Source organism: Oncorhynchus kisutch, linkage group LG22 (genome assembly GCF_002021735.2).
Source record: "Oncorhynchus kisutch isolate 150728-3 linkage group LG22, Okis_V2, whole genome shotgun sequence".
Taxonomy (NCBI): domain Eukaryota; kingdom Metazoa; phylum Chordata; class Actinopteri; order Salmoniformes; family Salmonidae; genus Oncorhynchus; species Oncorhynchus kisutch.
The window spans coordinates 49,092,231-49,230,047 of record NC_034195.2 but is presented as its reverse complement, the minus strand read 5'-3'; the positions used below and the strand labels follow the sequence as shown (position 1 = coordinate 49,230,047).

Genomic DNA, 137,817 nt, shown 5'->3' with positions numbered 1-137,817 from the left:
CCTGAAAGGCCGCTCAGCAAGGAAGAAGCCACTGCTCCAAAACCACCATAAAAAAAAGACTACGGTTTGCAACAGCACATGGGGAAAAGATCGTACTTTGTCCTCTTGTCTGATGAAACAATAATAGAACTGTTTGGCCATAACGACCATCGTTATGTTTGGAGGAAAAGGGGGAGGCTTGCAAGCCAAAGAACCATCCTAACCGTGAAGCAAGGGGGTGGCAGCATCAAACCTGACTCAGTTACACCAACTCTGTCAGGAGGAATGGGTCAAAATTCACCCAACTTAATGTGGGAAGCTTGTGGAAGGCTACCCGAAACGTTTTACCCAAGTGAAACAATTTAAAGGCAATGCTACCAAATACTAATTGAGTGTATGTAAACTTCTGACCCACTGAGAATGTGATGAAAGAAATAAAAGCTGAAATAAATTATTCTCTCTACTATTATTCTGACATTTCACATTCTTAAAATAAAGTTGTGATCCTAACTGACCTAAGACAGGGATTTCTTTTACTAGGATTAAATGTCAGGAATTGTGAAAAACTGAGTTTAAATGTATTTGGCTAAGGTGTATGTAAACTTCCCGACTTGAACTGTACATGTCAGAGCTCCTAGGCTAAGCTGTTCAAACTGTCATGCAGAGAGACTGTTAAAGCAAAACAAGTACATGTCCATGTAAGAGGAAAGAACACATTCATTACTCTGCAATCTTCTACAGACATCACAACACATTAGTAGGTCTGTCTGTGACTCATTGTGTTTGTGTGAAAGGGTTTTCGTCTCTGCATCAACTTAAAGGATCGTATTTCCAGGGGCAATGACTGACTCTGTCTGTATGCTACGTCTTGCTTGTCCTATGTTGCTCTGTCTGTATGCTATGTCTTGCTTGTTCTATGTTGCTACTGTCTATATTGTAATTGTTTTTAATAACCTGCCCAGGGACTGCGGTTGAAAATTAGCCGGTTGGCTAAAACCGGCACTTTTACTGAAATGTTGATTAATGTGCACTGTCCCTGTAAAAATTAAAATAAACTCAAACTAATGCAGACAGGAATCTGAGAGAGTGGCACTTGTGTTTTGAGTCACCAATTTGTTACTCATCACATCAGTAGTTCTCCCATCACCACGTCATTTAACATATCCTGGAAATCGGAGCTTGGTCCGTAACCTGATACAGTCTAAGTGAGTCACATCAGCTCCTTATTGGACCATAAGGAGTGGTCCTACTGAGAGGCTCAGTTTGTAACAGCATGGCGCTGAACACACAAGTTGTGGGTTCAATTCCCACAGTGATCACATACAACAGACTCAAAATGTCTGCATTCCCTTTACTGTAGGACACATTGGATAAAATAGTCTATCAAGTGCCACATACAGTATCATACTGTACCCTAAAGATGAGGATATGACAGTGAGTTATCCCCTGTGCCTGGGGAGGACAGGGAGCTGTCTCTGTACACTGCCATAGTTAACGTGGCTCGCTGTGCCTCTCCAGGTTCACGTCTGAGTTAATGCCCCTTAGCATACCGCAGTGGGTTCACGCTTGGGGTATACACACACACACACAGCAATTATCCTTAATAGCACAAGCTAGGCTATAGCTGTGGAAAGGGTCAATCTGCTGCCAGAAGCGTATTCCAGGGAACCGCCCCAGAGAAGCTGTCTGATATTCATCATGCCATGAGCTACTAGGACATTATACAACACAGTGTACTTACATCAACACTCCCGGGTTTAAATGCACAACTTTCATTCCTAACAAGGGTAAGCATTTTCCTTTCAAATGCAATACAGGGGATTAAAGAGGGATTAAGGAGTAAATTACTTGACTCTGCTTTCTGGATGTAAAACCAAAAAAAGCTCCATGACAATGTGCTCAAATCACACCCTGGCTGTGACTAACAAGGTCGTAACCTGGACTTCACACCCAAACAGCATTCTAATGACAGTTAGTCAATTTCACATCCAAACAGCATTCTAATGTCAGTTAGTCAATTTCACATCCAAACAGCATTCTAATGTCAGTTAGTCAATTTCACATCCAAACAGCATTCTAATGTCAGTTAGTCAATTTCACATCCAAACAGCATTCTAATGTCAGTTAGTCAATTTCACATCCAAACAGCATTCTAATGTCAGTTAGTCAATTTCACATCCAAACAGCATTCTAATGTCAGTTAGTCAATTTCACATCCAAACAGCATTCTAATGACAGTTAGTCAATTTCACATCCAAACAGCATTCTAATGTCAGTTAGTCAATTTCACATCCAAACAGCATTCTAATGTCAGTTAGTCAATTTCACATCCAAACAGCATTCTAAATGTCAGTTAGTCAATTTCACATCCAAACAGCATTCTAATGTCAGTTAGTCAATTTCACATCCAAACAGCATTCTAATGTCAGTTAGTCAATTTCACATCCAAACAGCATTCTAAATGTCAGTTAGTCAATTTCACATCCAAACAGCATTCTAATGTCAGTTAGTCAATTTCACATCCAAACAGCATTCTAATAACAGTTAGTCAATTTCACATCCAAACAGCATTCTAATGTCAGTTAGTCAAGTTCACATCCAAACAGCATTCTAATGTCAGTTAGTCAATTTCACATCCAAACAGCATTCTAAATGTCAGTTAGTCAATTTCACATCCAAACAGCATTCTAATGTCAGTTAGTCAATTTCACATCCAAACAGCATTCTAATGTCAGTTAGTCAATTTCACATCCAAACAGCATTCTAAATGTCAGTTAGTCAATTTCACATCCAAACAGCATTCTAATGTCAGTTAGTCAATTTCACATCCAAACAGCATTCTAATAACAGTTAGTCAATTTCACATCCAAACAGCATTCTAATAACAGTTAGTCAATTTCACATCCAAACAGCATTCTAATAACAGTTAGTCAATTTCACATCCAAACAGCATTCTAATGTCAGTTAGTCAATTTCACATCCAAACAGCATTCTAATGTCAGTTAGTCAATTTCACATCCAAACAGCATTCTAATGTCAGTTAGTCAATTTCACATCCAAACAGCATTCTAATGTCAGTTAGTCAATTTCACATCCAAACAGCATTCTAAATGTCAGTTAGTCAATTTCACATCCAAACAGCATTCTAATGTCAGTTAGTCAATTTCACATCCAAACAGCATTCTAATGTCAGTTAGTCAATTTCACATCCAAACAGCATTCTAAATGTCAGTTAGTCAATTTCACATCCAAACAGCATTCTAATGTCAGTTAGTCAATTTCACATCCAAACAGCATTCTAATGTCAGTTAGTCAATTTCACATCCAAACATCATTCTAATAACAGTTAGTCAATTTCACATCCAAACAGCATTCTAATAACAGTTAGTCAATTTCACATCCAAACAGCATTCTAATAACAGTTAGTCAATTTCACATCCAAACAGCATTCTAATGTCAGTTAGTCAATTTCACATCCAAAACAGCATTCTAATAACAGTTAGTCAATTTCACATCCAAACAGCATTCTAATAACAGTTAGTCAATTTCACATCCAAACAGCATTCTAATGTCAGTTAGTCAATTTCACATCCAAACAGCATTCTAATGACAGTTAGTCAAAAAAGCTAAAAACAAGCTCTTATCCAAAATCCTTTCAAATGTGTCTGTCTAAAACCACGACCTCATCCTTGTACTTACCAAGAATGGACACTTCATAATCATTTCAAAACACCACTTCATGTCCTCTTATAGTTTATTATGGATACAAATGTCAGCACAATTTCCCAGCGCTACTTCCCTTAGGGATACTGACTCACAGTGAGAGACTTCAGGAGTGTGTTCTGTGTCGTTTCTCTTATAGAGAAAACAAAGTGGAACGGGGCTGACGTTCTGTTGTTGTTTACTGAGTGGGGCTTTCAGTACAGGAACCCAGTAAGGTTCTGGGACTGGGCAGTAGGCCAGACAGGAGAAACACATCCCTTCCCATCATCCTTCTAACCAGGATGTAATAATGTACTCCTCCAACCAGCTCCGCCTTGCTTCCTCCTACCAATGTCAACACTTCAACTGAGACGTCAGAGCGGCGGGTGCAACATGGCAACGACGCATTCTACAGACAGAAACTGGCCTGTCATTGTGACGGATCAGGCATAATAACATGGATTTTCATTTCAATAGACAGCTTTAAAGGAGACATAGCCTGAGACCAGGTAAACCAGATTGTAAAGCCCATAAATGAAAATATTAGCCATCTACGTATAGAATCCTTGCCATTATGAGATGCAAATATATGCAAAATATCCACATAAATAATGGAGGAAAAGGTCCAAATGCATTTCCTAGTACAAGATCTGATGTATGGGTCCTCCCCAGTACAGGAATGTGTGGATAGTAATGTATGGATAGAAATGTGTGGATAGTAATGTATGGAAAGTAATGTATGGATAGTAATGTGTGGATAGTAATGTATGGAAAGTAATGTGTGGATAGTAATGTGTGGATAGTAATGTGTGGATAGTAATGTGTGGATAGCAATGAATGGAAAGTAATGTGTGGATAGTAATGATAGTAATGTATGGATAGTAATGTGTGGATAGTAATGTGTGGATAGTAATGTATGGAAAGTAATGTGTGGATAGTAATGTATGGAAAGTAATGTGTGGATAGTAATGTATGGATAGAAATGTATGGATAGCAATGAATGGAAAGTAATGTGTGGATAGTAATGATAGTAATGTATGGATAGTAATGTATGGATAGAAATGTATGGATAGCAATGAATGGAAAGTAATGTGTGGATAGTAATGATAGTAATGTATGGATAGTAATGTGTGGATAGTAATGTGTGGAAAGTAATGTGTGGATAGTAATGTATGGAAAGTAATGTGTGGATAGTAATGTGTGGATAGTAATGTGTGGATAGTAATGTGTGGATAGTAATGTGTGGATAGTAATGTGTGGATAGAAATGTGTGGATAGTAATGTATGGATAGTAATGAATGGAAAGTAATGTGTGGATAGTAATGTGTGGATAGTAATGATAGTAATGTATGGATAGTAATGTGTGGATAGTAATGTGTGGATAGTAATGTGTGGATAGTAATGTGTGGAAAGTAATGTGTGGATAGTAATTTATGGAAAGTAATGTGTGGATAGTAATGTGTGGATAGTAATGTGTGGATAGCAATGAATGGAAAGTAATGTGTGGATAGTAATGATAGTAATGTATGGATAGTAATGTGTGGATAGTAATGTGTGGATAGTAATGTATGGAAAGTAATGTGTGGATAGTAATGTGTGGATAGTAATGTGTGGATAGTAATGTATGGAAAGTAATGTGTGGATAGTAATGTATGGATAGTAATGTGTGGATAGTAATGTATGGATAGTAATGTGTGGATAGTAATGTATGGATAGTAATGTGTGGATAGTAATGTGTGGATAGTAATGTATGGATAGTAATGAATGGATAGTAATGAGTGGAAAGTAATGTGTGGATAGTAATGTGTGGATAGTAATGTGTGGACTGAACCTACAGATCAAGGACTGACCCTACAAATCAGGGACTGAACAGACGGAGGGACTGACTGTAGATCAGGGACTGAACAGACAGGGTAGAACTGACAGAATGAGGCTCGCCACTCAGGAAGAGCCGTAGCTATATGCGTGCACAGCCAATGTAGGACAAAATCCAGGTGTCATCACCCGGAACTAACATGGGCTATGTGGATACGAGAGAGAACGAGAAAGCTAAGCAGAGTGAAAGTGAAACTTACACACAAAAAAGGCACAGACACACACACACACACTCTCTCATACAAGAGAGAAAGAGACTGATAGTGAAACAAACACACACACTCTCATACAAGAGAGAGACTGATAGTGAAACACACACACACATCTAAAAATATGACACCTAACAGGGTCACACTCACACACACACACACACACACACACACACACACACACACACACACACCCTCTGTATGTTTATAGGGTGTGTGTGTGTGTGTATGCATACGTGCGTGTGTAAGGTTACAACTGAATATGAGATCATTGTTTACTCTTTATGTTCTTGAGTGGGTAATGTCTTCCAGTCAGTCGCTCTGTGACAAAGCCTTAGCTCTGTGAGGGTAATGTCTTCCAGCCAGTCTCTCTGTGAAAAAGCCTTAGCTTCTGTGAGGGTAATGTCTTCCAGCCAGTCTTTCTGTGAGGAAGCCTTAGCTTCTGTGAGGGTAATGTCTTCCAGCCAGTCTCTCTGTGACTAAGCCTTAGCTTCTGTGAGGGTAGTGTCTTCCAGCCAGTCTCTCTGTGGCAAAGCCTTAGCTTCTGTGAGGGTAATGTCTTCCAGCCAGTCTCTCTGTGAAAAAGCCTTAGCTTCTGTGAGGGTAATGTCTTCCAGCCAGTCTTTCTGTGAGGAAGCCTTAGCTTCTGTGAGGGTAATGTCTTCCAGCCAGTCTCTCTGTGACTAAGCCTTAGATTCTGTGAGGGGAATGTCTTCCAGCCAGTCTCTCTGTGACTAAGCCTTAGATTCTGTGAGGGTAATGTCTTCCAGCCAGTCTCTCTGTGACAAAGCCTTAGCTTCTGTGAGGGTAATGTCTTCCAGTCAGTCTCTCTGTGACAAAGCCTTAGCTTCTGTGAGGGTAGTGTCTTCCAGTCAGTCTCTCTGTGGCAAAGCCTTAGCTTCTGTGAGGGTAGTGTCTTCCAGACAGTCTTTCTGTGAGGAAGCCTTAGCTTCTGTGAGGGTAGTGTCTTCCAGCCAGTCTTTCTGTGAGGAAGCCTTAGCTTCTGTGATGGTAATGTCTTCCAGCCAGTCTCTCTGTGGCTAAGCCTTAGCTTCTGTGAGGGTAATGTCTTTCAGCCAGTCTCTCTGTGACTAAGCCTTAGCTTCTGTGAGGGTAATGTCTTCCAGCCAGTCTCTCTGTGACTAAGCCTTAGCTTCTGTGAGGGTAATGTCTTCCAGCCAGTCTCTCTGTGACTAAGCCTTAGCTTCTGTGAGGGTAATGTCTTCCAGCCAGTCTCTCTGTGACTAAGCCTTAGATTCTGTGAGGGGAATGTCTTCCAGCCAGTCTCTCTGTGACTAAGCCTTAGCTTCTGTGAGGGTAATGTCTTCCAGCCAGTCTCTCTGTGACTAAGCCTTAGCTTCTGTGAGGGTAATGTCTTCCAGTCAGTCTCTCTGTGGCAAAGCCTTAGCTTCTGTGAGGGTAATGTCTTCCAGCCAGTCTTTCTGTGAGGAAGCCTTAGCTTCTGTGAGGGTAGTGTCTTCCAGTCAGTCTCTCTGTGGCAAAGCCTTAGCTTCTGTGAGGGTAATGTCTTCCAGCCAGTCTTTCTGTGAGGAAGCCTTAGCTTCTGTGAGGGTAGTGTCTTCCAGTCAGTCTCTCTGTGGCAAAGCCTTAGCTTCTGTGAGGGTAATGTCTTCCAGCCAGTCTTTCTGTGAGGAAGCCTTAGCTTCTGTGAGGGTAGTGTCTTCCAGCCAGTCTTTCTGTGAGGAAGCCTTAGCTTCTGTGAGGGTAATGTCTTCCAGCCAGTCTCTCTGTGACTAAGCCTTAGCTTCTGTGAGGGTAATGTCTTCCAGCCAGTCTCTCTGTGGCTAAGCCTTAGCTTCTGTGAAATGTTTGGCGTGAGGGAGTAGCTACATACTGCCTTATACCACAGCTCAGCATTCTATTGATGTCTATGAGTGTTTGGGGACCCTGGTGTCTACAGTACAGTGCATGACAGATGTTAGTGAAACCTCAGACGCCCAGTTGGTTAGCAACTGTCTCGTCAGAGCTTGCCAGAGAATAGGAGATTGATTCAACAGTCTTCCGGTTTGACTGCTAGATGCACTACATCTTTTCAAAAACGTACTCAACTACACAAACACACACCACTACTACATGAACAGTTTACCACATCTATGACAAAAATAAAAGACAAACCGTTATTATAAATAGATACATTATAAATGCTGAATCTTACTGAAAACATGAGTTACCTTTCCAATTACACCATCTAAATGCCATTGAACATCATTTAACATAATTGTTGTAACAGTGAATTTTAGTTGCATTTTATACTGTAGAATAAGTACCATGTACACAAAGACACACTAACCTGTGAGCCACATGAGGTCCAGGAGCCATCTCCATGTTGCCTGTGTTGCTGTGCTGTTTGGTTGAAAGGAGAGGAGCCCATCCACCCAGCTAGTCTATAGAAACATTAAACTGTTTGGTTGAAAGGAGAGGAGCCCATCCACCCAGCTAGTCTATAGAAACATTATGTAGCTCTTTAAGCCCTCATGTCTGTCTCTAAACAAGCCCAAAGAGAGTGAGGAATAGAAGCTCTGAAAGATAGGTTCCAGAGAGACTGTACATCTTTCACCTCTCTTCCTCTCTGCCTTCCTCTCTCTGCCTCCCTGCCTCCCTCTCTCTTCCTCTCTGCCTTCCTCTATTCCTCTCTGCCTTCCTCTCTCTCCACTCTGCCTTCCTCTCTCTCCACTCTGCCTTCTCTCTGCCTCCCAGCCTTCCTCTCTCTCCACTCTGCCTTCCTCTCTCTGCCTCCCTGCCTCCCTCTCTCTTCCTCTCTGCCTTCCTCTATTCCTCTCTGCCTTCCTCTATTCCTCTCTGCCTTCCTCTATTCCTCTCTGCCTTCCTCTATTCCTCTCTGCCTTCCTCTATTCCTCTCTGCCTTCCTCTCTCTACCTCTCTGCCTTCCTCTCTCTACCTCTCTGCCTTCCTCTCTCTACCTCTCTGCCTTCCTCTCTCTACCTCTCTGCCTTCCTCTCTCTACCTCTCTGCCTTCCTCTCTCTACCTCTGCCTTCCTCTCTACCTCTGCCTTCCTCTCTACCTCTCTGCCTTCCTCTCTACCTCTCTGCCTTCCTCTCTCTACCTCTCTGCCTTCCTCTCTCTACCTCTCTGCCTTCCTCTCTCTACCTCTCTGCCTTCCTCTCTCTACCTCTCTGCCTTCCTCTCTCTACCTCCCAGCCTTCCTCTCTCTACCTCCCAGCCTTCCTCTCTCTACCTCCCAGCCTTCCTCTCTCTACCTCCCAGCCTTCCTCTCTCTACCTCCCAGCCTTCCTCTATTCCTCCCTCTCTCTCCCTCTCTGCCTTCCTCTATTCCTTCCTCTCTCTCCCTCTCTGCCTTCCTCTATTCCTCTCTCTCTCCTCTCTGCCTTCCTCACTCCCTTCCTCTCTCTCCCTCTCCTCTCTGCCTTCCTCTCACTCCCTTTCCTCTCTCTCTCCCTCTCCTCTCTGCCTTCCTCTCGCTCCCTTTCCTCTCTCTCCCCTTTGCTTTCCTCTCTCTCCCTCTCTGCCTTCCTCCCTCTCTCCTCTCCACTCTAAGTGTGAGGCTGTGATCTGTTCATCCAGACCTGAAGCAGATTAAGTCATACTTCTACTGTGAGTCAACAGGCTTTATGACACACTCTCTCTCCTTTTAAAACACACACACAAACTGTACTCTCACACACTTTTAGAATAATCACTTCCCGTACACTTGAAAGTGCGTCCGACACACCCACAGGACAACTCCAGTATTCACCACATGGTGGCATTGTTTGCTTTTTCTCATCAGAGACCCTTTTAAAATAATACTTAACACATTAAAAAATAGTTTCGATGAGAGACAGACTCATCATAAATGATAAATCCCTAAAATCAGGGACACTTGAGATCCAATTATACACAGGCACACGCACTACAACCCCAGTGACATTCACTATGTCCAGACCACACAGAATGGGATAGTCCCGCATAGACAAGAGGAAGTAATGGTATCCAGGTGGTGAAGGTTGGGCAGGTGAGTGGGAGAGACTAAGAGGACAGGAATCCTGCTCCAGCATTCCAATCAAGTGACAGGAAACAGAACTAACGGAAGCCCTGGCTGTCAAAGACCACACACACACACACACACTCACATACACAGAGAGAGACACACACACACAGAGACGCACACACACACACACTTGCCCCTCCAGCTGCACATGCTCCCCGTTGTTCCCTGTGGTCTGAGTCAGCTGACCACATGCTGAGTCACTCCCTCTCTCCTTCCTCTCCTCCTTTCATCTTCCATCTCTGTGGGGGCTGAGTCACAGCAACCCATAACCCCTCACCCAGATCAGCCTCCATCACCACCACTCATCCCCTCCACAGACCACTAACAAGTGACAGAATCGTCATGTTTCAGGGATAGTTTCTTGGATAAAGATAAAAAAAATAAAAAATACTATACTTTGACAGGTTGCTGCTCCTCCACCCTCGCCTCTCCCTCTGTGTGCTCTGACCAGCGTGCTGCCGCAGCATCGTGTGGAATGTCTGTTTGGACGTCTACTGTCTACTGTCCCACAGACAGTCCCCACCCTTTTACCAGAAATCCTGACCACCCCTCTAATTCTCGGTCTGTTTAAAATACAAACCGGCTGTATTATCTGGCAAGTGGAACTTTCTCTTTCACACGAACGCTCACACACAGTTTCACAGAAACACTTTACACAGGCATCTTCATTCATCTGTCAAAACTTTCTCTCTCTTTCACCCGAACGCTCACACACAGTTTAACAGAAACACTTTACACAGGCATCTTCATTCATCTGTCAAAACCAATCACATATAAAAATGCACATAATTACAATGAACATTCACTGTATAATCAACAGCGCAATCAGTTTCCATAATGTTTAACCTGCCACTGAAGGCCGAGTCTCTGAGGCCACATAAACACTGGTGTTACAGATTTCCCAAAGTGCTTCGCTTTCTGTTTTTTCTGTGTTTTATGTTAAACGTCAGCTCAGCACACACGCTCTACATACAGTTGAAATCGGAAGTTTTACGTACACCTTCGCCAAATACATTTAAACTCAGTTTTTCACAATTCCTGATATGTATATATATTATTTAGATATATCCTAGTTAAAACTCCCTGTTTTAGGTCAGTTAGGATCACCACTTTATTTTAAGAATGTGAAATGTCAGAATAATATTAGAGAGAATGATTTATTTCAGCTTTTGTTTCTTTCATCACATTCCCAGTGGGTCAGAAGTTTACATACACTCAATTAGTATTTAGTAGCATTGCCTTTAAATTGTTTAACTTGGGTCAAACGTTTTGGGTAGCCTTCCACAAGCTTCCCACAATAAGTTGGGTGAATTTTGACCCATTCCTCCTGGCAGGGCTGGTGTAACTGAGTCAGGTTTGTAGGCCTCCTTGCTCGCACACACTTTTACAGTTCTGCCCACAAATGTTCTATAGGATTGAGGTCAGGGCTTTGTGATGGCCACTCCAATACCTTGACATTGTTGTCCTTAAGCCATTTTGCCACAACTTTGGAAGTATGCTTGTCTATTTGGAAGACCCATTTGCGACCAAGTTTTAACTTCCTGACTGATGTCTTGAGATGTTGCTTCAATATATCCACAATTTTCCCACCTCATGATGCCATCTATTTTGTGAAGTGCACCAGTCCCTCCTGCAGCAAAGCACCCCCACAACATGATGCTGCCACCCGGTGCTTCACGGTTGGGATGGTGTTCTTTGGATTTGCAATTCTCCCTCTTTATCCTCCAAACATAACAATGGTCATTATGGCCAAACAGTTCTATTATTGTTTCATCAGACCAGAGGACATTTCTCCAAAAAGTACGATCTTTGTCCCCATGTCCAGTTGCAAACAATAGTCTGACTATTTTATGGCAGTTTTGGAGCAGTGGCTTCTTCCTTGCTGAGCGGCCTTTCAGGTTATGTCGATATAGGACTCGTTTTACTGTGGATATAGATACTTTTGTACCTATTCCCTCCAGCATCTTCACAAGGTCCTTTGCTGTTGTTCTGGGATTGATTTGCACTTTTCGCACCAAAGTACGTGCATCTCTAGGAGACAGAACGCGCCTCCTTCCTGAGCGGTATGACAGCTGCATGGTCCCATAATGTTTATACTTGCGTACTGTTGTTTGTACAGATGAACGTGGTACCTTCAGGCGTTTGGAAATTGCTCCCAAGAATGAACCAGCCTTGTGGAGGTCTACAATTGTTTTTCTGAGGTTTTGGCTGATTTCTTTAGATTTTCCCATGATATCAAGAAAAGAGGCAGAGTTTGAAGGTAGGCCTTGAAATACATACACAGCTACACCTCCAATTGACTCAAATGATGTCAATTAGCCTATCAGAAGCTTCTAAAGCCATGACATCGTTTTCTGGAATTTTCCAAGCTGTTTAAAGACACAGTCAACTTAGTGTATGTTTACTTCTGACCCACTCGAATTGTGATACAGTAAATTATAAGTGAAATAATCTGTCTGTAAATAATTGTTGGAAAAATGTGTCATGCACAAAGTAGATGTCCTAACCGACTTGCCAAAAACTATAGTTTGTTAACAATAAATTTGTAGAGTGGTTGAAAAACTAGTTTTAATTACTCCAACATAAGTGTATGTAAACTTCCTACTTCAACTGTATGTAATTACATAATAACTATGTATTCGTACTAGAACTCCTCCATTCCATAGAATGGCCACTACCCTCATATGTCTGATAAAATAATTATCTAGTTCTTCAATGATAGACAGAACAGAGAAGGTTAACTTGATTTTATACAAGACCAAGAAAATCCAATTTATTACATGGAATCTGTAAAGGCTCCATGATGGGGGAAAAAAGTATATGGTTCTTGAACACTTAAAGATATTGTAAGCAGATGTGGTTTCCCGCAAGAGTTAAAGGAGAAATTGAATATTTAAAGAGGAGCTGTGTTGAACAGGCCTATGCTTCCACCTACTGTGGTAACAAAAGAGGTATAGGCATCCAGATAAACAAGAATACACCCTGTAAGCTGTTAGTGTCTTAACAACCGTTCCACAGGTGCAAGTTCATTAATTGTTTATGGTTCATTTAACTAGCATGGGAAAGTGTTTAAGCCCTTTACAATGAAGATCTGTGAAGTTATTTGGATTTTTACGAATGATCTTTGAGAGACAGGGTCCTGAAAAAGGGATATTTCTTTTTTTGGCTGAGTTTATATCCTACCAGGGGCAAATCTGGTGTTTTTAGATTGGATTTGATCTAATATAGTTTGAATCCAGACAGAAACTATTATTTTAGCAGGCAACCTAAATCTGACATTCGATAAGATTGAAACGTAGCAACAAAAAAAGGCAAATTCACAACAAACTCCGAAGAGGCTGAAAATTCTCAACAAATAATTTACAGGATACCTGAAGTTCACGATTCGCAACTACAAAAGACTAGTATTTTTTCTTAAAGTAATAAAAGCTATTTAAATATACATTTTTTTCTTTAAAAAAAATGTTCAACAATTTACTTGATTTAAAAAGAATATTACAAAATTCAAATGACAGTGATATTGAATCAATCATTCTCCACGATCATGCTAATATTACTTAACGACAGAATATGAACAGAGCCTGAAATGTATCAAATACGTAAATGAAATAATGAAAACCTTTACCATTACAAATGTACACATTGAGGACAGAGAAAAGCCGACCCTCAATATAATTTAGGATGCTTTTAAGGCGTACATAAGAGGAATGATAATCTCATACTCTGCAAAAGTTAAATCCGAGTTAGAAATTAAAATTAATTAAATAAAAAAAGACCATCAAAAATCTTTACAAGGTAAGAAGATTTAAAAAAAAATCTTAACTTAAGTAGTAATATTATCTTTTACTTTTGAAGAGAGCCAACTACAGGTTGAACTCAAATAAAGCATACTGTTTAAAAGGAAAATACACCTGGGAAACAAATAATAATAAATCATTAAAAGAGCAGCAGTAAAATAACAATAGTGAGGCTGTATACAGGGGGCACAGGTTAGTCAAGGTAATATGTACATGAAGGTAGAGTTATTGAAGTGATTATGCATAGATAATAACAGAGAGTAGCAGCAGTGTAGAAAGGGGGAGGGGGGGGATGCAAAAAAAGTCTGGGTAGCCAGGGGGGGGGGGGTAGAAGCTGTTTAGAAGCCTCTTGGACCCAGACTTGGTGCTCCGGTACCGCTTGCCGTGCGGTAGCAGGGGGAACAGTCTATGACAAGGGTGGCTGGAGTCTGACACTTTTTAGGACTTTCCACTGACACCGCCTGGTATAGAGGTCCTGGATGGCAGGAAGCATGGCCCCAGGGATGTACTGGGCCATACATTCCATGTATCAAACAGATCTCAGTGATATTAAAAACAGGGAAATCTGGAGAGTCCCCTGCTGATTAGACCCATACGTTAAAAAAAAGTGACAAAATGAGAAAGGTCAATATGCTAAAAAAGAAGATATACCGTGCATTCGGAAAGTATTCAGACCCCTTGACCTTTTCCACATTGTTACATTACAGCCTTATTCTAAAATGGATTACATTTTTTTTTTACCTCTTCAATCTACACACAATACCCCATAATGACAATACCCCATAATGACAATACCCCATAATGACAATACCCCATAATGACAATACCCCATAATGACAATACCCCAAAATAAAAATGTAAAAACAGAAATATCACATTTACATAAGTATTCAGACCCTTTACTCAGTACTTTGTAGAAGCACCTTTGGCAGCAATAACAGCTCGATTATTCTTGGGTATGACGCTACAAGCTTGGCACACCTGTATTTGGGGAGTTTCTCCCATTCTTCTCTGCAGATCTTCTCAAGCTCAGTCAGGTTGGATGTTGGATGCACAGTTATTTTCAGGTCTCTACAGAAATGTTAGATCGGATTCAAGTCCGGGCTCAGCTGGGCCACTCAAGGACATTCAGAGACTTGTCCCAAAGCCACTCCTGCATGGTCTTGGCCGTGTGTTTAGAGTCATTGTCCTGCCTTCTAGGCAGAGTTGCAAAGAAAAAGCCATATCTCAGACTGGCCAATAAAAATAAAAGATTAAGATGGGCAGAAGAACACAGACACTGGACAGAGGAACTCTGCCTAGAAGGCCAGCATACCGGAGTCGCCTCTTCACTGTTGACGTTGAGACTGGACAGAGGAATTCTGCTTAGAAGGCCAGAATCCCATAGACGCCTCTTCACTGTTGACGTTGAGACTGGACAGAGGAACTCTGCCTAGAAGGCCAGAATCCCAGAGACGCCTCTTCACTGTTGACATTGAGACTGGACAGAGGAACTCTGCCTAGAAGGCCAGAATCCCATAGACGCCTCTTCACTGTTGACGTTGAGACTGGACAGAGGAACTCTGCCTAGAAGGCCAGAATCCCAGAGACGCCTCTTCACTGTTGACATTGAGACTGGACAGAGGAACTCTGCCTAGAAGGCCAGAATCCCAGAGACGCCTCTTCACTGTTGACGTTGAGACTGGAGAGGAATTATGCCTAGAAGGCCAGAATCCCAGAGATGCCTCTTCACTGTTGACATTGAGACTGGACAGAGGAACTCTGCCTAGAAGGCCAGAATCCCAGAGACGCCTCTTCACTGTTGACATTGAGACTGGACAGAGGAACTCTGCCTAGAAGGCCAGAATCCCAGAGACGCCTCTTCACTGTTGACATTGAGACTGGTGTTTTGCAGGTACTATTTAATAAAGCTGCCAGTTGAGGACTTGTTTCTCAAACTAGACACTCACATGGAATAGCCTTCATTTCTCAGAACAAGAATAGACTGACGAGTTTAAGAAGAAAGTTATTTGTTTCTGGCCATTTTGAGCCTGTAATCGAACCCACAAATGATGCTCCAGATACTCAACTAGTCTAAAGAAGGCCAGTTTTATTGCTTCTTTAATCAGGACAACAGTTTTCAGCTGTGCTAACCTAATTAAAAAAGGGTTTATTAATGATCAATTAGCCTTTTAAAATGATAAACTTGGATTAGCTAACACAACGTGCCATTGGAACACAGGAGTGATGGTTGCTGATAATGGGCCTCTGTACGCAAATGTAGATATTCATTTTTTTTTTTTATCAGCCGTTTCCAGCTACAATAGTCATTTACAACATTAACGTCTACACTGTTTTTCTGATCAATTTGATGTTATTTTAAAAATTTACTAAAATATATATTTTCTTTCAAAAAACAAGGACATTTCTAAGTGACCCCAAACTTTTGAACAGAAGTAAATATATATATCTAAAATAAATACTACCCCTGAGTGGTCTCCAGACTGCAGACAGATACATCCTCGGTAATAATCACTAGCACACGCCCTGCGTCTATGAAATGAGGCCGTTCTGTCCTCGAGCTGTTGTTGTCTATTGATGTTCTGTATTATGTCATGTGATCGTGTTTTGCCTGGAACCCCAGGAAGAGTAGCTGCTGCTTTTGCAACAGCTAATGGGGATCCTAATAAAATACCAATACCAAATATAAATAGCCAAATTGTAGCTCTTCTAAAACACAGCTATACAGCTGGAGCAGCTATACACATTTACACAGGGGATTGGGATACTGAAACACGGCTGTATAAACACATTTGAATAAATTGACCAAAATCTGACATCTGAAGACATAACATTCCCCATATTATGTTGCTATGGACACGGATGTAATTGTACGAGTCAGTACAACATCTAGCTATTGCATACATCTTACAACATGCATCTCAAATGTGTGAATTCCTGTACCTCTGAGTGAGCAATCAGGTCAACATGGGGGAGGATTTACAATCTCTAATACAAGTTGAGTGACAGCAGTATGCGCTGGTCTTTATAAGCAATTACTATAATACTGGCTCATGCACACACACACACCACAGAGTATATGGGTGTGCACGAACACAGTTAAGTCAAACCGGCACCAGTCAGAACCATGATGTACAAACCGAATAAGCCACAGAAAATCACCATGTTATTCTGACCACAGCATCCTCTTTGGGTAATGGAGTAGGGCGCAGACAGACGTCTGGTTTTGGAGATGCAGACCACAGTTTGGTTTAGTGTTGTTTTCCCAGTCTGCTATTAGGTGGGGAAGCCCATAAGCGGCTGTGGGAGAGTGTTTGAGGCAGAAGACAATTTTTTAAACAAAAACGCACACACACACTTGCTCTATTAAGACAGACAGAACTACTACTGTGGTCAATACTGTTCCCCCTTGAAATATTCTGGCATTGGATGCCTAACAATGAACTACCACATGATCTTCTTGTCACTGACTGGTCCTGCAGAGTGACGACTTCACACCTCAGCAACTGAACTCGTTGCTAAGAGATGCGAAAAGAGAAAGGACTGAAAATGTGTTCTAAAATGTGTGGTGGGGTAGCCACTTCCTCTTCCGCTTCCTCCTGCTCTCACCTCTACTAGGCTACGGTACAACTCACTTGGACCACCCACCTTCTCTGATTCCTGTCATCTCACAAACACACATGGCACCAGTGTGATGCCCCCAACACAACACTCAGTTATAATATATTCTGCAATGGTTAATGGGTTTGGATGTGATTATGTTTTTTCTCATATCTGCTTCATGCTGCTTGTACTATAAAATGGGGCATCGACTACCAGTCCAACTCAAAACACACAACCCTAAAAAACACCCAGATTTGCTGGCAGAAATATGCACCGTCAGACACTCTTCCATAAGCATAATGGCGAGACAGAGACATGCCCTGATGTCTGGCGCACAGGAGAACTGCCAAGACTCTCACTCTGTAGGAGGCATGGCAAAGCATCAGTCAATGGATGCAAAATAGAACCGGTGAGTTCACAGCTTTTTACAGCAGCAGATGAGGTGAGCTAGAGTTGACTGAGGAACGAGTCAAACTGACTCAGTCTTTTAGTTGTGTAACCAGGCCAGTGCAGTACAGCTCGGATCAATAGTGTGAAAATGGTCTAAGAAAGAGGGCCCTCTCCTGGTGACAGAGCATGGTGCAGCCAAGTACCACAGCACATTTGTTTTAAATCGGTAAAAACGGGGTGGACATTGAATACATCTATATACCAGCCCTTAATAAAGGCCACTGATGGCCAGATATTATTTTAGCATGCTGCTACACATTTAGCACACTTCAGGTTCACCCGAAGGAACAATTATCATATAGCCTATAGAAGCCCATACTTTGGGATCTCCTAGAATCATGGCAGTCTCCTGCAAATCTCGAGTAGAAAGCAGTGTTTTGAGGATTATATATATTTATCAGGTCATCAACTGAGTAACGTGCATTAAATAGCAGTGGGATTCACAAGTTATTTACGCTTTCATTACGGCTTCACTTTCTTGTATTGCTAGACAAAAGACATTCACCTCCTGGTTATTCCGAATACTTCAGCACTGGATTTGTTATCTGCGCAACATGATGTGGAATGCGGACGTTGGGCAATGCCCCAAGTGTCAGACATGTGTGGCGGCTGACGAAAACACCCTCCCTTTGGCAACAAAAACATTGCGCAGCATCAATTCCTTTAGAAAACACTAGTCTACAAAAACATTGCGCAGCATCAATTCCTCTAGTCACACTAGTCTACAAAAACATTGCGCAGCATCAATTCCTCTAGTCACACTAGTCTACAAAAACATTTCTGTAGACTATTTAATAAAACAAACTAATTAACATCGTTGGCCACCGTTATTGTTGCTACAATTAAATATATTAGCCTAGCCTACTTAGAATCTGCATAATAAAACACCACACTTCAGCATCAAATAATCAAACTGGGATACAGTAAATAATTGTATTTACATAATTGAAATTAAGATAAAAATGTCAAACTTGCATGTACAAGCAAATGGCGAAGCTTCCGTGCAGGTGTCCGTCTCCCTGCCCTGCAGATGAAGCGCGAGTCGCGGATGGTGTGGTCCACCGCACTTATGCCGTTCGGAGTGGAATGGATGGAGGTGGGACGTTCCGTGCGCTCGCTTTGACCGATGTTTTCGTGGTCCGTTGCGCACTTTGCTTTTCCGTATCTATTCTGTCATCGTATCCATGCGATAATGAGAGTCTTCTCTCTTTGGAAATTTAAGGTAACTCCGAAGTGGTCGATTAGAAATCCGACATGCAACAGATAGGTAGACCTACAGTTGAGTATGTACACGGGTCGCCCGATCTCTGCATGCTGCAGTATTCGGAAAAAGGTGCGCAATCTAATGGCCAAAACACAAGCGCAGTAGATAATACGCAGCGACAGGTATCGGAAGACGATACATTTCCACACAAGTAGGGTACACTGGACGTGATTAGGTTAAAACAACCCTTTAAAGAGTGACATTTTGGGTCAATTGTTTACTTGTTATCCTCTCCCCAGTGGCGCAGCGGTCTAAGGCAATAGGCGTCACTACAGTCCCTGGTTCGAATCCAGGCTGTATCACATCCGGCCGTGATTGCTAGTACCATAGGGTGGCGTCGTCTGCGTTTGGCCAGGGAAGGCCATCATTGTAAATAAGAATTTGTTCTTAACCGACTTGCCTAGTTAAATAAAATGATAAATAAGATGCGTAATTCTAACCATGTCCACAGGAGGGCAGTGCCACTCAAACAAAGCAATTTTGTTATATTTCCAATAAACATTCTTATAGCCGAACCAATATAAATTCCAATAGGAAGGTTGATGGGGGTTTCAGAACAACTCCCGTTCACAACCTCCATGAACAAAGTGCCAAATATGTCTTGGTTTGGCCTGTGGCGACCAAGTGTGACGTCTGGCCCAAATTACACACTATGCACTAATTTTGGCCAGAGCCCATGGGCCAGACCTCACACTTGCTCGTAGTGCACTATGAAATGGTGAAGTGCACTATGAAATGGTGAAGTGCACTATGAAGTAGCGCACTTCACCGGGAATAGGATGTCATTTGGGACGCACAGTCAGTTTTCACCCCCATTTCCGTTTGTATTTTATAACAATAAAGATCAAAATTACAATATATTTTTTTCCCATAGGCAACATTTGTGTTTTGATAGGACATTAAGGCATAGGTGCGTATTAACTCAACAATGCACAATATCTTTCACAACTTGGCCATTCCATTATGTTTCATACTGCTGTCAACGGCAAAACCGTAATCCCAATATTTCCATTGGTGGAGATGTATAAAGCATTTTATATTCAGTCAGGGATGAGATGTCTCACATTTCCTGTCACAGTAACAATGTAAATTTTCTGTCATAGTGTAGTGCACGTGTTGCATTTCTGGTTCCATTTCCTGTCATAGTAACAATGTCCATTTTCCATCAGTGTAGTGCTAATAGCACTGTCCATTTGTGTACCCAAGAACCATATTGTGCGCTCTCTCTCACATCCTTTGACATCAGTATCAGTCTCTAGCCTGTACTGGGTCAGGACATGAGCTCCTCATTGTACCTCTGACCCTCCCGGGGGAGGGGGGGTTAATACAGATACCATGGATGGGAGGAAGGGATGTGGTGGAGCAGGAGTGTCTTCAGCTGGGGTGGTCATGGTCTCAGAACAGTTCAACTGGTTTTTGGTGTGTCTCGATGGCTGATGGCGTTCAGCTCCTGTCCCTCTAGTTAAACAGTAACGCCATTGGTGAAAAATTAGGCTCTTCTAACCTCCAATGCTCTTAGTCTGAAAAACAAAGAAGAAGAACAGGGCTTGACTAAAATGTCAGCTCACAATAGAGGTGTGTGTTTCACTTTCAGTCTGTGTGTGTGTTTTCAGAGGGAGAAATTAAGATGTGAGACCTTGTGGTTGTCCACACACTTCATATACAAGTTGGCGATACCAGAGCAGGTGAGGGTCTGTCCAGTGTTCTCCCTGTAGCACTTCAGGATCTGACTCTGCAGGTCACCACACACTGGCTTGATGTCAACACGCCTGGGAAGAGAGAGAGAGATTATAGACACATCCTACTATACCATAGTCTGCCCAGTCAAGACAGTTCGTTTTTGTCCAACAGAATGTGTTCTCAATAACCTACCTGGTTAAATAGGAAAGGAAATAAAAACCTTAAGCCCACGACCCAGTGTAATGATGAGCAATGGGGAGACAAAAACAGATAGTTACATATCGCAATATGATTTTTGGACGATATTATAAATCAATACTTGACTCCAGGTATTGATTTTTATTTTTTTTTATGTTGTTAGGTAGTTAGTCGGCTGTAGCTCTGACAAAACACCGGTATTTTTCATCCTATAGCTTGTTCTCCATCTTTTTAAATTGTAATCCAACATGTTTTCCAGCACTTTTATTTCCACGACTGATCAAAACTAATTTTGTCATGCTGTCGCGTGTCCCTCTGTAGCAGACATATGGTGAGCATACGTAGTTCTGTGAAGGTCATGGAATTTTGGATGACGGTAATTGACCAGCCAAATTACCATGGTAATAACAGTTTGTGTGTATATATATATATATATATAAAAATGGATGTACATTTTCTCCTCTCCTCCTAACTGCATGTGATTCCATAAAAATAGAATGAATAGAACAGGTGTTTGAATTCAAGTCAATGATGGCATAATGGGTGGAATGGCGCCATTGTGAGTGTATCCATAGGAACAAAGGACGTAAAAGCAGGAAATGCACCCATCAATATGTGCTGTGATTTGTTGATTCAACTCGACATAAAAACATTCCGTTGCATGAGCCACATCAGTAAACATCATTTGAATTAACATTCTCCGTTACCATGGAAATGATTGCATCACAATACCAGGCAGTTATTGTACCCATGAGTTTACCCATCAAATTGCCAGGGTTAGAGGTCCCAAGCCGAGTCTAATCATTGTTTGCTACAACACCTTGCTTGTTTCAGCAAGGGGTAACACAGCTTCATCACGTTGTTAAGAGTCCATGTTACCGTAGAAACGGACTGAACCACACGAATACCTAACCATCCCGTCTTCAGTCAGCTGTTCGTTCGGTTATAGCGGTAATTGTATTTCTTCATCCACAACTGTCGGTTACACGGTTATTGTGCCAGCCCTAGCAATGTTTGGAACATCAAATCGAACCGGCACCTAAGTATAGCGATACAATCATTTTGGGAGGTCCCTGGCAAATCCCAGCCCCAATAACAATGATACTCACTTGAAGGTGTTGTGAGCGTCCTCTCTGCCCTTCTTGAAGTTCTCTGTGGTGACTTTGAAGAACTGAGCACTCTGTTAACGAGGGGAACAACACAACAGCTGTTGGACTGTTGACAAGCTGTAGGACATTGGTATGACTGTGCCTACTGAGCTGTCATGCATTGGAGGGAAAGTAAGGTGGTGTGTCAGCATTTACAGTTGAAGTCAGAAGTTTACATACACCTTAGTCAAATACATTTAAACTCAGTTTCACAATTCCTTACATTTAATCCTATTCAAAATTATTTCAGCTTTTATTTCTTTCATCACATTCTCAGTGGGTCCGAAGTTACATTCAATTAGTATTTGGTAGCATTGCCTTTAAATTGTTTGACTTGGGTCAAACGTTTCGGGTAGCCTTCCACAAGCTTCCCACAATAAGTTGGGTGAATTTTGGCCCATTCCTCCTGACAGAGCTGGTGTAACTGAGTCAGGTTTGTAGGCCTCCTTGCTCGCACACACTTTTTCAGTTTTGCCCACAAATTTTCTATAGGAGGTCAGGGCTTTGTGATGGCCACTCCAATACCTTGACTTTGTTATCCTTAAGCCATTTTGCCACAACTTTGGAAGTATGCTGCGGGTCATTGTCCATTTGGAAAACACATTTGCGACCAAGCTTCAACTTTCTGACTGATGTCTTGAGATGTTGCTTCAATATATCCACATCATTTACCCTCCTCATGATGCCATCTATTTTGTGAAGTGTACCACCAGTCCCTCCTGTCATTTTGACCTGAAGAAGATGCTTTTTGGATCTAAACATTGTCAATAAAAAGGTGGCAATTGGGAGCATATTCAGTGTACGGGCCTTTATTCTTTTCTAGTATCCTTCCTTAGTCCAGCACCTACCTTTAAGGATGTGCATATGACCACAAACCTTTCTACAGTGTGTACAGTAATAACACAATATGACAGGAATAATAACAGAGGCTGTGGCCATGTGTGTGTGTGTGTGAGACGTTTGTATGTCTGTGTGCCGTGTACCTTTTCTTCCAGCTTGGCGACCTGTTCCCTGAAGAGTGCATCTTGTTTCTTCACCTGGTTCTCTTTCTCCTCCAGTTTGTGGGCCTGAGAAGGACAGAGATAATATATTTATGTAACGGAGCATAAAGTCATTTCTTCTTTCCTACTAAATGACAGCCTGAGTGAGATGACAATGAAAATCAAATATTCAACTTGAAAATCATATAACTGAATAGTGAATAGATAATCTTCAAGGAATGCATGAAGTAGGATCACTCCCTTGTCTTACCTTAAGCTCTATCCACTGAAACAAGATAGCAGAACAGGAAGGAAGATGAAGACGGATTGGTGAGAACTAGGATCTTTACAGGTCAAAGGGGAATTGCAGACCTCCAAGATGCAGCGTCATGCCATTCTATTTCATAGCAGAAGCAAACAAGCCATCCCTTTGGGATCTGCTCTGAACTCAACTTGCCAGCCTGGCAGTCAGGGTTGAGGAAGCAGCTCTGTTCTGAACTCAACTTGCCAACCTGGCAGTCAACTGACCAGTGCGCTGTCCACAAATCTGGGTGAGCTGTATGGGCCAGCTGCAGCCAAGCTCATTAGTGGTGGCAGGGGGGGTAAGGAGTGGTACCTTTGCCTGTTTTCCTGGGCAAATCACCTGGCTCACCCTAAGAGGTGATCTCGTGCCAACAGAATAGGAGCAATCCAGCTCGCCAAACAAGCAGTCATGCACAAAATATTACCAACATCAGGCAGACCTTTTATGGAAACAGCTAAAACACTTACTTGCAAGGCCTTCGCAAGCATTTTAGACAGAATGAAACGATAGATAAATCCAAGTATTCTGTAACATTAGTCATGATCAGACAGAAAGTACACAGACAAACCTCATGCAAATATTTAAAACTACAGAAGAGCAAATATATTTTAGTGAACACAATTAGAGGCAAATGGTTATGAAGTTCTGGTTAAGTTGACAGACCAGTCTGATTGTCCTTAGTTATTTCAGGCATTGCTTATATTCAAGCTTGCACATCCACCACTGTATCTAGTGCTGTGTCTTACGTAGAGCTGGGCCATGAGTCTCTCATCCTCTGTGGTCATGCGTTCCTTCTCTATGGCCGCCATCAGGTTCTCTCCCTGCGCTGCCTTCTCCACAGCCAGGATTTTCTTAACCTCCTCCTGGATCTGAGCCTGGGCTACAGCCTGAGCCTGGGCTCTGGCCTGGACCTTCACCTCATACAACCTATAGATAGACAGAGAGACACAGAAGTTCAGACCTGACCATGTCCCTAAAAAAGCTATTCCTAGGACCACTTTGAAAAAGTATTGGACTAAAAAGGCATTTTCAAATGAGATATTCCACTGAGCTTGTGTTTCAGTCCAGTACTCGGCTTAACCTGTGTCTGGGAAAACAGCCCTTAATGATTTATGTTGGTCTCCTCACTGTTTTTCAAACTCTTGCCGCTTCACTTTCATCTCCTGTTCCAGGCCCTTCGTCAGCTCAGCTTGGATCTGCCTCCTCAGCACTTCTTCATCTACCACTAAACCACAAAAAGAGGGAAATGTTTCATACGAGAGCTGTGTGTAAAAATCAAGCTGCTCGACTTATCAAATCATCCGGGACGTCTGAGAGGTCTATATTGAATTCTGTAGTGTAGGAGTCAAACAGAGCACACACTTATGCATCATGACAGGTCTCCGTGTCTTCATTTACGTCACCGTTGCAATCGGGTACACATGGTCAACAACCACATGGACTTGAATTATTGCAGCCAATAAGGAATACATCATGACTACATGATTACAAACCAATACAACTTGAATGAGAGAAAGCAGACTCACCTAATGGAGGTTGCAGTGGGATCACAGGGGGGGTCACAACAGGAGCCACGACTGGAACAGCCACGTTTTCAATGAGAGGGAGTAGTGGAATGCTGACCATGGGTTCTACTGGGGCAGAGAGAGGAGGAGGGGGAGCTATGGGCTCTTCTACAGGGGGAGGGAGATCAGTTGGTTTGCTAGCAGCCGATGCAGTAGGCAGGGTGGCCAGCTCCATGGAGGGACATGGTGCTGGAGGAAGTTCCTCCATAATAGGCTCTGGGATAGGTGCTAGGACTGGGGGAGGTTCTGCAACAGGGGGGACTACCGGTTGTACGAGGGTAGGTGTTGCTACTTCCTCAACCACAACAGGTGGCAGGACAATAGCTTCAACAGGTGAAGGGTCAGGGGTAAGTGGGTCTACCTGTTCTACAGGGTGATGTAGGACAACAGATTCAACCACTGGAGGCAGCACAATTGGTTCCACAGCTGGAGAAGCTAGAACATGTTTCACAGGCTTAGGTGGTAATACGGGTTCTATAGGGACAAGTTGGACAATAGGTTCAGCCAGTGTCGGCAGAACTACAGGTTCCTCAGTAGTAGGGGTACATAGGAGTACGGGTACTGGTTCTTCTATTGGTGGAGATGGGGCCAAAGATGGCGCTATAGGTTCTAAAGGCACCAGAGGAAGTATGGGTTCTGCCCCTTGAGGAAGCACTTTGGTATCTAGAGGTGGAACAATAGGTTCAACAGCTGGAGCTCGGACTATCGATTCCTTAGGTGGACAGGGAGGTGTGGGTAGGGCCGCAGGTGGACAGGGAGGTGTGGGTAGGGCCGCAGGTGGACAGGGAGGTGTGGGTAGGGCCGCAGGTGGACAGGGAGCAGAGACAAATGTGACAGGAGGTGGTGGAGTAAGCTTTACTGGCTGAACAGGGGGAGACGGAGGTGTGGGTAGGACCGCAGGTGGAGGGGCTGTGGGGATAAACAGGGAAGGGGAGACCAAATGATGGACTGTGGGGGCCGGTGTGGACACAGGGACCAGAGGTTCTGTTGAGAGCGTGGAAGCAGCTCCATTCTGCTGTGAGCGAGGTTGGACAACCTTCTGGGCCTGGCACTCCTCTCTCATTCGATTGATGACTTTGTCAGTCAGCTGTCAGGGAAAGAAGGCAAACGTTCAACAATCATCAGGCATAATATTTATTCTAGAAACACAGCACTAGACTGTACTAAAGATAATACAATTAGATGTGTGTGCCATGTACATCAACTAACACTGATAGCTTATATTGGCGTAGCACCCCCCTCCCACCAGCTCCTGCAAAGAAGTGCACAAGCTCACACCCTGTAAAGACAGGGAACTTTCTCAATTAGATTTGGGTCCTCGCTCCTCCATTCTCTCTAGCCTCCTTTTGAGAGAGAGAAAGGTCAAAAAGGTAATCAAGGAGAAGAAGCAAGGAGAGGGAAAGTGGACAAAAATACACTTGTATGAATCTCCTTCTCCAATTGCGCGTCCTCGGGCAAATGATCTTTATTTTATTTTAACTTGGCAAGTTAGTTATGAACAAATTCTTATTTTCAATGACGGCCTAGGAACAGTGGGTTAACTGCCTGTTCAGGGGCAGAACAACAGATTTGTACCTTGTCAGCTTGGGGATTTGAACTTGCAACCTTCCGGTTACTAGCCCAACACTCTAACCAGGCTACCCTGCCGCCACAGCATAGATGGTCACAGGATAGATGTCCAAAATAAAATGTATGAAGTGATGAAAACAAAATGTAGCTCGTTGTGCAAGACATTTAGCAGATAAAAGCATACGTTGTTTTTAAATGTTTGCATGCTTTTCTCCTTTGAGAAAACAATAGCTAATTCAAGGGGTGTGTTGCAGATAGCAAAACTCTTCTGCGAAGAACTCAAGGAGGATACACTTCTGCTTCCTCGACTAAAGGAGGATATCGAGGAGGGGAGGACAGTCTTCCGTTTTCCTACTAATGAATTGACACCAAAGACTGTCTTTTGTATTGACAAGATAGTTGAGTGACCGCTCCAACAATGGAAATACATGTCCTCAAAGAGAGAAGGCTGGTGGGAGAAAGTGATATTAGGTTGGACCATTCTACTCAATGCGAGGGCAGATACGCGTGTAAACAGGCCACAGAGATAGAGCACTCATCTTTATGTCTGTGCCATCATAGCGTCTGTGACAGCCCGTGCTTTCTTCTTCTTCATTGGCTGATTCCTATGAGTTGGGAGCAATCCCCACCCAGTTGACTATCTTAAAAATGTCGGAAGCCTTCAATGGCAATGTCCATGCTAAAACAGGTTATAGCCATGAGTCACCTATGTCAACAGGCACAACTCCAATAGTCTTTTTTTTTTCTTCCAAAGTTGCCGAAATACTATGTGCATCCACTTATATCAGTGCATTCTTAACAACCTAACTATTACCAAACTTCTATTTGAAATGCTTTGAAAGCCTGGTCATGGCTCACATCAACACCATCCTCCCAGAAACCTTGGACCCACTTCAATTCGCCCCAACAGATCTGCAGATTGTGTAATCTCTATTATACTCCACACTGCCCTTTCCCACCCGGATAAAAGAAACACCTAGACTACATGAACATCTCGTTCAAAATCATGGGCATTAATATGGAGTTGGTCCCCTGTGATGCAGTTACATCAAGTACTCCACTCTTCTGGGAAGGCTTTCCACTAGATGTTGGAACATTGCTGCGGGGACTTGCTTTCATTCAGCTACAAGAGCATTAGTGAAGTCAGGTACTGATGTTGGCCTGGCTCGGCATTCCAATTCATCCCAAAGGTGTTCGATGGGGTTGAGGTCAGGACTCTGTGGAGGTCAGTCAAGTTCTTCCACATCGATCTCAACAAACCATTTATGTATGGGCCTCACTTTGTGCATGGGGGCATTGTTATCCTGAAACAGGGAAGGGCCTTCCTCAAACTGTTGCCACAAAGTTGGAAGCACAGAATCATCTAGAATGTCATTGTATGCTGTAGCGTTGAGATTTTCCTTCAATGGAACTAAGGGGCCTAGCCCGAACCATGATAAAAAGCCCCAGACCATTATCCATCCTCCACCAAACTTTACAGTTGACACTATGCATTGGGACAGGTTCTCCTGGCATCCACCAAACCCAGATTTGTCCGCCAGACTTCCAGATGGTGAAGCATGATTCATCACTCCAGAGAACGCATTTTCACTGCTCCAGAGTCTAATGGTGGCGCACCTTACAACACTACAACCGATGCTTAGCATTGGTGATCTTAGGCTTGCGTACGGCTGCTCGGCCATTTCATGACGCTCCCGACAGATTGATGTTGCTTCCAGAGGCAGTTTGGAACTCAGTAGTGACTATTGAAACGGAGGACAGGCGATTTTTACACACGCTTCAGCACTCGGCGGTCCCGTTCTGTGGCTTGTGTGGCCTAGAAATTTGACAAACTGACTTGTTGGAAAGGTGCATCCTATGACAGTGCCACGTTGAAAGTCACTGAGCTCTTCATTAAGGCTATTCTCTGTTACTGATGGTAGGCTTTGTTACTTTGGTCCCTGCTCTCTGCAGGTCATTCACTAGGTCCCCCCGTGTGGTTCTGGGATTTTTGCTCACCATTCTTGTGATCATTTTGACCCCACGGGGTGAGATCTTGCGTGGAGCCCCAGATCGAGGGAGATTATCAGTGGTCTTGTATGTCTTCCATTTCCTAATAATTGCTCCCACAGTTGATTTCTTCAAACCAAGCTGCTTACCTATTGCAGATTCAGTCTTCCTAGCCTGGTGCAGGCCTACAATTTTGTTTCTGGTGTCCTTTGACAGCTCTTTGGTCTTGGCCATAGTGGAGTTTGGAGTGTGACTGTTTGAGATTGTGGACAGGTGTCTTTTATACTGATTACAAGTTCAAACAGGTGCCATTAATACAGGTAACGAGTGGAGGACAGAGGAGCCTCTTAAAGAAGAAGTTACAGGTCTGTGAGAGCCAGAAATCTTGCTTGTTTGTAGGTGACCAAAAACTTATTTTCCACCATAATTTGCAAATAAAATTCATAAAAAATCCTACAATGTGATTTTCTGGATTTTTTTCCCACATTTTGTCTGTCATAGTTGAAGTGTACCTATGATGAAAATTACAGGCCTCTCATCTTTTTAAGTGGGAGAACATGCACAATTGGTGGCTGCCCAATTATTTTTTTGCCCCACTGTATATATAGTGTATGTGAGAATGCTGTTCATTGACTACAGCTCATTGTTCAACACCATAGAGACCTCCAAGCTCATCACTAAGCTGACCTTGGGACGAGCCACCCCCAGGTGGTGAGGGTAGGCAACAACACATCTCCCACGCTGATCCTCAATACGGGGGCCCCTCAGGGGTACGTGCTGTTGTGGAAAATAAAACAACTCTTCCACCACAGTGCTTAATCCCCTTCTGTACTCCCTGTTCACCCACGACCACGTGGCTACGACGTGGTAGGACTGATCACAGACGACGATGAGACAGCCTATAGGAAAACAAGCTCTCCCTCAACGTGAATAAAACTGGTTGCATGGCAACTGCTTGGCATCTGACCACAAGGCGATACAGATGGTAGTGCGTACGGCCCAGTACATCACCGGGGGCGAGCTTCCAGGGGGTGTCAGAGGAAGGCCCTAAAAATGTTCAAAAACTCCAGCCACCCAAGGCATAGAGTGTTTTCTCTGCTATCGCACGGCAAGCAATACCGGAACACCAAGTCAAGGACCAAAAGGTTCCTTAACAGCTTCTACCCCCAAGCCAGAAGACTGCTGAATAGTTCATCAAATAGCAACCCGGACTATTTGCATTGCCCCCCTTATTTTATTATAATATTTTGCACCGACTCTCTTGCACAGACTTGATGTCAACTCACTGGATTCCAACCAACCACACACACACACACTACACTACACTGACACACATTCCTTCACATATGCTGCTGCTATTCTCTATGCTTAGTCACTTTACCCCTACCAACATATTACCTCAATTACCTTGACTAACCAGAACCACTGCACATTGACTCGGTATATAACCTCGTTATTTTAGTGTTACTATTTTCTCTAGTTTATTTAGCACATTTTTCTTACTTAAAAAACACTCTGCATTGTTGGGCTCCTAAGTAAGCATTTCACGGCCATGTCTTCGCCTGTTGTATTCTGTGCAGGTGACAAATACAGTCCATAAAATCAAATTGTAACTGCTGTTACATTGCGAAATTACTGCAGTATTTGCCGCATACACTGCACTCCCGACTGCAAACGATTTAAAAAGGGACAGACGGAGGAGAGAGGATGGAGGGCGGGGACGGACTTTTCCCCAAATTAGAAAAGGCCTGGGCAATTTGGGGGAGCGTAGCAGCACATTGTTTTCAAATCAAATGGTTGTGCAATGTGTAAAAACTGTTTGCCCGCTTATGAAAATACATAGATTTTTGATTTACTTGGAAAGTGAACGTGCTTGATGAGGCTGTTGGAAGAAGCTTATGCATCGATGTTTTTCACGAATGTGGTGCGTTTCAGTATTTTCGCATAATATCGACATTAGACAAAACAAATGCAACTTAACCGTATAATTTCAGTTTTCTGTAACTAATGAGTAAGTACGCGTAACATTATTGCATGTTTTTGGGTTACATAAACTTTGTATCGTTGCTCACTCACCCGAATGCCCTTCACAAAAGTAACGTGGTCGTCTTCATACGAGACGTGGCTGCTGCTGTTGCCTCCCATCCTTTTCGTACGGACAGAGTGCCTAAAATTGTATTGAGAAATGTGCAGGTAGGTTTGGTGTAAATCTTGTACCACAACGTGGGTCTTTGGACCGAGAACACGCCGCCCAGTTTAATCTCACAGCTCCGATACAAACACAACCGCAAGTACCTGCCCTTCCCACTTCTGAGTAATGTTTATTGGTAATTTCTATTGGTTGAGAAAAGGCGTCTTGAACAAGACCCCTTTCTATTGGTCTATGACGTTAGAAGTACAGCATGTCCCATTATCAGGGACTCATGTTATGGAAATATACGTACAGAGATGTAATATATGGAAACTATATAATACAATGCAATTTCAGTAGAGAATGGATGGTGTAATGATTCTAGAATGTAGGAAAATGTTTGTTTTTTTAAATGCATTTGCATGGTTTTTCACATTGATGTTTTTCATGACAAAGTTACTGGTCCTGCCAAGTACTACTTTGATAGGACAAACAGTTTCCTAATGAGATATTCCTAAAATAAAACATGAACAAGTATCACAATACATTAACATAACACTTTTCACTTGTGTCCCATCAATATCTGTTGATGAAGTGGTTTGTCAACTCACTATTAACACACAGATCAGAATATATCCCAACTTCATATTTAGTTAATTAAATAACAGTTTTCACCAAACAAAATTAACAGAACAGTACGGTTTCAGTTTCACAATAGCTTGCCTTATTTTATTTTTTATGAATCCCTTTGTCTTCAGAGGACAAATATGTATTTTTTTATTATTATTATTATTATTATTATTATATACGTGTTTTTATAAATTTTTGGGCTTATTCGGTCAATAGGTACTGTAGTGTTTGTCTAGCACAGAGGGTTGGTGTCACCTTAATTGAGGAGAACGGGCTCGTGGTAATGGCTGGAACAGAATAGTGGAATGGCCTGGTTTCCATGCGTTTGATGCCTGTTCATGCACGCCATTCCAGCTATTCTTATGAGCCGTCCTCCCCTCAGCAGCCTCCACTGTTAGGTGATGTCCTTAACAATGGGTTAGGCAGGAAGTCTATTGGGAAGCCATCTTTTCTAAGGAAATAGGAAAATCCTTACTAAAAAATACATAATTATGATCCTATTAAAAACAGACGTGGTCCCACTGCGACTGCAGCAGAGAGAGAAGGGGGGAGCACACCTACAACACATACAGTACACACACACACACAACAGTGCTGCCAGAGGCCCTCTCGTGACATTGGCTCTATTTCCTCGCATCCTCTCTCCTCTACTACTTTACAATCATATTGGAAGAGAATGTCTCAGGTCCCTCCCTATACCTTGTTCTCCAATGTGTTTTGAGAATGAGGAAAGGAGAGAGGATGCAAGGAAGTGAGGAAAGATCAAGTGAAATCAGTCATTGAGTGATACGTCAGTGCTGTGTATCACTCCGCCTTCTTCTCTTTCAGCTCTTCTTTTCTTCTCAGTGCCATGCGGACGCTAGTCCAGACCTCCGTGTAAATCAGGGTGCCCAGGAAGACGACGGCAGTGCCCACCCAGTGCCAGGCGGTGAAGGGGTTCTTGAAGTAGAGGATGGAGAAGATGAGGCTGATGAACTTCCTCAGTGTGACCACCAGGGTCACAGTGAGAGAGGCACACTCTGTGGTCAGGATGAACACGCCGCGGATACACACGTATCTGAGGAGAAGGTGAAGGACTGCAAGAGCGTGATGATGATATGTGTTTAATAAAAATGTTATCCTTTTTTTTTGGGGGGGGGGGCTCTTCTATATCCTTGCATGAGTACTATGTACAGTCATACATGTTTAAGGTGAATGTTCATAGTCTTCTAGTATACAGAGAGCAATAGTGTGCTGTTCTTACAGCTGTATAAAATCAATCTCTACACTAATCTAACTAGTGTACAATGGGATGAATTCCCCACCAATTATTCCCATGTGTGTTCAGTGACTACACACAAAGTGTTTCAAGTAAGAGTTTTGTGATGTGAGTGAAGCCCTGTGAGGACACTTTTCTGAGTTTTTTTTGTCCTTAATGTTTTGTTACTGTCCATTATGTTTCGTCTTTAGGTGTACTTTAAAAACAAATAAAACAATTTCAATAATACTGTAAAAGAATGACACCGGAGGAGATGGCTGCAGTTTTACAGGCTCCAAACCAACTGTGCCATTTTGTGTGTTTTTTCACATGGTTTGTAACTTATTTTGTACATAATGTTGCTGCTAACGTCTCTTATGACCAAAAAGAGCTTCTGGATATCTGAACAGCGATTAATCACCTTGAACTGGATGAAGATATTTTCTTTAATTATTCTGACGCAAAGGATATACTGCTTCTCCGAGACCAGGCACAAATCCTAGATATTCGCGTGAAGAAAAGATATGGAAATAGAGGGGGCGGAGATCGCGGTGCCTTGTTAGAATATGTCGGCGAGTGGGTTATCCGCCTCTACCACCCGTTCTATTGGCTGACGTGCAATCACTGGAGAATAAACTGGATGATCTCTGTTCAAGACTATACTACCAACGGGACATTAAAAACTGTAATTTCTTATGTTTCACTGAGTCGTGGCTGAACGACGACACGGATAATATACATTTGGCTGGGTTTTCCTAGCAATGGCAGCACAGAACAGCTACATCTGGTAAGACGAGGGGTGGGGGTGTGTGTCTATTTTTCATCAACAGCTGTTGCACGATGTCTAATATTAACTTCTTATGGCTGGGGGCAGTATTGAGTAGCTTGGATGAATAAGGTGCCCAGAGTAAACTGCCTGCTACTCAGGCCCAGTAGCTAAAATATGCATATTAGTAGTATATTTGGATAGAAAACACTCTGACGTTTCTAAAACTGTTTGAAGGATGTCTGTGAGTATAACATAACTCATATGGCAGGCAAAAACCTGAGAAAAAATCCAACCAGGAAGTGGGAAATCTGAGGTTTGTAGTTTTTTAACTCATTGCCTCTCCAATATACAGTGTCTATGGGGTCAAATTGCACTTCCTAAGGCTTCTACAAGATGTCAACAGTCTTTAGAACTTTGTTTGATGCTTCTACTGTGAAGGAGGGGGGAATGGGAGCTGAATGAGTCAGAGGTCTGCCAGAGTGGCATGAGCTGGTCACGCGTGCCCACGTGAGAGTTAGCTTGCATTCCATTGCATTTCTACAGACAAAGGAATTCTCCGGTTGGAACATTATTGAAGATTTATGCTAAAAACATCCTAAAGATTGATTCTATAATTCGTTTGACATGTTTCTACGAACTGTAATATTACTTTTCTTCTGAACTTTCGCCTGGACTTGCCCGCGCGTCGTGAGTTTGGATTGTGTACTAAAACGCTCAAACAAAAAGGAGGTATTTGGACATAAACGCGCCAATGTAAACAGAGTTTTGGATATAAATATGAACTTTAACGAACAAAACATACATGTATTGTGTAACATGAAGTCCTATGAGTGTCATCTGATGTTTGAGGAATGTTAATTATTAGATTTCTGTTGTTTTGAATTTGGCGCCCTGCACTTTCACTGGCTGTTGTCATATAGATCCCGTTAGCGGGATCTAAGCCATAAGAAGTTTTAAGGCAGTCTCAAGGTATTGCCCGTCTGAGGTAGAGTACCTAATGATAAACTGTAGACCACACTATCTACCAAGAGAGTCCATCTATATTTTTCGTAGCCATCTATTTACCACCACAAATCGATGCTGGCACAGAGACCGCACTCAACGAGCTGTATAAGGCCATAAGCAAACAAGAAAATGCTCATCCTGAAGTGGCGCTCCTAGTAGCCGGGGACTTTAATGAAGGCAAACTTAAATCCGTTTTACATCATTTCTACCAGCATGTCACATGTGCAACCAGAGGGGGGGAAAAAAATTCTAGACCACCTTTACTCCACACACAGAGACACATACAAAGCTCTCCCTCAATTAGGAAAATCTGACCATAATTATATCCTCTTGATTCCTGCTTACAAGCAAAAAATAAGGCAGGAAGTACCAGTGACTCGCTCAATACGGAAGTTGTCAGATGATGCGGATGCTACAGGACTGTTTCACTGGAATATGTTCCGGGATTCATCCAATGGCATTGAGCAGTATACCACCTCCGTCACCAGCTTCATCAATAAGTGCATCAACAACGTCATCCCCACAGTGACCGTACGTACATATCCCAACCAGAAGCCATTGATTACAGGCAACATCCGCACCGAGCTAAAGAGCTGCCACTTTCAAGGAGCGGGAGACTAATCTGGACGCTTATAAGAAATCCTGCTATGCCCTCAGATGAACCATCAAAAGGGCAAAGCGTCAATACAGGACTAACACTGAATCCTACTACACCGGCTCTGATGCTCGTCGAAAGTGGGAGGGCTTGCAAGCTATTACGGACTACAAAGGGAAACCCATCCACGAGCTGCACAGTGACGCGAGCCTACCAGACGAGCTAAATAACTTTTATGCTCGCTTCGAGGCAAGCAACACTGAAGCATGCATGAGAGCACCAGCTGTTCCGGACGAGTGTGTGATCACGTTCTCCGTAGCCGATGTGAGCAAGACCTGTCAACATTCACAAGGCAGCAAGGCCAGACGGATTACCATGACGTGTACGCAGAGCATGCGTGGACCAACTGGCAAGTGTCTTCACTGTAATGTTCAACCTCTCCCTGACCGACTCTGTAATACCTACATATTTGAAGAAGACCACCATAGTCCCTATGCCCAAGAAAGCAAAAGGGAACCTGCCTAAATGACTACCGCCTGTACTCCCTGTTCACCCACAACTGAGTCGCCAAGCACGACTCCAACACCCTTATTAAGTTTGCTGACGACACAACAGTGGCAAGCCTGATCACCGACAACGATGAGACAGAATATAGGGAGGTCAGAGACCTGGCAGTGTGGTGCCAGATCAACAACCTCTCCCTCAACGTGAGCAAGACAAAGGAGCTGATCAGGAAAAGGAGGGCCGAACACGGGGCTGGGGCTGTAGTGGAGCGGGTCGAGAGTTTCAAGTTCCTTGGTGTCCACATCACCAACAAACTATCATGGTCCAAACACACCAAGAAAGTCGTGAAGAAGGCATGACAACACATTTTCCCCCTCAGGAGACTGAAAAGATTTAGCATGGGTCCCCAGATCCTCAAAAAGTTCTACCGCTGCACCATCGAGAGCATCCTGACAGGTTGCATCACCGCCTGGTATGGCAACTGCTTGGAATCCGACCATAAGGCGCCACAGTTGGCAGTGCGTATGGCCCAGTTCATCACTGGGGCCAAGCTTCCTGCAAACGAGGACCTACTGTGTCAGAGGAAGGCCCAAAATATTGTCAAGTCATAGACTGTTCTCACTGCTACTGCACGGCAAGTGGTACTGGAGCAGCAAGTCTAGGTCCAAAAGGCTCCTTAACAGCTTCTACCCCAAAGCAATAAGACTGCTGAACAACTAATCAAATGGCCACCTGGACTATTTACCTTGACTAACCTGTACCCCTTGTACATAGCCTCGTTATTGTTACTTTGTGTTACTTTTCACGGTATTCTGCGCATGTGAGAAATACAATTTGATTTGAACAAGGATACTGTGTGATTACGTTAATCAGCAGGTATAGCCACATCACTGGAACAGCCTGGCCAATCACAGGAACCTCTACAGGAGCTGGAAGACAAATTACATTTAGGCTACAGCATAACAAGAGGACAACAGGACAAGAACTCAACATAATATTACAAGAAAGACTCCAACAGACATGCAAAGTCACTTCTTTACTATCATATATATATATACACACACAGTCGTGGCCAAAAGTTGAGAATAACACAAATATAAATTTTCACAAAGTCTGCTGCCTCAGTTTGTATGATGGCAATTTGCATATACTCCAGAATGTTATGAAGAGTGATCAGATGAATTGCAATTAATTGCAAAGTCCCTCTTTGCCATGCAAATGAACTGAATCCCCAAAAAACATTTCCACTGCATTTCAGCCCTGCCACAAAAGGACCAGCTGACATCATGTCAAGGATTCTCTCGTTAACACAGGTGTGAGTGTTGACGAGGACAAGGCTGGAGATCACTCTGTCATGCTGATTGAGTTCAAATAACAGACTGGAAGCTTCAAAAGGAGGGTGGTGCTTGGAATCATTGTTCTTCCTCTGTCAACCATGGTTACCTTCAAGGAAACACGTGCCGTCATCATTGCTTTGCACAAAAAGGGCTTCACAGGCAAGGATATTGCTGCCAGCAAGATTGCACATAAATCATCAAGAACTTCAAGGAGAGCGGTTCAAATGTTGTGAAGAAGGCTTCAGGGCGTCCAAGAAAGTCCAGCAAGCTCCAGGAACGTCTCCTAAAGTTGATTCAGCTGCGGGATCGGGGCACCACCAGTACAGAGCTTGCTCAGGAATGGCAGCAGGCAGGTGTGAGTACATCTGCACGCACAGTGAGGCGAAGACTATTGGAGGATGGCCTGGTGTCAAGAAGGGCAGCAAAGAAGCCACTTCTCTCCAGGAAAAACATCAGGGACAGAATGATATTCTTCAAAAGGTACAGGGATTGGACTGCTGAGGACCGGGGTAAAGTCATTTTCTCTGATAAATCCCCTTTCCGATTGTTTGGGGCATCCGAAAAAAAGCTTGTCCGGAGAAGACAAGGTGAGCGCTACCCTCAGTCCATTGTCATGACAACAGTAAAGCATCCTGAGAGCATTCATGTGTGGGGTTGCTACTCAGCCAAGAGAGTGGACTCACTCACAATTTTGCCTAAGAACAAAGCCATGAATAAAGAATGGTACCAACACATCCTCTGAGAGCAACTTCTCCCAACCATCCAGGAACAGTTTGGTGATGAACAATGCCTATTCCAGCATGATGGAGCACCTTGCCATAAGGCAAAAGTGATAACTAAGTGGCTCGGGGAACAAAACATCAATGTTTTGGGTCCATTGCCAGGAAACTCCCTAGACCTTAATCCCATTGAGAACTTGTGGTCAATCCTCAAGAGGCGGGTGGACAAACAAAACCCCACAAATTCTGACAAACTCCAAGCATGAATGGGCTGCCATTAGTCAGGATGTGGCCCAGAAGTTCATTGACAGCATGCCAGGGCAGATTGCAGAGGTCTTGAAAAATAAGGGTCAAATATTGACTCTTTGCATCAACTTCATGTAATTGTTAATAAAAGCCTTTGACACTTATGAAACGCTTGTAATTATACTTCAGTATTCCATAGTAACATCTGACAAAAATATCGAAAGACACTGAAGCAGCAAACTTTGTGGAAATGAATATTTGTGTCATTCTCAAAACATTTGGCCAAGGCTGTATATAAAAAACATACACACAGAACCAGTCAAAAGTTTGGACACACCTACTCATTCAAGGGTTTTTCTTTATTTGTACTATTCTCTACGTTGTAGAATGGTAGTGGAGACATATGAAATGACACATATGGAATCATGTAGTAACCAAAAAAGTGTTAAACAAATCAAAATATATTTTATATGAGATTCTTCAAAGTAGCCACCCTTTGCCTTGATGACAGCTTTGCACACTCTTCGCATTCTCTCAACCAGCTCATGAGGTCATCACCTGGAATGCATTTCAATTAACAGGTGTGCAAAGTTAAAAGATCATTTGAGGAATTTCTTTCCTTCTTAATGCGTTTGAGCCAATCAGTTGTGTTTTGACAAGGTAGGGGTGGTATACAGAATATTGCCCTATTTGGTAAAATACCAAGTCCATATTATGGCAAGAACAGCTCAAATAAGCATTACTTTAAGACATGAAGTCCAACACATTTCAAGAACTTTGAAAGTTCCTTCAAGTGCAGTCGCAAAAATAATCAAGTGGCTCTTATGAGGACCGCCACAGGAAAGGAAGACCCAGAGTTACCTCTGCTGCAGAGGATAAGTTCATTAGAGAGTTACCTGCCTCAGAATTTGCAGCCCAAATAAATGCTTCACAGAGTTCAAGTAACAGACACATCTCAACATCAACTGTTCAGAGGTGACTGCGTGAATCAGGCCTTCATGGTCGAATTACTGCACAGAAACCACTACTAAAAGGACACCAATAAGAAGAAGTGACTTTCTTGGGGCAAGAAACACGAGCAATGGACATTAGACCAGTGGATATCTGTCCTTTGGTCTGATGAGTCCAAATGTAAGATTTTTGATTCCAACCGCCGTGTTTTTGTGAGACGCAGAGAAGGTGAATGGATGATCTCTGCATGTGTGGTTCTCACCGTGAAGCATGGAGGAGGAGGTGTGATGGTGCTTTTCTGGTGACACTGGCTGTGTTTTATTTAGATTTCAAGGCACACTTAACCAGCATGGCTACCACAGCATTCTGCAGCGATACACCATCCCATCTGGTTTGCGCTATCATTTGTTTTTCAACAGGACAATGACTCAACACACCTCCAGGCTGTGTAAGGGCTATTTGACCAAGAAGGAGAGTGATGGAGTGCTGCATCAGATGACCTGGCCTCCACAATCACCTGACCTCAACCCAATTGAGATGGTTTGTGATAAGTTGGACCGCAGTCAAGGAAAAGCAGCCAACAAGTGCTCAGCATATGTGGGAACTCCTTCAAGACTGTTGGAAAAGCATTCCAGGTGAAGCTGGTTGAGAGAATGCCAAGAGTGTGCAAAGCTGTCAAGGCAAAGGGTGGCTACTTTGAAGAATCTAAAATATATTTTGATTTGTTTAACAGTTTTTTGGTTACTACATGATTCCATATGTGTTATTCCAAAGTTGTGATGTCTTCACTATTATTCTACAATGTAGAAAATAGTACAAATAAAGAAAAACCCTTGAAAATAATAGGTGTGCGTGTCCAAACTTTTGACTGGTACACACACACACACACACACCACACACACACACACACACACACACACACACACACACACACTGAACAAAAATATAAATGCAACATGCAACAATTTCAACGATTTTACCGAGTTACAGTTCATATAAGGAAATCAGTCAATTTAAATAAATTCATTAGGCCCTAATCTATGGATTTCACATGACTGGGAATACAGATATGCATCTGTTGGTCACAGTTACCTTAAAAAATAGGTAGGGGCGTGGATCAGAAAACCAGTCAGCATCTGGTGTGACCACCATTCATTTGCCTCATGCAGCGTGATACATCTCCTTCACATAGAGTTGATCAGGCTGTTGATTGTGGCCTGTGGAATGTTGTCTCACTCCTCTTCAATGGCTGTGCGAAGTTGCTGGATATTAGCGGGAACTGGAATACGCTGTCGTACACGTCGATCCAGAGCATCCCAAACATGCTAAATGGGTGACATGTTTGGTGAGTATGCAGGCCATGGAAGAACTGGGACATTTTCTACTTCCAGGAATTGTTTACAGATCCTTGCGACATGGGGCCGTGGATTATCATGCTGAGACATGAGGTGATGGCCGCGGATGAATGGCACGACAATGTGCCTCAGGATCTCATCACGATATCTCTGTACATTAAATTTGTCCATAGATAAAATGCAATCGTGTTCATTGTCCGTAGCTTATGCCTGCCCATACCATAACCCCACCATGGAGCAAACCACTCGCACCACACGACGCCATACATGCTGTCTATCATCTGCCCGGTACGGTTGAAACTGGGATTCATCCGTGAAGAGCACACTTCTCCAGCGTGCCAGTGGCCATCGAAGGTGAGCATTTGCCCACTGAAGTCTAACTGCAGTCTTGTCAAGACCCTGGTGAGGACGACGAGCACGCAGATGAGTTTCCCTGAGATGGTTTCTGACAGTTTGTGCAGAAATTCTTCAGTTGTACAAACCCACAGTTACATTAGCTGTCCAGGTGATCCCGCAGGTGAAGAAGCCGGATGTGGATAGTCCTGGGCTGGTAGTGGTTAAACGTGGTCTGCGGTTGTGAGGCCGGTTGGACATACTGCCAACTTCTCTTAAAAGACATTGGAGGCGGCTTATGATAGAGAAAGGAACATTAAATGATCTGGCACCAGCTCTGTTGGACATTCCTTTTATTGTCCCCAGCACAAGGTGCACCTGTGTAATGATCATGCTGTTTAATCAGCTTCTTCATATGCCACACCTGTCAGGTGGATGGATTATCTTGGCAGAGGAGACATGCTCACTACGAGGGATGTAAACAACTTCATGCACAGAATTTGAGAGAAATACGTTTTTGTGCGTATGGAAAAATTCTGGAATCTTTTATTTCAGCTCATAAAACGTCAGAACAATATTTTACACGTTGCATTCATATTTCTGTTCAGTGTAGATTCTACAAAGCATAAATGACTTCAGTCAGCAGAGACAACAACAACAAACTTAACCATAGATTATTGAGGTTTGAAGTCCTTTCACTACACTGAATGAGGATTCGAGTTGTAAAATTCGGTTAATTTTCTCATTTTCCAGGTTGTTCAGAAATCCCTGAGGTTTTTTTTGGAATCACGAAGGAATAGAATCCTCCAACTGGAACTCATTTAAAAAAAATGTTTTTACTTGGGAACTCTACTCAATGAGGTTACTTTGACATGTTTCATTCAAATATTTGAAGGTCTTTTAACTCACTGCTTTGACTGAAGAGGACACCATGGTTGTAGATATCCGAGGACAGAAGCAGGAACCCAGGAAGAGGCAAGCAGTGCTGAGAGGGCAACAAACAAAACATATTACAATGATTATAGGTAGATTTCCCAGACATAGATGAAGCCTCGTCCTCAACTAGAAAACATCCGCAATTGAGAATCTCCATTGAAATTGTTTTTTGGTCCAGGTCTAAACGTAATCTGCGTCGAGGAAACTAAACGTGCAGAGAAGAGACATGCATACATAAAAGGTACAGTACAAATCAAGCAATGCACACAAAACATTGACAATTAAGCAACTCTGTTTGCAGCAAATGTTAAGGATTAGGCTTTGTGCTATTGTATGGTGGAGCATTATGTTTGGTGAGAGAAGCAAAGCTTTTTAATCTCCCTTGCCAGGGGATACATGACAGTCACTTTTGTTAGTTACTTTGCCTGAAGAAGTGTACGGCATCTGTCAGGTATGAAATGCATTGTAGACAGGAGTTTGGGGTTGACGCTAAGGGCTGTGATGATACCACTACGGCGATATTTTTTCCAAGGCAAAAAAAATTAAAACACAAAGCAGACAAAACTGGTCCTTTAAAAACCTGCTGTATGTAACAAATATTGTGTGCTATAGCTTGATAAAATAAATAAATGTGACTCTGGATGACAACATTAGGGATATTTTCCACTTTGTGTTCTGCTTGCCGCGTTACTAAAGAGTATCGCGTTGATGGTATCGTCTAAGCCCTGATTGACACTCACGTTGTAGAAGAGAGCCTCCTTGGAGTGTTTGCCATACTGCTTGTACAGGGTCTCCTGGAAAATGCCCATTCTCGCAGACATGAGCAGAGCAAAGGTCAACATGGCGATCCCTAGAATAACAACAAAGCTAGGTCAGAAAATCAAGTGGATCATGGTTGAGATACGGATACCCCCCACACACACACACACACACACACACACACACACACACAGTTTCACGAACCAATGCTATCAAGCATTAGCACAATGCCTGGAAGTCTTCGGGATCAGCTAGTATGTAAACATTAAATAGGGAATTCGGTGCCGAATTCTGACTTGAGATCTGTAGGCGCAAATAGAATTTATGCAAATCAAGTAATTTCCCATTGACATGGATTTGTGGTTAATTTATGTGATTGTTAGAGTTGTTCATGCGTATCTCAAGCATTTTTCCGCCCAAGTGTCGCAGCGGGCTAAGGCACTGCATTGCAGTGCAAGAGGCTTCACTACAGTCCCTGGTTCGAATCCAGGCTGATTGGGAGTCCCATAGGGCGACGCACAATTGGCCCAGCATTGTCCGGGTTTGGCTGGGGTCGGCCGTCATTGTAAATAAGAATTTGTTCTTAACTGACTTGCCTGGTTAAATAAAAAATAAAAACTGTCAACAACTGAAACAATAAGTGGCCAGTTCTCGGTTAAAAGATAGTCCCAACTTGTCTGGGCTCAGGTAACGATCTCAATATCAAAAATGCAAGTCAACAAAGACTTCTGGCTGAGTGAGAGTGATGACTCAGTCAAATCAATCCTGTACACACCCAACAGTACACACCCATGGCAAACTTACCTAGCAGCCAGTGCAGGAAGGCATAAACATCTTGGTCCTCTGAGCCCTCGGCCCCTGTGTTCTGCACAAGGAAAAACAGAGGTCACTAAATAGCACAGTGTAATGTATTATGTTGTTCTGTGTTGAGCTAAAGATCTCACTGTACACTATGAACATGTAGAGTAGATGTGTAACAATCTGATTAACAACTCTGCTACAACACAACTGTGAAGCTGCAACCCACAATGTCCTTTATATGGAAGCAAAGTGTGTGGTTAAACAGAAACATGTTAATGAGGACCTCACCACTTGTCTGGCGGACATAATGGTGCATATGAAGATACCCAGAGACACCATCGCTATGGAGAGATATTTACTCATTGAATACCTGCAGGGGAAAAGATGCAGTACCTGGTTTTAGAACCTTCCTATCAGAGTTTGGATAACAAGATTAGCTATAAGATCTATAAAAAATATAGTTAAGCTCATAATATGAACAGAAGTCTGAGCATGCAACATAGTGACAAAAGCAGCAACACATTCCCATGATGCAACACTTAATACAACTGTAATGCAAAGCATTCATCTATCAAAATAATGGTTCTAGGGTGTCATTTTTTTAGCAACATCTACATTCTTGTGATGGGAAGGGGGGGGGGGGTATATAAAGACTGCCAGGGCAAGAGATATTAGGCAGGGATGTATACCTTTTCTTCAGAATTATTATACCCAGGATCATATTAGCTATTAATGATCCCTGTGGAGATATAACACACAAAGCACACACTTAGTCAACCAATAAGAGATTTTAGATGGTAATAGGTGGTATGAGGCATCAGACATTGAGTTAAAGTTAGGCTATAAGTAAATAGATTTGGACTAAGGAAATTGATATACTTACAGATCTGAAGATCATGTGCAGAGGCATAGCGATATTGAAGTTGAGGGCATAGTTGTTGATCACACTGACTGTGAAGAACATGGTCACCATGATCACATAGTTGCTATAAAGAAGAAATAAACACAACGTTTGAATGAAAACTGTGCTTCTCATCTCATTCTTAATAGACATAGAGACATAGAGACATACAGACCGGCAGACGGACAGACACGCAGACAGACAACAAAATGATAACTATACATTAGGACGTTAGGCTACCTCATTGGAATAGCTGGTTTCTTTCTTCCAAAGTTCGTCTCGAAGATGAACCCTTCCAATGCAATGAAGGCAAATTGAGCAAAGGTCACAATGTTGCCACATCCTGGGAACTTTCTGGGAGAAGGCAGAATGCATTAACAGTGTGTATGAATCGTATAAATGTGTAGGAAATATGCTAGCCTACATAATATATTAGTGTAATGTAAGCGAAACATCATCTTAGCTATACAACCAAAGAATGCAGAAATACTGAAAAGATTGAACCTAATTTAACCATGGAAGCTAGTAGCCTATTCTAGCGCAGTCAATAGTTCATTCGTTCAGTTCATAACTGACCTTACAAGTAGTTCCAGAAACACAACATTGCTGCAGCACCCAACAAAAACAAGAAGTACTGCAAAAATGGTGTTCATGTTTGCAGTTATCGATAAAAAACTTTGTCGAAAATGATATACGTTACTTGTTCAAGAGTATTTCTAACGAGGACATTGTGTAAACACAGGTTCCTGTCCGAGATAAAGCTAGATAAATAAATTGGTACGCATGGGTATTGTAGTTTTCACAAGGATAACAACATTTCCCATAAAGATAGTCTTTACGCAGCACTGCGCATAACTGATTCCTGCGAACGTATCATTTGAGCGTACATGCGTCGATCCAGAAGACGTGGCTCCAGCTTTTCTCCTCTGCTGTCAACAAGCTACACACAACAGAGACTGCTAGAAGCTATCTAACGATTATTGCATGAGCAGTAGTTATTGGCCAATTGCTACACTGCAGCCAAAATGATCTCTCTAACGGATTCACAAAGTAAGACCATTTTAATTTATAAATGAAATGTTTTAAGCTTGTTTCTTCGCTTTGTGAACTACTTCTTCTAGATAGCTATAATTTAATGAATGGGACCAGTTGGGCCCATCGCCCTATTTTATGAGCTTCAATGCTAGTCATATCATTGCAGCTAGGCATCGCTAGTTAGAAGAATCTGTACTGTAGTTCGTAGCTAGCTCACGAGTTCCCTGATCTCCAGACTGAGTGCCATATGGATGGATGGATGGAGGTGTCAATCCAATGTCAATGGAAAGCGTAAATGAACTATGTATTAACATCTATGTTGGCTCCACAGAGATTGGGATGGGGTTGACAGGCTTCGGCGTGTTCTTCCTCTTCTTCGGTATGGTCCTGTTTTTTGACAAAGCTCTTCTTGCCATTGGAAATGTGAGTTACAGCCCAAGCCTACATAATCATAATGTTATGACGTATGCCATAGATTCCCCTCTGTGTGTATGTGCACCAGCTTTCTTTATGGTAAAGTAACAAGACTGCCTCATTTCTACTGCTATACTCCTTCCTCTCTGGAAGAAACACTTTCAGCTATTGTTGTGGATGCCTTTGATGATTCTCTGTTGTAATGAATGGCGACACTTCCTTAGCTGCAGTATTGTCAGGGTTTCTGATCAAACCACCGTGTCAGGACCTGTCTAGCTTGTATTATTGGTATGTGACCTCCAGCAGTTTGCATAGCTAAATTAAGTGATAATTTAGCTACCTTTTTCACTACCTTTTACCTCACCGTTGTTGAAGTGAAACAACTGTAGCAACACAAAACATTAACTCAAAATGTAAATTGTTGGTCCCATGTCTCTTGAGCTGAAATAAAAGATCCCGGAAATGTTCCATCTGCACAAAAAGCTTATTACATTTTGTTTATATCCCTGTTAGTGAACATTTTATATTTTGTCAAGATAATCCGTCCACCTGACAGTTGTGACATATCAAGAAGCTGATTAAACAGCAATATCATTACACAGGTGCACTCTAAAATGTGCAGTTTTGTCACACACCACAATGCCACAGATGTCTCGAGGGTGCAATTTGCATGCTGACTGCAGGAATATCCCCCAGAGCTGTTGCCAATGTTAATTTCTCTATTATAACACACCTCCAACGTTGTTTTAGAGAATTTGGCCGTATGTCCAACTGGCCTCACACCCACGTGCATGGTGTCGTGTGGGCGATTGTATTTTATAAATGAGTTTGGATGCAGCCAGACTAGTACTGCCAATCCTCTGTTAATTTATTGTCCCTGTGTTTGTGTGTCAGATATTGTTTGTAGCAGGCCTAGCCTTTGTCATCGGCTTGGAGCGTACCTTCAAATTCTTCTTCCAGAGACACAAATTTAAAGCCACCAGTTTCTTCCTGGGGGGCGTGGTCGTGGTTCTGATTGGCTGGCCCATCATTGGAGTGGTGCTGGAGATCTATGGATTTTTCCTGTTATTCAGGTGAGTTGGTCTGAAATAAAAGTTGGTTAAAAAAAATGGGCTAATCTCAAGTTTTTTACTTGCTTCCTCTCTCCTTGTCTAATCAAAATATCAGAGGGAAGCGATTAGAGCTTTGGAGGAGAAACAACCTTACATATTCTCCTCCAGTGCTCTCCCGTTTGCTTCCCTCTGATATTTTGGGAAGGTGGGGGTGTGATGTACCAAGGATGTGATGAATCAAGAAATATACTTTTGAATTTCACCCTAAATGATAGTCCTCCTCAGTCTCTCACCTCTCTATGCCACTCTCTTCTCTTTTCCAGGGGCTTTTTCCCAGTGGCAGTAGGCTTCATCAGGAGGGTGCCTGTCCTCGGGTCCATACTCAACCTCCCAGGGATTAGTGGAGTAAGTATCACGTTTATTTGCTGTGTGTAATGTGGCAAAGTTCATAGAATTGTCAGTCAGCTGTTTTTGTCTTTTTCATCACTGTGCCTGTCCTCAGGGGGGTTCCAGATGCACATTCAGCCTAGTCCTTGACTAAAAAGTGCTTAAATGGAGATTCTCCGTTGAGCTTGATTTTTAGTCTACGACTAGGCTTAATCTGTGACCGGGAAACCAGCCCCTGAATTGGTAAGATTGTGGTTTACTGATAATCAAATTCTCTCTTCTTCAGTTGGTGGACAAAGTCAGCGACAGCAACAATATGGTATAACAGTGACAACCTTTGGATTGGAGGGTATTACATCGCTTAACTCTATTTATAATGGGGACTTTGTTCCCTACTGATCAACTACTATTGGTCAACACAAGTTAAAGGTCAAAGCTGTGAATCAAAAACCTCTTTCTGTTCAAAGAAATATAATCTTATTTTGGGCAGGTGTATGAATACGACTGGCATCGTAAAGTTTATTTTGACAATAAGGAAACGGCTTCGTAACCTGGTTGCCATTGATGGACATTGTTACTAAAGGACTACTTTATTTTGAAGCCCAATGGGTGAATTGGGCCCTTTTTGTGTTACTGTCCGTTCCTGATCGACTGATGATGATGATTGACATGTGACTGGACCAATCACTGGAATGGACATCTCTTTGGAGGAGTCTGGAATCTGTTACAGATGCCTTTCTTCTACATTGATAGATATGTTCTAGATTGGAATGTTGTGCCTGTAGCGTCACAAAGAAAATAGTTTTTGGGTTACCTTTTGGGTTACCTCTGAAGATTTTGTACGGCTGTTGAGAACACAGCTTGTTTTACACCTGGGGCCTATTCTGGAGGCTGTAGCGTTACAGAATGCTCAGATAGAAATGTATAGTGTAGAACGGATATGATTGTCAGAGAATTACATCAGCTCTGCTTATTCTATTTCTATCTGCAATGTTCAGAATGTTCAGCGTCACTGAATACACACCTGCTACACCTGTCCATGAATGGTATCCGGAGCTGTTGTAGATAAATAGCCCTGAGCGCACAACGGGTACATTTGTTTTAGCGCGTCCAGGGCACCGTGTGAGCTGAATTTTCCAATTTTAGACTATTCCATTGGTCCTACAGGAAATCTCCGCCCACCCGGGACACTGCACGAGCTAAAACAAATGCCTCCAATACTACAAATGTGTCTCTACAGCCCAGATACTGCTGGTCTCACAGCTTGGCTTTACAAGTCACTTTCTATTTAATGTATTAAGAGCCTTGTTGTCGGAGAGATGTTTTACTCAATGTACAGTATCTTTTGTAAATACATGCTTGAAATAAAGTATGTTTTTAAAATTCTGTTTGTCAGACAAATTTGTTTTAATGACACATGAAATTCAGATGACAGTAATGTAGATTAAAATAACCGGAAATTCTGCTTTTTAAATTGGATTGTCGATTCTGGCAGACCCCCGCACCTCTCTGATTCAGAGGGGTTGGGTTAAATGCGGAAGACACATTTCAGTTGAATGCATTCAGTTGTACAACTGACTAGGTATCCCCCTTTCATTCGTAAAATGTCTAATTAGGAACAATAAGCGGGATAATCCAGTGAACACAGGTTATACATACTCTGTTTTCTATGTATGCCCTAATGAAAGTTCAGAGGTCAAAGATCAAATGTTGATTCTCCCCATCACTGCATGGATACTGTCCATAATTTAGGGAAGAGTTGTCCCCCCCTTCAATAAAAAAAAAACTATTACAAGCTTTTAAATCTGAATCGGATATCTCCACCCTGTGGAGGAACTTTGTATCAGTAGTAATGACAGTTCACAGTTAGCGCACAATGGGTTATAATGATACCCAGTTCACAGCTAATGAGGGACTAGTTAAGAAGCTAATGAGGGACCAGGGACAGCCAAGACAGTTAAGGAGCTAATGAGGGACCAGGGACAGCCAAGACAGTTAAGCTAATGAGGGACCAGGGACAGCCAAGACACTTAAGAAGCTAAGGAGGGACCAGGGACAGCCAAGACAGTTAAGAAGCTAATGATGGACCAGTGAAGACAGTTAAGAAGCTAATGAAGAACCAGGGACAGTTAAGAAGCTAATGAGGGGCCAGGGACAGTTAAGAAGCTAATGAGGGACCAGGGACAGTTAAGAAGCTAATGAGGGACCAGGGACGGTTAAGAAGCTAATGAGGGACAGTTAAGAAGCTAATGAGGGACCAGGGACAGTTAAGAAGCTAATGCGGGACCAGGGACAGTTAAGAAGCTAATGAGGGACCAGGGACAGTTAAGAAGCTAATGAGGGACCAGGGACAGTTAAGAAGCTAATGAGGGACCAGGGACAGTTAAGAAGCTAATGAGGGACCAGTGAAGACAGTTAAGAAGCTAATGAGGGGCCAGGGACAGTTAAGAAGCTAATGAGGGACCAGGGACAGTTAAGAAGCTAATGAGGGACCAGGGACAGTTAAGAAGCTAATGAGGGACCAGGGACAGTTAAGAAGCTAATGAGGGACCAGGGACAGTTAAGAAGCTAATGAGGGACCAGGGACAGTTAAGAAGCTAATGAGGGACCAGTGAAGACAGTTAAGAAGCTAATGAGGGACCAGTGAAGACAGTTAAGAAGCTAATGAGGGACCAGTGAAGACAGTTAAGAAGCTAATGAGGGACCAGTGAAGACAGTTAAGAAGCTAATGAGGGACCAGTGAAGACAGTTAAGAAGCTAATGAGGGGCCAGGGACAGTTAAGAAGCTAATGAGGGGCCAGGGACAGTTAAGAAGCTAATGAGGGGCCAGGGACAGTTAAGAAGCTAGTGAGGGACCAGGGACAGTTAAGAAGCTAATGAGGGACCAGTGAAGACAGTTAAGAAGCTAATGAGGGACCAGGGACAGTTAAGAAGCTAATGAGGGACCAGGGACAGTTAAGAAGCTAGTGAGGGACCAGGGACAGTTAAGAAGCTAATGAGGGACCAGTGAAGACAGTTAAGAAGCTAATGAGGGACCAGGGACAGTTAAGAAGCTAATGAGGGACCAGGGACAGTTAAGAAGCTAGTGAGGGACCAGGGACAGTTAAGAAGCTAATGAGGGACCAGTGAAGACAGTTAAGAAGCTAATGAGGGACCAGTGAAGACAGTTAAGAAGCTAATGAGGGACCAGTGAAGACAGTTAAGAAGCTAATGAGGGGCCAGGGACAGTTAAGAAGCTAATGAGGGACCAGGGACAGCCAAGACAGTTAAGAAGATAATGAAGGACCAGGGACAGCCAAGACAGTTAAGAAGCTAATGAGGGACCAGGGACAGCCAAGACAGTTAAGAAGCTAATGAGGGACCAGGGACAGCCAAGACAGTTAAGCTAATGAGGGACCAGGGACAGCCAAGACAGTTAAGAAGCTAATGAAGAACCAGGGACAGCCAATACAGTTAAGAAGCTAATGAGGGACCAGGGACAGCCAAGACAGTTAAGAAGCTAATGAAGAACCAGGGACAATTAAGAAACTAATGAGGGACCAGGGACAGTTAAGAAGCTAATGAGGGACCAGTGAAGACAGTTAAGAAGCTAATGAGGGACCAGGGACAGTTAAGAAGCTAATGAGGGGCCAGGGAAGGTTAAGAAGCTAATGAGGGACCAGTGAAGACAGTTAAGAAGCTAATGAGGGACCATTGAAGACAGTTAAGAAGCTAATGAGGGACCAGTGAAGACAGTTAAGAAGCTAATGAGGGACCATTGAAGACAGTTAAGAAGCTAATGAGGGACCAGGGACAGTTAAGAAGCTAATGAGGGACCAGGGACAGTTAAGAAGCTAATGAGAGACCAGGGACAGTTAAGAAGCTAATGAGGGACCAGGGACAGTTAAGAAGCTAATGAGGGACTAGTGAAGACAGTTAAGAAGCTAATGAGGGACCAGGGACAGTTAAGAAGCTAATGAGGGGCCAGGGAAGGTAGGGAAGGTTAAGAAGCTAATGAGGGACCAGTGAAGACAGTTAAGAAGCTAATGAGGGACCAGGGACAGTTAAGAAGCTAATGAGGGGCCAGGGACAGTTAAGAAGCGAATGAGGAGCCAGTGAAGACAGTTAAGAAGCTAATGAGGGACCAGGGACAGTTAAGAAGCTAATGAGGAGCCAGGGACAGTTAAGAAGCTAATGAGGGGCCAGGGACAGTTAAGAAGCTAATGAGGGACCAGGGACAGTTAAGAAGCTAATGAGGGACCAGGGACAGTTAAGAAGCTAATGAGGGACCAGGGACAGTTAAGAAGCTAATGAGGGACCAGGGACAGTTAAGAAGCTAATGAGGGGCCAGGGACAGTTAAGAAGCTAATGAGGGACCAGGGACAGTTAAGAAGCTAATGAGGGACCAGTGAAGACAGTTAAGAAGCTAATGAGGGACCAGGGACAGTTAAGAAGCTAATGAGGGGCCAGGGACAGTTAAGAAGCGAATGAGGGACCAGGGACAGTTAAGAAGCTAATGAGGGATCAGTGAAGACAGTTAAGAAGCTAATGAGGGGCCAGGGACAGTTAAGAAGCTAATGAGGGACCAGGGACAGTTAAGAAGCTAATGAGGGACCAGGGACAGTTAAGAAGCTAATGAGGGACCAGGGACAGTTAAGAAGCTAATGAGGGACCAGGGACAGTTAAGAAGCTAATGAGGGACCAGGGAAGGTAGGGAAGGTTAAGAAGCTAATGAGGGACCAGTGAAAACAGTTAAGAAGCTAATGAGGGACCAGGGACAGTTAAGAAGCTAATGAGGGGCCAGGGACAGTTAAGAAGCTAATGAGGGACCAGTGACAGTTAAGAAGCTAATGAGGGACCAGTGAAGACAGTTAAGAAGCTAATGAGGGACCAGGGACAGTTAAGAAGCTAATGAGGAGCCAGGGACAGTTAAGAAGCTAATGAGGGACCAGGGACAGTTAAGAAGCTAATGAGGGGCCAGTGAAGACAGTTAAGAAGCTAATGAGGGGCCAGTGAAGACAGTTAAGAAGCTAATGAGGGGCCAGGGACAGTTAAGAAGCTAATGAGGGACCAGGGACAGTTAAGAAGCTAATGAGGGACCAGGGACAGTTAAGAAGCTAATGAGGGACCAGGGACAGTTAAGAAGCTAATGAGGGACCAGGGACAGTTAAGAAGCTAATGAGGGACCAGGGACAGTTAAGAAGCTAATGAGGGACCAGTGAAGACAGTTAAGAAGCTAATGAGGGACCAGTGAAGACAGTTAAGAAGCTAATGAGGGACCAGTGAAGACAGTTAAGAAGCTAATGAGGGACCAGTGAAGACAGTTAAGAAGCTAATGAGGGACCAGTGAAGACAGTTAAGAAGCTAATGAGGGGCCAGGGACAGTTAAGAAGCTAATGAGGGGCCAGGGACAGTTAAGAAGCTAATGAGGGGCCAGGGACAGTTAAGAAGCTAGTGAGGGACCAGGGACAGTTAAGAAGCTAATGAGGGACCAGTGAAGACAGTTAAGAAGCTAATGAGGGACCAGGGACAGTTAAGAAGCTAATGAGGGACCAGGGACAGTTAAGAAGCTAGTGAGGGACCAGGGACAGTTAAGAAGCTAATGAGGGACCAGTGAAGACAGTTAAGAAGCTAATGAGGGACCAGTGAAGACAGTTAAGAAGCTAATGAGGGACCAGTGAAGACAGTTAAGAAGCTAATGAGGGGCCAGGGACAGTTAAGAAGCTAATGAGGGACCAGGGACAGCCAAGACAGTTAAGAAGATAATGAAGGACCAGGGACAGCCAAGACAGTTAAGAAGCTAATGAGGGACCAGGGACAGCCAAGACAGTTAAGAAGCTAATGAGGGACCAGGGACAGCCAAGACAGTTAAGCTAATGAGGGACCAGGGACAGCCAAGACAGTTAAGAAGCTAATGAAGAACCAGGGACAGCCAAGACAGTTAAGAAGCTAATGAGGGACCAGGGACAGCCAAGACAGTTAAGAAGCTAATGAAGAACCAGGGACAATTAAGAAACTAATGAGGGACCAGGGACAGTTAAGAAGCTAATGAGGGACCAGGGACAGTTAAGAAGCTAATGAGGGACCAGGGACAGTTAAGAAGCTAATGAGGGACCAGTGAAGACAGTTAAGAAGCTAATGAGGGACCAGGGACAGTTAAGAAGCTAATGAGGGGCCAGGGAAGGTTAAGAAGCTAATGAGGGACCAGTGAAGACAGTTAAGAAGCTAATGAGGGACCATTGAAGACAGTTAAGAAGCTAATGAGGGACCAGGGACAGTTAAGAAGCTAATGAGGGACCAGGGACAGTTAAGAAGCTAATGAGAGACCAGGGACAGTTAAGAAGCTAATGAGGGACCAGGGACAGTTAAGAAGCTAATGAGGGACTAGTGAAGACAGTTAAGAAGCTAATGAGGGACCAGGGACAGTTAAGAAGCTAATGAGGGGCCAGGGAAGGTAGGGAAGGTTAAGAAGCTAATGAGGGACCAGTGAAGACAGTTAAGAAGCTAATGAGGGACCAGGGACAGTTAAGAAGCTAATGAGGGGCCAGGGACAGTTAAGAAGCGAATGAGGAGCCAGTGAAGACAGTTAAGAAGCTAATGAGGGACCAGGGACAGTTAAGAAGCTAATGAGGAGCCAGGGACAGTTAAGAAGCTAATGAGGGGCCAGGGACAGTTAAGAAGCTAATGAGGGACCAGGGACAGTTAAGAAGCTAATGAGGGACCAGGGACAGTTAAGAAGCTAATGAGGGACCAGGGACAGTTAAGAAGCTAATGAGGGACCAGGGACAGTTAAGAAGCTAATGAGGGGCCAGGGACAGTTAAGAAGCTAATGAGGGACCAGGGACAGTTAAGAAGCTAATGAGGGACCAGTGAAGACAGTTAAGAAGCTAATGAGGGACCAGGGACAGTTAAGAAGCTAATGAGGGGCCAGGGACAGTTAAGAAGCGAATGAGGGACCAGGGACAGTTAAGAAGCTAATGAGGGATCAGTGAAGACAGTTAAGAAGCTAATGAGGGGCCAGGGACAGTTAAGAAGCTAATGAGGGACCAGGGACAGTTAAGAAGCTAATGAGGGACCAGGGACAGTTAAGAAGCTAATGAGGGACCAGGGACAGTTAAGAAGCTAATGAGGGACCAGGGACAGTTAAGAAGCTAATGAGGGACCAGGGAAGGTAGGGAAGGTTAAGAAGCTAATGAGGGTCCAGTGAAAACAGTTAAGAAGCTAATGAGGGACCAGGGACAGTTAAGAAGCTAATGAGGGGCCAGGGACAGTTAAGAAGCTAATGAGGGACCAGTGACAGTTAAGAAGCTAATGAGGGACCAGTGAAGACAGTTAAGAAGCTAATGAGGGACCAGGGACAGTTAAGAAGCTAATGAGGAGCCAGGGACAGTTAAGAAGCTAATGAGGGACCAGGGACAGTTAAGAAGCTAATGAGGGGCCAGGGAAGGTAGGGAAGGTTAAGAAGCTAATGAGGGACCAGTGAAGACAGTTAAGAAGCTAATGAGGGACCAGGGACAGTTAAGAAGCTAATGAGGGATCAGTGAAGACAGTTAAGAAGCTAATGAGGGGCCAGGGACAGTTAAGAAGCTAATGAGGGACCAGGGACAGTTAAGAAGCTAATGAGGGACCAGGGACAGTTAAGAAGCTAATGAGGGACCAGGGACAGTTAAGAAGCTAATGAGGGACCAGGGAAGGTAGGGAAGGTTAAGAAGCTAATGAGGGACCAGTGAAAACAGTTAAGAAGCTAATGAGGGACCAGGGACAGTTAAGAAGCTAATGAGGGGCCAGGGACAGTTAAGAAGCTAATGAGGGACCAGTGACAGTTAAGAAGCTAATGAGGGACCAGTGAAGACAGTTAAGAAGCTAATGAGGGACCAGGGACAGTTAAGAAGCTAATGAGGAGCCAGGGACAGTTAAGAAGCTAATGAGGGACCAGGGACAGTTAAGAAGCTAATGAGGGGCCAGGGAAGGTAGGGAAGGTTAAGAAGCTAATGAGGGACCAGTGAAGACAGTTAAGAAGCTAATGAGGGACCAGGGACAGTTAAGAAGCTAATGAGGGGCCAGGGACAGTTAAGAAGCTAATGAGGGACCAGTGACAGTTAAGAAGCTAATGAGGGACCAGTGAAGACAGTTAAGAAGCTAATGAGGGACCAGGGACAGTTAAGAAGCTAATGAGGAGCCAGGGACAGTTAAGAAGCTAATGAGGGGCCAGGGACAGTTAAGAAGCTAATGAGGGACCAGGGACAGTTAAGAAGCTAATGAGGGATCAGTGAAGACAGTTAAGAAGCTAATGAGGGGCCAGGGACAGTTAAGAAGCTAATGAGGGACCAGGGACAGTTAAGAAGCTAATGAGGGACCAGGGACAGTTAAGAAGCTAATGAGGGACCAGGAACAGTTAAGAAGCTAATGAGGGACCAGGGACAGTTAAGAAGCTAATGAGGGACCAGGGAAGGTAGGGAAGGTTAAGAAGCTAATGAGGGACCAGTGAAAACAGTTAAGAAGCTAATGAGGGACCAGGGACAGTTAAGAAGCTAATGAGGGGCCAGGGACAGTTAAGAAGCTAATGAGGGACCAGTGACAGTTAAGAAGCTAATGAGGGACCAGTGAAGACAGTTAAGAAGCTAATGAGGGACCAGGGACAGTTAAGAAGCTAATGAGGAGCCAGGGACAGTTAAGAAGCTAATGAGGGACCAGGGACAGTTAAGAAGCTAATGAGGGGCCAGGGAAGGTAGGGAAGGTTAAGAAGCTAATGAGGGACCAGTGAAGACAGTTAAGAAGCTAATGAGGGACCAGGGACAGTTAAGAAGCTAATGAGGGGCCAGGGACAGTTAAGAAGCTAATGAGGGACCAGTGACAGTTAAGAAGCTAATGAGGGACCAGTGAAGACAGTTAAGAAGCTAATGAGGGACCAGGGACAGTTAAGAAGCTAATGAGGAGCCAGGGACAGTTAAGAAGCTAATGAGGGGCCAGGGACAGTTAAGAAGCTAATGAGGGACCAGGGACAGTTAAGAAGCTAATGAGGGACCAGGGACAGTTAAGAAGCTAATGAGGGACCAGGGACAGTTAAGAAGCTAATGAGGGACCAGGGACAGTTAAGAAGCTAATGAGGGGCCAGGGACAGTTAAGAAGCTAATGAGGGACCAGTGACAGTTAAGAAGCTAATGAGTGACCAGTGAAGACAGTTAAGAAGCTAATGAGGGACCAGGGACAGTTAAGAAGCTAATGAGGAGCCAGGGACAGTTAAGAAGCTAATGAGGGACCAGGGACAGTTAAGAAGCTAATGAGGGGCCAGGGAAGGTAGGGAAGGTTAAGAAGCTAATGAGGGACCAGTGAAGACAGTTAAGAAGCTAATGAGGGACCAGGGACAGTTAAGAAGCTAATGAGGGGCCAGGGACAGTTAAGAAGCTAATGAGGGACCAGTGACAGTTAAGCTAATGAGGGACCAGTGAAGACAGTTAAGAAGCTAATGAGGGACCAGGGACAGTTAAGAAGCTAATGAGGAGCCAGGGACAGTTAAGAAGCTAATGAGGGGCCAGGGACAGTTAAGAAGCTAATGAGGGACCAGGGACAGTTAAGAAGCTAATGAGGGACCAGGGACAGTTAAGAAGCTAATGAGGGACCAGGGACAGTTAAGAAGCTAATGAGGGACCAGGGACAGTTAAGAAGCTAATGAGGGGCCAGGGACAGTTAAGAAGCTAATGAGGGACCAGGGACAGTTAAGAAGCTAATGAGGGACCAGTGAAGACAGTTAAGAAGCTAATGAGGGACCAGGGACAGTTAAGAAGCTAATGAGGGGCCAGGGACAGTTAAGAAGTTAATGAGGGATCAGTGAAGACAGTTAAGAAGCTAATGAGGGGCCAGGGACAGTTAAGAAGCTAATGAGGGACCAGGGACAGTTAAGAAGCTAATGAGGGACCAGGGACAGTTAAGAAGCTAATGAGGGACCAGGGACAGTTAAGAAGCTAATGAGGGACCAGGGACAGTTAAGAAGCTGATGAGGGACCAGGGACAGTTAAGAAGCTGATGAGGGACCAGGGACAGTTAAGAAGCTAATGAGGGACCAGGGACAGTTAACAAGCTAATGAGGGACCAGTTAAGAAGCTAATGAGGGACCAGGGACAGTTAAGAAGCTAATGAGGGACCAGGGACAGTTAAGAAGCTAATGAGGAACCAGGGACAGTTAAGAAGCTAATGAGGGACCAGTGACAGTTAAGAAGCTAATGAGGGACCAGTGAAGACATTTAAGAAGCTAATGAGGGACCAGGGACAGTTAAGAAGCTAATGAGGAGCCAGGGACAGTTAAGAAGCTAATGAGGGACCAGGGACAGTTAAGAAGCTAATGAGGGGCCAGGGAAGGTAGGGAAGGTTAAGAAGCTAATGAGGGACCAGTGAAGACAGTTAAGAAGCTAATGAGGGACCAGGGACAGTTAAGAAGCTAATGAGGGGCCAGGGACAGTTAAGAAGCTAATGAGGGACCAGTGACAGTTAAGAAGCTAATGAGGGACCAGTGAAGACAGTTAAGAAGCTAATGAGGGACCAGGGACAGTTAAGAAGCTAATGAGGAGCCAGGGACAGTTAAGAAGCTAATGAGGGGCCAGGGACAGTTAAGAAGCTAATGAGGGACCAGGGACAGTTAAGAAGCTAATGAGGGACCAGGGACAGTTAAGAAGCTAATGAGGGACCAGGGACAGTTAAGAAGCTAATGAGGGACCAGGGACAGTTAAGAAGCTAATGAGGGGCCAGGGACAGTTAAGAAGCTAATGAGGGACCAGTGACAGTTAAGAAGCTAATGAGTGACCAGTGAAGACAGTTAAGAAGCTAATGAGGGACCAGGGACAGTTAAGAAGCTAATGAGGAGCCAGGGACAGTTAAGAAGCTAATGAGGGACCAGGGACAGTTAAGAAGCTAATGAGGGGCCAGGGAAGGTAGGGAAGGTTAAGAAGCTAATGAGGGACCAGTGAAGACAGTTAAGAAGCTAATGAGGGACCAGGGACAGTTAAGAAGCTAATGAGGGGCCAGGGACAGTTAAGAAGCTAATGAGGGACCAGTGACAGTTAAGCTAATGAGGGACCAGTGAAGACAGTTAAGAAGCTAATGAGGGACCAGGGACAGTTAAGAAGCTAATGAGGAGCCAGGGACAGTTAAGAAGCTAATGAGGGGCCAGGGACAGTTAAGAAGCTAATGAGGGACCAGGGACAGTTAAGAAGCTAATGAGGGACCAGGGACAGTTAAGAAGCTAATGAGGGACCAGGGACAGTTAAGAAGCTAATGAGGGACCAGGGACAGTTAAGAAGCTAATGAGGGGCCAGGGACAGTTAAGAAGCTAATGAGGGACCAGGGACAGTTAAGAAGCTAATGAGGGACCAGTGAAGACAGTTAAGAAGCTAATGAGGGACCAGGGACAGTTAAGAAGCTAATGAGGGGCCAGGGACAGTTAAGAAGTTAATGAGGGATCAGTGAAGACAGTTAAGAAGCTAATGAGGGGCCAGGGACAGTTAAGAAGCTAATGAGGGACCAGGGACAGTTAAGAAGCTAATGAGGGACCAGGGACAGTTAAGAAGCTAATGAGGGACCAGGGACAGTTAAGAAGCTAATGAGGGACCAGGGACAGTTAAGAAGCTGATGAGGGACCAGGGACAGTTAAGAAGCTGATGAGGGACCAGGGACAGTTAAGAAGCTAATGAGGGACCAGGGACAGTTAACAAGCTAATGAGGGACCAGTTAAGAAGCTAATGAGGGACCAGGGACAGTTAAGAAGCTAATGAGGGACCAGGGACAGTTAAGAAGCTAATGAGGAACCAGGGACAGTTAAGAAGCTAATGAGGGACCAGGGACAGTTAAGAAGCTAATGAGGGACCAGGGACAGTTAAGAAGCTGATGAGTGACCAGGGAAGGCGGTTAAGAAGCTAATAAATGTGCTTTGATATACTATATCAGAATCTGAGCTCTCTTCTCGGCTAAAAATGCATTTTGAATAATAGTACTTTTCATTGACAACTGGTGGCTGAATGAGTAGCAATTGTATTCTTATTCTGTTTTGTTGGGACATGCCCCCCCCCCCCCCCCAAACAAATGTATGCACCCATATTGTTATGTCAGGATGCTTTTACAGTTGCCTACAAATATTTTCCTCACAAAATAATGAATGATATAAAGAGAAAAACATTTTCTTGTTACAAAGTGTTCACTCCTCAACACTACTCTTGGTGACATCGGTGTCTCCTCGGAGCGTGCCCCAAGGTAACAGCATTTTAGGCACAGCCTACAGACTGCTCAAAACTGTAATTTTGGTTGAGATTGAATGGGTGTTGCAAATAAGATACAGTAACATCTTTTGTCCTTGATTTCAGTGGAGAAACTGAACTTCCCAGGTCATCTACTTAAAAGTAAAGTAAAGTTGAGTAAAGTGATTGTGTAACGTCTATGGTTGCCCAAATAGTTGTTCGGCAATACTACTATTTATGCATTTGTTACATTATGTGAATGTGTAATTAGTATGTATATATGTTATTACATTCCGTGGTGTAAAGTAATTAAGTAAAAATACTTTGAAGTGCTACTTTAGTAGTTTTTTGGGGGTTATCTGTACTTCCATTACTATTTATATTTTTGACAACTTTTACTCCACTACTTTCCTAAAGACAATGTGTACTTTTTACTCCCATACAATTTCTCTGACACTCAAAAGTTCTCATTACATTTTGAAATGCACTGGCAGGACAGCAATATAGTCAAATTCAAGCGCCTATCAATATAATGATTCTCTCTCCTTTACACTTTACATGAGCATGATTCTCTCTCCTTTACACTTTACATGAGCATGATTCTCTCTCCTTTACACTTTACATGAGCATGATTCTCTCTCCTTTACACTTTACATGAGCATGATTCTCTCTCCTTTACACTTTACATGAGCATGATTCTCTCTCCTTTACACTTTACATGAGCATGATTCTCTCTCCTTTACACTTTACATGAGCATGATTCTCTCTCCTTTACACTTTACATGAGCATGATTCTCTCTCCTTTACACTTTACATGAGCATGATTCTCTCTCCTTTACACTTTACATGAGCATGATTCTCTCTCCTTTACACTTTACATGAGCATGATTCTCTCTCCTTTACACTTTACATGAGCATGATTCTCTCTCCTTTACACTTTACATGAGCATGATTCTCTCTCCTTTACACTTTACATGAGCATGATTCTCTCTCCTTTACACTTTACATGAGCATGATTCTCTCTCCTTTACACTTTACATGAGCATGATTCTCTCTCCTTTACACTTTACATGAGCATGATTCTCTCTCCTTTACACTTTACATGAGCATGATTCTCTCTCCTTTACACTTTACATGAGCATGATTCTCTCTCCTTTACACTTTACATGAGCATGATTCTCTCTCCTTTACACTTTACATGAGCATGATTCTCTCGCCTTTACACTTTACATGAGCATGATTCTCTCTCCTTTACACTTTACATGAGCATGATTCTCTCTCCTTTACACTTTACATGAGCATGATTCTCTCTCCTTTATATCTCCCTCCATAGCTAATTTTTCTCACAATATCAAATCAGCTGAATATGTGTTTGTATATTGTATGTGTCTATACATTCTAGTGTTTGATATGTGTGGTGTCTTGACAGTGACCTGAAAAGGTCTCATGTGGCATCATCTCTCTTTAGCTTGTCCCAGTTTCACATAATGACATGCAATAGATGTTTTCTTTGCAGCCAGGGAAAATTATTTATATTTTCAAGACCAACCAATGTGGAATATCAACTACAATGTTGAACGATAAATGTTTCATGTTGTGAAATATAATGCACTGTTAATGTAATACCAATTTGCTATTTCATTGAATAGAATTATTATAATTATATTATTAATGCAGTAAATCAAATATATATATATTTTTTTTAAATGTTTAAAGCTCTCTAATGGTCACTTGAGCTGTTTTCCTTTTCAAACAACTATTTTGCTTTGTTCTGTGCTGGACTTTCGTTCATCAAATCAAATCAAATGACTATTTATCACTTTGAGGTGATAAAAATCAACAAAACAATAAAAACTCAACTGACAGTCCACCATACTTAACATGGTCTTTGGCCAAAATGGCTCCCTATTACCTATTATAAAGTGCACTTTTTTTTTTACCCCTGAATAGAGTACCATTTTAGAGACTGACATCACACCACTCTGAACACCATCCATCAAATCAAATTGTATTTGTCACATGCAACAGGTTAGGGTTACAGTGAAATGCTTACAAGCCCTTAACCGACAATGCAGTTCAAGAAAGAGTTGATAAAATATTTACTAAATAAACTAAAGGAAAACCAATTGAATCAATAACAAAGTAACACAATAAATGTACATAGCAATAGGAGGGTATATACAGGAAGTACTGGGACCGAGTCAGTGTGTAGGGGTACCGGATAGTGGAGGTAATTTGTAAAGTGACTATGCACAAATAATTAACAGCGAGTAGCAGCAGTGCAAAAACAAAGGGGGGGGGGGTCAATGTAGATAGTCCGGGTGGCCATTTGATTAGTTGTTCAGCAGTCTTATTGCTTGGAGGTAGAAGCTTTTTAAGGAGCCTTTTGGTCCTAGACTTGGCGCTCCGGTACCGCTTGCCGTGCGGTAGCAGAGAGAACAGTCTATGACTTGGGTGACTGGTGTCTTTGACAATTTTATGGGCTTTCCTCTGACACCGCCTAGTATATAGGTCCTGGATGTCAGGAAGCTTGGCCCCAGTGATGGACTACCCTCTGTGGCGCCTTACGGTCAGATGGTGAGCAGTTGCCATACCAGGCGGTGATGCTCTCGATGGTGCAGCTGTAGAACCATTTGAGGATCTGGGGACCCATGTCAAATCTTTTCAGTCTCCTGAGTGGGAAAAGGTTTTGTTGTGCCCTCTTCACAACTGTCTTGGTGTGTTTGGACCATGATAGTTTGTTGGTGATGTGGACACCAAGGAACTTGAAAATCTCAACCCGCTCCACTTCAGCCCAGTCGATGTTAATGAGGGCCTGTTCAGCCCTCCTTTTCCTATAGTCCACGATCAGCTCCTCTGCTTTGCTCACATTGAGAGGTTGTCCTGGCACCAAACCAGGTACTGATTTTTTATTTATTTTATTGAACCTTTTCCAGGTTGCACCTAGAGGCATAATCTGTCTAATAGAAAACAGTACGGTGACACTTCACCCCATGCCTAGGGCTCAATCTAAGCAGAACGGAAAACACCCCTTATAAAAGGTCATTGTTAACAAGTGTTAATGCATACCTTTAAAGGACCAATCCCTTTAAATTCATGATCTTGTACTCCCATTGATTCTTGAAGAGTATAACATATGCCTCATGAGTTTAGTTCAACTGTCATACCCAATCAGAACCCAGAAAATACACTTTTTTTTTACTCCAATGTTTGTCAACAAACACTGTATAGCCTCAAAACATGATTCAAACTGTAATTTGATATAATGGATGGTCAGACCATGGATGCTATGGATGCAAGATCTATGAAGTTGAGAGTAATTACATTTTTCTAGCCCCATCTCCCAGCTTTTTGGTAAAACAGTGGTGGGGATAATGCTTTGTTATTGTTTCAACTGTTTATTGGCCCTTTAAATAATTATTTTTTAAATAATATAGTTAAAATTATTAGGTCACAACCCCTTTTTCCATATTGTCTCATCGCTGCAACTCCCCAATGGGCTCGGGAGGCAAAGGTCAAGTCATGCATCCTCCGAAACATGACCTGCCAAACTGCGCTTCTTAAAACCTGCCCGCTTAACCAGGAAGCCAGCCGCACCAATGAGTCGGAGGAAACATCCTCAACTGACTACCGAAGTCAGCCTGCAGGCGCCCAGCCCGCCACAAGGAGTTGCTAGAGCGCAATGAGCTAAGTAAACCCCCTAGGCCAAACCCGGACGACGCTGGGCCAACTGTGCGCCGCCATATAGTACTCCCGATCACGACCGGTTGTGATACAACAGAAGACATACATTTTTAAATCTGAAACAAATAAATTACCGTTGATTAAAAATTATTCTGTCCCTGAAAAGTAAAGAAATGAGGCAGGACCAATAAATAATCTTGCTTTATTCATTTACACATCAAACAACATGATTGTATTTCTCTTCATTCTGACAAGGACAAATGACTGAAGCTTTTGCTGATCGCACACCTGAATAAATGTTATTTTTAATAGTGCTGTTCACCAACCCAAAGACTCTGTAATCTGACCCTTTTCCAGTAAAGCAGTCATGTACAAAGTAACCCTCAAACCAAGTGCCCATGAGACCAACATAGAAATAGAAGGACTAGATCCTATTTCCATGGTGACCCAAACCCCCTCCCAGATAACAGGGAAGCTAAGAACAGTACTAGAGTGTAAAATGGGAGCAGTGACACTGACCGTGTAGTTTTGGAAGTTGAGTTTTTTTTTTTTTACTGTGTAGCCCAGTTAAGAGTGCAGTGCTAGCAATGGAAAAGTTTCAGGTTCAATTACAATTTACATTTACGTCATTTAGCAGACACTCTTATCCAAAACGACTTACATTAAAAAATATAAATGTATATATACAAACATTTAAAATTAATGAAGGAAATTACCGCAGGGAACAAATACACATTCAAAATATATGCATTCTCTGTACTGAAAGTCGTTTTGGATAAAAGCGACTTGTTTTCTAAGTGACATACGTTATAGGTGATCAGGAGAGTGGGGCTCTGTCCCAATTATCTATCCTTCCTCCAAAAGTGTGCACTAGTTCCCTTCATTGATTTGAAAGGAAATTACTGATGTAAACTCGCACTGGCCCATGCCTCCAGCGATCCAATGCTTTTGGATTGTGTGAATCTAGATAAGATTAGATACATGTTGTAGATTCGAAAATTGTGAAGGAGTCCACACTTAAGGACAAAGGAGATATTATTGTGATGCAGCCTGGTGGTGAGTGGAGTGTGGCGCCCCCTGTTGTTCTGTTACACATCCGTCAGGTCCTTCTGTATGCCCCACAATGTGTCAGCGCTCTGTTTTAATTGGCCGATCTCATTATCCGTCAGGGTCATGTTGATCACGCTGGCCACGCCCCCAGCATTCAGGACGCACGGCAGACTCAGGTACACCTCGTCCTTGACACCGTACATGCCCTGAAGATCAACAGCATGGACACTTTGGAGTAGTGTAGGTGTGTGTGTGTGTAGTTATTTGTGTGCTTGTATTTATATCTATTGTATGTAACACACACACTACCGTTCAGTTTGGGGTCACTTAGAAATGTCCTTGTTTTTGAAAGAAAAGCAAATTTTTTGTCCATTAAAATAACATCAAATTGATCAGAAATACAGTGTAGACATTGTTAATGTTGTAAATGACTATTGTAGCTGGAAACGGCAGAGGCGTCTGTTTCTCAAACTAGACACTAATGTACTTGTCCTCTTGCTCAGTTGTGCACCGGGGCCTCCCACTCTTTCTATTCTGGTTAGAGACAGTTTGCGCTGTTCTGTGAAGGGAGGAGTGAGTGCACAGCATTGTACGAGATCTTCAGTTTCTTGGCAATTTCTCGCATGGAATAGCCTTCATTTCTCAGAACAACAATAGACTGACGAGTTTCAGAAGCAAGTTATTTGTTTCTGGCCATTTTGAGCCTGTAATCAAACCCACAAATGCTGATACTCCAGATACTCAACTAGTCTAAAGAAGGACAGTTTTATTGATTCTTTAAATCAGAACAACAGTTTTCAGCTGTGCTAACCTAATTAAAAAAGGGTTTATTAATGATCAATTAGCCTTTTAAAATGATAAACTTGGATTAGCTAACACAACGTGCCATTGGAACACAGGAGTGATGGTTGCTGATAATGGGCCTCTGCTACACCTATGTGGATATTCCATAAAAAATCTGCCATTTCCAGCTACAATAGTCATTTACAACATTAATGTCTACACTGTATTTCTGATCAATTTGATGTTTTTTTTTATGGATTAAACATTTGCTTTTCTTTAAAAAACAAGGACATTGCTAAGTGACCCCAAACGTTTGAATGGTAGTATGTGTGTTGTGCATTATGGGTATGCTGTAATCTGTGGGTGTAGGTGTGTGTTTGTACATTAGATAAGTGTCTACACACTGACACACATTCTACTTACATATACAGTACTGTGTGTGTCCTCCTTACCTTGACCATGGTAGAGACAGGGTGGATTCTGTTCATGTTCCTGATCAGACTCTCTGTCAGGTCAGCCACACTCAGGCCAATGGCCCAGTTAGTATAGCCCTTCAGCGTGATCACTTCATAGGCACTGAAAACTCACACAGTCACATTTTTAAATCTCAGTAGCCTTGCAGTTCGAGAAACAGGGGAGTAACCGGTGGGTTGCCGGTTCGAATCCCAGGGCTGACAGTAAAAATGATTGTGGAAGTGAGCAGGCAACCAGATTGCCGTTGTGACTTTGAGCACAACATACACACAACTCCATAACAGTGAGAGAGCAGAACTACAGAAATTAAACTTCAAATGACATTGATTTATACCAACAGCAATAGAGATAACAGGTTGCTTGAATAGGACTGTGTAGGCCGACATTACCTGTCGACCACCTGCTTGTGCATCTCCCTCCAGTTCTCCCGGTCAGCATCAGTACCGATGTCAGGGTTCAGCGTCTGCAGGTTAACGCCTGCTACGTTAGCTCCGCTCCACACAGGCACTAAAGCACACACAGTTAATTAGGTTAACACTTAACTCCTTAATGCCCAGATAGATTAGCAGGTCTCTCACGTCTCACCTTTATCACAGTAACCCTAAAGGAAGGGGTTGCTACTATTTATAGTAGAAGAATTCTAAAGCATATTTGAATGTTATAAAAACACACTTGTCCTGACTTCCTGAGTGTGTGTTCTTTAATTTGTCCTAATTATGCACCACACCCGCTCACATACACACACTGGACACTTACCGCTGGTGTCTCCGTGTTCTCCCAGGATCCATCCGTTGAAGCTGGAAGTGTGGATGCCCAGTTTGTCTGCCATCAGGTAACGGAATCGGGCGGAGTCCAGGTTGGTGCCACTGCCGATGACGCGGTGCTTGGGCAGGCCACTCAACTTCCAGGTCACATAGGTCAGCACATCAACTATGGCCAGGGAGAGACTTCTGGGCTTAGGCTACACTGCTTTAACAAATAATTGGAGTCACTAACACTAGTATGTGTGTGTGTGTAGTGAGTACCTGGGTTAGAGACCACGATGATGATGCAGTGTGGGGAGTGTTTGATGATCTGAGGGATGATGCGTTTAAAGATGTTGACATTCCTCTGAACCAGATTCAACCTGCTCTCTCCTTCCTGTTGACGTACGCCCGCCGTTACCACGACAATGCGAGAGTTAGCCGTCACAGAGTAGTCTGGCCAAAGGAGACAAGTGAACAAGTTTATAACATTTCAAAAGACAACGTGACCAATAAAATAGAGAAAAGAAATTTGACATGTAGAGGGTGGCCATCTTGGCTCTCTGGTTACCTAGTGTCCCATTGCTATAGACTCACCTTTGCCTGCGACTATCTTGGGTGTTTTAAGGAAGAGGCTGCCGTGCTGCAGATCCATAATCTCTCCCTTCAGCTTGTCTTCCATCACGTCCACCAATGCCAGCTCATCAGCTAGCTCCTGCAGAGAGACAGCCCCAACACAGGTCATTCATATACAGTGCCTTGCGAAAGTATTCGGCCCCCTTGAACTTTGCGACCTTTTGCCACATTTCAGGCTTCAAACATAAAGATATAAAACTGTATTTTTTTGTGAAGAATCAACAACAAGTGGGACACAATCATGATGTGGAACGACATTTATTGGATATTTCAAACTTTTTTAACAAATCAAAAACTGAAAAATTGGGCGTGCAAAATTATTCAGCCCCCCTTAAGTTAATACTTTGTAGCGCCACCTTTTGCTGCGATTACAGCTGTAAGTCGCTTGGGGTATGTCTCTATCAGTTTTGCACATCTAGAGACTGACATTTTTTCCCATTCCTCCTTGCAAAACAGCTCGAGCTCAGTGAGGTTGGATGGAGAGCATTTGTGAACAGCAGTTTTCAGTTCTTTCCACAGATTCTCGATTGGATTCAGGTCTGGACTTTGACTTGGCCATTCTAACACCTGGATATCTTTATTTTTGAACCATTCCATTGTAGATGTTGCTTTATCTTTTGGATCATTGTCTTGTTGGAAGACAAATCTCCGTCCCAGTCTCAGGTCTTTTGCAGACTCCATCAGGTTTTCTTCCAGAATGGGCCTGTATTTGGCTCCATCCATCTTCCCATCAATTTTAACCATCTTCCCTGTCCCTGCTGAAGAAAAGCAGGCCCAAACCATGATGCTGCCACCACCATGTTTGACAGTGGGGATGGTGTGTTCAGGGTGATGAGCTGTGTTGCTTTTACGCCAAACATAACGTTTTGCATTGTTGCCAAAAAGTTCAATTTTGGTTTCATCTGACCAGAGCAACTTCTTCCACATGTTTGGTGTGTCTCCCAGGTGGCTTGTGGCAAACTTTAAACAACACTTTTTATGGATATCTTTAAGAAATGGCTTTCTTCTTGCCACTCTTCCATAAAGGCCAGATTTGTGCAATATACGACTGATTGTTGTCCTATGGATAGAGTCTCCCACCTCAGCTGTAGATCTCTGCAGTTCATCCAGAGTGATCATGGGCCTCTTGGCTGCATCTCTGATCAGTCTTCTCCTTGTATGAGCTGAAAGTTTAGAGGGACGGCCAGGTCTTGGTAGATTTGCAGTGATCTGATACTCCTTCCATTTCAATATTATCGCTTGCACAGTGCTCCTTGGGATGTTTAAAGCTTGGGAAATCTTTTTGTATCCAAATCCGGCTTTAAACTTCTTCACAACAGTATCTCGGACCTGCCTGGTGTGTTCCTTGTTCTTCATGATGCTCTCTGCGCTTTTAACGGACCTCTGAGACTATCACAGTGCAGGTGCATTTATACGGAGACTTGATTACACACAGGTGGATTGTATTTGTCATCATTAGTCATTTAGGTCAACATTGGATCATTCAGAGATCCTCACTGAACTTCTGGAGAGAGTTTGCTGCACTGAAAGTAAAGGGGCTGAATAATTTTGCACGCCCAATTCTTCAGTTTTTGATTTGTTAAATTTTTTTGAAATATCCAATAAATGTCGTTCCACTTCATGATTGTGTCCCACTTGTTGTTGATTCTTCACAAAAAAATACAGTTTTATGTCTTTATGTTTGAAGCCTGAAATGTGGCAAAAGGTCGCAAAGTTCAAGGGGGCCGAATACTTTCGCAAGGCACTGTAAGTAAATGGTAATATTATTGATTACATATCATTTGCATGTGTGCTTCTAAAAAAACAATTTATAAACTAGTTGAACACACAATGAACAAGGTGTTCCTACATGAGCAAAAACACCTTGTTATGACACTAATAAAAGAGGGAATGTTTGTGTAATACAGACTACTGAGAGATGAGTAGTAACAGGTTATACTGTAACACAGGGTGGGGGTTAGACTAGACAGGTTATACTGTAACACAGGGTGTAGGTTAGACTAACACAGGGTGGGGGTTAGACTAGACAGGTTATACTGTAACACAGGGTGGGGGTTAGACTAACACAGGGTGGGGCTTAGACTAGACAGGTTATACTGTAACACAGGGTGTAGGTTAGACTAACACAGGGTGGGGGTTAGACTAGACAGGTTATACTGTAACACGGGGTGGGGGTTAGACTAACACAGGGTGGGGGTTAGACTAGACAGGTTATACTGTAACACGGGGTGTAGGTTAGACTAGACAGGTTATACTGTAACACGGGGTGGGGGTTAGACTAGACAGGTTATACTGTAACACGGGGTGGGGGTTAGACTAGACAGGTTATACTGTAACACATGGTGGGGGTTATATGAGACAGGTTATACTGTAACACAGGGTGGGGGGTTAGATGAGACAGGTTATACTGTAACACCGGGTGGGGGTTAGTCTAGACAGGTTATACTGTAACACCGGGTGGGGGTTAGACTAGACAGGTTATAATGTAACACGGGGTGTAGGTTAGACTAACACAGGGTGGGGGTTAGACTAGACAGGTTATACTGTAACACAGGGTGGGGGTTAGACTAGACAGGTTATACTGTAACACCGGGTGGGGGTTAGACTAGACAGGTTATACTGTAACACGGGGTGGGGGTTAGTCTAGACAGGTTATACTGTAACACAGGGTGGGGGTTAGACTAGACAGGTTATACTGTAACACGGGGTGGGGGTTAGACTAGACAGGTTATACTGTAACACGGGGTGGGGGTTAGACTAGACAGGTTATACTGTAACACGGGGTGGGGGTTAGTCTAGACAGGTTATACTGTAACACGGGGTGGGGGTTAGATGAGACAGGTTATACTGTAACACGGGGTGGGGGTTATATGAGACAGGTTATACTGTAACACAGGGTGGGGGTTAGATGAGACAGGTTATACTGTAACACGGGGTGGGGGTTAGATGAGACAGGTTATACTGTAACACGGGGTGGGGGTTAGATGAGACAGGTTATACTGTAACACAGGGTGGGGGTTAGATGAGACAGGTTATACTGTAACACAGGGTGGGGGGTTAGACTAGACAGGTTATACTGTAACACAGGGTGGGGGTTAGATGAGACAGGTTATACTGTAACACAGGGTGGGGGGTTAGACTAGACAGGTTATACTGTAACACGGGGTGGGGGTTAGATGAGACAGGTTATACTGTAACACGGGGTGGGGGTTAGTCTAGACATAATACTGTAGCAATGTTTTTAACAGGAGTCAGTCAACAACACAGAGCAGGTTTGGGTCTTACCCTGAGCAGGATGCTGACAGCACAGGCCATGCCCACCTGTCCGACCCCCACCACCGTCACCTTGTTCCTGGGTGGCTCCGGGTTCCCACTGACCAGGGGGGTCATGAGCTTCTGAAGGATAGAGGCCATGTTCAATGCTGGAGGGAAGGAGATGGGAAAAGAGGGGGGGGGGGGGGGGGGGGGGGGGGGGGCAGAAATAGAAAAGGAAGAGGGGAGTGAGAGGAGGGAAGGGGTTGGGTAGAGAGAGAATGTACCTGGTCAGACACATAAAATGTAAGTCTTTTACATGTCCAAAGAGACACAATAGTGAACCCTCAGACACAAACAGGACAAACACTTTTCCTGACCCAGCTAGGATTCATTTGGGTTTCATTAAATAATTGATGCACTCAAAAAAATAACCTGCGTCGCTTTAAAATGGGCAGGCTGACAGCACTGCCCTGTCCTGCCCAGAGATTAGAGATTAAGGTTTTAGACATTTGATTATAGTCTTTAGTCCTGCATGACTTTCGCCTACTACCACCTACACCCCGTTCTTAAACACACATACAACCAACCATTCAATCAACAGAAACACCATATCACCGTGGAGAGCTTGTCGATCCTAGCAGGAAACACTTAACTACTTTAGGCACAAACAATAACAAATACTTGCTTTGTTGGAGGATGCTCCGAGCTGTAATATATAAATACCACCATGTAATCAACATGTCTGACGAGACCAGAAGAGAGCTAAGGTGCGTTCTCCCTGCAACCACAACACGCAACGACCGTATCCTCTATCCAGTCAGGTCAGGAGGAATACCGTAGATGAGCTGCAGCACTACAGATTCGGATGCATGTGACGCAGGCCCAAAACGAGTGACACAGTGACAGCAGCACAGAGCTCTAGAATCGGCTCCTCCTCCTGCTTTACTCTGACCGGACAACGCTCTAGGTTTACTAATCGGATGCCAAATGTCTGTAATGACACAGGCTCCATCTGGTGCACCTGCCCTGCACCTCAGATGGCGATTTACATTGTGTATCCTCCACATACAACACCCGTTCTGGAGGTCACATTCTTTTAAAAGTCCCCAAAGCACACACACACATCCCTGGGTCGCTCGTCTTTACGGTTCGCTGCAACAAACACTCAAACTGGACAGTTTTATCTCAATCTCTTCATTCAAAGACTCAATCATGGACACTTCCTGACAGTTGTGGCTGCGTTGCGTGTTGTCTCTACCTTCTTGCCCTTTGTGCTGTTGTCTGTGCCCAATAATGTTTGTACCATGTTTTGTGCTGCTGCCATGATATGTTGTCTTAGGTATCTCTTTATGTAGTGTCTCTGTCGTGATGTGTTTTGTCCATTATTTAAATGGAATTGAGTTTTAATCCCAGCCCCAGAGGCTTTTTGCCTTTTGGTAGGCCATCACTTTAAATAATAATTTGTTCTTAATTTGCCTTGTTAAAGGTTAAATACATGTTTGTTTGTTTTTTTAAATCCCTTGTGTTTTACGCCTAGATCCCCCCGACAGGTCCTCTGCATTTTGGAACACTAGATGTACATTAATTTCTAACAGAACGCTGCATTTGCAGCACAGAGGCAGTTGCAGTGAGTACATTGGATTTGTCAAACATTTGTGTCAAACTGTACACGTAGACAGCTTGACAGAAATGGTAGCAGAAGGTGAATGTTGAACATTTCTTGCACACATCCAGATGATGCTGCATAGTGTTTTGTGCTATGACACTAATCATTGTGAGCGAGGCGTATTAGTCACTTTGGTTTCTCTACCATAAGCCACATCCAATGTTATTTGAGAGAATTTGGCAGTACAGCTAACCGGCCTCACACCCTCACGTCCACTTGTAACCCCACCAGCCCAGGACCTCCACATCCGGCTTCTTCACCTGCAGGATGTGTGTATTCTAGGTAATAATGCAAGAATCAGACAAATCATAAGAATGTTCCATTAACTTTTTAGTGCAAAAATCCTCATAACTAAACTACAACCAATAACAGAACAAGTAATGATCTGTTTAAAGGGGCATAAAAACATCCCCTGAACTACAATCCAACATCAGTCACACACACCTTTCAAAAACAAGGACATAAAATGTTTCCACATTTTCATTTATTTATTAGAACATTAACCAACTGTGGTAGGGTGTTAACCTGATGGCATGTGTTGTCATCTTCCCTGTATTCCCCCACAGGAGGGAACCCTCCTCCCCCTTGACCAGTAGGGTTGGGTTCAGTTTCATTTCAATTCAAACCCAAAAACTAAAATTTCAATTAAGAAATTATAATTTAAAAAAAAGAAGCTGAATTTCAGTTTACTTCTGGAATCTAATTGAAATGGACCCCAACTCATGCTGACCAGGGCCATGTTCAGTACGTCGCATATAGAAACGCTACTAATAGAGTCAACATGATTCTTTATTCTACACGTCGTAGTGGCATGTCTGTTCTACATGGCATATTTCGCTCTGAATGTAATATGCTGAAGTAGCTCAGACCAGGGTAGGTGGTCTACAGGCAGAACAAGACAGCTATGACTATACCAGGCAGATAGCGGTGTGCAGTGTGGATGTTAACTTAAGGATGTGTTGTTTGAAGGCCGCCATCTTATATTGCTGTTGATAAGGCCGCCATTTTGAATAGATATTTGTTGATAAGGCCGCCATTTTGTTTCTTTACTCTGTAATCCCCAGCTTCTTCTTGAGGGACTCGGGCATCTCTGGGGGAGGGGGACGGGGCAGGCAGAAGTAGACCTTGACAGAGTCGTAGATGAACCACTGCAGGGCGGTCAAGGTACCGATCATGATGATACGAGCCACCAGACCCTTCCACACACCTGAGATACAAAGGAAGAAAGCAACAGAACACAACAGTTTACACTCAAGTCAAAATATAATACTTTATGTTACAGCATATACATAAAAATAGCAACAAATCAAAATGTCTGATGGTGGTACAACAGATGATGTAGGAGATAGTGAATCATGTCCGCTCCCCAGCCTGTCTGCACTGGTCATTTTCCAGCGAGGGTGCCAGTGCAGGGAGTGGGCTGAGGAGCAGGTAGACTGTTCTCACACGCCAATGACTCAAGCACCTCCAACTGTACAGCCAGAAAGCTGCTGGGAGCGTCTGGGCTGGAGCTGCAGTCAACACTCAGAGAGAGAGAGAGATAGCAGACTCAACAGACCAGCAGCGCCCCCCAGAGGTGGATCTAAGGAGCGTGTTGGAAACCTCTTTAGCACACAATACATTTCCATCTGAAAGATCCTACTGGCTGAGTCACACTACAGAGCCAAACCAAGCTGTACTGAGCTGGCCTGGTTACACATCCGCCACAGTTAAAAGAAGTTGCTGGACAAAACAAGGTGAAAGGGAAATATCAGCGTCAACCCAGTACAATTTGGTATGTCTCAGTAGAGTGAAAAGGATATGGGGGTAGGGAGGGTTCTGACAGAGGAATGCAGTGCTACTCCTCACCCTTGGGCCCGAGCTTCTTGAGCACTCCGATGGCGGTGCTGCCACTCTCCTTGTTCAGCACAGACACCACGGAGTCAGCAGGGTGGGAGACGATGGCACAGAACACACCAGCTGCAGGGGACAGAACAACCATCAGAGATGTGATCAGGACAACATAGAAAATATCATATCAGATAAATCGATTAAGAAAAAAATACATTTTGGATGAGTTATGGCTTAGGAGTAAAGTTATAGGCTACATCTCATACTGATAAAATAATGTATATGTTTAGAGATAATGATTAAATAATTCTACAAGGAAACATTAGGGATTATAGTTATGTAGCATGTATAAGGACTAATTAAAGTATTTAACATAAGTCCGACTAGGTTGGACTGGGAGAGAGAGAAATGTGTGTGTGTGTGTGTGTGCCTAGGAAAATACCAAGAACAATTAAACTGTGTTTGAACCGGCCTGGCTAGAACTCTGAGGAACTTATGATAGGACAGGGAGGACTTGTCAAGGTTTCCCTAATCTCGGGGGAATGGAACTGTCGGCTGGGTAGTGATACACAGTGGTGAGAACTATGGAGAAGGATAAAACTCACCTACGGTTTGTGTGTGTATGTATGTATGTGCGTAGGATATCTACTGTTGGCGTGAAAGTATGTGCGTAATTAAGGAGCATGGTATAAAATGGATGTCTTTGTATAATGGACTTCAGAGTACTCTCGTGAATAAACATTTTGACAATTGTAAGCGGGGACTCGTCTGTTTCATTCAACCAGAATCTTACAAACTCTGGATTGCAGACTGAGTAGATTAATTGAAATTTTTGAACATTGATAACGAAATTCTCATAACACATACCAACAGAAATCCATTGTAAAACTAATCTTTAAAAGGATTTAATACCCAGTATACCCACTTGTGGTTAGAAGTCTAACCAAAACAAAACATCTACCAACTTCAAAACGCTTCTCTTTAGAACCATTGACTCACCAATGTATCCGGCCACGAAGGTGACGACCAGCTGTTCACCCTTGGAGCACTCAGCACGGGGTTTAGGCACCACATGTTTGTACAGCAGCTCTACGGTCCTCTCAAAGCAGGCAAACTTCATCATGGTGTAGGGGATCTGCCTCATCCACAGTGGGACTACACCCTTGTAGAAACTATAGAGCAGCCACAAAGAGGCAGAGCGTGAGTGACTTGTTTCCATGTTATTGACCTTTACCTCAACAGGATTAAAAGGCCCAGTGCAGTCAAAAACAGGATTGTTCTCTTGTTTTATATACATTTCCACACTAAGGTTGAAATAATATTTTAGATTTTTTTAGTGTAAGAGCTGTTTGAAATTTCAGCTTGTTTTGGTGGGATGAGGTTTTGACCTACCTGGTGACATCACCAGTCGGTACATTAGTTAATAAACCAATAAGGAAGTTTTAAACTCTGCCAATAACAGCTAGTTTTCCCCTCCCAGATAGTCCTAACTAAAATCTTGCTTGAGAAATTGCTCTTTGCTAAAAAAGCTATTTTATTCTTGACCGTTTTAAATGAAAGCAATCACACTGAGTTTTTTGTTTGACATTGAGATAAAAACAGCTACGTTGGACCTTTAATCTAATTCTGGAATAAACAACTGTTTTAATAGATTATTCCGTGAGCATATATTTAAGACCAGGAGGCTTAAATTGGGTATAGGAAACAGGAACCAAATAGTCTATGACCCGTGTAAAGAAAAAGTTCATTAGGGACATATAAAAGCTGTCCGCTCCCCAGCCTGTCTGCACTGGTCATTTTCCAGCGAGGGTGCCAGTGCAGGGAGTGGGCTGAGGAGCAGGTAGACTGTTCTCACACGCCAATGACTCAAGCACCTCCAACTGTACAGCCAGAAAGCTGTTGGGAGCGTCTGGGCTGGAGCTGCAGTCAACACTCAGAGAGAGAGAGATAGCAGACTCAGACCAGGAGCGCCCCCCAGAGGTGGATCTAAGGAGCATGTTGGACTTTGAAACATCCTCATCATTGAGGAGTTTATTCTAGTCATGACAAAACAAGGCCATATTAATTCAGCTGGGCCCAATGTGTTCCCTGACCCTCGGTCCTAGCCCTTCGATGGTTGCAGATCTGAGAGCACCAGAACTTCATTGACCATACCAACCCAGACCCTTCAGAATAACAAACATCAAAAGGGTTGGGGCTAAGACGAAGGTAGCTAAATGTGACCGGCTGATTCAGTAGGGATACTCACGCCCAGACTCCCTCCTCGGCGAACATCTTAGGGGCACACTGTCTGAGGGTGTTAGCGTAGCCGGGCTGGGTCTGAATACGCACTTTACACGCCTCCATTGGGGCCAGGGCGATGTCAGCGAAGAACTCTGCACTGGCAGACGCAGCCAGGTAGAGAGAGGTCCTCCAAAGGTAGGTGTTTTCCTGCATTTACCAGACAGGCAGGGTAGGAGGTGAAGAGCAAAACCACAATCTCAATTAAGTCTTTCCACGACTCCTCACATCTCACCTTTTTGCCTCCTCAACTGTATTGGAGGGTTCTGCTAAGCGCTAAGATTCCTTACTTCAAGACCGTATTCAATACGTTTTGAGAAGCAGACGAGAGGATGCAAAGAATCGAGGAAAGATTGATTGAGAAAGAGCCGGTTGGATGATTATAAAAATGGGAGGACGACCTTATTCTTTGGGTCTTTCGCAATTCATCTTTACTCGATTCCTTTACATTCACTCTCCTGGCAAAGAAAGGTCCAATACAGTTGAGTCAAGGAATCAACATATTGGCTAAGTCCCCCCTACTCCCTGTATAGGGCACTACTTTTGTTCAAAGAGTGCCATTTGGGACGTGGACTTAGTCTCACTGATGAGCACTACTACAGTACTGACCTCTCCGATCATGTCGCTGTAGGTGATCTTGAACACCTCATAGAAGCCAAACTTGCAGAGACCCTGCATGGAGTAACCGATGAAGGTGGGAGCCCAGCCCTTTGCCAGCCCTCTCATGCCATCCTCTTTAATGGTGATGGAGAAACCCTTGAAGATGCTCTTGTACTTGTCTGGGTCCACCTGGAGAACAGAACCTACATTAGAAACCGAACTGATGTTTTTATTTTTTTTATTTTTTAAGTGGGGAAATAGTGCTGCAGGGTTCCTGTAAGGGAAATGCACTCAATACTACAGGGCCATAACACACTCAATACTACAGGGCCATAACACACTCAATAGTACAGGGCCATAACACACTCAATAGTACAGGGCCATAACACACTCAATAGTACAGGGCCATAACACACTCAATAGTACAGGGCCATAACACACTCAATAGTACAGGGCCATAACACACTCAATGTATTATACATGTATTAGAGTTGGGGTCAATGCCATTTCAAAGCAGGAAGGAAGGGGAAAAAATTTGAATATCAATTTAGTCACTGGATTGAAATGGAATCGACCTTCAACGCTGCAATGTATCCATTCTTCCAGCGCAGCAGAGCACATTGATCACAGAGACTAGAATTACGTCCCAAATGGTAACCTATTATCTACATTGTGCACTACTTTGGCAGAAACCCTATGGTCAAAAGTAGTGTACTATGAAGACTATAGGGCGGCATTTGGGACACAACCCCCCACACGACTAGCGGATATACAGACCTGCAGACGGCACTTGACCAGGTCAAGGGGAACGACCGCCGTGTGTGTGATCCCGCAGCTGAGGATGCCGCCGAAGCCGCACAAGGCATAGTATTTCTTAGAGCCAAACTCACAGCTAACGTCAGAATCTAGAGCAGACCGAACACAATACAGAATAGAGACAGACAACACACACACACACCATGCTGTTAAGTTAACATCACTTCTAAGCCATGCCGAGTGTCTCACACCACAACGCTAGCAATGGATTGTCATAATACGCTCTCTAGGCTTTTCTCTTGATTATGCCCTCTAGCACAGTGGAGAAGACACTCTCCCTGACACGGACTCATGTTTTTATTGTAAAAGTAAGTTCATACCATAAAACTAAATCTTCAATAATAGGTGATTCCTCTATTCCCATACCAGGGTCATTATTCATTGAGTGTCAAGAGTTGTAGTGCTGATCTAGGATCAGGTCCCTTCTTTATCAATGTAATCTTATTCATTATGATCGAAAGGTCAAAAAGTATCCCAGATCAGCACTCTTACACTTTGTGAATACTGGCCAAGGACACCAGTCGTCATTTAGAAAACTTGTTCTGCAAGTATTATAGGCCCAACTCCAAGGCAGGGCAGTCCAGTTTTTAACAAGGAGGATGTCCTGTCCTGGCTAGGAATTTGACTGCAGTTGTTGCTAGGCTAAAGGTCACTGATGTTGAATGAATGTGGGTAGAGTATCAAATTGCTCTTAGCGGCACAGAGAAAGGGCAAGCGCCTGCCAGTACCATTTAGGGGTCATACCATAAAGTTAAAGAATGCCAGCTTCGCATTCTGTTAAAGCTTCACAGTTCACACGTGAACTCTCATTTTTAGCTCCTAGGGCCTCAACAATACTAGTTCAAGCATGCAAATAAAATACCTGGCTGCTTCCACCCCACTGTATATTAGTGGAACCAGACCGTTCCTGAAAATAAAAGCTATTTGGGATGTAAAAATACTGTTATCTGGGATGTCAATGTTTTAGTGGAATCCACAACACAATATACATGCCATGCAACCCGTGGTCGGGGGCCACAGACCTGCAACCTGCACTTGACCAGGTCAAGGGGCACCACTGCTGTGTGTGTGGTACCACAGCTCAGGATTCCACCGATGCCACACATGATGAAATAATGCGATGAGCCAAACTCACAACTGTCTCCCTCTGAGGAAAAGACAGTGAATTGGGGTTCTTTCACAGATGTAAATGTACACTGCAGTATTAGGCCTAGTCTTAAGTTGGGTAGTTGGTGCAGAGACCGGAATAGAAATGTTCAGTTCAACTCTGAGAGTGAAGACCATATATTTATTCTAGTACTGAGTCTAACTGGTGCCTCACATTCTATCCAAGCCGATACCGGAGCTCGACAGTCTAGCAACAGCGGAAAAAAATAAAAAAAATCACCGTCATAACGGCGTTACGGCTGATTATTCCATTTATATATGGGTACATGTAGCTAAAGGGCACCGTATCTTACACAGTACGCAAACGGAGGGTTGTAAACGGTAGCCTATCCGTCTAATCTATTTGAAAACGGTAGCCTATCCATCTAATCTATTTGATAGGGGCTCAAGTATAACGAAGCCCAACGGTTCCCATTAAATAACTAACGGATAAGACTCAATGGAAGAAACTGTCAACGCAAGTAGCACAGCCTAGGACCAGTCCATAATGAGACCTTTAGTAAATTGGTAGACCTCCAAACTCACGTGGCAAGGAGATCAGGTAACACCATGTGCACCCTATACACACACACACACACGTCTTTGACACTATTCTTTCAACTCAACCATGAGATTAGGCCCCCATGTGTTATTCCACTTATTTGCAACAAAATAAGCCCTAGGCTGTTACAGTGTTTACTTTGTAATTATCTAGCTACCTGTACCAGGGCTATAGACAACACGAGACCATTTAGGTCTAACAATATGAATTGCATTGTAGCTTTAGTCCTCATAAAAAGGGGATCGGGCCTTGGCAATAGTACTAGCTGCGTTCCTTTTCTTCTTCTTTTTATTTATTTATCTCAAGCTAGCTCGAGGTCTACTAATAAGTTGCCATAGCTTCTGGCCCACTTTTTTTTTTTTTTTTTTTACAAAACTTTGCCCTTCAGTGTCCTCCATGCATGACTGCAAGGCCTTGCCTAAAAGGAAGTGCAAAGGGACTGTACAGAAGCCAAAAGCGAACAAAAAAAAATGTCTGATGCCTGATATTCAGCGATCAGTCTATTGGATAGTATTACACCAATAGAAATAAAAACGTGAGTTCATATTCATGTCAATGATTAGTCTGTTCTATTCATTCTATGTATGTGCATTTAATCCTAAAGCCGAAATCCGGAAAGATAATTTTAGAAAAACTGGGCCTAGACGATTTAAGCTTTATAGGTGTAATTCAAACAGTCATTGATGTACTCACTAATTCAAACATAGTCATTGATGTACACACCGATAAGTAAAGAGAGATAAAAGAGACGGTTCAATTGGCTTTCGTTCATAAACCCATAACCGGTAATATTAGCTATAAAACCTATTTTAGCTAACTAATTCGTTTGAGGACTTTGTTAGCTAATATTAAATCACATATACACCACTCTTCTTACCGGCCACTGCAGCCGCAGCCAATGTGCGTTTTCTTGGTCCATGATCGGCAGTAAGACTTTGTGATGGCTCCTCGACTTTCTGGAGAGTGAAACCGGGAGCGCTGAACGGGTTCGATCGCGCCACCTGTGTCAATAACGCGTTGGGGTACATTGTTCCTTATTAAGGGATGGCTGTGGGGAACAGATAATGACAACGTGGTTAGGCTAGCTTATAACCCCCCCACCCAAAAAATGGATGAAACAAATCAAAATGTAATTAGTTAGATTAGTTGGTCAACTTCGGCTGAAAATGACATGTCATGTAAGTTGTTTCAACATGAACTTGTTATTTTAAAGCAAGAGAGTTAACGTTATCTAGGTAAAGTCGTTAGTACACTTCTAGCCTGCTGGCTAGCCCTGAGTGTTAGCTAGTTGCTAGGCTAGCTAACGTTAGCTAGTCGGTCAACATTTTGTTTTTAGATTATCCTTGCTGGAGCAACCAATATTCTTGTCTTGAGAAATGTATCCCACATCAATTAATGTGTTTCTACGTAAACTATGAATTCACAAAAAAAAAAAAGTTATCTTTATATGTTCTTTACTTCCACGCGTTCAGTCGCAAAATGGCGCCGCCGTCCTTCACCACCGGCGAGTCGTAGAGACCTTCGTGTCTGGCAAGTGTCCGTCCTAACTGTACAAGAGACTACGTCACCTGAGGTTAGAGGATACGTCAGTTCCGCACTTTTGGTGTCTTTGGGTTGCGCTCTGTGGCGTCCTACCTACACCAGGCTTTTCTGCATACAATATGAAGGTCTCTGACTGCCCCAGGTGGCAATTTGTGTCATTTTTTTGTGTTGTTCATTCATTGATTTGTCCTTTTCCTTTGTAACAGGCACACATTCAAACAGTGTAGTGAAGAAGGGGCAACAGCGCCTCTTCAACCTCAGGAGGTAGAAACCTCAGGAGGTAGAAGAAATGTGTCTTGTCACCTAAAACACTCACAAACTTTTACAGATGCACAATTGAGAGCATCCTGTCGGGCTGTATCACCGCCTGGTACAGAAACTGCTCTGCCCACAACCACAGGGCTCTCGAGGGTAGTGCGGTCTGCACAAGCACAACACATCACTGGGGGCAAACTACCTGCCCTCCAGGACACCTACAGCACCCAATGTCACAGGAAGGCCAAGAAGATCATCAAGGACAACAACCACCCGAGCCACTGCCTGTTCACCCCGCTATCATCCAGAAGGCGAGGTCAGTACAGGTGCATCAAAGCTGGGACCGAGAAACTGAAAAACAGCTTCTATCTCAAGGCCATCACTGTTAAACAGCCATCACTAGCTGCCTACAGACAGACTTGAATCATCGGCCACTTTTAATAATGTTTACATATATTGCATTACTCATCTCATATGTATATACTGCATTCTATACTATCTATTGCACCTTAGCCTAGGCTGCCACTCTGACATTGCTCATCCATATATTTATATATTCTCCTTCCATTCCTTAGATTTGTGTAAATTAGGTATTTGTTGTGGAATTAGATATGACTTGTTAGATATTGCTGCTACTGTCGGAACTAGAAGCACAAGCATTTCGCTACACTCGCAATAACATCTGCTAACCATGTGTATGTGACCAATAAAATTAGATTTGACTCAAGTTGAAGGATGCCACTCAACACTCTTCTTTCACCTTTGAGTTGGACGCTCATCTTACTATGCATGAATGTTTTCAGTTTTTGTTGAAATATTCTCAAACTAGAGCGTCCTTCTGAGGTGTTTTTATGCACAGTGCGCGCCACAAGACTGTTAACCCACGGATCTAAATCCTAGTCATTACCTCAGTGAGCCAACACAAATAATCGGTTCTCATAATCGTAGCTGTCCATCGAACAGTGTACAAACCTCAATAAAGAAAACCACGGGGAGACAATTGAATTACCACATTTATTTCATGATAGTATTTTAAATAAAAACAGATTCAAAATCCTTACCCCCACAATCCATCGTTGGGAAGCTAGCTGCCTGATCAAAGTAACAAACATTTCATCTTTAATATACTGTATTCACTGTGTAACCACAAGTCAACAAAGAGGTTCAGTTTTAGGATAGCATTTTTTGTTTGTTTTTTAAATTTCACTTTCACCTAGACAAAAAACCAACATTAACAATTCACATGAGAAAAATACAGAAATGAAAAAAAATACTTATTTTCAACACTGGACAAAAAATGTCAACATCTTGACATCAAAATTCTATGAATGGTCAACATAAGTTAAGTTGCTATCAATATTACCATTTGTCTCTCCTCAGGCAATTGTTAGTGTTACCTCTTCTATGACAATGAAGTGTACATGAGGCAGAGTAAATATCAATTTATAATCCAAGTAACAAAATAGAATACATTGTTAACTCGTATATTTGCTCAACTACCTATTGCAAAAACGTTATTTTTCCCAGATCAGTAGTGTGCAGAACCGCTTAGAAGGGCAGTGTGGGTGCACTAAAAAAGACAGCCAGTCTTGGGTTATGTTCCTTAGGCAACAAACAGGGAAAACACACATTAAAACAGAGAGGATTATACCCATTTTGCTACGGTGCCCTTACTGAACATGACCCGGTAGATGGGACTGGAAGATCTGGAATCTTTAGCACAACAAATCACTACTAAATGAAACATGTACGTAAACTCACACAAACTCACAAAGCTAATACTGGGATTTGGGTCACTGCCCCTCAAGTCAGGTGCCATCATGAGCCATTCACAGGTCAGACCACTTAGTTACTGCAGCATATACCAAAAAAGAGCAATTTAACCAAAGAAAATCAGTTTTATAACCTTTATAGCTTGAAAATAAGGGTTTTTCCTCATACAGTGACAAGACCTGAAGTTACACTATTGGACACTGTCACTCCTCCCAGCACTGATCAGATTAATTTAGAGCAGATTAGAATAGACCTGAGCACCATTATTCTACCTAGCTTTATTGTTACTACTAGTGTATATTCAAAAACCAATACAGAAATACTTGTAAATGTTTCTGTAATTAATATCATTTCTATGTGCTTGAATTAGTGGGAGGGCACTAAGCAGGGTTGAGGTAAATTCCATGTAAATTCCAGTCGATTCAGGAAGTACACTGGAATTCCAATTCTCTTCCATGCTTTTTAATGAGGAACATTTGGAATTGTTTACTTTCTGAATTGACTGGATTTTAAATGGAATTGACACCTACACTGGCACTAAGTGCTATCACTGTGCATGCACTTCACCATCAGAAAAACACCTGACACCACAGACACTCCAAAAACGAGAAACATGTCCTTCAAAAAACTACAACCATGCGTACGATTTGTCTGTCCTTTCTAAAAATACACACACAAAGGATACACAACATAAGACTTCACACTACGATTAAAAACAACTTCATAATAAAAACCAGTCTCTTTAGACTGTCTTGGCAAGACAGTGTTGGTTTTCCAGGAAGCTGGTGTTGGTTGGGTTGAATTACCCCTCCTGCCCTCCTCATGTGGGGTGAGGAAAAGTGAACAAGGAGGGGACAGGATGATAGTCTACCAGCCCAGATTAAAAGTCAGTCAGTCAGTCCTCCAAGGTGGTGACCAGAGGATGACGATGGAGGGGGTGTGGTGAGCTAGTGAGGTGTGGATGGCAGAGCAGTGGCCAGGTGGTCTGTTGAATAACCAGGGATCTGACCTCAATTGGACAACCTGGTAAAATAACGGTAAAATAATACAACAACAAAAAGAAAGCAGGGTGGAGATGGTGGACTGCTTACCGGCCGCCACTCTCTGCTTCTGCACCTTGGCTGCTTCCTCCCCCGATACCCAGCGGCACAATCACATTATCCAACACGGCATCCACCACCTTATCAACCGTGCTACACAGGTGACCCTTAGCGCTGTTTAGGAGACCCTTGGCGTCGGTTAGCATTCCCTTGAAGGACTGAACCTGATCTGCATCGAGGTGCTGAATGGCGAAGTAGATGGACCCAGCTACAGTGACGAGTACCATGAGCTTTAATAGTACAGAGAGGAAGCCGGGCCTGGCCGGCACGTTGGAGCCCAAGGAGCTGCATCCAGAATAAGACTCTGTATAGATGGAGCGCTCCAAGAGAGACTCGTTCAGCCAGTAGTTGCTGGGTTTGACCGGTCGGCCCGCCGCGCCGCGAATAGGTCGCCTGCAGCTGGCGCTGGGGAGAGAGGGAATAGAGGATGAGTTGAGTGACTAAAGTAATTTAAATCTACTGCTTTAAATATCACTGAAAAGTAGGACTGTGAAGGTCATGGAATTTTGGATGACGTTAATTGGCCAGCCAAATGACCGCAAGTCTCCGCATTAACCATTCGGATAGCAAGAAATGTTAGATATTATTATTACACACATTCTTTCCTGTCCTCCACTCCTGACTGCATGAGCTACCATACATGACATTTCTGTGTCACCTTGTTTGTTTCAGAAAGGAGAAACAGAGATTCATTACGTTGTTAAGAGTCCATGTTACCGTAGAAACGGACTCAACCACGCGAATACCTAGCCACCCCGTCTCCAGTCAGCTGTTTGTTACTTCATTTTTGTTGTTGTTGCGGTTATGACAGTTATTTTATTTTCATGACAGTCATTCATTCATAACTGTGGATTACATGGTTATACAGTAATTGTGCCAGGCCTACTGGAAAGATAAGTACTTTCCCAAAATTATATTTAATCTTTCTGGAAAAAAACAACCATTCTTCAAGGCTACTTTGCTGATGAAGTGAAATGTCAACAGACATACCTGATGCCTGTGGGTGAAAAGATCTCATTAGCGAGAATCTCTTCAACATTCTCCCTCGTCTTCTTAGGGGTCTGGTCGCCCGTTGCTAGGCTCACCTCCACCACCTGTAGCTGTGAACATTGACAATAGCAACAGATGATTGAGAGGCTGGAGTTTATGGATGCAAGATAATGTTATTTGCACATATTTGCAGTGAACTTTCTTGCTGTTGAAGACGAAAGCGGTTTTAATGTGAGAGCTCTGATTTCCATTGTATGTTTTAAGATGTTATTATTATATTATTATTTATTTATTATTTATTCTATATGGAAAATAAAGTTGAACTGGAAGGCTTACCTTGCTGCTCCGTCTGCTGCTGTTCCTAACAGTGACAGGAGTCTTCCCCCTGCTCCACACAGGCTTCTCCACAACAGGAACAGGCTCTGGTTCCGTAGCGGTACCTATCTCATCTGGCACAGGCAAAGCCAACATGAGTCAGTGAGAATCAAGGCATCTAAACTGACAGTCAAACATTATAAAGTAAAAAAGATCCATTCCATTTCAATTCAGGGAGAGGACTGAAATTAACATTTTCCTCATTGCTTTTCAGTTTTAGGCCTACTTCCTGAATTGAAATGGAATTGATCCCAACCCTGAATTAACTTTATTTGTATAGGTGAGCTGCCTAATTAATGGTGCATGTTCTTGTGCAGTGGTAAGATGATTGCTCTCACCTTCCTCCTTGTCACTGTACTGGCCAGAGTATGTGTTGCCGTTCTGGTTGCCATCCGCCTTGGCTGCAGCGTTAACTGTGGCAGTTTCAGGTGGGCTGGGCGTAGTCTCAGCTGCAGGTGTATCCAGTAGCTTCTGAAGCTTTTTCTCATAAAGCTTCCTGGTGGAGCCTGAGGGAAAGGCAAAGGAAACCAGTTAGGGATGAAGTGAACTGTGGATAAAAAAATATATTTCCGCTTGTCTGAGTCTGTTGGTGCACACACCTCCATAGTCTCAAGTGGCTTCCTCTCCTCGTCTCCTTTCCTTCATCTGCACAGGTTTGAAAGAACTGACGAGGTGAAAGGAGATTCCTCAGTAGGCTTCTGCCATTTCGCTTTCACTTCTCTTCTCCAATCAGTGCAGACGAAGGAGAGGAGGACACCTTAGACAAGTGAGAGACATAAGCAGGACTCACCAACTATGGGCCCAGTGTTGACTCCATGCTTCAACAGCTCATCTTTTAAACTTGCATCGGTGAGGTCTGTGACTTCCACTTCTTCTGAGCGAGGCTTGTCTGTCTTTCGGGTAGCTTTCTATGGATTGATTATGGTTAATTAGATTATCTAATAGAGACCAAATATTAGCCTATCTAACTTTATCTACCACCTTGGGGCAGCAGGTAGCCTAGTGGTTAGAGTGTTGGACTAGTAACCGCAAGGTTGCAAGATCAAATCCCCGAGCTGACAAGATACAAATCTGTCGTTCTGCCCCTGAACAGGCAGTTAACCCACTGTTCCTAGGCCGTCATTGAAAATAAGAATTTGTTCTTAACACATCCATTAGAGAACCAATTCAAGGCATGACTTGGAGGGAACAAAATAGTTAAGTGTATATTTCACGGAAATAACATCACCTTCATTTTACAACACAGGTATCTAGTGATTTAATGCATTATGACTAAGATTAGAATATACATTTACACTCATAGCACTGTAATAACCATTTATAACATAAACATTTCATGACTTACTCTTCCAGATCGGCTCTTGTTGGAGACTACAGGGGCAGGCAATTCTTCATCACTGGAGAACGTGTCTACAGATGGTGGACATTTCTTGTTCTGAACGGTCAGATTTTTCAGGTACAACTGAACGTAGACGTCTTTCTTCTGTTCGGAGCTGGGAAGTGGGACATGGTTGGCCGTGAGCTCACTTTTGAGCTTATCCTTAGTGAGAACAGACGGATCTTCGAGGAATTCCGCCATGCCTGATTGCTTTCTTCTTGTAGCTAGCAAGTAATGCTGAAATGTAGCGGTTAGCAAACTCGGTCGCTAACAACAACAACAACAAGGAAACGTGCAGAGCTAGCAATGTCGGCAAATGAAAAGACTGGCGCCCAGCGATTTAATTTAGCTAGCATGAACAAGCTATCCGGTTTAGTTACTTTTTTAAATCTTCAGATATATTCACCTCCGATCGCTTGTCTCAGGCTGCGATTATTTAGCAAAAATACAGATGCAATTTAATTGTATATTTAAACTCAACAAGTAAATACGGATTTAAAACTATTTAAAGAACTGTATGCCCTATTAGTTAAATCCCGGCCTATTTGAGTCTGTCTGTCCGCAGTCGTAAACCAGTTAATACCAAGCTTCGGCAACAAAGAGGAGAGCTATTGGACGGTAGACCGCAATGAGCTATAAACTAGATGGTGATTGGTCGGTCTTGAAAATAACAGCTGCACCTGCCACAAAGAAAGAGGAGCTTCAACATCAGTAGGCCTAGTCAGCAGTCAAAATAGTATGTCGTCTTAATTTCTGCCCAGATTGATTTTTGGTATAGTTTAAAAGTCCTTTATAATGACATGAGAGGTAATTTCCAATTTTATAACACTGATGATGAAACTCTGCATCCCCATCTGAAGATGGCAGTGTTATCCACTATATGGTTGAGTCTCTAAACCAGGGTTCCGTGAGAGCAGCCCCCGAAGCACTTCACAATTCACAGACTATAAGTGACAAAGGAAAGCTGTTATAACAGTGTTACATTAAACGTTATAAACATTGTTTGACACAGGCGTACATAGGAATATTCTTAACATAATGCACACGCTGGTCAGATCGTTCTGAAGTATAAATGATAAATTAAGGTAAGATAAGAGGTCACTCCTTATCTCACAAGGAAATAAATGCCCATGGCTAATTTGACCAGCTGAGAGAGAGAGAGAGAGCACAGTCATAGAAAAATATTTTTGACCACTGTCTGGCTCCAGTCTTCAGGGCACGCCAGTTGCCAAGCCTTTAAACTCTGTGGTGGTGAAGGCCCTATGATGCCATGGCGACAGTGGTTTGAGGTGGCAGAGCGTTGCCCCTAGACCTGGGCTGCATCCCAAATGGCACCTTATTCCCTATAGTGCACTGGAGCCCATTGGGCCCTGGTCAAAAGTGGTGCACTATACCGGGAATAGAGAGCCATTTGGGACACAACCCTGGCCTTTCTGGGATGCTGCTGCTACCGTAGAAACCAAGCAACGGATCCTCAGCCCACCTCAGCCTTCAGCCTCAAACCACACAGAATGCAGTGCTTGAAGTTTATAGTTCAGGTTTTCCATAGCCGACTTGCCAATGGGGTGTAAGCATAAAACATGTTGAGCCCTTGAGAAACACCTCTTAAGTTTTCTTTGTATGTCATGTACACAGAAAATACGCGGCGGGCCAAGAATCACAGGAAGTACCTCCTTAAGCATATCAGTCGTGCCCTCTGAAAAATGATCAAAGTGGAGACTGCAATTATCAACGTTCACGTTTTCACAATGAGTTCATGTAAAAATGAAATACTGTATAAGGACATTGCTCTCTTAGGCTACAGTACCATACAGTGATTGTGAATAGCTAATAATATATATTTTGGGATGAATGTTTGTAACCTCTCGAGGCTAGATAAAGATTTTTCAATAGTGTTCATACTGAACTTACTGAACCTCTCTCATATTTCCCCACCTGATTAAATTGTAGAAGAGTCTCTGCGCACTTAGATCAATGCACATTCAATGAGTCTAAAGTTCAAACTTTCAGTCATGAAGACCTTCATCTGAGCATGCAGAGATTGTCATCTTTTAGCTTTGTCAGTGAATTTGTTTGTCTCCAGATATGGGAGATGTTTAGGCTCTCTGTGACCTATACTTAAAGCCTGTAGGTATAATGCATGATAAGACTTGACTTTTATGACACACTTACAACACATTATTATCATCCTAGTATTATCGTGACTAAGTGTGTCATAGAGAGGCATAACATTATTATAAACCTTATAATTAGAGTTGTATAGTCTCAGATGAGCTCAGATAAGATTCATATACTCAGAAAGTCTCCATATTCAAGAATGTAACAGCATGATGGGTGGGGACTCGGATGAGGTCTTGACTGAAATCCAACTCAAAGATCCAATGAGTTTTTTTGATCATTTGGAAAAATGTTGAACATAAGACTCTGTCCTTGGTCCAGTTTATCTTGGATTTTAAGCATTTCTGAATCCCAATCGAGCCAACCGCCGCTGCGTTAGGAGCATAGGAAACCTCTACCTTTTACCACCCAGTGAATGTGTCTGATCCAATTCCACTGACACAACAAAATAAATACTGGTGAAATTGATAGAAGATGTAAAATGTAAATGGTCGAACTTGATGAAAGCACTTTTATATTTTTATGGAGACAGCCAGGTACATTCAGTGCCGCCTCTGCCTATATGCAGACTACGCGTACGGCCGAACTCACTCTGAGTCTCAATTTATTGTTGAGAGTTGCAAAAGTAGAAAACACAAGATGCAAAATTTGGTAGTGCATCAGCAGTTCTTCACCTCATGGCAAAATGTGTAGAATTGCATGAAATTAGTTATAAAACGAAAACATTTTCTCTACACCCGATGGCAAAATGTGCAGAGTTGCAGGAAATACATTTAACACTGAAAAAAAGTATCCACTGCCAAGAGGGGTGGGGGCACGGTAATGTTATGCCCGTGAGGTGGGGCCCCTCCAAACAAAAATCGCTTAGGGCCCCCAAAAGGCTAGGGGTGGCCCTGGGTACATTGCACAAGGAATAGAGTTTACAAGTGGAGTCCACATTCTTTACACTATGTTCGTTATGTGTGTAACCTACAGGTAATCTACTAATTTGTTTTCTGATATCCCAAATCTCCCATTTACCGGGTTTGATGTTTGATTGAATATGGCCCCTTGTGTGATCCTGATCATGCCTGGGTGGGTTTCAACAGTTCCGTGGCACTGGATACACAACACTCAAGATGTGTGTGTGTGCATGTGTGTGTATCACCACTATACAATAACTGAATCAGAATGGTTGGTTGTTGAGACATTTTCCCTGCTCCCTACACAAACCTATAACAACAACAATCCCCTTAATCCACTGAGGATGTCATTCATAACTGCCAAGCTAATTAAGATCAGACCCTGTCGTTTCCTGTTCCAGAGGGAGGTACGGAGCTAGGATGGAGGGATGGTGGGAGGGAGGGTAGGATGGAGGGAGGGTGGGAGGGAGGGTAGGATGGAGGGAGGGTGGGAGGGAGGGTAGGATGGAGGGAGGGAGGGTGGGAGGGTAGGTGGGAGGGAGGGTAGGATGGAGGGAGGGAGGGAGGGTAGGATGGAGGGAGGGAGGGAGGGAGGGTAGGATGGAGGGAGGGAGGTACGGAGCTAGGATGGAGGGAGGGTGGGAGGGAGGGTAGGATGCGGGCGCCGGCACTCTGACTGCGTTTCGTTTCACATGAGCTGAAGAGGAGATTTGTGTGTCCTGGCCTAAGAACAGCCATCCAGCCATCCAGTAGTGGTTCAACTCAGTCTGCTGCTCACACAGTATATTTACGTCTGTTGACAATTCAAACTAACTGTACATAAAGGACACACACTTAGTTGTAGACATTTCTCTCTGCAGGGGAAACTGAGATTCTCTCTTAGCCCATCTGTTGATGCTCATATGGCTCTCCACTCATTGGCACCATACCAACTAAGTGCCCCATATACTTGCATTATTGTTATTATAGTTTCAAAAAATGTTTTATACCAGTTTTGTTTGGCTGTCGAATACAGAAAACACACCTCATGTCTGTGTGCACTGGGTTGCTTCAGATCAGACAAATGTTAGGTGAACTTTCAAGTCTCAAAAGGAATAAAACATTTTCTTTTTTAAAATCCCTGTCAAGGCCACCGGCAGGGTATGGCATGACGTGTTAGGTAATTTCGAGCATTCAAAATTCAAAAGGCACTCGCAAATCTAAGATATATTTTTTGCAGGTGCATGGTAACAGTTGAATACAATTAGAAAAAAGAAGAAACCGGCACACTGCTCTTGACAGTATCACTGCACTTGGTAGTATCACTGCTCTTGGTAGTGTCACTGCTCTTGGTAGTGTCACTGCACTTGGTAGTATCACTGCTCTTGGTAGTGTCACTGCTCTTGGTAGTGTCACTGCTCTTGGTAGTATCACTGCTCTTGGTAGTGTCACTGCTCTTGGTAGTGTCACTGCTCTTGGTAGTATCACTGCTCTTGGTAGTATCACTGCTCTTGGTAATATCACTGCTCTTGGTAGTGTCACTGCACTTGGTAGTATCACTGCTCTTGGTAGTGTCATTGCTCTTGGTAGTGTCACTGCTCTTGGTAGTATCACTGCTCTTGGTAGTGTCACTACTCTTGGTAGTATCACTGCTCTTGGTAGTGTCACTGCTCTTGGTAGTATCACTGCTCTTGGTAGTGTCACTGCTCTTGGTAGTATCACTGCTCTTGGTAGTGTCACTGCTCTTGGTAGTATCACTGCTCTTGGTAGTGTCACTGCTCTTGGTAGTATCACTGCTCTTGGTAGTATCACTGCTCTTGGTAGTATCACTGCTCTTGGTAGTGTCACTGCTCTTGGTAGTGTCACTGCTCTTGGTAGTATCACTGCTCTTGGTAGTGTCACTGCTCTTGGTAGTATCACTGCTCTTGGTAGTATCACTGCTCTTGGTAGTGTCACTGCTCTTGGTAGTATCACTGCTCTTGGTAGTATCACTGCTCTTGGTAGTGTCACTGCTCTTGGTAGTGTCACTGCTCTTGGTAGTGTCACTGCTCTTGGTAGTATCACTGCTCTTGGTAATATCACTGCTCTTGGTAGTATCACTGCTCTTTAATAAGCTTTACGTATCGACCTCACGGCCTTCGTCAGAGCTTTTGTGAGTTTTTAAAATTAGCACCCTTTAGAGGAAAACTGAAGTGTGAACGAAACATCTATTCCTAGTGTAATGGAGTCATATCTAATAAATACTATGCAAGGGTCAACACTACCCAATACATATTCAAGATGTAGGCCCATATTCACAAAAGTCTCACTGAGTTCTGATATTGGATCAGTTTTACCATCAAGGATCATAATCAATAAGATTACATGGACAAAGAGGATCTGATCTTAGATCAGCACTCCTACTCTGAGACACCTTTTGAATACACGGCCTAAAGTTACCCCTGACCAGCTCACATCCCAGTAGACATTAGTACAGGAGTTAGAGATTTCAACCCTGCAAATCTTTTATCCTCCTTGCTGTAATTTAAGAGATCACGGGCCCTATGTGCATACCTAAGCTTAGCCGGTGCCAGGAGAGCTACAGTGCTGTACGCCAAACACAATCACCAGCCCAGCAGCCCTGACCAAACATAAATCCATCTCGTGTCCCCCAGCACAGACCTGGCTCTCCGAGACAACCTTATGCAGTTCAGCCTCCCAGCGTCCCTCAGCAACTCAATACCTGCAGCACAATTAAGGGAACTTTTACTCTGGCCAACAAAAAACCACCCTGCTAAGTGAATGTCTCCTTATGTAGGCGACAGCTGATATAATAGCCATAGCTAAAGAGTCTTTGATTGAATTCTATGGGCCTGTTTCCGGGACAGAGATTACTCCTAGTCCTGGACTGTAAAGTTATTTTAATGGAGATTCTGAGCATGCTAAATGTTATTGAAAAGGAACAACAGACGTGTAAGCAACATATCACTGAAATTCTCAACGGTAATTCAGACAAACAGTTAAACCCTTCACCCAACCATGGTAACCATGTCTCAAACCTTCACTGAACAAACATAAATTAATATGGCCGACCTACATTAAGATTGAGATCACTTTATTGGTGAATTGCACACAAGGTCCAACCAAAAATGTTACTTCTGCTTTTAACCCAACCCCTTTGAAAGACACACATACAAATACAGTTTGTTTTATTTGGCAGTGTGGGGGGCTGCCACACTGGGACAACAGGGAGCTGTTGTGAGGGTGGGTTGTAGGTGCCTTGCTCAGGGACACAACAGCAGGCAATGGCATCTAGGAATTGATACCAGCAACCCTACCAACTCACTTCCTGACAGATTTGTTCCTGTCGGACCAGGGATTTAAACTGGCAAACCGTCCAGTTCCAGTTGCTGGCTCGCCTCTCTAACTGCCTGGCTACCTGCCGTTACATGGTTTAACCAAGCCACGAACCCAGTTGACCATACATAGCCTACAGTCCTGTGGCTGACTGACACGGTTGAACCGAGTGGCTGGCCGGTACCTCAGGATGAACAGAGAGAGGGTAACCTGGAAAGCTCTTGAATGAACAGGAAATAAATATTTCCGTGCTTAACTTGGCCCAGGAACCCTCAGTCAGGCAGGGCAAGCAGTCAGACCAGCTTCTGCTCCGTCTCTTAAGCGCTGCCCTCCGGTCGCATCACATGGTTGAATGAACACCGAACCAACTGCCACGGCGGATGCATGGAAAAGCCAAAGAGCAAAATACTTTTCTCAAAAGACTCCTGTGCTGTGATGTGCCGGTGGCAGCCATGGCATCAGCCTGCCCTCTGGCTCTGTCCGTTTCCCTCTCTCTCTCTCCATCCTCTCCTCTCCATCCTTGATGCCTGGACTCTGAGCTCACCAGCCTGGCCCAGCAGCCCTCTACCGGAGCAGCAGACTGAGGTTCAAATACAATGCATTTCAAATCCTTTAGCTGGCCACGATTGAGCTGGGCTAGATTGAGTGCACCTGGCTTAACAGTCCAATAGAATAGCCCCAAAACGGCAAACCCTGGCACCATCTGGCACTACTGGCAGGCTAAGGCAAACACTCAAGGTATTTGAAATATTTGAAATAGAATTTGAACCCAAGTCTACCCTCCATCGGAGCAGGCCACCAGTCGTCCTGGAGTCTGGAGCCTCACTGTTAACCCTACCTAATAAATCAACCAGCATTCAGTAGAAACACAAGCAGCACTCCCAGTCACACTGGGCCAGATCGAGGGAGATGTCAACATCTCAATGTGTTTATCATTTCACTGTAGGGGAGAGTGGGGTAAGTTGAGCCAAATGGGTAAATTGAGCCACCCTTGCTTCTAGGAAACCATAAACAACATTTTATGATTTGACCAAATATTTAGGAAGAAGTCATCATTTCTGTGTCTGTGAAGGAAGAAGTCTGTGAAGGAAGAACCCACCGGGCAAAAACTGGTTGAATCAACGTTGTTTCCACATCATTTCAACCCAAATAATGTGATGACATTCAATCAACGTGGAAAACTGATTGGATTTGCATAAAGTAATCAACGAAAGGGCATTTTGTATTTTTTTATTACCAACTTTGGACCTAAATCCAATGATATGGTGAAATGTTTTCTTGATTTCACATTGAATTCACGTTAGTTGACAAGTCTACCAAATGAACTGACATCTGTGCCCAGTGGGAAACTACATGGAAAAAGTGGTCAGCAAGTTAGGTACAAAAAACAGATATTTACCAAGTCAAATTTATGTTAGAGGTTTCATGATGCTTGTATCTTAACCAAAGTAGATTGTTCTCTACATAAGTCAGGGTCTCTATAACCTTCAAATGAGGTCCTAAAGCAGAGACAATGGCTACGTGGTAAGTTGAACCAATGGTTGAGCCAATGGCAAGTTGAGCAAATTGAAGTGTTTTCTCTTCCCAGGCACAATGCAAGGCATTATCGATGGGATAAGAGGTAATAACAGGGCCTGGCCTGTGTTAAGTTTTTGTTAGGTGTTAAAACAATGCTAAAAATATGATTAAAATGATTAAAAGACAAAAAAGTTATTGTGATTGTGTTGAATTGTGTTTGGGAAATAAAGATAGACATGGTTTTTAAAAGGTAGTGGTCATATTTCATTCAATACATACATGTGTAGGTGTCTTAACTTACCCTGTCCAGTGGCTCAACTTACCTCATACCCGGGGGAGACCACTTTTTATGAACAAGCTATGTTTTCAAAACTGTAATATTTAAAAGGATTCTGATTATTTTCAGGGATACATAACATCCTGAAATACTGTATATGTAGACATCTTTGTTAGAAAGAATACTATATTTCCCTTGAGGGAGTGATGCTGAATTTAAAAAACACCTAAACTTACCCCACTCTCCCCTTTTTGGCATAGCTCCAGCCTACATTTTCAATTAAGAAATGAATTGGAGATTGGATGGAAAGTGGATGAAGAGTGGATCTACCATAGCTGATAATAAAAGTCTTGTCAGGGGTGCATGGCTGGAGACCTTTGCCTACATGTAGTTGAAGAGATGATCTTGATCGTAAGGAATAAAGATGTCGATAATGTATTTTTTTCTCATTTTAAAGCAGATCATGAATCACAAGCCAAGCATAGACTCTCAATATGTGTTTTAAAATGATCAGATTTATTTGGTCAGTCAGTTGAAACTATGGGTGCCCACTGCCCACCCACAATCAGAGTGGACAGCGTGAAGTGAGTTGTTTGCATAGAGAAGCAATAGTAAGCACTTTGAAACGGAGCATTGAATGTTATAGAGGAAATCGGACATCGCCACCTTAAAAGAATGTTCCTTTATTCTACAGTTCTATGTTTAAAAAATAATAAAGGTCTCCCAGTGAAACGGAAGTCAGTGTTGAAAAGTATTTTTCCAAGGTTCCGTGTATGAAACATGAATGCTTTCAATTCATCTCAAGAGCATGAGAAAAAAAAATGTCTGGTATTGGTGGTCTGCAGTTTTGGGGAAGACACTCTGAAAATATAGTTTACCAAGCTACCAATTACTGGAAGAAGTTAACCTACACTATAGCTACCATTGAGAAAAATATAGTTTACCAAGCTTCCAATTACTGGAAGAAGTTAACCTACACTATAGCTACCATTGAGAAAAATATAGTTTACCAAGCTACCAATTACTGGAAGAAGTTAACCTACACTATAGCTACCATTGAGAAAAATATAGTTTACCAAGCTACCAATTACTGGAAGAAGTTAACCTACACTATAGCTACCATTGAGAAAAATATAGTTTACCAAGCTTCCAATTACTGGAAGAAGTTAACCTACACTATAGCTACCATTGAGAAAAATATAGTTTACCAAGCTTCCAATTACTGGAAGAAGTTAACCTACACTATAGCTACCATTGAGAAAAATATAGTTTACTGAACTAAAGTTACTTTGAAAAAGAAGTTCACTACATCCAAAGTACATCCAAATATATTTAAATCTGAAATCTGACTACAAATTGCAAGAACTGGTCACTCTGGAGTCAGATCTGAGTTAACAGAATGTGTCATTTGGCCTATTAAACATAAAAACCCATATTTGATTTTTGCAACAAAAAAAGTAGTGTGTCGTTCCAGTAGTTAGCTACACCGCTACATGGCAAAAAAGTTATTAACTACTAAAAACACTACCCAAGATTTGAATTTATTGCAACTACCACCAAACTACTGCAATACTTAGTTAAATTACCAGTTAAACTATAGGTTGTTCTCTTCTCCCCAGCACCGGTAATCTGGTATTGGGAAGTTGCAATAGGCCACAGAAAGAAACACATACATTTGACGACAGCAAAGATGGAACAAATGATAATATTACTGCTTTTTCAGCATAACAAGAAATTATAATTGAGTTAAGAAGTTAAATAAAGAGGATAGTTTAACTGAATGGTTATGGGGGGGTTTACACTCAAGGCCATCAATGGTCTTGCCAGTTTCGTCACTGCCTTGCTTATTGACAGCGCCAACCCTGTTTGGGTTGGCGCCCCCCCCCTTGGGTTGTGCCGTGGCAGAGAACTTCGTGGGCTATACTCGGCCTTGGTAAGTTGGTGTGGGGTGGGGGCTGTGCTTTGGCAAAGTGGGTGGGGTTATATCCTTCCTGTTTGGCCCTGTCCGGGGGTGTCCTCGGATGGAGCCACAGTGTCTCCTGACCCCTCCTGTCTCAGCCTCCAGTATTTATGCTGCAGTAGTTTATGTGTCGGGGGGCTAGGGTCAGTTTGTTATATCTGGAGTACTTATCCTGTCCTATCCGGTGTCCTGTGTGAATTTACGTATGCTCTCTCTAATTCTCTCTTTCTTTCTCTCTCTCGGAGGACCTGAGCCCTAGGACCATGCCTCAGGACTACCTGACATGATGACTCCTTGCTGTCCCCAGTCCACCTGGCCGTGCTGCTGCTCCAGTTTCAACTGTTCTGCCTGTGATTATTATTATTTGACCATGCTGGTCATTTATGAACATTTGAACATCTTGGCCATGTTCAGAAGAAGACTTGCCACCCCCCCTAGCCTTGTTCCTCTCTCGGTTTCTTCCTAGGTTTTGGCCCTTCTAGGGAGTTTTTCCTAGCCACCGTGCTTCTACACCTGCATTGCTTGCTGTTTGGGTTTTAGGCTGGGTTTCTGTACAGCACTTTGAGATATCAGCTGATGTACGGAGGGCTATATAAATACATGTGATTTGATTTGATTTGATCGTTGGTATGGATGAACCCTCCAAAAATAAACAAAAACGTTGTATAAATGTACTGTATGTACTTACTTAAACAAGAGTTTGCTTACTCAAAGGAATTTATCAGAACAGGTTTGGTCCAGTCATTAGCTTTCATTCAGTTCTGAGCTGTCTAAAGCTCATGCAATGTGCCAAGGCAGGCAAACACAAGTTCTGGTAAACCACATCCTGTGGTAAAACACACGCTCTGGTAAAACACACGCTCTGGTAAAACACACGCTCTGGTAAAACACACACTCTGGTAAAACACACACTCTGGTAAAACACACACTCTGGTAAAACACACACTCTGGTAAAACACACCCTGTGGTAAAACACACACTCTGGTAAAACACACCCTCTGGTAAAACACACCCTGTGGTAAAACACACCCTGTGGTAAAACACACCCTCTGGTAAAACACACACTCTGGTAAAACACACACTCTGGTAAAACACACCCTGTGGTAAAACACACACTCTGGTAAAACACACCCTGTGGTAAAACACACGCTGTGGTAAAACACACACTCTGGTAAAACACACCCTCTGGTAAAACACACGCTCTGGTAAAACACACCCTGTGGTAAAACACACCCTGTGGTAAAACACACACTCTGGTAAAACACACACTCTGGTAAAACACACACTCTGGTAAAACACACCCTGTGGTAAAACACACCCTGTGGTAAAACACACCCTGTGGTAAAACACACCCTGTGGTAAAACACACACTCTGGTAAAACACACACTCTGGTAAAACACACCCTGTGGTAAAACACACCCTGTGGTAAAACACACGCTCTGGTAAAACACACACTGTGGTAAAACACACCCTGTGGTAAAACACACACTCTGGTAAAACACACCCTGTGGTAAAACACACACTCTGGTAAAACACACACTCTGGTAAAACACACACTCTGGTAAAACACACCCTGTGGTAAAACACACGCTGTGGTAAAACACACACTCTGGTAAAACACACCCTGTGGTAAAACACACGCTGTGGTAAAACACACGCTCTGGTAAAACACACCCTGTGGTAAAACACACCCTGTGGTAAAACACACGCTCTGGTAAAACACACCCTGTGGTAAAACACACCCTGTGGTAAAACACACCCTGTGGTAAAACACACACTCTGGTAAAACAGCATAGCATTTTTCCCGCTATTATTTTATTTATATAATCCTGAAAACGTAAACTTTTCATTCCTTCATTGTACTGTTTGGGCGGGCCTCTCTCTAGTTTAGTGTTGACCTATTTGTAACATAGAAGAAGTGTTATGTCATTGCAAGTGTCAGTTCCAAGGGGATTGGGTGGAGATAAGCCTACAACAGGAAGTGACAAGTGTTGTTGTCATGTTTACTTGTTTTCCAATACAATGATCCTCTTCATCATATATCAATATTTGGGAGTCAGTCAGTGAAGCCCTTACATGGGTTTCATGGTTTCTCGGTAGGAGTCGGTTGCCAATCCACCAGAGGCCTATCGATGGTCTGAAGCCTCACAGCGAGCAAGGTTGATCCGTGCCAGCGGTGAAGGGGACCGATGTGCCAAAGTCTACTGGGTTTGGCTCCATCCTCACCCCCTGGCTTCCAACACCCACGTATCCAGCTGAGGTACAGTAATTCGACACCTCTTCAGCAGCAGGACCCTTTAGTGTGACAACCACCGCTTTGTTTTATATCTCAGCCTGTATTTTGAACGCAATAAAAAATTACAGTCAGCAACATCCAAATTGTGTTTTTTTATACACTTCTGGAATGTAATTGGAAGTCCCCCCCCCCCCCCCCAACTCCTTTATCCCTCCCTTTTCCTATGTGGGATTTAACCTACACTTTGTGGTAACCTTCCTAAGATATCCGTTTTTTTTCTACGCTCTCCTCTACTGAATAAAGGGTTTGTTTCTCTATGTCTTGCTTGTGAAGACTTCAAGGACAGCTCCCTCCATCTGGCATTAAGTAGTCCTGGTGCTCCTGGTGCCAGTGGCGAGTTAACTGACACTACTGCACTTAGACTAATGGCAGTGAGTGAACAGAACACACCAGTCATCTCCTATAAGTTACGTCGGTAGGTAGGCCACCTACTCACCTTGGATTGGAACATGCTCCCAGGCCAAACTTCCTCATCCCCAATCACAGTGAGGCTCTTACTGTGAGTCTTACCACCCACTGAACCACTGAATCAAACATGGAAAGAAAGCGAGGCATGAAAAGAGGGATTGTCTCTCGACTGGAGCGCACATACATTAGATCACCCCAGTGTAGGAGTGAACAAGAACATGGAACTTATATCTTAAAGAAATGTCCTCCTTTAGAAACTGCTGCATCCCATCCGATCCTTATAAAGATGGATTGAGAACTTAGAAATATAAGATTACTTTATTGTCCAATGACCAAGAATGTCAGACAAATGTCTTCTTTCTCCCAATCCCTATGAAAGACAGACATAGAAACATGTTGGGGAGGTTGGAGCAGAATAATAGTTTTATTTTCATTTATTTTTACTTAAGTTTCGCAGGAAAGACAACACTGGTCGCTGTCCTCAACCCTTTCTTTTAAAAGCAGGTATTTTCTGTGGTTTTGGTTGAAGACTCTCAGTGGCTCAATGAGCTGCAAACCCCTGACTTTCCTCTCCAACGATTCCATTATATTTGTTATTTTAAACACCCTACAACATGTAAAATCAGCCGCTTTAAATGCGATGTTGTTGGACAGGATGTACAGAAGAAGAAGAAATGTAATGTAAATGTGTCCAGGATGTGTCCCTTCATTTTCTTGAAATAAGTTGTCTAAGGCTTCATTTATTGTGCGGGCTGGTCCTGTGCTTTTGTACTCAGCTTAGGTAAAGAGATGAGCTTGGAGAGGATCTAGCTCTAACCAGAGAGTGACTGTCTGCAGTACAGACACAACATCTACACGTGAATGCTGCGGGGGAAAAAACTGATCTACACCATCATCACCACCACCACCACCACCACCCTGTGCAAATCAAATCACCACTTAGTCAGAGCATTAAAGTGCAGCCCAGTGTCTCACCTCTCCTCCTCTCCTCTCACCTCTTTTAAACCCCCAGCCTGCCTCAATGGAAACATAAACAGAAAGCTTTTTTAAGAATGAGAGGGTTTTTCTTTTTCAGTTTGTTGCTAAATATAGTCTCCAGTCCGGGCTGCCCAGTGGGAGGTGAGAGGCAGCCAGGTACCACAGCCACGTTCAACAAAGATGAGCCCCAGGTCCTGCCCAGTGCCCGACGGGTGGCAACTGCCGGTGGTCTTCCCTTTTTAGGTCCGTCCAAAATGAACTCTATTCGCTATATAGTGCAGTTTTTTTTTTTTTTTTACCAGGGCCCATAGGGATCTGGTCAAAAGTAGTGCACTACATAGGGAATAGGGTCTATGGGCCCTGGTCAAAAGTAGTGTACTACATAGGGAATAGGGTCTATGGGCCCTGGTCAAAAGTAGTGTACTACATAGAGAATATGGTCTATGGGCCCTGGTCAAAAGTAGTGTACTACATAGGGAATAGGGTCTATGGGCCCTGGTCAAAAGTAGCACACTACATAGGGAATAGGGTGCCATTTGGAATACAACCTTTCTCTTATGCACCGGCTGTTAAGTAAACACTGCAATCCTGTGGTCGCAGGATGGCGTGACAGCGAGCGAAAGGATTCACTGTGCAGTTATGGCAGTTAGTTACACGCAGCTAAGGGTGTGCTGTCTCTCTCATCCTGATTAAGACCTCCCCTAGCTTTCCCAATCTGCCACCTCCCAAGTCTACCTTCCCTCTCTGTCCCTATGGCTTGGGGTTGAGGACCAGGCTGCGACAGGTCGGGATGGAGGGTTCGATCCTGGGACCCTGCTGGGATGAACTCCTGGTGGGGGCAGTGTTGGACCTTACCTGTCCTCCTACCCTACCTCCCAAACGGCAGGCTTTGATATCCAAAGGACTGAAAGTTGGGTAATTCCTTGTTTCGCGTCCTTAGTTCCCATGCAGAGCCAGTGTGCCATGAGTGATCTCTAATATAAGTCACAGAAATAGAGAGCATCTGAAATCTGAGGTTCTCCCTTGATTATACCATGACAATTGAATTCCTGAAGTAATAAGTCAAATGAACTAGGGAAACAGGTGCACTTAGAAAATAAGAATATTATTATTGTCATTTTTTTAATAACAATTATGAATAAAAATAAATCACATAAATCACATAGAAATCAAATCAAATAGCAAATAGCAGAAGGTACAATTATCAGCAGCAAACGCTGATAATATACAGTTAGCATTAGAACTTTAGAATTAGAATTAGAACAAATTGCTGCAGATACAATTTCATAATACAGATATATTTTCTGAGCTTTTCGAATCAACTAGTACAATTATTGTTAATATTAGTATTATTATGTTTTTTCTTACTTTCCCTCTCTTTCTATGAAACAAGGATGTTTGCTGCGTCTCAGGATACCCAAACACATTTGAAAAGGTTTTTCCAACAGGTGTACTTGACAAAACGTTTGCACCCAGGAATGCTATATAGACCATTGTATGAAAATGCCAAAGAAAACACTTGTGTACACAAAGAGCAATTCCAGAAACAATTACGAGAGGAAGTGAATAACGATCCATTGACTGAACCAAGCAGCTACAGATGTAGGATCTTAATTTGATCACTCTGTTGTTGTAGGAAATTTCCTGCATAACAGAAAATGTAAAGTTGTAGTGTATTCAAGGTTTAAAAAGGTTTCTAAACTTTGTAATTTCCACTTTAACATTTGTAACATTAGAAATGAATTAATCCCGACACAAATACATTAATTATAATCCACACAATAGTTCACATTTCCTTTTGACGCATGATTATTTTACTGTTGTGAGAAACTGGTCAAATTAAGATCCTACATCTGTACTAAAACGGGAGACAGGCTTTCTGAAAGTGGCATGCCCTTTATACAATCATTTGTTACATGGATAGTGCTCCCTCCAATTCAAGACAGCTTCAAGATGTATATACATATATACTGTGCATTTGGAAAGTATTGTCTTTTTCCACATTTTGTTACATTACAGTTTTTTTTGCTTTATTACTATACACACAATATAAAAAGACTTGGTCCCGAAGCCATTCCTGCATTGTTTTGGCTGTGTGCTTCCTGTTGGAAGTCGAACCTTCGCCCCAGTCTGAGGTCTTCAGCACTCTGGAGCAGATCTTCATCAAGGTTCTCTCTGTACTTTGCTTCAATCATCTTTGCCTCGATCCTGACTGGTCTCACAGTCCCTGCCTCTGAAAAACACCCCACAGCATGATGCTGCCGCCACCATGCGTCACCGTAGGGTCGGTGCCAGGTTTCCTCCAGACGTGACGCTGGCATTCAGGCCAAAGCCAAAGGTTTCATCAGACCGGAGAATCTTGTTTCTCACGGTCTGAGAGTCCTTTAGGTGCCTTTTGGCAAACTCCAAGTGGGTTGTCACGTGCCTTGTCAAGGCCCTTCTCCCCGATTGCTCAGTTTGGCCGGGCGGCCAGCTCTAGGAAGTGTCTTCCTGGTTCCAAACTTGTTCCATTTAAGAATGATAGAGGTCACTGTGTTCTTGGGGACCTTCAATGCTGCAGAATTGTTTTAGTACCCTTCCCCAGATCTGTGCCTCGACACAATCTCGGAGCTCTACGGACAATTCCTTCGACTTCATGGCTTGGTTTTTGTCTCTGACATGCACTGTCAACTGTGGGACCTTATATAGACAGGTGTGTGCCTTTCCAAATTATGTCCAATCAATTGAATTTATCACAGGTGGACTCCAATCAAGGAGTAGAAACAATGGAAACAAGGACGATCAATGGAAACAGGATGCACCTGAGCTCAGTTTCGAGTCTCATAGCAAAGGGTCTGAATACTTATGTAAATAAGGTATTTCTGTTTTTCATTTTTAATAAATGTGCAAAAAATTCTACAAACCTGTTTTTGCTTTGTCATTATGGGGTATTGTGATGTCATTATGGGGTATTGTGATGTCATTATGGGGTATTGTGTGTAGATTGATGAGGAAGTTGAATACTATTTTTTAACAAGGTTGTAACTTAACAAAATGTGGAAAAAGTCAAGGGGTCTGAATACTTTCCAAAGGAATTGTATATGTTTTAAGAGAGAAGCTTTTGAATGATTTTATTTTTTCATTATCCATGAGGCAAAGTTGTTGCTCATGGTTTCACCTATGGATAATAATACAGAATAAGTCAAGTATTCTTTATCCATTGAAAGCTTTGTCTGTCCTTGCAATGCTCCCTTTTACAAATGGAGGAGGGAGATCATAGTTCAGTCTGTAAGTCAGTCTAGGCTACCTGTAAAGGACCACAGGGGTGGCGAATAGCAGGGCTGTGGCTTTCTGAGCTTCTTAGTGGTGCAGGCAGAAGGATTTACGGTAACTCTCAGACAAGCGTTCACAGCTTGGGCTCTTGGCAAGACAGCCATATTATCTCTGGCCGGACATCACACCCACTGGTCCTGAGGTCCAAGAGTACCTATACACAAAACCCCTCACCCTAGCTTAGGATGTTTGGATGATAAATCGCCCGACTTTTAGTGGCAGGCAGGACCAAAAAATATTGGCCTTGCTGGGGAAATCAATTTGAATTCATTCACAGTGAGAATGCTGCATGTTGGGTGGTTTGATCTGATTTACCTCCTTTTTCTAATTGGCATAGGATGCGTCCCAAACACCACTCTATTCCCTATATAGTGCCCTACTTTTGACCAGGGCCCAGAGGGCTTCCATTAGGATAGGGTGTCATTTGAGTCGGAGTGATACTCTTCCTCCCATTAGTGTATAGTATGTGTTTTCTGCCTTCCTGCAAATTCAGAACAGGTGCAATAGCAAGACAGAAGCGGTGTAAGGAATACAATTTGGTAGGGTACCAAGCATCTATGGGGGGGTGACACCTAATACATTCCAGTCGAGATCAGGTGCTTTGACCAAATTGTCTTTGAGTGTTTTTCTTCCTCTTTTGGGACTTTATGTCTCTATGTAACTGAACCAGATCGCAGCCTTGCTTAGGCCGGCGGCTTCCAATACTTCTGGTTTTGATAAAAGGAGAGGTTGAGGATTTGAGATGTTCTGCCCGGAGGTGAGCGCTGAACAGTTGGTATACTATAAAACAGAATTGACCGAATGAGGTGTAATTGTGTTTTATGGGAGAATAATATGTTTATAATACAATAACATCATTGTATTACATTTACATCACACAGCCCATTTTTCATTGTGTATTTGTTGTCTCAGTCTGTGTATAATCTTCTTTCTTTTCTAAAGGGCACTGCTGGGATAGTATACTTTTGTTTCAAAACAAACAAAGTGTTCACTGTACAACAAACACTGCTGGTCCTGTATCTCCTAAAAGCTTTTATTGTTTTCATTGACACTTTAAACTAAGTGTTACTCCTGTCCGTCCTGAAGCTATTTCTTTCTTTCAGCAGTTAGTGTGCAGCCTTCATATAATGCCAATCTAGTACCAGGTGTTTATAATGTCCCAGTGCCAATGATCAAAAACGCATTCCCGCCAAAGTCACCAACCAACCGCCCCTGAGAAAATGCTTTGATGTTGAGGCCCGGGTTAAGACTGATTACCAGTGCTACTATTAGGTCTTGGTGGACGAAGTCTGTTCTCCAGAGTTCCAGAGTAGAAACACCCTCAGTCAGAATCAGTGTGTGTTCCAAACGGCACCCTATTCCCTATATTGTGCACTACTTTCGACAAGATCCCTATGGGCCCTGGTTAAAAGTAGTGCACTATAAAGGGTATAGGGTGCCATTTGGAACGCACACTCAGAGTAGCTCTTTGGTGTACAGTACAGTACATACCCTGCCTAGCTAGGTCTTCAATGGCACTCAACATCATTTTCAGAAGAGCCAGACCAAACATGCCAGGGCTAGACCACAGGGTTGGTAGTTGGTAGCAGTCACAGCCCCTCACAGCACATTCTTTCTGAAGGGTGAAACTCGAGCTGGTCCTATTTTTCAGCGGCTTGTCAGACTCAGTGTGGTACTGGGAGAGAAACTAAGGGGAACAACTGTTGTTACCTTTCCCTATGTCTCATTTCTTCAAAAATGTATTTTTTTAAATAAATATTATTTATTTGTTTTATTATTTATATATATATTTTTTCTTAGTTTGAATTCACAGAAGCTTTTGTACTGAACTTGAAAATAGGGGCAGAGCCTGGAACAAATTTAGCCAACGGTCTTTGATGTATCTTTTCACCCTGTAGCCATCCCCTTTTATGCATTTGACATGTGTCACATTTGAGTCATTTAGCAGACACTCTTATCTCTCCACCCACCTCTTTGCAGCAGAAGCATCTACAATGTGGCTTGAATTGATGCAGGGGGAACACCTTGGAGGGGGGGGGGGGCACCTTGGAGGGGGGGGGGCACACACACCTTGGGACCAGATGTGTGTGTCTGATGATGACTGGAGAGACATTTCAGAACACGGGGTGGCAACAGATATATTATATATATGGGTACTAAAAAAAGGTATTTACAGTAAATATTCCCCACAAATATTTAGTGTGAATTCACAATGGCCTTTGTATTAAAGGGGAAGGAGATTTGCTAGAGAATGCAAGGAACTTGAACTTGGAAAACTATGTAGATAAATCTATAAAATGTTGAGCTCCTGTAGTCGCTAACCCTCATCCTTTTTAAACTGTGTGTGTGTGTGTGCCTGTGTGATAACACCTCAGTACTTTAAAGAGATTCGGGGGATTCAGAAAGCAGAAAATGAAGTCCAGAGTCCGAGCCTTCTGCCCTGGCCTCATGAAGTGGTCACTGTGGCATTGCTTAGTCTTGGCAGGTGTTGTTTGTGGGGGGAGAGAGAGCATTGGGGGTGTCTGACTCTGTGTGTGTGTCTGACTATGTGTCAGTTTATGTGTGTGTGTTTGTGTGTCTGACTGTGGCTACCCTCTCTGGCCCTGTGCTCTGGTCTACAAGAGAGGGTGGCTCCGTCTCGCCACCCCCCACCCACCCGCCCACCCTGACAACGAGCAGCTCCAGGTCGAACTGCCTGCTACCTGCCTCCTCTCATTCCCCTGACCTCAGAGAACGAACCTTGGCCAGCTGGACACGGCCTGAAACCTCACACAGTCACCACATAGCCACCACCAATGGCTGCTCTGGCCTGGCCTGCCACCCGCCAACCCACTGCCCCCGACCGACCTATCACCCAAAACATTACCATAAACTTCAGCCGCACTGCCAAGCAACACACAGCACAGCTCACAGTCAGACACAGTTAGACCCCCTCTCCACCCCCGTGCCCAAGTAAAGATAGCTCTGCAGTGAAGTCTGAGGGACGAAGGGAGGAGGGTGAGGGGTTGGTTAAGGAGGTGGTTGTGTGTGTGTGTGTGTGTGTGTGTGTGTGTGTGTGTGTGTGTGTGTGTGTGTGTGTGTGTGTGTGTGTGTGTGTGTGTGTGTGTGTGTGTGTGTGTGTGTGAAGTGTGTGTGTGTGTGCGTGAGTGCGTGCGTGCGTGCGTGCGTGCGTGCGTGGAGGCTCTCTTGGTTCTGGTGGTGGCAGTTTACACACAGCCTAAAAACCTACCATGGTGTTTTATGTTCTGTGACTTGTGTTGTTGCCATAGTGCTGGTTGCCTTTGGAATCAAACCGGTGCCACAAACATTACTACTGCTATACCGTTACAGCAAATTACTAAAACACTACTACTGTCTGTACAGTTACAGTATGTTATTAAACCATTACTACTACTGTCTGTACAGTATGTTTTTAAACCATTACTACTACTACTGTCTGTACAGTATGTTTTTAAACCATTACTACTACTACTGTCTGTACAGTATGTTTTTAAACCATTACTACTGCTACTTTACAGTATGTTATTAAACCATTACTATTACTGTACAGTTACAGTATGTTATTAAACCATTACTACTGTTAAATAAACTATATTATAAATACGTTACACCCGAGAATAGAGTACATGCATTCTTTAGACCACTAGGAGCTAGAAGGAATCAAAATCAAAATAATGTGGTGTGTAGCCAATGGTATCAAGTCATTTCATAGACCCTTCCTGATGTTTTACTGAGGATTTGAAACACAAAGGACAGTCTAATAAAAAGGCTACCCCTGAACCCCCCCCACACACACACACACACACACACACACACACACACACACACACACACACACACACACACACACACACACACACATGCATGCATGCACAGACACACACACATGCATGCACGCACGCACGCACAGACACACACATACACACACATGCACACACACACACACGCATGCACGCACAGACACACACATACACACACACACGTCTAGTCTGACACAGAAATGACGGATTGAGCCTGTATGTTTGTTTATGTGAAGAGCAGATTCAATAGGTCAATGAATGCTCTGCATACAGCATGTAACCCCATGCTAAGCCAGTAGATCAACAAGGTTGGCAGGGCTAACCGCAGTGTTTGCATGCGTGAAGAAAAGCCTGAGAAGAAGGGGAAGGAGGGCGGGGTGCCTTGTTAGAGTTCGCCGATGAGTAGGTAAACTACCACTGCCCTCCGTATTATTGGCAAACGTGCAATCATTGGAAAACAAACTGGACAATCTACGTCCTACGTCCTATTGACGGGACATTGAAAACTGTAATATCTTAGCTGAGACGTGGCTGAACGACGACACGGATAATATAGAGATGGCTGGCTTCTCTGTGCATCGGCAAGACAAAGCAGCTACGTCTGTGAAGACGAGGGACGGGGATGTGTGTCAATTTGTCAATAACTGCTGGTGCGGGATGTCTAATGAAGAAGTCTCAAGGTATTGCTCACCTGAGGTAGAATACGTCATGATAAGCTGTAGACCACACTATCTACCGAGAGTTCTCATATATATTATTCGTAGCCGTCTATTTACCACCACAAACCGATGCTGGCACTAAGACCACACTCAACCAGCTGTATAAGGTCATAAGCAAACAAGAAAATGCTCATCCAGAAGCGTCGCTCCTAGTGGCAAGGGACTTTAATGCAGGCACACTTAAGTCTGTTTTTATCTCATTTCTACCAGCATATTATATGTACAACAAGAGGAAAAAAACTCTGGACCACCTTTACTCCACACACAGAGATGCATACAAAGCTCTCCCTCGCCCTCCATTTGGCAAATCTGACCATAATTCTATCCTCCTGATTCCTGCTTACAAACAACAACTAAATCTGACGTGAATGCTACTCTACAGTATTGTTTGTCTAGCACAGACTGGAATATGTTCCCACGATTCATCCAATGGCATTGAGGAGTACACCACCTCAGTCACCGGCTTCATCAATAAGTGCATTGATGACATCATCCCCACAGTGACCGTACATACTTATCTCAACCAGAAGCCTTGGATTACAAGTAACATCCGCATCGAGCTAAAGGCTAGAGCTGCCTCTTTCAAGGAGCGGGACATAATAAATCCCACTATGCCCTCAGGCGAACCATCAAACAGGCAAAGCTTCAATACAGGACTAAGATTGCATCCTATAACACCGCTCTGACTCTCATCGGATGTGGCAGGGCTTAAAAACTATTACAGACGACAAAGGGGAACCCAGCCGCGAGCTGGCCAGTGACGCTAGCCTACCAGACGAGCTAAATGTATTTTATGCTCACTTCTAGGCAAGCAACACTAAAGCATGTATGAGAACACCAGCTGTTCCGGACGACTGTGTGATCACGCTCTCCGTAGCCGATGTGAGCAAGACCTTTAAACAGGTCAACTTTCACAAGACCGCGGGGCCAGACGGATTTCCAGGATGTGTACTCAAAGCATGCACGGACCAACTGGCAAGTGTCTTCAAAGACATTTTCAACTTCTCCCTAACCGAGTCTGTAATACCTACATGTTTCAAGCAGACCACCATAGTCCATGTGCCCAAGGAAGCGAAGGTAACCTGCCTAAATGACTACCGCCCTGTAGCACTCATGTCAGTAACCATGAAGTGCTTTGAAAGGCTGGTCATGGCTCACATCAACACCATCATGCAGGGAACACTAGACCTACTCCAATTTGCATACCGCCCCAACAGATCCACAGAGGATGCAATCTCAATCGCACTCCACACTGCCCTTTCCCACCTGGACAAAAGGAACACTCATGTGAGAATTCTGTTCATTGACTACAGCTCAGCGTTCAACACCATAGTGCCCACAAAGCTCATCACTAAGCTAAGGACCCTGGGACTAAACACCTGGACTTCCTGACGGGCCACCCCTAGGTGGTAAGGACAGGCAACAACACATCCGCCATGCTGATCCTCAACACTGGGGCCCCTCAAAGGTGTGTGCTTTGTCCCAAGCACGACTCCAACAACATCATTAAGTTTGCTGATGACACAACAGTTGTAGGCCTGATAACAACTATGAGACAGCCTAGAAGGAGGCGGTCAGAGATCTGGCAGTGTGGTGCCTTACCCTCAATGTGAGCAAGACAAAGGAGCTGATTGTGGACTACAGGAAAAGGGCCAAACACACCCCATTCACATCGACGGGGCTGTAGTGGAGCAGGTCGAGAGTTTCAAGTTCCTTGGTGTCCACTTCACCAACAAACTATCATGGTCCAAACAAACCAAGACAGTTGTGAAGAGGGCACGACAAAACCTTTTCCACCTCAGGAGACTGAAGAGATTTGGCATGGGTCCCCAGATCCTCAAAAAGTTATACAGCTGCACCATTGAGAGCATCTTGACCGGTTGCATCACCGCCTGGCATGGCAATTGCTCGGCATCTGACCGTAAGGCGCCACAGAGGGTAGTCCATCACTGGGGCCAAGGTTCCTGACATCCAGGACCTATATACTAGGCGGTGTCAGAGGAAGGCCCCCAAAAAATTGTCATAGACTCCAGTAACCCAAGTCATAGACTGTTTTCTCTGCTACCGTACTGCAAGCGGTACCGGAGCGCCAAGTCTAGGATCAAGAGGCTCCTTAACAGCTTCTACCCCCAAGCCATCAGACTGCTGAAAAATTAATCAAATGGCCACCCTGACTATTTACATTTGTTTCTATACTGCTGCTACTAGCTGTTTATTATCCATGTGTAGTCACAAATGACCTGGACTAACTGTACCCCTGCACGGTATATATAGCCTCGTTATTGTTATGTCATTTTCTTGTGTTACTTTTAGATTTAAAAAATAATAATTTAACTTTAGTTTATTTAGTAAATATTTCCTTAACTCCATTTCATGAACTGCATTTGTCGGTTAAGGGCTTGTAAGAAAGCATTTCACGGTGAGGTCTACACCTGCTGTATTCAGTGAATACAATGCACACGATAACATATGCACTATACACACACATACACATGGATTTAGTACTGTAGATATGTGGTAGTGGTGGAGTAGGGGCCTGAGGGCACACAGTGTGTTGTGAAATCAGTGAATATATTGTAATGTTTTTAAAATTGTATAAACTGCCTTCATTTTGCTGGACCACAGGAAAAGTAGTTGCTTCCCTGGCAGCAGCTTATGGGGATCCATAATAAATAAAAATAAAAATTGTTTGAGTGGTCATCGGGGTAAACCTCTCTATTAGAGCAAGCACATCCACAATCATAATCTAATTTACTTGGTTGATTTCTTCACTGTCTTTCAGATGTCTCTAATTCAATGACCGAGCCCTTCAATGAGGATAATATGTCCTCTCTTGTTATCCTCGTTGTTCTCTCTCTACATCAACAGTTTAATAGTAAGAATCTCTATTTTAAACCTGCACCTCATTGCCCTCTGAGACTCTAACACAACATCACAGATCATATGAGCAAAAACATTTCTGTAATATTTATATTTTTAGAACGCAATACTAAACCTGTACTCACACACTCAAACAGTGTTGACTGTCCACAGGAAAAAAAATAACAGCGTCTAAGAGACATCGCAATAAATATTTGCACATTAAAAAAACCTTTGGGACTTCACTTGAAATTTCCAATCGTTATAATGCACGGAGTGAGCCAAGTGTACTTCAGCAGCTCCAGGCTGATCCGTTTACTGTAAATGAGCTTTGCCTGCGAACGGCTTCCTGACCAATTACTGTACAGTGAACTTAGAGCTCTGTATTTAATTATCCATAGGTTATTTTAAATGGACGCCTTTCAACGCACATACAGGCCATGTTGAGCTGAGCTGCCGAGCTGTGCGGCCGCCGGCCTTGTCCTTCCAGCGTTCCAGGTGTGCGTCCCAAAAAGCACCCTACGGGCCCTAGTCAAAAGTAGTGCACTACAAAGGGAATAGTGTAATTTGGGACGCATTCCCAGCCTGCCCTGGGACATGCAAGGTGAGCAGCGTTTGGCAGACAGAGACGGATGCTGAAGCCTGAAGGGAACGCAGGGATAGGGAGACTCTGAACAGCTTTACCACGCAGGGCCAATGGGAAAGGACACCTGCGAGCCTCCCAGACCGGGGAACCAGGATTCTGACTGGTTGACCTCAGTCCCAGACCAGAAACCAGGGTTCTGACAGAGCTCTCTCTCAGACCGGGGAACTGGGGAACTAGGGTTCTGACTGGCAGAGCTCTGTCCCAGACTGGGGAACCAGGGTTCTGACAGAGCTCTCTCCCAGACTGGGGAACCAGGGTTCTGACAGAGCTCTCTCCCAGACTGGGGAACCAGGGTTCTGACAGAGCTCTCTCCCAGACCAGGGAACCAGTGTTCTGACTGGTAGAGCTCTGTCCCAGACTGGGGAACCAGGGTTCTGACAGAGCTCTCTCCCAGACTGGGGAACCAGGGTTCTGACAGAGCTCTCTCCCAGACTGGGGAACCAGGGTTCTGACAGAGCTCTCTCCCAGACTGGGGAACCAGGGTTCTGACAGAGCTCTCTCCCAGACCAGGGAACCAGTGTTCTGACTGGTAGAGCTCTGTCTCAGACCGGGGAACCAGAGTTCTGACTGGCAGAGCTCTCTCCCAGACTGGGGAACCTGGGTTATGACTGGTAGAGCTCTGTCCCAGACCGGGAGCCCAGGGCACTGACTGGCAGACCTCTGTCCCAGACCGGGGAACCAGAGTTCTGACTGGCAGAGCTCTGTCCCAGACCGGGGAACTAGGGTTCTGACAGGCAGGGCTCTCTCCCAGACTGGGGAACCAGGGTTCTGACAGAGCTCTCTCCCAGACCGGGGAACTAGGGTTCTGACAGAGCTCTCTCCCAGACTGGGGAACCAGGGTTCTGACAGAGCTCTCTCCCAGACTGGGGAACCAGGGTTCTGACAGAGCTCTCTCCTTGAACCACTTCAGTTTTCACCTCTCACTTTACTTCTACATTTACAGTGTAATGGCATAACACAACAGATTAGATAAATTGGAATGACACTTTCACTCACACACACACACACACACACACACACACACACACACACACACACACACACACACACACACACACACACACACACACACACACACACACACACTCATTCACTCATTCACTCACTCACTCACAGTTGCACAAAAAGAGCTGTGAGCAAGCCACACCCCAAAATATTCTACTGAGCTACCGCCCCTACATTTGAACTATCAGAGAGGAAAGAGCACTTTTCTGAACTACATACTGTACAACCATCACCTTTCCCCAAAAAACTATTTTCCTACTGTCTGCTGTTATCGTTCTCTTCTTCTTCTTCTACAATAAACTGTACTGTACCTGCACTGAAGTTATATTACAGAGGTGTCCAGTCATGCCCAAAAGAAAGGAATTTGCTTGAGCTTAATTGTAGCCTAGTTAAAAAGCACTTAACCAAGGAATAACCCACTGCTTGATTGAGGAACTTTGCTGGACTTGTGTGATTGATTACTTAGGCCTCCATTTTCCATGTACTAAAGTGCAGTTCACTGTTAAGTCCCCTGTTGGAATAACAACGCTCAATAAGACTGACATGAGAAGGACATTTTGAGGGCAAAGGCTAATAAACTCATTTTTATAAATCAACAAGTAAAAACAATATAATAATTGTACCCTGCCTTATGGAGGTCTTGGACATATTAAAGGCGGTATAAATATGATGCATATTGCTGTTACTCATTTGAGGTAACTATGGCAACATTTTGTTTTGATACACTGTTGACAAATGCATTTTGTGTCAACTACAGGGCAGTCCCCCAATACTCAATACAATGAAGAGTCTGTTGAGGAAAGAAAAATGTTAAATCTTGGCACTTTGGATAGATGACTAATATGCTATACTCAAGAGGTGTAACACAATTCCAATAATCGTATTAGGCTTCAGGGTGGTTATTAGAAAAGAGAAGTGGAAGACAAGATGAGCACAATGCTTGACAACAGTTCATGACAGAACCTGTCCATTACAAACAACAGTGTGCCTTGTCAAGACAACAACATTTGTAGGGGAGAGATTCTGAGGAAAATCCCCCCACCCCCTTTTAAGATAATTTCTTCATTAGGATCATAGCATAATTATTTACAAATGATAGATGGTGTAAAACTGTCCTTATCTACTGTATAACTTATCCATATTGAGCAATAAATAGATACAGTTCAACGGAATCAATTATTCCCTGTGTATTATATTATACCCTGTGTATTATACCCTGTGTATTATATTATTCCCTGTGTATTATATTATTCCCTGTGTATTATTCCCTGTGTATTACTCCCTGTGTATTATTCCCTGTGTATTATACCCTGTGTATTATATTATTCCCTGTGTATTATATTATTCCCTGTGTATTATTCCCTGTGTATTACTCCCTGTGTATTATTCCCTGTGTATTATACCCTGTGTATTATACCCTGTGTATATTATTCCCTGTGTATTATTCCCTGTGTATTATACCCTGTGTATTATTCCATGTGTATTATACCCTCTGTATTATACCCTGTGTATTATACCCTGTGTATTATTCCCTGTGTATTATACCCTGTGTATTACTCCCTGTGTATTACTCCCTGTGTATTATATTATTCCCTGTGTATTATTCCCTGTGTATTATTCCCTGTGTATTACTCCCTGTGTATTACTATTATCCTTATCCTCAGGTACTGTATAACTTATCCATATTGAGCAATAAATAGATACAGTTCAACAGAATCTATTATTCCCTGTGTATTATATTATTCCCTGTGTATTATTCCCTGTGTATTATACCCTGTGTATTATATTATTCCCTGTGTATTATATTATTCCCTGTGTATTATTCCATGTGTATTATACCCTGTGTATTATTCCCTGTGTATTATACCCTGTGTAATATACCCTGTGTATTATTCCCTGTGTATAATTCCCTGTGTATTATATTATTCCCTGTGTATTATTCCATGTGTATTATATTATTCCCTGTGTATTATTCCCTGTGTATTATATTATTCCCTGTGTATTATTCCCTGCGTATTATATTATTCCCTGTGTATTATACCCTGCGTATTATACCTTGTGTATTATTCCCTGTGTATTATATTATTCCCTGTGTATTATTCCCTGTGTATTATTCCCTGTGTATTATTCCCAGTGTATTATATTACTCCCTGTGTATTATTCCCTGTGTATTATATTATTCCCTGTGTATTATTCCCTGTGTATTATATTATTCCCTGTGTATTATACCCTGTGTATTATATTATTCCCTGTGTATTATTCCCTTTGTATTATTCCCAGTGTATTACTCCCTGTGTATTATATCAAATCAAATGTATTTATATAGCCCTTCATACATCAGCTGATATCTCAAAGTGCTGTACAGAAACCCAGCCTAAAACCCAAACAGCAAGCAATGCAGGTGTAGAAGCACGGTGGCTAGGAAAAACTCCCTAGAAGGGCCAAAACCTAGGAAGAAACCGAGAGAGGAACAAGGCTAGGAAGCAAACAGCAAGCAATGCAGGTGTAGAAGCACATTATACCCTGTGTATTATACCCTGTGTATTATTCCCTGTGTATTATTCCCTGTGTATTATACCCTGTGTATTATACCCTGCATTTTACTCCCTGTGTATTATTCCCTGTGTATTATTCCCAGTGTATTATATTACTCCCTGTGTATTATATTATTCCCTGTGTACTATACCCTGTGTATTATATTATTCCCTGTGCATTATACCCTGTGTATTATTCCCTGCGTATTATTCCCTGTGTATTATACCCTGTGTATTATACCCTGCATTTTACTCCCTGTGTATTATACCCTGTGTATTATTCCCTGTGTATTATTCCCAGTGTATTATATTACTCCCTGTGTATTATATTATTCCCTGTGTACTATACCCTGTGTATTATATTATTCCCTGTGCATTATACCCTGTGTATTATTCCCTGCGTATTATTCCCTGTGTATTATTCCCTGTGTATTATTCCCTGCGTATTATTCCCCATCTTTAAAAGCACAACTCCAATCTTTGGGGATACCTGTTCTGCACGTCTTCGTGTCTCCCTAGTGTCAGTGATTGATGAGTGAAATCTCTAGCTTGTCATGTTTGAACTTTTTTTCAGATTCAATTAGACTTGATTAATTCCCAAGTTGAAATTAGAAAGGAATTGTCAGTGCATGACTTGAAACTTGAACTTGATTATCCAGTGATGTCCCTCACCTGGTTAATCATGCAGGCTACAATTCAGTCTCTGATCAAAAGTCAAGCACACTGCAGCTCTATTCTCTATAGAATGGTGCCATGACACACCCCTACTTCAGAGCAGAAATATATGAGTCAGATGATTAAATCTAAGAAAAATACCCATTGTGGTGAACAATGACTTCATGTTCTTTTACCCTAGGCCATGAGGCCATATATCATTTTGTTACTGAAGACTTTCTTCACATTTAACAAAGACAGGGAGAAAACCACACAACCACTGTCTCCTTTTCAGTTTCAGACATTTTTCATAAATACCATGTTGAATCAAGTCAACAGCACTGTTAGACAGAGGAGGTAAATACAACATAAACAGAGAAGAAACATTCAAATTGAAAGGTTATCTTTTTACATTTTGTGAGTGCTCTGTTTGCAAGTGGTTTTGTAACGGCGTTCTTCGTTTGTCGAAAGAGAGTCGGACCGAAATGCAGCGTGGTGGTTATTCATGATCTTTAATGAAGAAATGACGATACATGAAACTATACAAAAATACAAAACAACAAACGGAACGTGAAACCTAATTACAGCCTATCTGGTGAAACTACACAGAGACAGGAACAATCACCCACGAAATACAAAGTGAAACTCAGGCTACCTAAATACGGTTCCCAATCCGAGACAACGAGAATCACCTGACTCTGATTGAGAACCGCCACAGGCAGCCAAGCCTATACTAGACACACCCCTAATCAACCACAATCCCAATGCCTACAAAAACCCCAATAAGACAATACAATAACCCCATGTCACACCCTGGCCTGAACAAATAATTAAAGAAAACACAAACTACTAAGACCAAGGCGTGACAGGTTTGAATGTTTTTCAGTCAAAGTGTGGTCTGTTATTTGACGTGACAGTTTCATGTCTGTGTGATTGTGCTGGATGGGGACAAAGTGCTGTGGCTTCAGTTAGCCAACATGGTTGGCTTGAGCATACTGTACTGTATGCTTTTAAAAAACACATCCATTATGGAAAATGACATGATTCAAACAGAGAAATCATCCAGCTAATTTGAGTTGGAGTACCAATCATCCCCCCCTAGATTAGAATCTCACATACAGTGGGGAGAACAAGTATTTGATACACTGACGATTTTGCCGGTTTTCTTACTTACAATGCATGTCGAGGTCTGTAAAAAAAATTCCATGACGGCGTAGTGTGTTACTAATGGATTTCTTTGAGACTGTGGTCCCAGCTCTCTTCAGGTCATTGACCAGGTCCTGCAGTGTAGTTCTGGGCTGGTCCTTCACCTTTCTCATGATCATTGATGCCCCACAAGGTGAGATCTTGCATGGAGCCCCAGACCGAGGGTGATTGACCGTCATCTTGAACTTCTTCCATTTTCTAATAATTGCGCCAACAGTTGTTGCCTTCTCACCAAGCTGCTTGCCTATTGTCCTGTAGCCCATCCCAGCCTTGTGCAGGTCTACAATTTTAGCCCTGATGTCCTTACACAGCTCTCTGGTCTTGGCCATTGTGGAGAGGTTGGAGTCTGTTTGATTGAGTGTGTGGACAGGTGTCTTTTATACAGGTAACGAGTTCAAACAGGTGCAGTTAATGCAGGTAATGAGTGGAGAACAGGGGGGCTTCTTAAAGAAAAACTAACAGGTCTGTGAGAACCGGAATTCTTACTGGTTGGTAGGTTATCAAATACTTATGTCATGTAATAAAATGCAAATTAATTACTTAAAAATCATACAATGTGATTTTCTGGATTTTTGTTTTAGATTTTAGATTTTAGTTTTAGATTCCTTAAGCTCCACTGAATCCAGTAACACTGATGTGAAATTTATCCAGTAACACGGATGTGAAATTTATCCAGTAACACGGATGTGAAATTTATCCAGTAACAAGGATGTGAAATTTATCCAGTAACACGGATGTGAAATTTATCCAGTAACACGGATGTGAAATTTATCCAGTAACACGGATGTGAAGGATAATTTCCTTCATACTTTGCAGCGCCCTTTAAAGGGCAATCTGCAGTTGAAACAACAACAAAGTGGCCACCCCGTCACTTGTTTTTGTAAACAGCTGAGGGATGGGGTTGGAGAAATTGAACCAATCTCAAAGTGAATGTAGCAATCACAGATTGCCCCTGTAATGCCTTCTAGTGCTTCTCTTCTGTTCTATAGGGCTCGTTGTTTTGCCATTAAGCTAATTGGGTCTTTCAGCATGTTTCAAATACAGTTACATTGCAAGACTGGAAATATTGTTTTTAAAAGTTAGATCGATTTCTCATAACCTGTCAACAGTTTTCTCATTCTAACAGAGGGCCAAGGGTTGGAGTTAAGTCGGTTTGTGTTGGCCTTTGGTGGAGTGAATACTGGATATAGAATAGAATCCTTGTCAAGATGTCACACACAGTCAGAGAAAAATTCCACACCTCACTGCAACCAAAAACAAAAATAACGTATTAGTACTAGTTTAAATTGAAAGCATATGTCCAGCATCAGTGATGTAAATGTAAGAATGTGTTAATTCACTAATGAACAGTGAATTCATTAGACATTTGATTACACATTCTGGGCAGCAGATAAATCAACACGCAGTGTTGTCCAAACACACGCCCTCGCCAGACAAACTTGTTTTCTGTCCGACTGTGGTTTTCCAACAGTCTAAATCCATGAAACCGAGTTTCGTTCAAAACAAACCAGCATATTTCTCAAATCTGCGTCCTCTCGTAAAGAAGCCGGGCCCGGACCGGGGGGAAGGAAGGCTGGAGTGGCTATAGGGCTAACGGTCTGTTTTCTACTGCCCACGCTCTCAGGCCTCTGTCTCATCCATTCAAGCCTCTACATAAGGCCAGGCTTTCATTAACTCTACGGCAATTCATGAGCAAGAGGGGATTAGGTTTTTAAAAGTTTGTTTTTAAAGGGCTGTAAATAAAGCTGTACTGATTCAGAGTTCATGGCTCCTCACAAGACTTGTGGAGGTGGATTTGGAAATATTGAGACATGTAGGGTATGTTTATAATACAATGTCCCAGGGGCAGCTGAGCTCGTGGCACAGATGTATTACAGACGGGGGGGGGGGGGGGGGGAGAAGTGTCACTGGCTATTAAAGTGAATGTTACTAGGAGGAATCTCCTCTATATTTAAGTGGCTGAGTGGGTGTGATCTGTCATTCCAGTTGCAGCTGTCAAGGATGCCGTGTTAGCGTAACGTTATCTGACTTCTGTCTGCGTAAGAGTTATTGCTGGTTAGGTGGCCCTATTCACCGATGTGTTTTTCACTGATTCATGTTTCATAACAGAATAAGAAAACCTAATGGAGTAAAACATTTAAAACATTTGGTAAATTTCCAGTAACGTTTTATAAAATAGCCTTAAAATAGCCAGTCTGCTTATGCGGAGAGTAGGGGTTTCATAAGTCAGCACAGAGCATGTTTAATTCAGACGGAGTTCAGAGATGGAGAGTTACGGAGCTCAGAGTTGGAGAGTTACAGAGCTCAGAGATGGAGAGTTACAGAGCTCAGAGATGGAGAGTTACGGAGCTCAGAGATGGAGAGTTACAGAGCTCAGAGATGGAGAGTTACAGAGCTCAGAGATGGAGAGTTACAGAGCTCAGAGATGGAGAGTTACAGAGCTCAGAGATGGAGAGTTACAGAGCTCAGAGATGGAGAGTTACGGAGCTCAGAGATGGAGAGTTACGGAGCTCAGAGATGGAGAGTTATAGTACACTGGTGCAGCTGCTTTGAATGAAAGATGGTAGAGTTGGGTTAGGAGAGGTGGGAAGAAGGGAAGAAGGGAGGAAAAGAGGGTGGAGAGAGAGAGAGCGAGAGTGAGAGAGAGAGAGAGAGAGAGAGAGAGAGAGAGAGAGAGAGAGAGAGAGAGAGAGAGAGAGAGAGAGAGAGAGAGAGAGAGAGAGAAAGAGAGAGAGAGAGAGGAATATACTGTAGGTAGAGAGGTTGGGTGTCCGTTTCTCGTTTCTTTTCAGACACCTTTACAAGCTATAAATATCTGTTCCCAATCACCCCCTTTCCTGTAAGAGTTCACCTTGGATTACACCCTCTCTCACTGTAATGAACCGCAGAGTGCCTTGCCTACTACTTCTGTATGGATCTGAATGTGAGTGAGTGTGTGAGTGTGAGGGTGTGTGAGTGCAAGTGTGAGGGTGTGTGAGTGTGAGGGTGTGTGAGTGCAAGTGTGAGTGTGAGGGTGTGTGAGAGTGTGTGAGAGAGAGAGAGAGAGAGAGAGAAAGAGAGAGTGTATGTATGTGTTTGAGTTTGTGCGTGCGTGGGTGGGTGTTCATGCAAATGTGTGTGTCTGTGTGTGTGTGTGTGTGTGTGTGTGTGTGTGTGTGTGTGTGTGTGTGTGTGTGTGTGTGTGTGTGTGTGTGTGTGTGTGTGTGTGTGTGTGTGTGTGTGTGTGTGAGTGAATGAGTGAGTAAGAGTGTGTGTGGTCAGGCATGCCTGAGGTTGCTGAGACTCTGCCTTCTCTCTCAGCATTAATGACAACTTCCTTCCTCCCAGACAGTCAAACACCTGATCACTTACTGTACTGAGGTGGACATGCCCACGCATCCCTCAGAGTCTACAGTAGCTCAGACCTGGCAGGCTCACACAGTGTCTAATAAGGACATTGACCTCTTGCAGTGTTAAAGTGTCAATCTGCGATTGGTACGTGCATTTTTTTACTTTCAAATTAATGACATACTGTATACCCACTTGATTCTTGAAAAATATACCCCATGAGCTTAGATTAGCTTAAGTTGTACCCCATCAGAACTTAAAATATAAGCTTGTTTTACTTCAATGTTTGTAAACAATGTAAATGTAAACAAACACTGTATAGCCTCAAAACATGGTTTCAACTATAATGGTGAAATCATGGACGGTCAGTCCTTGAATCTATAGCTCTGTCTATGAATCTGAGAATGGTTACTTTTCTCCAGCCAGGGAAGAGAGTCGGTTGGCCAGGACAGGAGCGGGAAGAGAGGTGGTTGGACATTGGGACTGGCCAGACCAGGCATATGGACAAGTTAATGATTGTAATTTCTTCTTAACTTTTATCTTGAGGAAAAACATTAGCAATAGCGCAAGAACATTTCCAATAACCTTTTTGAGGGATAGCAACATTGCTTAACTTTCTTCTTAAGTCTATAGGAAAAAAAGGGCAGTGAAGAAGAAATATCTTCTGAAGAAGGTTTTCTGAATCTGGGCCCAGGTGATCCAGAAATCCTGGTTGGAGGATTCCGGATTTTCTGCTTATTCCCTCCTGATTTCGGAAGTCATCCAGCTTCTGAAAAACAATGGAAATTGGGGAACATTTACTGGATTTTTGCAACCCTAGTCACTAAAAGCTATCTAGGGGTCAAAGGTTACAAGAAAGGAAGTAAGGGATATGAACAGTAATGTCAGTTTTGTTAGAAGACAAAACGTTCCTAAGGCAGGGTGTTCCTAAGGCAGGACGATCCTAAGGCAGGGTGTTCCTAAGGTAGGACGATCCTAAGGCAGGACGATCCTAAGGCAGGGTGATCATAAGGCAGGACGTTCCTAAGGCAGGGCGTTCCTAAGGCAGGGCATTCCTAAGGCAGGACGATCCTAAGGCAGGGTGATCCTAAGGCATGACGATCCGAAGGCAGGGCGTTCCTAAGGCAGGACGATCCTAAGGCAGGGTGATCCGAAGGCATGACGATCCGAAGGCATGGCGGTTCCTAAGGCAGGACGATCCTAAGGCAGGACGTTCCTAAGGCAGGATGTTCCTAAGGCAGGACGTTCCTAAGGCAGGGCGTTCCTAAGGCAGGGTGTTCCTAAGGCAGGACGATTCTAAGGCAGGACGTTCCTAAGGCAGGACATTCCTAAGGCAGGGCGTTCCTAAGGCAGGGCGTTCCTAAGGCAGGGTGTTCCTAAGGCGGGACGATTCTAAGGCAGGACGTTCCTAAGGCAGGACGTTCCTAAGGCAGGACGATCCTAAGGCAGGACTCAGGCAGTCAGCCAAGGAGTTTGTCCTTAGACCACTGGTTCAAATCTGGCTCAGAGGACCATGAAAAATAGCTATTTTCCACACAGAAGGTCATAAAAATATATAAAACATTTATTTAACCTTTATTTAACTAGGCAAGTCAGTTAACAACTAATTCTTATTTACAGTGACGGCCTACCAAAAGGCAAAAGGCCTCCTGTGGGGATGGGGGCTGGGATTAAAAATAAAATAAACATATAGGACAAAACACATCACGACAAGATTTAACCCACAGTGTAGTTTTACAGACCAGACGAAGTGTTCAGATGACGTGGATGCTACACTTCAGGAATGTTTTACTATTACAGACTGGAATATGTTCTGGGATTCATCCAATGGCATTGAGGAGTACACCCCCTCAGTCATCGGCTTCATAAATAAGTGAATCCATGACGTCGTCCCCACAGTGACTGTACGTACATAACCCAACCAGAAGCCATGGATTACAGGCAACATCCGCATCGAGCTAAAGGCTAGAGCTTCCGCTTTCAAGGAGCGGGAGACTAATCCGGACGCTTATAAGAAATCCCACAAGCTGCCCAGTGCCTACAAGATGAGCTAAATGTATTATGTAGCCATGTAGTATGTAGTATGTAGTATGTAGCCATGTAGTATGTAGTATGTAGCCATGAAGTGCTTTGAAAGGCTGGTCATGGCTCACATCAACAGCATCCTCCCGGACACCCTAGACCCACTCCAATTCGCATACCGCCACCACAGATCCACATATGACGCAATCTCAATCTAATTCCACACTGCCCTTTCTCACCTGGACAAAAGGAACACATACAGCACGTGAGAATGCTGTTCATTGACTACAGCTCAGCGTTCAACATCATAGTGCCCAGGTAGCTCATCACTAAGCTAACGGCTCTGGGACGAAACACCTCCCTCTGCAACTGGATCCTGGACTTCCTGATGGGCCGCCCCAGGTGGTAAGGTTAGGAAACAACATGTCTGCCACGCTGATCCTTAACACTGGGGCCTCTCAGGGGTGTGTACTTAGTCCCCTCCTGTATTCCCTGTTCAACCACGACTGCGTGGCCAAACACCACTCCAACAACATCATTAAGTTTGCTGACGACACAACAGTGCTAGGCCTGATCACCGATAACGATGAGACGGCCGATAGGGAGGAGGTCAAATAACTGGCAGTGTGGTGCCAGGACAACAACCTTTCCCTCAATGTGAGCAAGACAAAGGGGCTGATCGTGGACTACAGGAAAAGGCGGGCCGAACAGGCCACCATTAACATCGATGGGGCTGTAGTGGAGCAGGTCGAGAGTTTCAAGTTCCTTGGTGTCCACATCACCAACAAACTATCATGGACCAAACATACCAAGACAGTCATGAAGAGGGCACGACAAAACCTTTTCCCCCTCAGGAGACTGAAAAGATTTGGCATGGGTCCCCAGATTCTCAAAAGGTTCCTCAGCTGCACCATCGAGAGCATCCCGACCGGTTGCATCACCGGCTGGTATGGCAACTGCTCGGCATCTGACCGGTGATACAGAGTGTAGTGCGAACGGCCCAGTACTCTACCCACTACTCGCTGTTTATTATCTATGCATAGTCACTTCACCCCTACCTACATGTACAAATGACCTCAACTAACCTGTACCCCTGCAAATAAAATTAGATTTGTTCTAGAATAGATATCATCTGAGCACATATTAAAGATCAGTGTACAAAGTCCTTTCATTAACAGTGACTGACTGGTTCAATGTAATAAGATTTTGCCATTCTATCAGTGGCTCGATGTCTCCATCTCTTCATTCAAAGACTCAATCATGAACACTCTTACTGACAGTTGTGACTGCTTTGCGTGATGTATTGTTGTCTATACCTTCTTGCCCTTTGTGCTGTTGTCTGTGTCCAATAATGTTTATACCATGTTTTGTGCTGCTTCCATGTTGTGTTGCTACCATGTTGTTGTCATGTTGTGTTGCTACCATGCGGTGTTGTCATGTGATGCTGCCATGCTATGTTGTTGTCTAGGTCTCTCTTTATGTAGTGTTGTGGCATCTCTCCTGTCGTGATGTGTATTTTTTTTGTTGGTAGTCCGTCATTGTAAATACGAATTTGTTCTTAACTGACTTCCCTAGTTCAATAAAGGTAACAAAAAAATAACAAATATAAATTTAAAAAATATACAAAAAAGCATTACACATTAAATACACATAATGTCACAGCACATGGGCCATGCAATAACCTTCTCCTAAGGGTTTACGTTGGCAGGGATGGTAAAGGCTGTCATTCAGCATAACACACAATGTAGGAAACCTTCACTGGAGAATATTTTTGTTTGTTACAGTGGCACATGAAGCCCATATAAAATAGTATAATTACTCAAGACAATGATTACTGGATAAGATTTTTTTTAAACAAGCTTCAATTTTAATTAAAGGGTGCTGGTTTTGCAGTGCAGGAACTAGCATTTTATGTGAATTCAATTTTCTGAATTTGTGAATTGCAGATGTACTTTTTTTGACTCTGACCCTAAAGTTTCATACAGCTATTCTATCAGGTTCTCCCACCCTGTTTGATTAGGGACTAACACACAGGAGGTCTTGCAACCACACTGTTTTCTTTCCCTGGGCCCATAACTCTTAAAAACACACAAACACTTGGGTTGTAAATGACCTGTTCATCAGGCAATGACAGGAGAGGTGATTCTGGACTCTAGGTGGGCCAGGTGTGCAGATCAGGACAGGCCAGTGGCTTGCCAAAGCCTTGTTGGCATGGCGACACAGGACCATGGAAAGTTCTGGAATCTGTCACTGCTGGCAGGGTGCTCTCAGAGTGGGACTAGTGTTGGCTTTGCCTCCAGCTGTTTCTTTACAGACAAGCTGAACGCCAAGCAACAGCCAGGGGCCAAGATCAGCCTAGAGATGGCTGCTGAGCCCAGCCCACCGGCCACACACAGACCATTTATACACATACACAACCTCTCTCTCTCTCTCTCTCTCTCTCTCTCTCTCGCTCGCTCCATCTCTCTCTCTCTCTCTCTCCGCTCTCTCACACACACACACACACACTCTCTAACACACACACACGCTCTCCTTCTCTCTCTCACACATGCACATACATACACACACACACATACACATACATACTTCGTATGAAATAGTAGGTCACAACCACTCGGTCACAATAGGTGACCTCAATCTCTTTGTGTGAAACCCATTTCTCCCTGGTGCAGTTGACTGCTTTAAGATCTACATTTTGCAGACTGGTAAAATGGGAATCAAAACATAATTCTGCAAACTGCAAATTTCATAAGAATATAATCTTACTTATCATTTATTTTTCCACTTTTGACAACTGTAATCAATGGTGCTTGAAAACCGTTGATTGAAGCAGCCTTGAAGGTGATGTGGGTGAATAACCTCACTTAAGAAAATGGATAAAACCACACTAAAATCAACTAGACCCCTTTATTTTCCTTGCGTGGTTGATGGTATTTCATTGAAGAAAGAAAAACCGAAGATAATTCTTATTTTCTTTTTGAGGCTTTTTGTTCATTACCGTTCAGGTAAATGGTGGAAAGAAGCTGCGGAAATTAAAATGTATTGAAATCTATTTCAGTGGTAAAGTTGGCTGTGTTTCTTGGCACGCGTTCGCACATTTTTTTCTCTCGAAAACTTCAACAGCGTGTATTGGTCAAGGAGGGGTGAACTCCTTTTGTGGCTTGACTCGGAGGTAAGAGTGTTTAGGTTTGCGGCCTGTGGAGCCTGCGGATAGAATAATTGGTGGAATTGGTGATGGATGGCCCAGAACAACGTAGGTTGAAGTATAGTACATTATTCCAGTGTAATACTGTACAACATTCTACAGTATAATTCATGAAAGCCTGGCTGGAATGGTGAACTAGAAGAATGAATGGATGGTGGATTGGATTTGATTTATTAGCATCCCCATTAGCCGATGCCAATGGCGACAGTTAGTCTTACTGGGGTCCGATACATAATTAAAAACACATTACAGACAAAAGACTACAATTTACATACAGTACATTATAAAAACATTAACGTGTAGTGTGTGCATCTATCCGTTACACATACAGTGCATTCGGAAAGTATTCAGACCCCTGGACTTTTTCCACATCTTGTTACGTTACAGCCTTATTCTAAAATTGATTAAATAAACAATTTTCCTCATCAATCTACACACGATACCCCATAATGGCAAAGACAGGTCTTTAGAAATGGTTGCAAATGTATAAAAAAAACAAAAACATAAATACCTTATTAACATAAGCATTCATACCCTTTGCTACGAGACTCGAAATTGAGCTCAGGTGCATCTTGTTCCCATTGATCATCCTTGAGATGTTTCTACAACTTGATTGGAGTCCACCTGGGGTAAATTCAATGATTGGACATGATTTGGAAAGGCCTGTTTATATAATGTCCCACAGTTGACAGTGCATGTCAGAGAAAAAACTAAGCCATGAGGTTGAAGGAATTGTCCATAGAGCTCCGAGACAGGATTGTGTCAAGGCACAGATCTGGGGGAAGGGTACCAAAACAATTTTGCAGCATTGAAGGTCCCCAAGAACACAGTGGCGTCCATCATTCTTAAATGGAAGAGGTTTGAAACCCCCAAGACTTTTCCTAAAGCAGGCCGCCCGGCCAAACTGAGCAATCGGGTGAGAAGGGCCTTGGTCAGGGAGATGACCAAGAACCCAATGGCCATTCTGACATAGCTCTAGAGTTCCTATGTGGAGATGGGGGAACCTTCCAGAAGGACAACCATCTCTGCAGCACTCCACCAATCAGGCCTTTATGGCAGAGTGGCCAGACGGAAGCAACTCCTCAGTAAAAGCACATGACAGCCCGCTTGGAGTTTGCCAAAAGTCACCAAAAGGACTCATCTCTGGTCTGATGAAACCAAGATTGAACTCTTTGGCCTGAATGTCAAGCGTCTCGTCTGGAGGAAACTTGGCACCATGGTGGTGGCAGCATCCTGCTGTGGGGAGGTTTTTCAGGGGCAGGGACTGGGAGACTAGTCAATATCAAGGGAAAGATGAACGGAGCAAAGTACAGAGAGATCCTTGATGAAAACCTTGTCCAGAGAGCTCAAGACCTCAGTCTAGGGCAAAGCTTCACCTTCCAACAGGACAACAAACCTAATCACACAGCCAAGACAATGCAGGGGTGGCTTCGGGACAAGTCTCTGAATGTCCTTGAGTGGCCCAGCCAGAGCCCGGACGTGAAACCAATCGAACATCTCTGGAGAGACCTGAAAATAGCTGTGCAGCGACGCTACGAATCCAACCTGACAGAGCTTGAGAGGTTCTGCAGCGAATAATGGGAGAAACTCCACAAATACAGGTGCGCCAAGCTTGTAGCGTCATACCCAAAAAGACTCAAGACTGTAATTGCTGCCAAAGGTGCTTCAACAAAGTACTGAGTAAAGGGTATAAATACTTATGTAAATGTCACAAAAAAAAGTAAAAGAAATTTGCAAACATTTCGAAAAACCTGGTTTTGCTTTGTCTTTATTGGGTATTGTGAAAAAGTCTAGGGGTCTGAATACTTTCCGAATGCAGTGTACATGTCAGTACACACACACAACCAGTAGGTCACATGTCAGTACATACACACAACAAGTAGGTCACATGGGGGAAGAGTCGTGATGCCGTGAGGTGTTGCTTTATTTGTTAAAAAAAAAAATCTGGTTTGCTGTTCAATGCAAATGGTCAGGGTGGCAATTTGATTTACTGTTCAGCAGTCTTATGGCTTGGGGGTGGAAGCTGTTAGGGAGCCTGTTGGACATAGACTTGGTGCTCCGGTACCGCTTCCCGTGCGGTAGCGGAGAGAACAGTCTATGACTTGGGTTACTGGAGTCTCTGACAATATTTTGGGCCTTCCTCTGACACCGCCTAGTATATAGGTCCTGAATGGCAGGAAGCGTGGCCCCAGTGATGTACTGGGCCGCATGCACTACCCTCTGTAGCGCCTTACTGCTGAGCAGTTGCCATACCAGGCAGTGATAAAACCAGTCAGGATGCTCTCAATGGTGCTACTGTATAACTTTTATAGAATCTGAGGACCCATGCCAAATATTTTTAGTCTCCTGATGGGGAAAAGGCATTGTCGTGCCCTCTTCATGACTTTCTTGGTGTGTTTTGACCATGATAGTTCGTTGGTGATGTGGACACCAAGGAACTTTGTCGATGTGAATGGGGGCGTGTTCAGCCCTCCTTTTCCTGTAGTCTACGTCTTGCTCACTTTGAGGGACAGATTGTTGTCCTGACACCCCACCCAGGTCTCTGATCTCTTTCCTATAGGCTGTCTCATCCTTGTCGATGTTGCCTACCCTTACCACCTGGGGCGGTATGCAAATTGGAATGGGTCTAGGATTTCCGGGATGATGGTGTTGATGTGAACCATGACCAGCCTTTCAAAGCACTTCATGGCTACCAACGTGAGTGCTACAGGACTGTAGTAATTTTGGCAGGTTATGTTCGCTTTCTTGGGCACATGGACTATGTTGGTCTGTTTGAAACATGTAGGTATTACAGACCCGGTTAGGGAGAGGTTGAAAATGTCAGTGAAGACACTTGACAGTTGGTCCGTGCATGCTCTGAGTACATGTCCTGGTAATCTGTCTGGCTTCGCGGCCTTGTGAAAGTTGACCTGTTTAAAGGTCTTGCTCACATCGGCTACAGAGAGTGTGATCACACAGTCGTCCGGAACAGCTGGTGCTCTCATGGATGCGTCAGTGTTGCTTGCCTCGAAGCGAGCATAAACGGCATTTAGCCTGTCTGGTAGGCTCGCTTCAACGGGCAGCTCGCGGCTGGGTTTCCCTTTGTAGTCCGTAATAGTTTTTAAGCCCTGCCACATCCAACGAGCACCAGAGCGGGTGTAGTAGGATTCAATCTTAATCCTGTATTGAAGCTTTGCCTGTTTGATGGTTCAACTGAGGGCATAGCAGGATTTCTTATAAGCGTCCAGATTAGTGTCCCGCTCCTTGACAGCGGCAGCTCTTTACCTCGGTGCAGATGTTGCCTGTAATCCATGGTTTCTGGTTTTTGATATGTACGTATGGTCACTGTTGGGACGACGTTGTTGATGCACCTATTGATGAAGCCATTGATTGAGGTGATATATACTCCTCAATGCCATTGGATGAATCCCGGAACATATTCCAGTCTGTGCTAGCAAAACATTCCCGTAGCGTAGAATCCTCGTCATCTGACCACTTCCATTTTGAGCGAGTCACTGGTACTTCCTGTTTTAGTTTTTGCTTTTAATCTGTAGGATAGCATTGTTATCAGATTTTCCAAATGGATGGCGAGGGAGAGCTTTGTACGCGTCTGAGTGTGTGGAGTTAAGGTGGTCTAGAGTTTTTTTCTCTCTGATTGCACATGTGACATGTTGGTAGAAACAAAATGGATTGAAGTTAACCTGCATTAAAGTCCCTGGCCACTAGGAGCGCCACTTCTGGATGAGCATTTTCTTGTTTCTTTATGGCCTTATAAAGCTGTCTGAGTGCGGTCTTAGTGCCAGTGTTGGTATGTGGTGGTAAATAGACCGCTACAAAAGATATAGATGAAAACTCTCTTGGTAGATAGTGTGGTCTACAGCTTATCATGAGGTACTCTTCCTCAGATGAACAATACCTTGAGACTACCTTAATATTAGATATTGCGTACCAGCTGTTACTGACAAATAGACACACAAACCCACCGCTCCTCTTACCAGACATAAATGTTCTGTCCTGCCGATGCACGGAAAACCCAGCCAACTATATATTATCTGTGTTGTCGTTCAGACACGATGCAGTGAAACATAAGATATTACAGTTTGTAATGTCCCGTCGGTAGGATAGTCTTGAACAGAGCTCATCCAGTTTATTCTCCAGTGATGGCATGTTGGCCAATAGAACGGATGGTAGAGGTTTGTTACCCACTCGCCGACAAATTCTCACAAGGCACCCTGATCTCCGCCCCCTGTATTTCCTTATTTTCTTAATGCGAATGACAAGGATTTGGGCCTTCTCTGGGAGCAGCATTATATAATTTGTCAGACTCATTAAATAAAAAAGTTTTGTCCATTTCGAAGTGAGTAATCGCTGTTCTGAAATCCAGGAGCACTTTTCGGTCATAAGAAACTGTAGCATCAACATTATGTACAAAATAAGTTCCAAATAATGCTAAAACACACTCAATAGCCCATAAGGAGGGCGTAAAACGGCAGCCATCCCTCGTCCAACGCCGTTCTTTCAATTTAGTCTTCTCAAGTTGTTCAACATTCACACCATTAATTTCGAGATTCAGCTGAGGTCTAGAACTTGGGTAATGATTTGTACCAAATACAATGCTCTTAGTTTTAGAGATGTTCAGGACCAGTTTATTACTTGCCAACCATTCCAAAACAGACTGCAACTCATTGTTAACTTCATTAGCTTCATTGCTGATCCGTATATGGTTGAATCATCTGCATACATGGACACACAAGCTTTGTTTAATGCCAGTGGCAGGTCATTGGTAAAAATAGAAAATAGTAGAGGACCTAGAGAGATGCCCTGCAGTACACCACACTTGACATGTTTAACATTAGAGAAGCTTCCATTAAAGAAAACACTCTGTTCTCTTAGATAGATAGCTCTGAATCCATGATATGGCAGAGGTTGAAAAGCCATAACGCATAGGTTTATGGTCAATAATATCAAAGGCTGAACTGAAATCTAACAGTACAGCTCCCACAATCTTCTTGTTATCAATTTCTTTCAACCAATCATGTCATTTGTGTCAGTGCAGCACATGCTGAGTGCCCTTTTCTGTAAGCATGCTGAAAGTCTGTTGTTAATTTGTTTACCGAGAAATGGCATGATAGGTCTGCTGTTAGAACCAGTAAAGGCCCCTTTACTACTCTTGGGTAGCGGAATGACTTTGGCTTCCCTCCAGGCCTGAGGACAAAGACTTTCTTCTATGCTCAGATTAAATATATGACAGATAGGAGGGGCTATAGAGTCAGCTACCATCCCTAGTTGGAAGAATGGATGGATGGTGGATTGGAAGAATGGATGGATGGTGGATTGGAAGAATGGATGGATGGTGGATTGGCAATTTTTAGGGTGAGCAATTTGCTATAAAAACATTTAAATGTAAAAAACAATGCCCATGGATTTCAGTTCAGCTGAGAGAGAGAGATCGGATTGAGAGAGAAGAAAAGGAAAGCGAATGACCAGAGGAAACACCAGTCCTTTTACTGTTCCCCATAAAGCAGCAGGGAGGATTTAGCTCAGGAAAGGTTTCAGCTCCTGTGCTGTGAATCCTTCAGTGGCAACAGCCTGATAGCCTGCTGAGATGAGCTACGGTCTGACTAACCGACTGACTGACTGTACGGCTTCCTTCCTCTCTCTGCCATGTCCCAGTTCACTGCACAGTACAGTGTGAACAGCCACTGACTGGGTGGAGGCTACATTATTAACTATTATTCAAAACAAGCTACTTTTTAAAAATGAGCTTGTCTAATGACAAACTTGGACTCATTGAATGGCTGGCATAATTTTCCAATCCAAGCCATGTTGGTGATTTTTTATTCCAACAAAGTGGTTGGCCTTGCAAAAATGCATGGGTGGATGGGTGTTTTTTTGACCGTACAGGTGAAAATGTAGATATTCTAATCGTATAACATTGATAATATTTAATACCAGCTAAATAGAGTTAATAACGAAACCTTTTAGGCTACTTGTAGGAATCAGAGGAGAAAGGAGAAGGAGTATTCTAGGCAGGAATAGTATTATCTTAACTATCGCCTACTCATTCATAACCAAACGTTTTACAGGCAAAATGTCCCATGTCAGATATTTCCAGCATAGAAAATAATGATATAATGTACCTTGCCTGGGTTTCCTGGGTTCTGGACTGGTTCTGACTCTGAACAACATGCTTTTGTCCCACTAAAACCTCCTCGGATCACTGTCTCCAATAGCCTGACATTTATGACAATTTAAAATAAATTCATCTACAAGTTAGACATGAGGGATTGGCCTTCGAGGATTGACTTACATACAACTGATCATTTATACTTCAAATGGCAAAGACAGAAATGGAGAAACCGCAAAACTCATTCTCAGCTACCGCAGATCAGTAGAATGAGTTACAGAGGAGTGCAATGATGTGTCTCAAATGTCAACCTATTCCATTCATAGTGCACTACTTTACAGAGGGCCCTGGTCAAAAGTAGTGCACTATATAGGGAATAGGGTGCCATTTGGTATGCAGTCCATGTTATGGTAACCCTGAACAGGCATTAGGTAATGTTCAGGATGTACGGTTTTCAGAGTTTCAGAGTGAGACTTGAAGAGTGACCTGTTTTTTAAATCCTGGTCTGCCAAGCCAACCCATTGTGTATTGTAACTTGTTGGAGCCTTTGGTAAAATACACACTGAAATCAATGACATTCTGTGGAAGTTATATCCGTCGTACTAAAAGCAATTCATTAAGATTGTGTATAATGTGTGTGTGTGTGTGTGTGTGTGTGTGTGTGTGTGTGTGTGTGTGTGTGTGTGTGTGTGTGTGTGTGTGTGTGTGTGTGTGTGTGTGTGTGTGTGTGTGTGTGTGTGTGTGTGTGTGTGATCAAGAAAGACTGCAGTATTTTCAAAGTGCTACAGTATCTTGGAATATCTTCGAATGGTCTTCCTTAAAATTCTGATATAAACAGCAAACGTAAGGACAGAATAGTTTTTCCTATTACAGTGAGTAAAATGCATTGTTTAATATATTGTTTTTTAAGGTGGTTTTCTTAGAAAAGGAAGAGAAAGAACAGAAATATACCCAGGTTTTCTCATTCCACAACTCCCCATCTAGTTTAAACAAAGAAAAACCTTTCAAAAAGTGGTCTATCAAATAGATAATGAGAAAGGTTTAGCACATTGCATCATTTACTCCTGAGTGGCGCAGCAGTCTAAGGAACTGCATCTCAGTGCAAGAGGTGTCACTACAGTCCCTGGTTCGAATCCAGGAAGTATCACATCTGGCCGTGTAGGCTGTCATTGTAAATAAGAGTTTGTTCTTAACTGAGTTGCCTAGTTCAATAAAGTTCAATAAAGTTCAATGTTTTTGTTTTATATACACTGTAATAGTTAACAATGCTGAGTATTTCCTTTCTCTGCTGAGAAAATGAAAAGTTACTAAACAATCATATTATAAAAAATAAATAAATCTGGGTGTTCAATGACTTTGCTGTTTCTCCTAAAACGCTGCCAGGGAAAGTTGAAACATGTCAAAGTAGGATTTGTATTCACATTTTGCTATCCACTTAAGATTTAATCCATACTTTAGAACATATACTATAGATTAAGTACCACGGTAAATCTTTTGTCATACTCGTGATATATTGTCTGATATACCACGGCTGTCAGCCAATCAGCATTCAGGGCTCAAACTACCCAGTTTATAGCATAGATTAAGTACCACAATGCCAATATATCTGCATAAACATGTGGAGAAATGGTGACAACATCGTTGAAAGGGTTTACGATAGAGAACAGGCTGTTAGGAGAGACCAGGGGGAATACAGTACAGGCAATTATTTTATATTTTAAAAAAAAGAAAAGATTTTGCTGGTTGAAGACTAAGATTGATGGGTGTGAATGATTTGTAGAACAACAGCAGCAAAACGATATTCTTACTGCCTATAGTGAGACGTTGTACAGTAGAGCAGCATACCTCAAATGAACTAAGTGTAGTTGCCTGTAATTTACTTCTGAGAGACCACAGAGAGGGAAAGTAAAACTCTGCTAAAACCCATTTATCACCTTTAAGGTTTTCTAAACTAACAAACCAAGAATTAATATGCTTAGAAATGGCCAAGTTATCCAAGCACTGGCTAAACCATAAAGAAACCTTAATCAAACACATCATAACCCCTTTATGTTGTTTTTCACAGTATAGGCTATGTACACAGTGGTTAGATTAAACATGGTTTAAATACGGTGAATGGTAATCTTTTGCTTTTTCATAGACAGACTGACAGTCATGTTTTACATGCAAGCCAACTGCACAGCTTTATGATTAGAATAATAATTATAATTATAAGAAGAAGAAGTAGAAGACGAAGAAGAAGAAGTAGAAGAAGTAGAAGACGAAGAAGAAGAAAAAGTAGAAGAAGTAGAAGAAGTAGAAGAAGAAGAAAAAGTAGAAGAAGTAGAAGAAGAAGAAGAAGAAGAAGAAGAAGAAGAAAAAGTAGAAGAAGAAGAAGAAAAAGTAGAAGAAGTAGAAGAAGAAGAAGAAGAAAAAGTAGAAGTAGAAAAAGTAGAAGAAGAAGGAGAAGAAGAAGAAAGCTGCCCATGTCAGCCTCACAACAAAATGTGGAATATAGAACGGTTGAAATGAGCAAAGCCTGGATTTACTGAAGGATGACACGATGGGTGTTCCAAATATAGGACTGTGCAGGGGATGTATACAAGCGTAGAAATATATTCCAGATTAGAACAGGTCCTAAAATCAAAACATGAGGGAGTCTGGATTTGTGATGAATAAAACGAGGGTGTTACTTTGGCTTCAACATGGGGTATGAGCTGTTTTGGAAGAGCACAGTCTGTAGGCCTAAGTGTGTGACGTTCAACAACTGTAGGTAGGATGAAAAACGGTCAACTAGCTAATGTTGTTCTGTGTTGAGAGAGCAATTTAGCATGAATCAAAAGCAGCTTTCCTGGCTCGGATTCTGCATGCTGGTCTGAGCCTGCCAGGAAATGAGGGGATTTTTTTCTTTTTGCAGGTAAAAGTCGGAATTTACAGAATGGAATCAAATTTGGTATTTTTTTCCTACCGAATGTGAACATGTTATTAGTTAGCATTGGGGACGCAGACCAGTTGGAAACTATAGCAAGCAGATTTTGGGGACCTACTCCCAAACTCAAGGCACTTTACAGTAGGACCCCTTGCTGAATTGGTTGCTTGTAAACTGCATTAAGAACTCCACCACCCACCAGGTACATTACCCTCCTGTGTTCCTTTACTAAGGTCTGCTAAGCTACAGCACTTAGAAAAATCTGGTTTCTGAGTTTTATTCATGAAGAGAGATGCACGTTATTAAATCCAGATTTTGCGTACTCTCAGGTTGCACGTTGACATATTTCATGCTGTGTTTTATATGGGCAACTCGTAATATACAACATACAGAGCATTCGGAAAGTTTTCAGACCTTTTCACTTTTTCCACATTTTGTTACATTACAGCCGTATTCTAAAATTGATTCAATTAAATGTTTTCCTTATCAATCTACACACAATATCCCATAATAACAAATCGAAAACAGGTTTTTCGAAATGTGTGCAAATTTATAAAAAAATACCTTATTTACAGTGGGGAGAAGAGGTATTTGATACACTGCCGGTTTTGCAGGTTTTCCTACTTACAAAGCATGTAGAGGTCTGTAATTTTTTATCATAGGTACACTTCAACTGTGAGAGATGGAATCTAAAACAAAAGTCCAGAAAATCACATTGATCGTATGATTTTTAAGTAATTAATTTGCATTTTATTGCATGACATAAGTATTTGATCACCTACCAACCAGTAAGAATTCCGGCTCTCACAGACCTGACCTTCTTTTTCTTTAAGAAGCCCCCCTGTTCTTCACTCATTACCTGTATTAACTGCACCTGTTTGAACTTGTTACCTGTATAAAAGACACCTGTCCATTCAATCAATCAAACAGACTCCAACCTCTCCACAAGACCAGAGAGCTGTGTAAGGACATCAGGGCTAAAATTGTAGACCTGTACAAGGCTGGGATGGGCTAAAGGACAATAGGCAAGCAGCTTGGTGAGAAGGCAACAACTGTTGGCGCAATTATTAGAAAATGGAAGAAGTTCAAGATGACGGTCAATCACCCTCGGTCTGGGGCTCCATGCAAGATCTCACCTCGTGGGGCATCAATGATCATGAGGAAGGTGAGGGATCAGCCCAGAACTACACGGCAGGACCTGGTCAATGACCTGAAGAGAGCTGGGACCACAGTCTCAAAGAAAACCATTAGTAACACACTACGCCATCATGGATTAAAATCCTGCAGCGCATGCAAGGTCCCCCTGCTCAAGCCAGCGCATGTCCAGGCCCGTCTGAAGTTTGCCAATGACCATCTGGATGATCCAGAGGAGGAATGGGAGAAGGTCATGTGGTCTGATGAGACAAAAATAGAGCTTTTTGGTCTAAACTCCACTCGCCGTGTTTGGAGGAAGAAGAAGGATGAGTCCAACCCCAAGAACACCATCCCAACCGTGAAGCATGGAGGTGGAAACATCCTTCTTTGGGGATGCTTTTCTGCAAAGGGGACAGGACGACTGCACCGTATTGAGGGGAGGATGGATGGGGCCATGTATCGCAAGATCTTCCTGATCTTCCCTCAGTAAGAGCATTGAAGATGGGTCGTGGCTGGGTCTTCCAGTATGACAACGACCCGAAACACACAGCCAGGGCAACTAAGGAGTGGCTCCGTAAGAAGCACCTCAAGGTCCTGGAGTGGCCTAGCCAGTCTCCAGACCTGAAGCCAATAGAAAATCTTTGGAGGGAGCTGAAAGTCCGTATTGACCAGCGACAGCCCCGAAACCTGAAGGATCTGGAGAAGGACTGTATGGAGGAGTGGGCCAAAATCCCTGCTGCAGTGTGTGCAAACCTGGTCAAGAACTACAGGAAACGTATGATCTCTGTAATTGAAAACAACGGTTTCTGTACCAAATATTAAGTTCTGCTTTTCTGATGTATCAAATATTTATGTCATGCAATAAAATGCAAATTAACTACTTAAAAATCATACAATGTGATTATCTGGATTTTTGTTTTAGATTCCGTCTCTCACAGTTGAAGTGTACCTATGATACAAATTACAGACCTCGACATGCTTTGTAAAGGAAAACCTGCAAAAACGGCAGTGTATCAAATACTTGTTCTCCCCACTGTATATAAGTATTCAGACATGATTTGGAAAGGCCTGTTTATATAATGTCCCACAGTTGACGGTGCATGTCAGAGCAAAAACCAAGCCATGAGGTCGTAGGAATTGTCCGTAGAGCTCAGAGACAGGATTGTGTCGAGGCACAGATCTGGGGAAGGGTACCAAAATGTTTCTGCAGCATTGAAGGTCCCCAAGAACGCAGTGGCCTCCATCATTCTTAAATAGAAGAAGTTTGGAACCACCAAGACTCCTCCTAGAACTGGCCGCCCGGCCAAACTGAGCAATCGGGTGAGAAGGGCCTTGGCCAAGGAGGTGTGAAGATGGGAGAACCTTCCAGGAGGACAACCATCTCTGCATCATTCCACCAATCAGGCCTTTATGGTGAAGTGGCCAGATGGCAGCCCACTTGGCGTTTGCCAAAAGGCACCCAAATGACTTTCAGACCATCAGAAGCAAGATTCCCTGGTCTGATGAAACCAAGATTGAACTATTTGGCCTGAATGCCAAATGTCACGTCTGGAGGAAACCAGGCACTACTTATCACCTGGCCAATACCATCCCTACGGTGAAGCATGGTAGAGGGAGCATGTCACACCCTGATCAGTTTCACCTGTCCTCGTTATTGTCTCCACCCCCTCCAGGTGTCACTTGTTTTCTCTCTGTGCCAGTGTATTTATCCCTGTGTTTCCTGTCTCTCTGTACCAGTGTATTTATCCCTGTGTTTCCTGTCTCTCCGTGCCAGTGTATTTATCCCTGTGTTTCCTGTCTCTCTGTACCAGTGTATTTATCCCTGTGTTTCCCGTCTCTCTGTGCCAGTGTATTTATCCCTGTGTTTCCCGTCTCTCTGTGCCAGTGTATTTATCCCTGTGTTTCCTGTCTCTCTGGGCCAGTGTATTTATCCCTGTGTTTCCTGTCTCTCTGGGCCAGTGTATTTATCCCTGTGTTTCCTGTCTCTCTGTGCCAGTTCGTCTTGTTTTCCCCAGTGTATTTATCCCTGTGTTTCCTGTCTCTCTGGGCCAGTTCATCTTGTTTTCCCCAGTGTATTTATCCCTGTGTTTCCTGTCTCTCTTTGCCAGTTCATCTTGTTTTCCCCAGTGTATTTATCCCTGTGTTTCCTGTCTCTCTTTGCCAGTTCATCTTGTTTTCCCCAGTGTATTTATCCCTGTGTTTCCTGTCTCTCTGGGCCAGTGTATTTATCCCCGTGTTTCCTGTCTCTCTGTGCTAGTTCATCTTGTTTCCCCCAGTGTATTTATCCCTGTGTTTCCTGTCTCTCTGGGCCAGTTCATCTTGTTTTCCCCAGTGTATTTATCCCTGTTTTTCCTGTCTCTCTGGGCCAGTTCATCTTGTTTTCCCCAGTGTATTTATCCCTGTTTTTCCTGTCTCTCTGGGCCAGTTCATCTTGTTTTCCCCAGTGTATTTATCCCTGTGTTTCCTGTCTCTCTGTGCCAGTTCGTCTTGTTTTCCCCAGTGTATTTATCCCTGTGTTTCCTGTCTCTCTGGGCCAGTGTATTTATCCCCGTGTTTCCTGTCTCTCTGTGCTAGTTCATCTTGTTTCCCCCAGTGTATTTATCCCTGTGTTTCCTGTCTCTGTGTGCCAGTTCGTCTTGTATGTTTAGTCAAGTCAACCAGCGTTTTTTCCCCTTACACCTTTTCTATTCTCTTTTGCTATTCTTCCCGGTTTTGACCACTGCCTGACTCTGCCTTTTCTATTCTCTTTTGCTAGTCTTCCCGGTTTTGACCACTGCCTGACTCTGCCTTTTCTATTCTCTTTTGCTAGTCTTCCCGGTCAGGAACCTGTCAGGATCAAGGAAACGATTAATGTACAGACAGGTCCTTGATGAAAACCTGCTCCACAGCACTGAAGACCTCAGACTGCGGCGAAGGTTCACCATCCAACAGGACAATGACCCTAAGCACACAGCCAAGACAATGCAGAAGTGGCTTCGGGACACGTCTCTGAATGTCCTTGAGTGGCACAGCCAGAGCCTGGACTT

At 43.2% G+C, this 137,817-nt stretch overlaps 6 protein-coding genes and 2 non-coding genes across 12 annotated transcripts; 1 reads left to right on the top strand and 7 right to left on the bottom strand.

Moving 5' to 3' along the window:
* Positions 1-19,713: 19,713 nt before the first annotated feature.
* On the bottom strand, positions 19,714-30,657 carry LOC109866914 (calphotin). Of its 3 annotated transcripts, XM_031802073.1 has the most exons (10): positions 30,420-30,648; positions 25,605-25,872; positions 24,747-25,574; positions 24,349-24,445; positions 23,967-24,147; positions 23,188-23,202; positions 22,920-23,003; positions 21,898-21,968; positions 20,547-20,679; positions 19,714-20,430 (listed from the first exon to the last, which is right to left on the bottom strand). In XM_031802073.1, exons 1-10 carry the CDS (start codon positions 30,486-30,488, stop codon positions 20,410-20,412), a joined length of 1,767 nt encoding a protein of 588 aa, XP_031657933.1. In that variant the 5' UTR covers positions 30,489-30,648; the 3' UTR covers positions 19,714-20,409. The 3 variants fall into 3 exon arrangements, with proteins under 3 accessions (XP_031657933.1, XP_020311412.1, XP_020311413.1); XM_020455823.2 differs by having other exon boundaries at positions 24,747-25,872; XM_020455824.2 differs by lacking the exon at positions 23,188-23,202 and having other exon boundaries at positions 24,747-25,872; positions 30,420-30,657.
* LOC109866915 (UDP-xylose and UDP-N-acetylglucosamine transporter) lies at positions 30,648-44,682 on the bottom strand. Its single transcript, XM_020455825.2, has 10 exons — positions 44,129-44,682; positions 43,793-43,906; positions 43,535-43,637; positions 43,341-43,390; positions 42,940-43,021; positions 42,655-42,715; positions 41,832-41,941; positions 41,065-41,140; positions 36,068-36,143; positions 30,648-32,161 (listed from the first exon to the last, which is right to left on the bottom strand). Exons 1-10 carry the CDS (start codon positions 44,203-44,205, stop codon positions 31,909-31,911), a joined length of 1,002 nt encoding a protein of 333 aa, XP_020311414.1. The 5' UTR covers positions 44,206-44,682; the 3' UTR covers positions 30,648-31,908.
* LOC109867248 (vesicle transport protein GOT1B) lies at positions 44,409-47,826 on the top strand. 2 transcript variants are annotated; one of them, XM_031802074.1, is made up of 6 exons: positions 44,468-44,602; positions 44,919-45,010; positions 45,896-46,074; positions 46,377-46,458; positions 46,727-46,789; positions 46,931-47,826. In XM_031802074.1, the coding sequence occupies exons 1-5, from the start codon at positions 44,578-44,580 to the stop codon at positions 46,763-46,765; spliced, it is 417 nt and encodes a 138-aa protein (XP_031657934.1). In that variant the 5' UTR covers positions 44,468-44,577; the 3' UTR covers positions 46,766-46,789; positions 46,931-47,826. The 2 variants fall into 2 exon arrangements, with proteins under 2 accessions (XP_020311893.1, XP_031657934.1); XM_020456304.2 differs by having other exon boundaries at positions 44,409-44,602; positions 46,727-47,826.
* Positions 47,827-62,512: 14,686 nt separating this feature from the next.
* On the bottom strand, positions 62,513-70,347 carry LOC109867497 (L-lactate dehydrogenase B-A chain). The gene is made up of 8 exons (XM_031802064.1): positions 69,954-70,347; positions 69,299-69,435; positions 65,975-66,092; positions 65,660-65,833; positions 65,391-65,564; positions 65,024-65,141; positions 64,613-64,736; positions 62,513-63,583 (listed from the first exon to the last, which is right to left on the bottom strand). Exons 1-8 carry the CDS (start codon positions 70,006-70,008, stop codon positions 63,416-63,418), a joined length of 1,068 nt encoding a protein of 355 aa, XP_031657924.1. The 5' UTR covers positions 70,009-70,347; the 3' UTR covers positions 62,513-63,415.
* A 1,049-nt stretch (positions 70,348-71,396) lies between these two features.
* LOC109867596 (phosphate carrier protein, mitochondrial) lies at positions 71,397-79,906 on the bottom strand. Of its 2 annotated transcripts, none has more exons than XM_020456837.2 (8): positions 79,627-79,906; positions 79,046-79,216; positions 76,422-76,549; positions 75,654-75,833; positions 75,013-75,194; positions 73,764-73,936; positions 72,783-72,893; positions 71,397-72,141 (listed from the first exon to the last, which is right to left on the bottom strand). In XM_020456837.2, exons 2-8 carry the CDS (start codon positions 79,194-79,196, stop codon positions 71,981-71,983), a joined length of 1,086 nt encoding a protein of 361 aa, XP_020312426.1. In that variant the 5' UTR covers positions 79,197-79,216; positions 79,627-79,906; the 3' UTR covers positions 71,397-71,980. The 2 variants fall into 2 exon arrangements, with proteins under 2 accessions (XP_020312426.1, XP_020312428.1); XM_020456839.2 differs by lacking the exon at positions 76,422-76,549 and adding an exon at positions 77,483-77,607 and having other exon boundaries at positions 79,627-79,759.
* On the bottom strand, positions 72,289-72,530 carry LOC116356435 (small nucleolar RNA SNORA53). The gene has a single exon (XR_004204930.1). It is a non-coding gene; the product is annotated as a small nucleolar RNA SNORA53 (small nucleolar RNA).
* On the bottom strand, positions 74,528-74,764 carry LOC116356434 (small nucleolar RNA SNORA53). The gene has a single exon (XR_004204929.1). It is a non-coding gene; the product is annotated as a small nucleolar RNA SNORA53 (small nucleolar RNA).
* A 1,054-nt stretch (positions 79,907-80,960) lies between the features above and the next one.
* On the bottom strand, positions 80,961-86,178 carry LOC109867349 (lamina-associated polypeptide 2). The gene is made up of 6 exons (XM_020456469.2): positions 85,549-86,178; positions 84,994-85,111; positions 84,542-84,709; positions 84,165-84,277; positions 83,829-83,938; positions 80,961-83,243 (listed from the first exon to the last, which is right to left on the bottom strand). Exons 1-6 carry the CDS (start codon positions 85,780-85,782, stop codon positions 82,826-82,828), a joined length of 1,161 nt encoding a protein of 386 aa, XP_020312058.1. The 5' UTR covers positions 85,783-86,178; the 3' UTR covers positions 80,961-82,825.
* Between the last annotated feature and the right edge of the window lie 51,639 nt (positions 86,179-137,817).

Excerpts from the sequence above, each read along its gene's own strand:
- LOC109867248 (XM_020456304.2), top strand. The coding sequence starts at position 44,578 with ATGATCTCTCTAACGGATTCACAAA. Across the intron at positions 44,603-44,918 it reads CTCTCTAACGGATTCACAAA|AGATTGGGATGGGGTTGACA; the intron begins GTAAGACCATTT and ends TTGGCTCCACAG. Across the intron at positions 45,011-45,895 it reads CTCTTCTTGCCATTGGAAAT|ATATTGTTTGTAGCAGGCCT; the intron begins GTGAGTTACAGC and ends TTTGTGTGTCAG.
- LOC109867596 (XM_020456837.2), bottom strand. The coding sequence starts at position 79,196 with ATGTACCCCAACGCGTTATTGACACAGGTGGCGCGATCGAACCCGTTC. Across the intron at positions 76,550-79,045 it reads GGCTGCGGCTGCAGTGGCCG|ATTCTGACGTTAGCTGTGAG; the intron begins GTAAGAAGAGTG and ends GGTCTGCTCTAG. Across the intron at positions 75,195-75,653 it reads ACAGCGACATGATCGGAGAG|GAAAACACCTACCTTTGGAG; the intron begins GTCAGTACTGTA and ends TGGTAAATGCAG.
- LOC109867349 (XM_020456469.2), bottom strand. The coding sequence starts at position 85,782 with ATGGCGGAATTCCTCGAAGATCCGTCTGTTCTCACTAAGGATAAGCTC. Across the intron at positions 84,710-84,993 it reads CAACACTGGGCCCATAGTTG|GCTCCACCAGGAAGCTTTAT; the intron begins GTGAGTCCTGCT and ends CCTTTCCCTCAG. Across the intron at positions 83,939-84,164 it reads GCAGCAGACGGAGCAGCAAG|CTACAGGTGGTGGAGGTGAG; the intron begins GTAAGCCTTCCA and ends CAATGTTCACAG.
- LOC109867497 (XM_031802064.1), bottom strand. The coding sequence starts at position 70,008 with ATGTTGATTACATGGTGGTATTTATATATTACAGCTCGGAGCATCCTC. Across the intron at positions 65,834-65,974 it reads CAAGATAGTCGCAGGCAAAG|ACTACTCTGTGACGGCTAAC; the intron begins GTGAGTCTATAG and ends TCCTTTGGCCAG. Across the intron at positions 63,584-64,612 it reads CTGTCTCTACCATGGTCAAG|GGCATGTACGGTGTCAAGGA; the intron begins GTAAGGAGGACA and ends GTTGATCTTCAG.
- LOC109866915 (XM_020455825.2), bottom strand. The coding sequence starts at position 44,205 with ATGAACACCATTTTTGCAGTACTTCTTGTTTTTGTTGGGTGCTGCAGC. Across the intron at positions 43,022-43,340 it reads ATAATAATTCTGAAGAAAAG|GTATTCAATGAGTAAATATC; the intron begins GTATACATCCCT and ends TTTCCCCTGCAG. Across the intron at positions 41,942-42,654 it reads CTTCCTGCACTGGCTGCTAG|GGATCGCCATGTTGACCTTT; the intron begins GTAAGTTTGCCA and ends TTGTTATTCTAG.
- LOC109866914 (XM_020455823.2), bottom strand. The coding sequence starts at position 30,488 with ATGGGAGGCAACAGCAGCAGCCACGTCTCGTATGAAGACGACCACGTT. Across the intron at positions 24,446-24,746 it reads CCCACTGCAACCTCCATTAG|TGGTAGATGAAGAAGTGCTG; the intron begins GTGAGTCTGCTT and ends TTTGTGGTTTAG. Across the intron at positions 20,431-20,546 it reads AGTGTGTGGACAACCACAAG|ACTAAGAGCATTGGAGGTTA; the intron begins GTCTCACATCTT and ends TTTGTTTTTCAG.